This window comes from Gastrolobium bilobum, unplaced genomic scaffold, assembly GCF_033153095.1.
Source record: "Gastrolobium bilobum isolate Gb01-03AN ecotype WA unplaced genomic scaffold, APGP_CSIRO_Gbil_v1 utg19595, whole genome shotgun sequence".
In the NCBI taxonomy this organism is placed as follows: Eukaryota; Viridiplantae; Streptophyta; class Magnoliopsida; order Fabales; family Fabaceae; genus Gastrolobium; species Gastrolobium bilobum.
The window spans coordinates 31,045-153,332 of NW_026895355.1; the positions used below are offsets into that span (position 1 = coordinate 31,045).

A 122,288-nucleotide genomic window follows, 5' to 3' on the forward strand; every position below is an offset into this window, starting at 1 on the left:
ACAGCGTCTGGCTTCTTGAGGGCTGAATGAAGTGCCTAGCGGCTTCTCCATGTTGTTAGGATACGTGTCGTCTGTTGAACGAGGGCGACTTATCGATTCTCTGGAATCTATAATGATTGTTGCGCCGATTATTGCTATTCATGTGCAGACGTTCTATCTCGTGGAACGTGTCGTATTTAATACAACGTGAGGGGTGTCTTATCTTGGCAAAATAACAGTTGGGCCCCTCATCTGGCCCATTGCTTTTCAAACATTTGTTCCATCGAATAATCAGTGGATTTGGGGCGTCGCACCAAAATTCTATTTAAGGGGTGGTTTTCTTCTCATTGATCTTCCTTTGGACCCCTTCTTGTTCTCCCGCATTTTTCTCTTTCTTTGACTTGATCTGGTTTTGATCTTTTTTGCGCAAATACTAAAGAATATCTCCTTTTTTCTTCTTCTTCAGCTTCTCTGCTCTCGTTAATCTTTTTCGCGAGTACTGTAGGGTGAATCTGGTGTCGTTGAGTGGGTCACGACTTACCTTTGCCTTGTTTTTGCTTCAACTTTGTGTTCTTGCAGGTATAGTGTTTATAATTTCTTCTTTTACTTCTCGCATTTCTTTGGTTTATGGGTTTCTTTATTCATGATGGTTAAATTGAGTGAGTTAACGGAGGAGGCCTTGTGTGAGTTGGAGGTGGCCGTTAAGGAGGAAGAATTTGACCAGGTGTTTGACGTGTTTGATCGTCGTGGTGTTGGGGAGGCGATGCGAGCTTTCCTTGCTAGTCGTGGTGATGGTGACTGTGGTGGTGTTGGAAGCAGTCAACCTCTGATACCATAGGTTGAATCCTTACCCCATGGTAGAGTCCCAGAGCTTCTAGGTTTTAGTAAGGAGGAGATCCAAGCTCTTCTGCCGGAAAGGGATTTGGGTCCGGTGGTTCCTTATTCTGGAGATATTGTAATGGCCCCCGCGGAGGTCATAGAGGTGGTCATAAGACCACTTATGGTGGGAGGCATTCTGGTACTGCTAGGCGTTTGTATCATGGTTCTAAGATCGGTTCAGGTCGCCGATCTTCCTGGCGATCTATCTTTAGTACAGGGCCCCTCATTCGCCCCTTGTCTGCCATAAACCAAGACCCTCGTTACCGCCCTTTGGAGCTAACTTACCAGCCTCCGCTTTATAAGTAGTGCATCTATCTCCCAGCCCTTCAGTCACCTTAAGCATAGTTGTGGGGTATATCCCACCAATTCCTAATTATTTCCGCTGCCGTAAATATGACGAGTCTATAGACAACGACTGTGTAGGTATCATCCAGAGGATGCTCGGCTCATATGTCATGGTGTGTGGGATGTTATTGCTGAAGATTTAGGATTGCACAAGGTGCCTCCACCTTGGTGGTCACACCCGCACACATACTCAGACTATTATACTTCCACCTCTTCAGACGCTTATGATTCCTAAGGTATATATGTTAGTATTTAATTGCTTCTTGGTTGTCATATTTCGGTGGGGGTAGTGATGGCGTTTGATGCGTAAGCGACTGAGTTAGGCCCTACGAGGAGTAGGGGGTGCGGTTCATCTATGGGAATGGCGGTGCAAGTTTCTTGATGTTGGTTAGAATGTTAGGCATCTGATCTTATCTCTCTTCCTCATTCTATGTTATGGCGGTGCGACACTTTGACTACACATGGCGGGCGATTGTCTATTTGATCGTTTAGCGGCACAGAGTTGGGTGGACGAAGATGTGGCATCTACATCATCTTGCTACTTGAATCAGTCAATCATAGACACTGCTTATGACCTTGAGGGTAATTTTGACCTTCGTGTTGGTGGTACTAATGATGATAAGTGGCAGTAGTGAATTGTGGAAGAATCTGAAAAGGTTTGTGAACGGCCTCGCAGTAAGGGACTTGGTACTTGGCGATTCTTCATGTATAAGAACTACTTCACTGACCAGAAAGTTAGGTTTCGATTTTCTGAGTTTGAAATGGGTGTGCTTCGACACTTGCACGTTGCTCCTTCTCAGCTGCATCCTAATGCTTGGGGCTTCATCCGGGTATTTGAGATCAAGTGCCGGTACTTCAGATGGGTCTGCATCGTAAAGCTATTTTTCTACTGCTTTCAGGTGTCTCCGGCGGGCAAGAAATTGGGTTGGGTCTCTCTCGAGGAGGGGGGGGAGAATGAGGGCAATTTTTACCATTTGAGGGAGAATTTCTTCTAGGTCAGACCTATGCTTGGCTAGGGGGAGAGCCATTTCTTTGTTGACCCCGAGAGCGGGGACAACCAAATTGAGTTGTATTGGTCAAAAAGGAACTATAAGATTCCTCCCAGTCACCACTCCTTGGTTATGATACTTTGTCACAGGAAAAAAAAGATGTGGCAAAGTAGTTTGAGGCTCTTAAGAAACCTTTGGGGCGATGGCCGACCAAGAAGGTGGTCGGTTATGGAGGTGTGGCGGTTGATTGTGTGTGTAAACAGAGTTACTATTTTTCTTCATTTTTGACCTGTATTATGACTTATGTGTCTTTCTTGCTGTTCACAGCTTGCCATTGGATTCGCTAAAAGTCGCTCGTGAGGCTGTTGCTCAGATTAGGGCTGCCGCTGGCAAAGCTTCATACGTTGCTCGCAGGATGGAGAAGAAAGGAAGTAAGGGGAAAGATCCTTCTCCTGTACAACAAAAAAAACAATATTCGGTCTGCGGCGGATATCCCTCAGGAGGAAATGCCGAAGAGGGCCAAAGGATCTATCATCAAGGAGATGAAAGATTGGGCTCGTAGCTCGCTTGTAGGAAAAACTCCTAAGCAGCCTGTGAAACCGGATCAGGTTCACTTCGGGCAGAAAAAGCCTAGGACTGAGGATGTCCCACCGCCGAAGAAAGTGAAGCTAACGAGAGCTAAGCCAAATCTGTCTGAGCCAGTTAGGGAGGATGGTTCCCCTGCGCCGAGGAGATCTGATGTGGTTGTTTTTAACTAGGGCGGGGTTGTGGGCCTTGATGGTGGGAAGAGTGCTGATGGTGCAGTTCCATGCGCCAAGGTTTCTTCCTCATCGATGCCTGTCTATTTGGATAAGGCCTTAAAATTAACGGAAATAGATCTAGCTATGGTTTTACCAAACCAGCCTTGAATGTGGGAGAGCTTGGAAAAATAGACTATCTGGCGGTGGTTGACTGCGCACAGGTGCTCATTGAGCGGGCTCTAGCCATTTAAGAGGTGGCTCTTCTTGGTGGTCATCTTTGTACCGAGTGGGACGACCGTATTTCCTAGCTGGGAAGAAAATTTCAGGATCTCACTGCCGAGGTTGGTAGGCTTGGCAAAGAGGCTAGCGACTTAATAGTTATTAATAAATCATTATATGATAGTAATGTTTTGTTGAAGAAGAACAGAGAGGAGGTTGAACGCCTTTCTCAGGCTAACGATAGCTTGTCAAAGAGGTTGGACAAGCTGACTCTGGCCAAGGATGAGCTTTCGTAAGCTAAAGAAAGGTTAGCTACGGATCTTGCCAAGATTCAAGAAGCTATGAGGGTTGTGTTGGCCGATCGGGAAGACTTAGAACGGTCTATAAAGCGGGTCAAGGAACTAGAGGCCGCTATAGATAACTCCCAGGTAGCGTTGGCCAATGTTTTGTATGACTCATTTGATAATGCACCTCGCCAAGCTCGATTCCATTATTTGGAGGCAGATCTTGTTGGACTTGACCCAGAATACGTGGTCGAGGATGACCGTTTGATTCATTACCTTTTTGACAGGGAGGTGAGGGTGGTGGAGGAGTTTTCAGAGTCTAACGAGCAATCAGGTACCATCGAAGTGAATCAGGCTCCAACCAAGGTGCAAACCGGGTCGGCGACGTTTGATGCTACTGGTCAGGATCAAGCTGGGCAAGTCGTTTCAGCCGAAAAGGTGGACTTTATCTTCAGTTTTTCTTTTATTAATCGTGGTTGGTATGATATCCTTTTATTTGTAATCCAACTTCTTGTAATGGAAAGTTAATTTTCATAGTTGAGCCTTTATTTGTCTTGCTTACTTCGATTAATGTGTGGCTTCGCTTGTACTTTGCGTTTGGCAGGGGTGAGAACCTTCCCAGTATTTAGACGCTCACTAGAGGTGAAATCCTTCCCAAGTGTAACGTTTGGCGAGGGTGAATATCTTCCCGAGTGTAACGTTTGGCGGTGGTGAAAACCTTCCCGAGTGTAAAATTTGGCAGGGGTGAAAACCTTCCCGAGTGTAATGTTTGGCGTGGGTGAGAACCTTCCCCGTATTTGGACGCTCACTGGCGGTGAAAACCTTCCCGAGTGTAACATTTGGCGGGGGTGAGAACCTTTCTGGTACTTGGATGCTCACTGGGGCTGAAAACCTTCCCAAGTGTAACGTTTGGTGGGGGTGAGAACCTTCCCAGTACATGGACGTTCACTGGGGGTGAGAACCTTCCTAAGTGTAATGTTTGGCGGACTGATCGAACATAGCTAAATTAATCCTTATAGATGGGCGAAATAGTTGGGATGGAAATAGTGAAATAAACATTTATTGATCCTTTCATGGTTGAATAAGTACATATTGTCTGCCTCGTTAAAAATCTTTCCAAAAAAAATTCATTGGGATAAAAACTTGGTAAAGGAAAAAAGAGTGCAGTTATTGAGTACATTAGTCACCTGACATAAGCATGTGCCTTTAGCTATAATATCTTTTAAGCTTGTCCATGTTCCATGCCCTGAGATCGCCTTACCATCTAGAGTTTCTAGGGTATAGGCACCTCCTCCTAACTTGTTGGCTATTCGGTAGGGTCTTTCCCAAGTGGGGGCAAGCTTTCCTTTTCGGGTGTTCTTGTTTCCAACATCTGCTCACCCGAGTATGAGGTCTCTCTCTTCAAACCTGCGTGGCATGACTTTCTCGTTGTAACGGGCGGTAGACCTTTCCTTGGAGGAGTGTTCAGCTTGTGTGGATTCTTCTCGGAGCTCGTTTATGATGTCAAGTGTTTCTTTAAGAATTTTGCTGTTAGTTATTTCGGTTGCACACTGTCTTCTCTAGGGCGGCTCTCCAATTTCAACTGGGATCATGTATTCAGCTCCGTAAGTCAACCTGAAGGGTGTCTCACCAGTACTGGATTGGGCGGTGGTCCTGTAGCCCCACAGGACGTTGTCTAAGTTTTCAGCCCATGCCACTTTATGTGCCTCCAGTCTCTTCTTGATTCTTCGAGAAAGCATTTTGTTGGCTGACTCCACTAGCCCATTAGATTGGGGATGTTCTAATTCGGCAAAGTGATGTTTGATCTGAAAGTTTGCCATTAGCTTTCTAAATCCGGCATCCGTGAAATGGGTGCCATTATCAGTGATTATCTTTCCGGGGATGCCAAAATAGTAAACTATGTTTTTCCAAAAGAATCTTCTCACTCTCTGTGAACTTATGGTGGCGACTAGTTCAACCTCCACCGACTTGGTGAAGTAATCAATGGCGACAATCAACCATTGAATTTGGCCGAACGCCTTTGGGAATGGTCCCAGAAGGTCTATGCCCCATTTGTAGAAGGGCCAAGGGGATGTTATTAACTTTAACTCTTCAAGTGGTGCCCGGTGTATATCAGCGTGTCTTTGGCACTTTTCACACTTTTTTACGTGGTTGTGGGCATCCTTTTCTATGGTCGGCCAATAAATCCCTGCCCTGAGAGCTTTCCTTACGATAGAGCATCCTCATATGTGGTGATAATTCAAGCCTCCATGAATTTCTTCAAGAATGTACCCAATGTCGCTCAGGTTCAGGCACTTCAAGAGTGGGGCTGACAGACCCTTTTGTACAGGCGGCCTTGCACAATGCAAAAGTGTGAGCTTCTTCGCATAATTTTCTTTGCTTCCTTCTGGTCTGAGGGGAGGATTCTTTTAGAGAGGTAATTAATGATGGGTGTGCTCCAAATCTCTTGGGCGGTCTTAGCCATTACGTCTGAGATGCACATAACGATGCATGGACTAGGCAAATTTTGTTGGACGACTGTGCGATTGTTTCCTAGGCTCTTAGTGCTTGCTAGTTTGGCGAAGATGTCAGCTCAGGTGTTCTCTATAACACCTCATAGATTTGAAACACGTAATTATACTTAAAATGAGGAGTAAGGGGTAGGATTAGTGAAAATCTCGAGTTCTGGGTCAAAATACGTAAAAAAAGGTAAACGATAATTTAACAAACACACAACCCTAAATATTAAAATGATAGTATAAGGTCTCAAATGAGAAAAGTAACCCTTGAAATGGATTCAGAACGAAAAATTGAGTGGTTAGGCAAGTTTCTGGAAATTTGATGAATAATGTTTTACTAGATGAAATACAGTGATACAGTTGTACCGAAAAACATGCTGAGTGAAATTTGTGCTCTAGGTTTGAATATAAATTGGAAAAGGTACTTAGGACCAAGAAATATAATTGTTGATGAAATTTGATGAATTTTAGATCTTTTGGGGAAACGTGCCAACGATGCACATATCAGGCTAATAGTGATTTCACCGAATTACCAGAAAACTCCAGATTCATCTGTTCAAGGGTAATTAAAAGACTTTGGTGAATGTTAAATTTTGAATTTTTTGAATAGTTTGTGAATTAATTGGAGATTAGTGGTTTAAGTGGGAGATTTGAAATAATTTGAATTCAGTGAGGTGTCAAGTGGGACCCACCCAGTTAAGTGACATAAGCAACCAACTAATCAGAAACTATTCATCATCCTCCACCTTTATTCTCTCTCTCTGAAAAACTGACCCACCTTCCTTGGTTAGGGCTTGAAGATTTCTCATCCATTTCTCCACCAAAACCACTATTGTCTTACATGAAATTTAAGTAAATGACCCCATGAATCCAACCCACACCTCCGTTCCTCTTGAAAACCCCTAGATTTTTAGATATTTCTCACCCATCCTTGTGAAAATTTGAAGCTATTGACACCATTGGAGCTTGTTGGTTGTGTTGTTGCTTGAAGATCATCCTTAGGGGTCTCAGACCTTGATCATTGGTGAGTTTCACTACCTATGGCGGGATATTCTTATAGATCAAAATGTGAAAATGTAAGCCTATGTATGTTGATTGGAGGTAGTTGGGGACCTCAAATGGATTTTGTGAATTAGATAAATATTGTTTAGAATGATGAATTAGAGTGATTGAGCACGTCAAAATTATTGTGAAAAAGTTTGAAAACTTAGTGAATTTTTGGATGGATGAGCATGATTTTGCGAAATTGAATTGTTGAATGCTTGTGAAATTGAGTTGTGGATTAGTTGTAATAGTTAATAACATGATGATGGTGCATTGGATGTGTGAAAATCAATTGAAAATTATTTGGTATCCTTGGAGTATATATTCGGCCATTTAGGGAAATTAAGGGAAATACGATGCAAAAATTGTGTAGTTGAACTTGTGTGGATTTGAATCAAGTATAAATAGGTTGTACGAGTGCGTGATGCATGTGAATTGAAAGAAAGATCACTTGATGAATGGAGTTGTTGAGCAATTGGATGAACTAGTGTAGGCCTAAATGAATGCCTTGAACTTTGAATATGCAAGAAAAATCCCTAACCACTTGGGTGACAACCATTCGGTCATATTAGGCTTTCTTGGAGAAAATTTTCCTAAGTGATGGTTTGATACAATTGGGCTATTTATATGGTGTTGTGGTTGAACAAGTAAACCATTAGATTGGTTGTATAAAATTAACAACATGAATTTTGTAAAAATGGCCTTTTGGCCGAATTGGGTACATATGGGAGGGAGGTGCATTGTGTTGAATTATAACTTGTGTAACAAGTGGATTGATGATCATGTATTGTGATCTTTGTAAGTTATCTCCCGCGGAGGAAATCCTAGAAGGCTAAAGCTTGGAGCTTGTGGATTCTTATGTCCTTGACCAAAAAGATATTGGTAAGTGATTAAGCACTTGTATGCATGATTGTATGGATAACCAAATGGGTTGTCATTGTGGCACTAATGGATGTAGAAATGACCTTTTGTGTAGGCATTTCTTTGTTGAAGAAATTTACGAGGTAACTTGTGATTAAAGCAACCTAGCTTGAGAGCTTCACAAAGGTAATCTCTTGGTACTGAGGTTAATCCTGTGTGTGCTCTACCATGCCCATTGGGGTAGTGGTTGGAAGTTGTTTGATGCAATAGTGTAAGTATAACATGATCATGCATGTATTTATTGAATGGGTACAAGTGAGTTGTACTGTATCTCTGGCCAGTAGATAGATATCGTATACCGTATGAGACTTCCACTTGAGAGGCCTCCGTGGGGAGTTCTAGTTGACCTGGGGCCATAGAGTTGTGATCCGTTGAGGAGCACTCTAGGAATGTCTCGGGAGTTAGAGTTGGGGGCACCCTGAATGATATCCTGGGGATACATTCTTGGATGAGAGCCCGTATGATATGCCGTAAGTTGTAAGCCATTGGGCTGTGCGATTTTGTATGATGTGTGTATTGTTATATTATTGTCATTTTACATCTGAGTGACCCATTGGGCGGAGTGACCCTCCAGAAGATTTTGGTTACTGAGATATATTCGTATATCTCATCCCGTGTAATGGAGCTATATTTCAAGTGGATGTAGCGGTACTGGAGTCCTCGCACCGTTAATTTAGGAATTTAATTGATTAATTATAAGATTAATGAGATAATTTCATAATTGACCCTAATAATTATGAGAAGGCTTAAATAGTTATGGTAAGTGATTAATAATGTTAAAAGTCGCTTTCTGACGAAAAGTGCAGATACCGGTTCTGCTCCACGGTATAAATGCGTAACGATTAAGTATCCTGGAAAATTATGAAAAGTATGTATATGTTACTAGAATAATACATAGGACTAGCATAACAAGTTTCAAATGAAAATAATGAGAACTGGTGGCAGAACTGATATTGGCTATGTAAAAACGCGTACCGGAAAGGTTATGCGAAAAATAAAATAAAAATATGACAAATCTTAGAAAAATGAGTAGGTTCAGAATCCTAAGTTTGGTATTAAAATGCTAAGCATAACTATTAATGCTAATATTGTGCGATTACACTTAAATGGAGTATAAATACCCATTTGACCCAAAACCCTAGGCCATGTTTGATTTCCTACGTGGGTTTTCTGATTGTCTTCAGCAGCCTTGTGCCTCCTCTTGCCACCTTCACCTTCCTTTTCCTCTTGTGAGCCAAAGGTGCCACTTTTCTCCTTGATTCTTTCCACTAAAACACTTGTGTGAGTGAGGGCTTGCCTTGGGAGTGTGTAGAAGACCTCATTATGAGTTTAGCTTCAGAGTTTGTGAGGTTTAGGAGGCTGTATTTCTGAGTTGGTTGAGTGGAGCCTTGTTCTTGGCTTTTTGACCTTCAAGAAGTCACCTTTTGGCATAAAGGGCCAAGCTTGATGATCACATTCGTATCTTGGTAAAGTCAGTGTTGTGGTGTTGTGTAGAGGACCCCTAGTGTGTCTCATTTTCGGAGTTTTGAGCTTTGGAGGTGTATCATGACCACCTCTTTGTTATTTTCATGATTTAAGCTTGTTTAATCCATTAAAAGTAAAAATCATTTGAGTTAAAGACTGAGTTTCTGAGTCTATATTATGTTAATGAATATCTGTTTAGGGAGTTATTGGACTTCCAATCGTATATGGAATTATGCAGTGAACAACTCGAGTTTTTGCATTCTATCTGATAAGTATTCAAATACTTTTTGTGTAGTATTTGAATACTTATCCCTTGGTAGTCGAATACTCCTTGCAGGAGTATGGGGATACTTTTCTGGGAAGAAAAGTATCCGGATACCTTTGAGTAAGTATTCGAATACAGGGTAGTATTCGAATATTGTTGTGTTTGTATTCGGATACCTGATGATATAGGGATACTGGGGAAAAGAATTTTCCCAAGCCTCATAAAATGACTCTTCTTGCAATTGCTTGAAGGTTGATATATCATTCCTGTATTGGGCTGCCTTCATGGGAGGAAAGAACTTCAATAAAAACTTGTCCGCTAACTCCTCCCAACTTCGGATTGACTGTGGTTGTAAAGAATTCAACCATGCTTTAGCTTTGTTGGTGAGGGAATATGGGAAGAACTTCATCTTTAAAGCATCGGATGTAACTCCTCTGATTTTGAAAGTGTTTGCTACATCCATAAAATTCTTGAGGTGAAGGTGAGGGTCTTCACTAGGCTTTTCCCTCGAACCATTGCTCTGATACCATAAATGTAACACCCCGTATATATCCGGTAATGTTATCATACTATCGTATTAAGCAGCGCTTAATTAAAAATGCGGAATATCTTATTATTTTCAATTATGACGTCATTATCATTACCAACTTGCTTATTAATCAATTAATAAAACATCGCCTGTATGTAATTGCAATAAAACAGCTAACTGAAATACCTCATAATATAGATAATAAAAGTGTGTCTCTAGAAGTCACGGAACTACCACAAGTAGGCCGGACCGACTAGCAGGTTATACAACTCCAATCTAAAAGTACTAACATAAAGTGTCATGGACAATCCCCATGATCACTCAAATAAGGCAACAAGCCCAACATCAGTCTCAACAACAACATAATCATAAATAGTGGGAAACATAAACAACATCCAAATCCAGTCATGGCAGCAATACAGCATAATATCATAATCAGCTAAGCTCTGGCCTCCTGCCGCCAGAGGCATCAGTCACCATACTACCTGAACCTGAAATAAGCATTCCCCAAACGTAGGGTGAGATCTCTAAACAAGAAATCTCAGTAAGACAAGGCGTCCTCAAGGATTTTCCACCCCAAGCTCTCTTACATGTGCAATATAAGTTTAAAAGTAGTTCATCAATATCATTTCTAAAACAGTGCAATGCAACAGATAATCATGTCATGTGTGTCAATTCTATTCTACTGGCCAGAGAAATGCAGGAATAAATATACGTCTATTACCCACAATTAGTGTAAGACGCCACTTGCATTCACCCCGGATCACCATATCGTATTACGCCACATACTCAGGCTTACCGTCAAGATAAAACAACACATGCATATTAAAAGCCATTACACATAAATCTCAACAGCATTTCAAATATTCAAAGCATGTAACACAACATGCATATAACCACACCCCCATGGGACATGGTGGAACCACAACATGGCTAAACCGAGGACACGAAAGCTTACCTTGCAACCTAACACCCAAAGCCAAGAGTCCACAGCTCAAAGTCCAAACACAGCAGATTCACAATCTGTTATGAACCAATACTATATCAATAATAATGTACCACAAGCATATAACTCAAAGACTACGCCTTTCCTTTACGTTTTACATCTTAAGGTTCCATACCAAGCCATAAGCCCTTAATCACTTAATTCTGACTTAGTTCATTAATTACAGAAGTTCAACTTCATCAATCTAGAGTCCACAAACCCCCAATAGCCTACTGTACACACAACACAGCTACTGTTCTACGAAATCCCAGAATATTCGAATATTCCTCAGGACCATATCCGGATATGCAATATCCGAATATTTCACTGTACATATCTAGATATACAATATCCGGATATCCAGATTCCCATATCCGGATATCTAATATCCGGATATCCAAATCCCATATCCGGATATCACATATCCGGATATCCAGATTCCCATATCCGGATATCTAATATCCGGATATCCACATCCCATATCCGGATATTTTTCGGGCAGATATCCGGATATTTCACGACAGAATGCAGAAACTGCATTTCGTGAAGATATCCTTCCAAGGTTGGGTTTTTACTGATTCTAGACACTTAAACATGCATTTCTAGGTGTGTTTGACCAACCCCAACGTTAAGTTATCATCTTTTAACCTTTACATGCATCAAGGTTCCATTTTTAAGCATCAAAACACAAGTTCAAGGGTTCAACCACTCACCCAAGCTTCAAACAGAAAAGAGGGATACTCTTGGAGCTCACTACCAACACCAAAGGTTCAGACTTGGTTCCCAAAATGAAAATGGATACAAAGGTAGATTCTTTCACCCAAAGATCACTCCTTGGAGCACCAAGTGCCAAGGGAAAAGCTCCACCAACCCCAACAACCCAAAACAGTTGCTCCACATACCAAGGTCAGCACCTTCAACTCAGAAAAATGCCACCAACACACTCCCAAAGATCACTCTCACTCACCACAAGTGTTTAGGAGAAGTTTCCATGAAAGAATAAGCCTCAAAGATCAAGCAATGAAGAAAGGAAGGCAATGGAGGGAAGTGGGAATGCTGGTCAGCCACCCTCTCCCGTAGAGGATTCTGTTTTCTAGGGCATTGTTATAACACCTCACATTTCAAATCAAATATTAAAATATTAAGTGAATAATTAAGTGATGGATTAGTGAAAATCCTAAAGATTAGGCCAAAATACAAAGAAAGGGCAAAACGGTAAATTGCCAACACACAACCCTAGGAAGATAAAAATTGAGTAGAAGGTCTCAGATGGTAAAAATAACCCTGGAAATGGATTCAGAACGAAAAATTGAGTAGACAGGCAAGTTTCAGAAAAATCAAAGAATAGTGTTTTTCGCGAGTAAAAATACTGCGGTACGATTGCACCGTTAAACATGCCGACTGAGTTTTGAGCTCTAGGTTTCAAATATGATTTATGAATGGTCTATAGAACTAGGAAATATGATTTCTGATAATATTTGATGGAATTAAGTCAGTTTGGGGAAGCGTGCCAATCGCGCGCGCAACAGCTTAAAACAGTGTTTTCTCCGAACGACCGGAAAACTCCGGATTCATCTGATTAAGTATAATTAAGGGAGAATGGTTAATGTTAAAAATTAGAGTTTCTAAATAGTTTTTGAATTTATGGACGTTTAGTGGAATCGGAGGGGAATTCAAATGAGTTTGAAATCGCGTGAGGTGGCGGTGGGACCCACCCCACTTAAACCACTTAAGCCACATCACCCTACCACTATTCATCATCACTTTCTCTTCCCCTTTTCTTGCCAAAACCGTGACCCCCCCCCCCCTCCCCTTTTAGACATTTTAGGTTCAAATTTTCATTCCTTGATAAATCCTTCATTTCTCAACCGAATCGAGTGATTTTTGTGTTGAAATTTGTTGGGAACAACCTTCCAAACACTTTGGTATTATCCATTCACCTTGAAACCCTCTTTTTGGTGAGATATTGTCCATTTACAGCCATGAAATTTTGGAGAAAAATGATGTTCATGGAGTTGTTTGGAACTCCAATGGTTTAGGATAGCTTGGAGGAGTCTTGTGCCAAGCTTTTGAGTAAGTTTCTTCACCATTTTAACGGTTTAATCCTTGGATTGAATTCATGAACCCTAAGGGGGAATTTGATGATTTGTGTTGTTAGAGAGCTCAATTAGAAAATATGTATTAGATGATAATGTCTTAAAATGATACGTGAGAGCTAGAAATGCCATGAAAATTATTGATGAAAATTATGAAAATTTAACTTAGAAATTTTGAGGAATGTCATGACTTTGAGTTTTGGAATTTTGTTGGGAATTAATTAATGAGTTGTTGTATGATTGTATGATGATATAATAGGATGATAGGAGGTGGGAAATGGTTAAAATTGATTGAAAATCCCTTGGAGTGCCATAGGTTGCAATTCGGCCATTGAGTGGAAAATAGGGGAATTGATGTTGAAAAATCATTTGGATGATGTGTTGTGCAATTATATGGTGATTAGATGGGTTGTGTGGTGGTTGGAAAGTTTTAGAATCAATGGAAAACAATAACTTGTGTTTAGGGACATAAATGAACCTAGAGTGAATTATTTAGCAAAATGATGAGTAAAAGACGTAAAACAGAAAAATGGCACTTGAATTGGCCTCTTGGCAACCTAAGGAAGCATAATAAAATGAGAAAGAAAATTTAGAAAAATAAATCCTAAAATAACACTACAAGGGCCGAACCATCATGGTGATGGGAAGGATTTTTGTGTTTTTCGCATTTTGACGTAAATAGACGTATACTGACGGCTGTACATGATTGTATAGGTTGCCGTACGTCGACTTGAATCCTGAATAGTGAAACAGTGAATTGCCCTTGGTCCTGGACCAAGTGGATTGAGGTAAGTGATTGTATTATGCATGTGAAATTGAGAATTGGCATGCTTTTTGTGAACTTTGAGTAAGTGAGAACGTCCTATGTGTAGGCGTTCTGTTGAGTAGCAGACTTGGAACTTAAGCTGCTGCGGAGCTAAGTGAGAAAACTATTTAAGGTAACCTCTTGGTACTGGGGCTTGTTCTCCTTTTCTGTTTCACCTTGCCAGTTGATGGCAATGGTAGGAAGTGTATATGAGTAGTGTAGAACACATGAGCATGCATGCATTATTACAGTGGGTACTTATGTACCGAGTCTCTGGCCAGTAGACAGTTTTTAGCCTTCGGGCAATTTCGGACTTCCACTGGATAGGTCTCCGAGAGGGAGTTCCAGTTGACCAATGGTCATGGTGTGTGATCCGGGTAGGAGCACACTAGGAATGTCTCAGGTGTTTTGGATGGTTGGGGCATCATGGTTGTGGTTTTTGGAACGCACCTTGGATGATACCCATAGGCTTATATATGCCCAGGGCGTGCGTGGTATTGGTAGCTACCATTTCGTATCGTCGTAGTTTGTATCTCTATATTTCCCATCTCTCTAAAACCCTTGCTATATCCCGTTTTAAAAAGTGGTTGTTGTATTCTATTCATATGCATCGAAGTGAACCATTGGGCGGAGTTTTCTCCAGAACCTTTGGGTTACTGAGATATATTCGTATATCTCACCCCGTCTCGGGGCATTTATTTCAGGATGTACCAATGGCGTTGGAGCAGCGGGCAAGAGGCCCGCAGTGTGATAAAGGAGCATTTTCAGTATTTGGCATATTGTTCATGTTGGCATGCCTAAGTCTAGTAGTTTGTATCATTTGAACTTATGTTTGAATTTGTAATTGAAGTTGTAATATTGTAAAGGGTAATTTGAAGTTGAAGTTGTAAGTTGTAATATTTAAGTATATGTTGTAAATCTAAAAGAGATGCATGATGTACCGGGATGGAAGGACTTTAGGCCTATGTTAGAGTTATGATTATATGCTTATATTGTGAAATTACATGTAAAGGGGACCTTTGTGATTGAAACAAGCAAGGATTATAATGTGAGTTATATAGTATAAACTGTCTAATAACTATAAATTGGATTGGGTCGTAAGTGCCCCAAGGCGTTGTTGATCCTTGTGTGTGCCACCCATTGGATTATTACTGTATTATTGTTGGATTATTAGGTACTTTGAGGCATTAGTGAGCTTGTACAAATTTGGGGATTATTGGAAAAACAAAGGAAACTCTGGCGAATTTTCTGTAGAATTGGCAGATTTTAGGCGAACTTCGGGAGAGCGTATCTCCCTCCATAGAGGTCCAATAGGGACGTGCCATATGCCATTTTGAAGGTTGAGATGTCCTCTACCTTGTGTCAAAATTTGGGAAAAATATGGGTTGTTCTTCGACCTGAAAAAAATGGAGGAACGCAGACTGCTCATGTGCCTACTGCACATGTGGCAGTTCTGAACCAGTTTTAGGAAATTAATTCCCGCTTTGTTTCTCAGTCAAATTATTCGTATGATATATCAAATTGAAGATTGAGGTGTCTAATTTATGGTGTAAAAATTTGAGAGCAATTGAATTAGTGGATTCAGTGCAGTAATTCGTGGAGTGAAAGAGGTTTAGAGCTGTTTTGGGGTTGGTTGGCTGTCTTGCTTATCCGACTTCAAACGGCGATAACCGGAGCAAATGAGCTCCGAATTGAGCGTGTGATAGCTTGTTGAAAAGAGAATTAAGTAAGACAAAGATATAATCTGAAAAGAAGGTCTGGTTGTGAGCGGTGTGTTCGCAGAAAATTGATGAGTGAACTATGTTCGAAAAGGTAAAAACGTAAAATTTAGTAATCGGCTAAGTGGATTTATGGGAATACCTTAGTAACTTATAATAAGTAAAGTGTGATGTAAAAATAGATAAATTAAATATTCCACAAGAGTTAACAGTTATAGTCACAACTTTTAATTATTACGCGTTTTATTGTTTTAAATGCTCGCGTAATAATCGGAAAACGTTTATTCGTATTTTTTATAACTGAATTGTTGTGATTGTAACTACCCTTAATATCATAATTAATGTTAACAATACCGGTACGGGCTGTTACAATTGTGCCCTTAAAGATAGTATTTATAGTCACTAACTCAATAAACACACAGTATTAGCTTTAATTGCTACGCTTAGCATTTTAATCCCAAACTCTGGATTCTTAACCTACTCAATTTTACAAGAATTATCATATTTTTCTTATAATTTTCGGAGTACCTTTCCGGTACGCGCTTTTCAAAGCCAGTACCGGTTTCTAGCACCAGTTCTCATTATTTGGACTTGAAACTCGTTTTACAAGTCCTACATATTATTCTAGTAATTATCATGCAATTATTATAATTTTCCGGGATACTTTTTCGGTACGCATTTATACTGACTAGCAGAATCGGTATCTGCACCTTTCTTCCGAAAAGCGACTTTCAACATTATTAATCACTTACTATAATTATTAAAGCCTCGTAATAATTATTAGGGTCAATTATGGAATCATTTTTTATTTTCTCATAATTTATTAATTAAATTCCTTAATTAACGGTGCAGGTTCTTACACACAGCTCATGAGTCGGGTAGTTCTCCTCATGAGGCTTCAACTGCCTCGAAGCAAAAGCAACAGCTTTACCAGACTGCATCAACACACAGCTCAGCCCCTTTCCAGAAACATCACAGTAAAGCTCAAACGGCTCATCAGGATTAGGAAGGACCAACACAGGTGAAGTAGTCAATCTCTCCTTCAACTCCTGAAAGCACGCCTCACACTCGTGAGTCAACACAAATGGAGTCTCCTTTCGGGTAAGGCGAGTCAAAGGGAGAACCATCGTGGAGAAACCCTTGATGAACCTCCGATAGTAACCTGCCAAACCTAAGAAGCTCCTCACCTCTGTAATTGTCTTGGGCCTCTCCCAATCCAGTACGGCCTCAATCTTGTTGGGATCCACTACAACTCCATCTGCTGAAATCACATGCCCCAGAAACTTGTCTGATTTGAGCCAAAACTCACACTTAGAAGGCTTAGCATAAAGCTTTTTCTCCTTCAGCACTTGCAGAACAATCCTCAGATGCTCTGCATGCTCCTCCTCAGTCTTGGAGTAAATCAGAATGTCATCAATGAAGACGATCACAAACTGATCTAGATACGGCTGGAAAATCCTGTTCATGTAATCCATGAACACTGCCGGCGCATTGGTGAGTCCGAACGGGATCACCAAATACTCAAAGTGATCGTATCTCGAACGAAACGCGGTCTTAGGGACATCCTCCGGCTTCACCCGAATCTGACGGTATCCGGACCGGAGATCAATCTTGGAATACACACAAGCGCCCCTGAGCTGATCCAACATATCATCAATCCGAGGAAGGGGATACTTGTTCTTGATCGTCACCTTGTTCAACTGCCTGTAGTCGGTGCACAATCGCATTGTCCCATCCTTCTTCTTCACAAAGATGACCGGTGCTCCCCAAAGAGACACACTCGGCCGGATGAAATCTTTCGCTGAAAGATCCTCAATATGCTTCTTCAGCTCAGCCAACTCTGGTGGCGACATCTGATATGGAGCTAAAGAAATCGGCCCCACACCAGGCAACAAATCAATGGAGAACTCTATCTCCCGCTGTGGCGGAAACTCAGGAAACACCTCTAGGAACTCCCCCACCATAGGAATGCCAGTGATATCCTCCTGTGTCCCACTCACCAAACCATCCAACATGACATATCCAAATGCCCCTGCTCGCAAAGCTCTCCTTGCCTGCAGCAATGAAATGTATGGCGAGGAACTAGCTGTGGAATCACACGGAGACATCACCACGCGCTTTGCACAGCAATCAATCAGTGCACAGTTTCTAGACAACCAATCCATGCCCATAATAATCTCCAAGTTGGCCATCAGCAATCCTATTAGATCCACTGAGAACTCACGGCCATCCCACTGAAACGCTACATCGCGATGTACAGTGGTAGAATCACATATTTCTCTGGTGGCGGTAGTCACCCGCAACGGTGGAGAAAGCACAGATATGGGCAACTCAAGCCCCAAAGCAATCGGGGTAGCAACAAACGAATGCGTAGCCCCGTAGTCAAACAATGCATCAACAACAATACCACCAATAGACACAGTACCTCTAACAAGGTTCAGAGCACGGTCCGACTGTTGCCTATCCAAGGTGTACACACGCCCAACAGAAGGTGGCACTGTAGGTGCCGAAGTAGAAGCCATTGGAACCATCTACAAAGGAACTGCCTGAACAGCTGCAACTCTCGCCGTCGACGACGGACAGTCTCTAGAGAAGTGGCCCTCCTTGCCACACTGGAAACAGATCAACTGACCCGAAGCACAACGGCCAGCATGCTCTTTTCCGCACCCCCGCATATCTCAGAGTGGAAGTAGGCCTAGCAAAACTCCCCTGCTGTGAAGCAGTCCTCTTGAACTGACCAGGCGCCTGCCTAGTCGCCAACTGTTTACCCTTGCCCTTCCCAGCAAACTTCCTGTCCTTCCAAGAAGTAGAAACAGGAGTGGAACTAACAGTCCCCTTGGCCTCGTCGACCTTGGCCCTCTTGGCCTTACTAGCTATGCAGACATCCTCAATGTCCTTACACTGCTGAACTAGTGTACCAAAGTCCTTTGAAGCAGCTCCAGCAATATGCTCAGCAATCACCTCACTAAGTCCTTTACGAAACTTAGCAGCCAAAAACATCAGAGTAGGAGGAACCATCCGGAAGTGCGCAAACTTCACCAGCTCGTTGAACTTGGCCAGGTACTCGTCAACAGTCATCGAGCCCTGAACCAATCTATTAAACTCCCCCTGCTTCCTCTCTTGCGCATCGTAGGGAAAGTATCTACCCAAAAAGCACTCCTCAAAGAATGGCCACGTCATGACACGACCCTGCATCTCATAAGCACGAGAGGTGTTCGTCCACCACTCCTGGGCATCGCCCTCCAGCATGTAAGTCGAGAACATCAGCTTTTGTGGGTCTGTACACTGCATGACCCGAAATATCTTGTCCAGCGACTCCAGCCATCTCGCCGCAGCAATAGGATCCAAAGACCCTTCAAACACAGGTGGCTTATGCTTCCTGAAAGCATTCAGCCAGCGATCTATCACATCACGATCCTCAGCAGGCTCTACAAGAGTCTCCCTCGTCTCAGCGACATGAGCAGCACTGCCAATGTGACTCAGGCTCTCATCCTGAACACTAGGTGGAGGCGGCGGTGGTGGTGGCGATGGTGGCGGTGGTTCCTGGCCTACAGCAGGACCAGCCCTCATCTCCTCCAACATGACTCTCATCATCGTCATATTCGCCATCCTGTTCGCCTGGAGGACATCCTCAGTGGTCCTCCGGTTCGCTTCACGAACCTCTTCTGCGGCTATCCGGTTAGCCTCGCGAATAACATCCATCATTGCCGCGTTGGCCAATCTAGTGGCCTCCTGATCGGCTAACCTAGTCGCCTGCATCTCAGCCAATGCAGTCACGATAGGATCGGGTTGATCCTCAGAAGTCTCTCGTGTTCTCCCGGACCTTACCATGACTCTGCACAAGTTACACAAATTATGAGTTGATCAGGCCCACGCAATGTGATTACATATGCATTATCATAATAAAATTTGACGGAGTAAACACACAAGACAGACACAACCAAACATCCTAACTATTGCAATACATACAGGCTTTTCCCTCGAACCATTGCTCTAATACCATAAATGTAACATCCCGTATATATCCGGTAATGTTATCATACTATCGTATTAAGCTGCGCTTAATTAAAAATGTGGAATATCTTTTTCTTTTCAATTATGATGTCATTATCATTACCAACTTGCTTATTAATCAATTAATAAAACATCGCCTGTATGTAATTGCAATAAAACAGCTAACTGAAATACCTCATAACATAGATAATAAAAGTGTGTCTCTAGAAGTCACGGAACTACCACAAGTAGGCCGGACCAACTAGCAGGTTATACAACTCCAATATAAAAATACTAACATAAAGTGTCATGGACAATCCCCATGCTCACTTAAATAAGGCAACAAGCCTAACATCAGTCTCAACAACAACATAATCATAAATAGCGGGAAACAAAAACAGCATCCAAATCCAGTCATGGCAGCAATACAGCATAATATCATAATCAGCTAAGCTCTGGCCTCCTGCCGCCAGAGGCAGCAGTCACCATACTACCTGAACCTGAAATAAGCATTCCCCAAACGTGGGGTGAGATCTCTAAACAAGAAATCTCAGTAAGACAAGGGATCCTCAAGGATCTTCCACCCCAAGCTCACTTACATGTGCAATATAAGTTTAAAAGCAGTTCATCAATATCATTTCTAAAACAGTGCAATGCAGCAGATAATCATATCATGTGTGTCAATTCTATTCTACTGGCCAGAGAAATGCAGGAATAAGTATACGTCTATTACCCACAATTAGTGCAAAACGCCACTTGCATTTACCCCGGATCACCATATCGTATGACGCCACATACTCAGGCTTACCGTCAAGATGAAACAACACATGCATATTAAAAGCCATTACACATAAAGCTCAACAGCATTTCAAATATTCAAAGCATGTAACACAACATGCATATAACCACACCCCCATGGGACATGGTGGAACCACAACATGGCTAAACCGAGGACACGAAAGCTTACCTTGCAAGCTAACACCCAAAGCCAAGAGTCCACAGCTCAAAGTTCAAACACAGCAGATTCATAATCTGTTATGGACCAATACTATATCAATAATAATGCACCACAAGCATATAACTCAAAGACTACGCCTTTCCTTTACATTTTACGTCTTAAGGTTCCATACCAAGCCATAAGCCCTTAATCACTTGATTCTAACTTAGTTCATTAATTATAGAAGTTCAACTTCATCAATCTAGGGTCCACAAACCCCCAATAGCCTACTGTACACACAACACAACTACTGTTCTACGAAATCCCAAAATATCCGGATATTCCTCGGGACCATATCCGGATATGCAATATCCGGATATTTCACTGTACATATCCGGATATCTAATATTCGGATATCCAGATTCCCATATCCGGATATCTAATATCCGGATATCCAGATTCTCATATTTGGATATCACATATCCGGATATTTCTCGGGCAGATATCTCGATATTTCACGACAGAATGCATAAACTACATTTCGTGAAGATATCCTTCCAAGGTTGGGTTTTTACTGATTCTAGACACTTAAACATGCATTTCTAGGTGTGTTTGACCAACCCCAACGTTAAGTTATCTTCTTTTAACCTTTACATGCATCAAGGTTCCATTTTTAAGCATCAAACCACAAGTTCAAGGGTTCAACCACTCACCCAAGCTTCAAACAGAAAAGAGGGATGCTCTTGGAGCTCACTACCAACACCAAAGGTTCAGACTTGGTTCCCAAAACGAAAATGGAGACAAAGGTAGATTCTTGCACCCAAAGATCACTCCTTGGAGCACCAAGTGCCAAGGCAAAAGCTCCACCAACCCCAACAACCCAAAACAGCAGCTCCACACACCAAGGTCAGCACCCTCAACTCAGAAAAATGCCACCAACACACTCCCAAAGATCACTCTCACTCACCACAAGTGTTTAGGAGAAGTTTCCATGAAAGAATAAGCCTCAAAGATCAAGCAATGAAGGAAGGAAGGCAATGGAGGCAAGTGGGAATGCTGGTCAGCCACCCTCTCACGTAGGGAATTTTGTTTTCTAGGGCATTGTGCCCTTAAAGATAGTATTTATAGTCACTAACTTAATAAACACACAGTATTAGCTTTAATTGCTATGCTTAGCATTTTAACCCCGAACTCTGGATTCTTAACCTACTCAATTTTACAAGAATTATCATATTTTTCTTATAATTTTCGGAGTACCTTTCCGATACGCGCTTTTGAAAGCTAGTACCGGTTTCTAGCACCAGTTCTCATTATTTGGACTTGAAACTCGTTTTACAAGTCCTACATATTATTCTAGTAATTATCATGCACTTATTATAATTTTCCGGGATACTTTTTCGGTACGCATTTATACCGGCTAGCAGAACCGATATCTGCACCTTTCTTCCGAAAAGCGACTTTCAGCATTATTACTCACTTACTATAATTATTAAAGTCTCATAATAATTATTAGGGTCAATTATGGAATCATTTTCTATTTTCTCATAATTTATTAATTAAATTCCTTAATTAACGGTGTGAGTTCTTACATTAGGTATTGCTGTAAGATTGCTAGGTCTTTGCTGTCTCCTTCTTGCTCGAAACTTTCTTTCAATCTCAGGATCAAAATATGCTTCTTGCTCTGATGAAGAATTGCTCATACGCTGCAATTAACACCTTGAAAATAGTAAGTAAGAAAGGTAAAGGATATAAAAGAAAGAAAATTCCTTCACTAAAATAAAAACAACTTTATAATTATCCCCGGCAACGGAACCAAAAACTTGTTGTGCAATTTGCAATCAATTAAATCAATCACAAAAATACGCAAGTGCACGTGTCACAAGTAATAAAGGGATACGTGAGTCCAAGTATCCTTCCCACGGAGATAAGTGTCAAGTAATGATTATTTAGGTGAAAAAGGTAGGTAAAATGATTGATTGTGATGTTTGAATTTGTAAAATAAAAGATAATTAAATTTAAGAAAACAGTAAACTAATATTGAAGGTATTAAGATGATGGATGAGATATAGGTCAGGTTCAATTTCCCTGAAACAGCAATACTGAAACGATGCTTTAATAATGCTATATCAATATTTAACTAGTAACCGAACACTAAGGTATGCTAGGGCTTTTGGCCAACCTAACATATATACCCAATAAATAATTCCCACATCTCTATGGCCAAACTAATCACTGAATTGTTCAAGTTCCAGTTCAAGGCTATGTGGTGTGAATGATCTCTCTACCCACAACTTAATCAAGTTATAATTAACCTAATTAATCCACACAATTCAACAAGGGTCTAGATTCGAAAACCTCTCAGCCCCAACCTCTTCAATATCACATATGTATCTCTCGACATGCATACATGAATAAGATTAAGCAAACTCGTTGAATAACTAATCAAACATTAACATAAACAAAGTTTAGGCATACATCTTAGTGTTACAACATAGGTACTTTATCACCTAACCTATAGAGGAAATTAGCTCATAATGGAATTGAATAAAACAGAGAAAAGAAAGGAAGAACTCATTGGAAAACAGAAAAGAAGATAAAACGAATGTTGTAGGAAAACATCGTCACTGCCTTGCTCCAGCAGCTCTTCTCTCTCCAAGAACCTTACTTTTTCTCTTTAAAACGTCCCCACTTGCTTCTGACTTCTCGAACCTTGAACCTCTTTGAACTCTCTTCAAAACTGTGCTTCAATTTGTGGGGGAACTATTCTTTAAATAGGAAAAATGGTTGGGAAATTGGGCTTTAGGGTTAAGAGTGGAAATCTATGAATCTTGTTGCTGCAGCCTTATCGTATCCCTAGATTCTTGGGCTGTTAGCACTTCCTTGGATAAGATCTTGATCTTCTTGGATTCTTGTGCCAATGTTGTTGTTGACCGAATGTGAAGTTGTTGTATTTTATCCTTGCGATTTTGGGATAAGAATAAATCTTCAGAAACGTCCCTTGTTCTTGCTGGTGTCTTATCCATTTGTTGGGATTTGACTAACTTTTGAATTTCAAAAGTTCGGTTGTCCTTTTGTCCACGCTGTCATGCTGTAGCACTTGCTATATCATTACTTCGTCAGCTTCTCAGCTACAACATTCCTACGTCAACTTTTCCTGCAAAGACAAACACTTAACAAGTCATCTATTCTTACACAAACTCAAGGGATATTGTCTTATTTTCCCATACTTAGTCATCTCAAAGCATTCAATCATAAATATACAATAATTAGCTCAATTATCATGCAAACAGGACAACTTATATGGAATTTATGCAGCAAATTCATCATAAAAATAACAAATTAACTCTCATTTGGGAGAGTTATCAATGGTACACCACATACATATCGTATGACACTTGCACTCAATAAAACAGCTCAATAGCATATTAAGAATCATCATTATTTTCATAAAAACACAGCATGCATATAACCATCCCTCCATAAGGTATGGTGGAACCAACAATGGGCAAAATCGAGGACACGAAAGCTTACCTCACAAGCTGACAATTCCAAGTCAATAGTCCACAACAGCCCACGGTCACCCAACAACACAATCACAATCTGTTTAGATCAAGAATATTATCAATATACGTTATCTAGAAGTTCATTACATTACGACAATGTTTCCTTTTCCATTCAATGACCGTAGACTTCTCCCAAAGCCATAAGTCTTCAATATTTTAGGTTCTGACTTACTTACATCACTACAGAGGTTCCTTCTGTCCAATATAGGGTCCATAGACCAAACCCACGTTTCTGTTTGAATCGAACAGCTCACACTACGAATTCTCCCAGAATATCCGGATATTTCATGGGGGCATATCCGGATATCGCAAACCCAATATCCGGATATCCATATGCGGATATCTCAAACCACATATCCGGATATCAATATCCGGATATTTCGCGACAGAATGCAGTTTTTGCATTTTGCGAAGATATCATCCAAGGTTCCATTTTTAACACTTCTACACGTCCAATGTAACACCTGGCAACTTGCAAGGATCAACGACTGTCCCCACACACTAACACAAGACTTTTCAGAGTGCTTTGTCCTCACTCGCACACTTCCCGGGAAAACTTCCCAAGAGGTCACCCATCCCAGAATTTCCCCAAGTCAAGCACGCTTAACTATGGAGCTCTTCCGTTCCAGGCTACCGAAATGTAGATGCATCTTGTTAGTATAGGTAGTACCAATTAATTCTTATAAGCTATTCTCAACTGTGCCGTCCCATACCAGCACAGTCTCTGGAATCCCTCTCTTTCGGGTGTTGATTCGATTCATTCATGCACCCCCGTCGCTTGAAGCCTGCCAGGAGCCGCTCTTTGTCCATGCCCTTTTGCACCGACGATCACTCCCGCCCTCGTCAGTGCCCGAGATGTTACATCCAAGAAGGCATTTTTAGACACATTTAGGTTAGTGTTCATGTTGATTACTTAATCATATCATATTACAAGTCAAGACTTGATCTTTAACAAGGAACTCGTGAACAAAGTTAAGGAACATACCCCCAAAGGCTCAAAATAGATGAAGATTGTGATCTTGGAGCTTTCTACACAGCTTAAGGTTCTGCTCCTACAAGACCATGGAAATGCTCATCAAGTTTGGTCTTTTACTCCCCAAAATAGCTTCTTGCACCAACACACACCAAGGAAATGGCTCTCACATACTCAACAATGGAAGTCAGTCCCAAAACCCCAACCAGCAGCTCCTACTCAGCAAGAAGATGCCTTTCTCCCTCACAATGCCCACTTTCAAGTGTTCACAAGGTGGAAGAAGAAGAATCAAAGAGAAATGATGAGTTTTGGTTGAGTTTTCTTGAAGGGGAGAAGGTGGCAAGCTTGGAGACTTAAAGCTTCAGAAGAGAGGCACGTAGGGTGTATTCAAATACCCTAAAAATGTGTGCCACTTAGTATTTATAGGCGGATGAAGTTTAATTCGTCGGGATTAGCACTAATAGCTTCACTAATCATTTTAACCTCAAACTTCATATTCTGAACCTAGCCATTTTTTTAGGATTTTTCATATTTTTATTATAATTTTCGCAGTACTTTGCCGCTACGCATTTTTACGTAGCGGGTATTAGTTCTAACGTCAGTTCTCATTATTACGACTTGAAATTTGATATACCAGTCCTACATATTATTCTAGGAATATTTATACACTTATTATAATTTTCGGAATACTTCATCGGTACGCATTTATACCGTGAAGCAGAACCGGTATCTGCACTTTTTGTCAGAAAAGCGACTTTCAACGTTATTAAGTCCTTACTATAATTATTTAAGTCTTCCCATATTTATTTGACGTCAATTATGGAATTATTCCCTTAACAAATAATTAAATTATTAAAATTTCTAATTTAACGGTGCGGGCTCTTACACCGCTAACAGACGTAGATACCAAGTTAAACGGCGACGTCCAAAGAATGAGGTCAGGATCTGCAAGATGGGGGGTGTGTGATAGCAAGGGCTTGAAGGAATGGCAGAGTAATGGCATATAAGATGCTCTCTTGCTTGGTGATGGAAGGGTAATTATAGGGGAGAAGATGCCCTACTCGCATGGGGGGCGAGCTGGGTCAACTCTCCTTGGGGAGGGTGATGGGCACCTGTCACCGATGATGTGGCAGCAGCGTAGCCCTTACTATGTTGGTGGCAGCCGCTGCTGCTGTAGCTGTGGAAGGGAAACTCCTATTTAGGGGGTTTATGGAGGCTACCCGGGAAAGGTAGTATCCCAAGGCAAGATATTTTGGTGTCTCACATCGGGAACATTTTGGTAACCCTTGGTCAGCAGGGCTGACATGGATGAGTGGGATGGATTTGGACCTACCTTAATGGGCTGATCGGTTGGGGCCGTCCAGAATAGTATTAAACTTGCAATCCGATGGTTCACTCACTCACTCGCATGTCAACCTGCGAATTTTTTTTTTTTTGGAGTTAGCTAACCCTAATTATTTGTTTGACGCGAGTTGGCTCCTCCTGATATCCCCACAAGATTCAAATCTTTGACTAAGCTATAAGATTAATTTGGAGTGCGGGATAGATAAAAAATAAAAATATTTAAGCACCTTCCAAAGTAACACGTGAGTATTGAACCAAAACCTTTTTCTTTCTGTTACTCAGCATCTTTGCTACCTGAACTATCATTTTTTTTTTATTAAAAAAATGGAATTGGGTCAACTGCATATTTAATGTAGGTTTTCCTACTTTTTTTTCAAGAGTAAACACCCTTTTTAGTCTCTGGCAATATCTACGAAGTCCTTTTCAGTCCCTAGCAATAAAAAAAGGACCAAATTGGTCCCTGAAAGTACAAGAAAAGGGTCACTCTACATATTTGGGAGTTGACATAAGGACTAACATGGCCCCTTTTTTTGTAATTTCATGTACCAATTTGGTCCTTTTTTATTGCCAGGGACTAAAAAGGACTTCGTAGATATTGACAGGGACTAAAAAGGGTGTTTACTCTTTTTTCAATTAAAATTTTCCAAAATTTTTGGATGTGAACCCACACACGAATGCATGAGGTGTTAACCCAACCCGTCCAATACCTTTTTTCACCCATATAAGATTTGATTAAAGAATTACAATATCAACCTAAGATGCATGGTGCGCATAATTTTCCATGCTGGAAAAGTAGGTGATGTTCATTTCAATTAAAGGTCCTAATGTAGCATCCATGTATTGCTTATGTGGCAATATAATATTTGACTTTTTGGGTTGCTTCTTTTTTTTAAACTATGAGCTGTAAACACACTGGCTTTTGCTGAGTGATAGTACAGTGTAAATTTCTACAATAAGTGTTACAAATAAGATTCAATTAATCAATTACTTAAATTTTACGTAATAACCATGTCAACCAAACAAGCATTGTGTGCTTAATTTACCATGCCGGAAATTCATTTGAATATAAAGGTCAGTGATATACCAATATAATTTAATGCAAAATTTAGAAGTTATCCCCGCAATCTCAAACTTCCTCCTCTCCCCCACTTTTTTTTTTTTTTAAGATTTTGGCAAAGCTATATATGACAAAAATATGGCTAAACATAAATCAGAGTCACCGTTCATTATTTTTCCCTTTTTTTTTGGGGGGACACACAAACTCTCCTTTCTAAATTCAAAGCTGACACAAACTGGGTTCGGGGCAGGAAACCAAAATATGGCAACAAGGGTTGGATAGAACTTTTAGGCATGGACTTTTTACTTGTGGAGAAAGGATATACTTAAAACTAATATTTATTTACAATATCTCATAATTATATCTTAACCGTTGATTTTCGTCAATCAACGGTTATTGTTTTCGCAAATCAAATCTATTAATTAATTATTAATTCGCAATAAATGATAACCGTTGATTGACAAAAATCAACGGTTAAGATCTAATTATTAAAAATTATAAACGAAAATAGATTGTAAGTATAACATTCGTCTTAGTCTTAGTTGTATATCCATAATTAATCTATCAAGGTCTTTATAGATGGTTAGTTCCAGAGATAATTTCAAAATGATATCACCTCAAATAGTGCTTAGACAAGAAAGCAAGCGATTTTTTTTTTTTTTTTGCTTTTTCCCAATAAAATTACAACCAAGCCATGTCGTTATAAGTTTGCACACCGCCAAAATATATATACAGACATAGGGGGAAGGGAAGAGGAAGAAAAACGAACAGAATAAAAGAAAATGAAAATCACCTTTGAGAGAATAAGAGCATGCAACCAAGCCAGCCAGCAAAGGTGTGTGGATTAATAAAAATAAATTCTGTAATCAACTTTTGTTTGGATTAATATTGGATTAATCATATTTTCTAATCCACTAAATTTTTTTTATTGGATTAATAAAATTTGTTTATGAATTTTTATTTTTTGGTAAAAAAATTTGTTTATGAATTACTTTGGAAACAAGTAACAGAAATAAACATTTATTCCTAAATGATTAAAGCACGCGTATAAATATTACATTTTCTCAATGATGAAGTGTCCCGTGCCGCATGCGGCCTTTTAAAATACTTGTATTTTTCAGTAACCACTAAATTCTAATATGTGATTCTATAAATACCCAACATACCACCTAGCCAAGCAACATCCAACACAAATATTACTTAATCTAGTGCACAAGTTCAGTAACAGATTCTAGCTACCAAAGTTCCCCAATGGCTTCTAAGTACCAAATCAATAGTGAAAGCCATAACAAGAATGCCTTTCATCAAAACCAAGTGGTGGTTGTTGTGATACCTTTCCCAGCACAAGGCCATCTCAATCCGCTTCTGCATCTGTCACGCCTATTCTTATCACACAACATACCTGTTCATTATGTTGGCACACCCACACATAATCGACAGGCCACAGTTCGTGTCCAAGGTTGGGACCCAAAATCCATTTCAAACATTCGTTTCCATGATTTTGAAGTTCCTCCCTTTGTTTCCCCTCCTCCCAACCCCAATGAAGAAACCAAATTCCCAACTCATATGATTCCTTGCTTTGAGGCCTCTTCACATCTGCGTGAGCCTGTGGCAGAACTTCTGCAATCCCTTTCATCTATAGCTAGAAGGGTCATAGTTATCCATGACTCCCTAACAGCATCAGTGGCACAAGATGCAAAAAATATAACAAATGCAGAGAATTACACTTTTCACAGCGGCTCTGCCTTTTTTACCTTCTTGTTTTTTTGGGAGGCAATGGGAAAGCCTCCACTAGAAAACTCACATGTCCCTGAAGTTCCTTCTCTGGACGAATTCATCCCATCCCAAATGATAGATTTCATTTCTTCACAAGTAGATTTCCATAATTTCAGTGATGGGAACATCTACAACACAACGAGGGCATTTGAAAGCCCTTACATGGAATCGTTGGAAAGGATCATGGGTAACAAACAGCATTGGGCTTTGGGGCCCTTCAACCCTTTATCCATTGAGAAGAAAAACTCAAAGGGAAAGCATTTAAGCATTGAGTGGCTTGATAAACAAGAGCCAAAATCAGTTATATATGTATCTTTTGGGACAACAACAACATTGACAGAGGAACAAGTCGAACAGATTGCAATTGGATTGAAGCAAAGCAATCAAAAGTTCATCTGGGTGCTGAGAGATGCTGATAAAGGAGACATCTTCAATGGAGATGAAGTAAGAAGACATGAGCTTCCAAATGGGTTCGAAGAGGGAGTTGAGGAAATGGGGTTAGTTGTGAGAGACTGGGCACCCCAATTGGAAATTCTAAGCCATTCTTCAACAGGAGGATTTATGAGTAACTGTGGATGGAACTCATGCATAGAGAGCATAACCATGGGAGTTCCAATAGCGACATGGCCCATGCACGCTGATCAGCCAAGAAACAGTGTTTTGATAACACAAGTGCTGAAGATTGGTTTGGTTGTGAGTGATTGGGCTAAGAGATATGAGTTGGTGACTGCATCAGTTATTGAGAATGCTGTGAGAAGGTTGATGGAAACAAAGGAAGGTGATGATATGCGGGAGAGAGCAAGGGATCTTAAAAAAGCCATTCATAGGTCCATGGATGAAGGTGGAGTTTCTCGCATGGAAATGGATTCTTTCATTGCTCATATCACTCGATAGTATGATTCAACCACATGCTCTTCTGGCTTGCACAGAATGCTCTTTCTAAAGTGGTTAACTCATATTGCAAGTGGTGAACGCAGGATTTGGTACGAAATGCACATATTATTCTGTGTTTTAAGACATTATCTGGTAAAGTTTCCGGGATGATTACGTGTGCAAAGCCTTTTTGCTGAAATACTAAAATGAATGATTATAACTTTTCTTATTGTTCTGGAAATGAACATTAATATGTTGTAAAGGTGTTGAAGAATTCCCTTTGATCCTTTGCTACAGAGAGCTATATATAGATGAAATGCATTAGCAGTTAGAGAAGTTATGCACATAATGATTGGTTATATGTAGTGGAGGGAAGTTGAGAGAAAGTAGGGGAGTGAAGTGCTTCATGTAGTGGGGATAAAAATGAGGATCATTTAATTGGTTCATAACATAAGGCCCCCAGCCTCGTATTGCGCGAAGCCGGAATGCTGGGGTGAAAGTAAAGTCCCCATGTCTATCTGTTGAAAATAGGAATAAATCTTGAATTATTGTCATCAAGAGATAGGAACTAGTTGTTTAGAACAAAATTATTTTTTAATTTAGTTGTTATTCAATGTTAGGCTGATTGTTAGGTTGTTAGCTTCTATGTAGATCAATTCCTGATTTTATGCCTTGGTTGTTAAATATTCATTGTATATATACTCCTCAATTTAGAGGAAAGAGTAATGGAGAATAGAAATATTATTCAGGTATCATTTTTTAACATGGTATCAGCCTTTCTTCAATCCTGGGACACTAAAATTTTCCATTAAATTCCTCTCTTAATTTTTTCCTTCCCTGACCAAAAACCCACAAAAAAAATATAAAAAAATTTCTTCTTGTTAATTTTTTCCCTACCCGCAAAAATTCATCTTCCTTTTTATTTTACCTACCCGACCTGAAATCCACTCTCTCCTACCCATGGTAGTTAAAATCTGGATTTAAATCTTAAAATCCCGATTTTAACGATTTATTTTTGCTAAAACGATTTAGATTTCACTTAAAATCCTTTCCATTATAAAATCCCGATTTAGACATTTACTTAAGTTCCAATTTTAAGATTTAAATCCTGATTTTAACTATTGGAATGATGTTAAGCAAGTTAGAAACATTGCTGATGTTTCATCCGAAGATGAATGGATTGTGCAAAATGAAGGAACTTTATCTCATGATGAAAGATTAGATGAAGACAATTTTAAATGATGTAGTTGAAGATCACGTGGAACAGAAAGTCTTCGATGATAATAACTTGAATGATTTATTAACTTAGACCGTTAGAGTGTGACAATTGTATGCAAATGTATAAGGATGGTGGCATGTAGTCTATTTTTCTTAATTTTTTTTATACATAAGCATATGTATATAAAAATTTAATTTTAGAGTGCAGGTAAAATCTACGATTTGTATTACGATTTTACGATTTACGATTTTTTATTCCCTTTCCTATTTTAGGTAAAATCCCGATTTTGACTACCTTGCTCCTACCCGTATTCTTCTCCAACACAACACATACATATGTTAGAGTAGCAGGTTTCTTCGTCAGGTTGAGGCTCACCTTCATCGAAGTCGGAGTCGAAATCATCGGCGATCTCAGGCTCCTCTTGATAGTTATCGTCGTTCTTTTCGTCTTTGAGAGCATCTTGGCTCCAGAACAAATCGTCCTCTTGGAGTTCTTCGTCGAGGAGTTTCGTTAGCCTTTTGCCCCTCGTCGCTCGCGATGCACGATCCAGCTCCACTGCCCCTTTCTCCTCTGCCATCTCGCCGTCTCTGTTTACAGAGGGAACAATCTCAAGCCTCTTCGATGGAAACTCCTCCTATCTCCGATGATTCCACCACCCAGCCTCCTGCGTCTGTTCCTTCCCCAAATATCAACTCCAGAGCTCTCAAATCCTCGTCTGAAGGTGAATCCTCGGCATTTCCTCAAGCTCATGCAATTTATGAAGGGATATTAGGTACGCCCTTTGCTTTTTCTGCTACTTCTAGAAATAACTCATGGATAATTGATACTGGCGCATCAGATCATATGATCCAAGACGCCTCTGCGTTGACACATTGCTTCCCATGTAGTAAATCCACGGTCACCACTGCAAACGGTGCCACTTCCCCTATTACTGGTCAGGGTACCATTCCTCTGACTAAAACCATAACTCTTCATTCGGTTCTTGTGGTTCCCTCTCTGGATTTCAATTTGATCTCTGTTAGTAAACTGACATCACAACTTAATTGCACTGTCATTTTTTGGCCAAAATTTTGTGAGTTTCAGGACGTCCAGACGCAGGAGACTCTTGGCTATGGTGTTAGACATGGCGACCTATACTTCCTGACCCTCGAAGATGGAATTTCCCAGCCACCCATTGCTTCTGCTACAAAAGTTCTTGCCTCTAATCCTTCTGAAGTCCGCATTTCTACCTCTACTCATTCTGGAATTTGGCTATGGCATAAACGCCTTGGACACCTCTCTTTTTTTTCCCTTAAAAGGTTATTTCCCCACTTATTTTGTAGTTGCAATCCCTCTGAATTTCAGTGTTCTATTTGTGAAATGGCTAAAAGCCATCGAATTTCATTTTATCCCAGTCCAAATAAGAGTTGTATCCCCTTTCAAGTGATTCATTCGGATGTTTGGGGACCTGCTAAAGTTCCTTCCCTTTCCCATTCTTACTATTATGTATCCTTCATAGATGAATGTGCTTGAATGGTTTGGATTTCACTCCTTCGAAATAAATCTGAAGTTTTTCTGTGTTTAAAATTTTTTATCGTATGGTCCAAACACAATTTAATAGCTCCATCCAAATATGTCAGTCAGATAATGGCCTTGAGTATAAGAATGGACCCTTCTCTGAATTTCTGCTCTCTCACGGAATAAAACACCAAACATCCTGCCCCTACACACCTCAGCAAAATGGATTGGCTGAGAGGAAAAATAGACAGCTATTAGAAGTGGTAAGGGCCTCCTTATTTGGCATGAATGTTCCATCATTCTATTGGGGAGAGGCATTCCTCTCTGCTGCCTATATCATAAACAGAACCCCATCAAGTGCACTGAATTTCCTTACTCCTCAAAAGAAACTCGAATCATACTTCTCTATTCCCCATGTCACTAACTTAGAACCTAGAGTCTTTGGTTGTACTGTCTACATCCATGTCCCTAAACCACTCCACAACAAACTTGAGCCTTGTGCGAAGAAATGCATCTTTCTAGGATATTCTGATCTCCAAAAGGGATATCGTTGTTATGATCCCAAATCAAAAAAATTGCATGTCACTCTTGAAGCAACCTTTCGGGAATTAGAAGCTTTCTATTTAGGGGGAGTCACCCATTCTTCTTCTCAGGGGGAGATTCAACAGACCACCGAAGAAGAATTTTACTTCCAAGTGCCGATTCTCACAGGTGCCATTCCTCCTCAGAACACCTCAACAGAAAACTCAGTTGCTGATCTAAATATAAATTCCATTGATGCTGAAAACCCCACACCAGAAGGGTCACCATGTCTACCTCTCATAACTGAACCTCCTGCTATGGACAATCCTGAAGAGAAAACTGAAACCAATAATGAGGTAATACCTGATCCTAGCATACAAAATTCTGTCCCGAATATACAAGTCAGAAGGTCAGAGAGACAAAATAAAGGTATACCTCGAACCACTTATGAACCAGATCCGAATGTGAAAGTTAAATATCCTATTAGTAATTATGTATCATCTCATAGGCTATATGAACTGTATGCTTTAATGGTTGATCAATTATCTTCTGTAGTTATTCCTAACAGTGTGCAGGAAGCATTGGAAGATCCAAAATGGAAGGAAACAATGAACATTGAAATGGAGGCACTGCAAAGCAATAAAACTTGGAGTTTAATTTATTTACCAGAAGGAAAAAAGACAATTTGGTGTAAATGGGTGTATACAGTGAAGCTAAAGGAAGATGGAAGTCTTGACAGATATAAAGCAAGACTCGTGGCAAAAGGATACACTCAGAAGTATGGAATAAACTATCCAGATACATTTGCTCCAGTAGCTGAACTCAACACCATCCGAATCTTAATGTCAATAGCAGTCAACAGAGATTGGCCATTGAAGCAATTCAATGTGAAGAATGCTTTTTTGAATGGTTTTTTGGAGGAAGAAGTATACATGGAGGTTCCACCAGGAGTGAAGACAAAGGAAAATACAGTTTGCAAGCTTAATAAAGCCCTATATGGTCCTAAACAATCGCCAAGAGCGTGGTTTTGTAGACTTATACTTGCAATGAAGAAATTTGGCTATGGACAAAGCAATTCGGATCATACACTGTTTATCAAACGGAATGAAGGAAAAATTTCCATACTTATTGTCTATGTAGATGATATAGTGCTAACGGGAGATAATATGGAAGAAATGAGGCTGCTGGAAAAAAAATTGGCTGCTGAATTTGAATTGAAGAGTCTAGGACAATTGAAATATTTCCTTGGAATAGAAATTGCAAGGTCTAAACAAGGAATATTCATGTGTCAGAAAAAATATACACTAGACATCCTATCTGAAACTGGAATGATGGCATGTAAGCCTAGTGACACTCCAATTGAGATGAATCATGCCCTTGGGATATATTCAGAACAAGTTGAAACGGATAAGGGTAGATACCAAAGGTTAGTAGGAAAGCTTATATATTTATCGCACACTAGACCTAACATTGCCTACTCTGTGAGTGTAGTAGGCAGGTTCATGCACTCTCTTAGTGAAGAACACATGAAGGCAGTATACTGTATTCTCAAATATCTGAAGGGATCACCAGGAAAAGGTCTTCTATATTCGAAAAATAAAGAAGCCTGCATTGAAGGATATACAAACTCTGATTGGGCTGGAGACAAAACAACTAGACAGTCAACTTCTGGGTACTTTACATTTGTAGAAGGAAACTTAGTCACATGGAGGAGCAAAAAATAGAAAGTAGTAGCCAGATCAAGTGCAGAAGTAGAATTCAGATGTATGTCATATAGAATTTGCGAATTACTTTGGATCAGAAGTATACTTGCTGATTTAGGAATCCAATATAATCAGCCAATGAAGCTCTTTTGTGATAACAAGGCAGCTGTGGAAATTGCACACAATCCGATTCAACATGATAGAACTAAACATGTTGAAGTGGATAGATACTTTATCAAGGAGAAGTTGGATAATCAAGTAATCCAGATACCTTTTGTTAGATCAGAAGACCAGCTTGCAGGTGTATTGACTAAAGGTGTTTCAGTGAAAGTGTTTGATAGATTAATTGACAAGTTGGGCATGCTTGATATACATGAACCAACTTGAAGGGGACTGTTGAAAATAGGAATAAATTTTGAATTATTGTTATCAAGAGATAGGAACTAGTTTAGAACAGAATTATTTTGTAATTTAGTTGTTATTCAATGTTAGGCTGATTGTTAGGTTGCTAGCTTCTATGTAGATCAATTCCTGATTTTATGCCTTGGTTGTTAAATATTCATTGTATATATACTCCTCAATTTAGAGGAAAGAGTAATGGAGAATAGAAATATTATCCAGGTATCATTTTTTAACACTATCAAATAGTATTTAAAGGTTGTGAAAAAAGATATGAATGTCGGGAGCAATCGGCTTATGGCTCCTTCCGGGTTTCAGGTTGCTTTCGAGTCGCTCGTTGCTTGTAGTCGCTATTCAGATTTTATATTCAATTTATCTTCACCTGAAATATGTTAAACCTCCTAACTTAGAGTAATGTAAATAAGTATTCCAAGGATTAAATCATAACGATTTAATAAATAATTTTTATCTCTGAGTGCTAGTCTTTGTTTAATAAACCATTTTTATCCCGGAGGGCTGATCTTCATTTGGCGACAAAGGGACTTTATTTTTTCCGTTTCCGAGTAGGAATCGGACGGGTGCCCAAGAGGCAAATTCTGGCGGCAAGGGACTTTTATTTTTTCCGTTTTCGAGTAGAAATTGGACAGGTGCCCAAGAGGCCTTTTCTGGAGGCAAGGGACTTTAGTTTTCCCGTTTCCGAGTAGGAATTGGACGGGTGTCCAAGAGGCCAATTCTGGCGGCAAGAGACTTTAGTTTTCCCGTTTCTGAGTAGGAATTGGACGGGTGCCCAAGAGGCCAATTCTGACGGCAAAAGACTTTTATTTTTCTAGCCGGATTGTGATTGCTCTGTCTTGAAATTATTAGCCCGGTAGATGTCTGGCACCCTGAAAAATATAAAACAGTAGGCTTGCAAGAAACTATGTTAATTGTTATGGCATCTATTGAAAAATAATAAAAAGCAAGACGAGTTTTAGCAGGAACCCATATACACTATTCAGAAGTTATTCTTCCTTCTAGTTAAGATGCATGCCAATAGCATTGTCCTTTGTAAATAGCAGCATAATCCTTAGATTAATCGTAGTTTATCAATGGGACACTACCACAAACTATTTTGGTAACATGTCACGTAGTATCTCACATGCCCCTGTTTATCAAATGGGCATCTCCAAACTTTTAATCTCTACAATCTTCCATTGCCCCAACGTTGGCCAACGGTTTCTCGTTTTCCAAAAGGAAATAAAGAATTCAAAACACCAACTACCTCGTTTCTCCTTTTTACATACAACTGTGTTTATTTTTATTTCGTATTGTGTAGGAAATTCGCATACATTAACATCTCAGTTTGCCTTTCCAATTTTATTTAAATTATAATTTTATTAACTATATTGGTAGAATTAGGAAAACTAGTTTGGAGTACATAAATTTCATTATCAGGGATTTCATCGAATATGTACATAATATTAATAATAGGAAAATCATCGAATTAATAATAATTCAATAATTAAAATTGAAAATATAAAATAATTCAACCCCTTGATAAAAAGATAAACAGTAACCGCAGCGGCATTTTTTTTTCTTTCAATAAAAACGTCAAAACAAAACAAAGAGAGGACACATTATCTTATATCTTTTTTTATGAGTTTTATCTATCTTCCTCTCTAGGTTTGTTATGTCTTCCCTTACAATATTATGATACAATTATAATTATCATATGAAAATAAGAATAAGCTCATCACATATTAAAGAGACGGAACGAAAAGAGAGATTAAATACACTGCTGATAATAGTAAACCCGCCAAATTTATTTGGTTTTTTTTTCCTTTTTTAAGTTTCCAAAGTTACCGATTTTTTTTTTTGAATCTTGAAAATATCCAGAATATTTTATGTATTTCCTAAACATTACAGGTAATTGACAAAGTGATAACCGACTAATGCCACTGCCCAAACATTGTGATATTTATTTTCTTTTTTGCCTCGTGTTCCAAAATAAGAATCTGCAACCAACTGACACGTCTTAGATTCCCTATGTAAAACGGATAAAATACAATAGAATTTGTGCCAGTTACCACTCTCTCCTCAGATCAGTTATGCTGTGTTGTGTTCTGCAGGTTTTGTTTTTTTTTTAACTAAATATTTTTATCTTGGCTATTTTGTATTTTTTTATTAAATATGGAACCAATGGCTTTGCAAATTGACCATTTCTTCAGGTTCGACTCAATCTAAATTTTACCGCTACAATAAATAAATGAATATATATATATATATAGGGCTTTTCGTTTCTCAAGCTGTTTGAGATAATTTTATCTCCGGCTACTAAATCAAAACCGTACAAAGATGGATCAATTGTGCTAAAGGAAGAGAGAGAAAAAGGGAATCATAATCATTCAAAGGTGAATCAATTAATATAAAGAAATAAATAAATAAAATGACATAATTTTAGAGTGACTGGAGAAGCTGCTTGAGAAATATTTTTTTCATAGATATAAATAACTAATCCCTTAAAAGGACCTAAACGATGAAGGTCCTAAACTGAATTGAGTTATTTACCTTAGAGGCAAACTGCCTATTATATATTCTAGATGTACATAGACATTACGACTTTTTGACCCTTTTACCCTTCATTAATTAATTAATAATCATTTTGCCCCTTATTCGAAACTATCTATCAATCTACCCCTCTTTAATCGATTAACTTGAAGATTTAATTGATTAAATGGTCAAAACTTACAAAAATGGTTGACTTGAAGATTTAATCGATTAAATATACCAAATGAGCGTGAAAGCATTGATTGATTGCATTTTGTATTTAATAGTAGCTGATTGTGTTTAGTATTTAATAGGAATTAATGTGTTTTGTATTTAATAGGAGCTGATTGCGTTTTGTATTTAATAGGGGTTGAATGTGTTTTGTATTTAATAGGAGCTGATTGCGTTTAACAATCTGTAACTAACTCGTAAAATGGCAACTCCTAATAAAACGCAATCAGCTCCTATTAAATACAAAACACATTCAATTCTTATTAAATACAAAACGCAATCAGCACCTATTAAATACAAAACGCAATCAATCAATGCTTTCACGCTCATTTGGTATATTTAATCGATTAAATATAAGTTTTAATCGATTAAATAAATTAAGTGAGAGATTTAATCGATTAAATCTTCAAGTCAACCATTTTTGTCAATTTTGACCATTTAATCGATTAAGTCTTCAAGTTAATCGATTAAATAAGGGCAGATTGGTAGATAGTTTTGGATAAGGGACAAAATGATTATTAATTAATTAATGAAGGGCAAAAGGGTCAAAAAGCCGATACATTACCCATAATTGAAGGAGAACTTATTATTACGTTTACGAATCGCATGTTAATAATATTATTATGCTTTATTTTATTTTTATTTTTTAACGGTTGGAGTTGAGTTAAAGATATGATAAAAGATAGAATACTTAGCTTGTACTCCTTGTGCAGGCGTCCGGCTTATGATATATAAGGAGTGAAGTACTTGTGCGTAATGACTTGTGGCTTTGAACTCTAAGATGTCACGCAACTATGCAAGGTTATTATTTGAAGGTCTGAAACGCCTGCGGCCATTTTTTTCAGCATTGTCCAGGCACACTAACGCTAACATTAATCTAGAATATAGTAGCATTCAAAAGGAAAAATTAGATATGTTATGAACCCATATAAGGGACCCATTAAGTGATAGGCTCAATAAGGGGCAATTAAAGATCTGAATCAGTGACAATTATAGGTAGATATCCATCAAGGATACTAATCCTATTACGACAGCTTAGTAAGAAGTCCTGGGCCCTTACCAGAGGCACCAAAGGCCTATCCACGCTACCCACAGGTAACATCTATAAATACAAGGTAAACCATACAGGTACATTACGCTCTCTCTCTCTTATTGTTATGCTGTCACTGTGCGCACACACACCCTATTGGCTAACGCTGTTATAGTATTCTGTGCACAGTGATCTGCTTGACTCAAGGGTATCTCCTTCATAGATTAGATACCATGGAGAGGGCACTAGATCCAAGAGTAACATACCAGCCTATTGGGCTGGACATCTCTGTCCCAAGGACAGAACATTGGCGCCGTCTGTGGAAAATTCTTCTCTGAATTTGAAGTTTCCACCAATCTGACGAAGGATGGCAATCCAAACAAGGAGCAGTAGCCAGCAGCCACCCCAAAACCAGAACCAACCGCTGGATCCAGTTCTGGAAGAGGTAAATCAGCCTCAACACCAGCCAGAAAACGATGTGGATTATGATCATGTCCATGTCAGTTAAGATGTCTCGGACACCGCTTCCACCCCAACGCGTCATGTTAGGGGTGCGGCTTGTAAGAACCCACACTGTTAATATAGAAATTTAATTAATTAATTATAAGATTAATGAGATAATTCCATAATTGACCCTAATAATTATGAGAAGGCTTAAATAATTATGGTAAGTGGTTAAAAAATGTTGAAAGTACATACCAGGTCCGCCTCACGGTATAAATGCGTACCGATGAAGTATCCCGAAAAATTATAAAAAGTATGTATATGTCACTATAATAATATATAAGACTAGCATAACAAGTTTCAAGTTAAAATAATGAGATTTGGTGCCAGAACTAATACTGGCTATGTAAAAGCAAACCCCGAAAAAGTACTACAAAAAATAATATAAAAATATGACAAATCTTAGAAAATGGCTAGGTTCTAATTCCAAAATTTGGGATTAAAATGTTAAGCGTAGCTATTAGCGCTAATACAGTGCGACTAAGACTTAAGTGAGCTATATAAGGACCTTTGCACATGATCCTATGTCAGCCTCCCTCTCTTCTATGTTGGTTTTTCTGAGTATTGTTACAGCCACCTTGTCCCATCCTCCTCTCCATTTTGGTGAACCAAGTTGTCACCTTTCTTCTTGCTATCTTCACCAAAATACCTTGTCCTTGTGTGAGCTAGCGTTGTGAGTGGGAAAGTGCCACCATTTCTGAATTATAGCCTCTGTGTTGGTGGGGTTTGGGGACTGTTTTAGTGAGTTGGGTTGTGGGAGCCATTGTCATGGTATTTTGAGCTTCAAGAAGTCACCTTTGGGAAGAAAGGACCTTGCTTGATCATTATTTTCGTGTACACTTGAAGTAAGAATTGTGGAACTGACTTGTGAGCTCCAATAGCCCTTGTACTTGCTGTTTTGAGCCTTTGGGTGAGCACCATCACCTTGGTTATGAGTTTTAGTTGTTTAAAGGTTGAGTCTTGGCATGTTAATGAGTTAAATAGGTAACCAACCTGAACATGAACTTAAAAGTGAATAAAAATGCATGCTTGGACGTCCTAATGGGTTAAAAGTTGAACCTTGGGAGTGATATCTCGCGAAATCCAGAAACTGCATTCTGTCACGAAATATCCGGATATGGGGTTGTAAATATCCGGATATTGATATCCGAATATGGGACTTGTGATATCCGGATATGGATATCCGGATATGATATGCGAATATGGGTATCCGGATATGTCCCCGACAAATATCTGTATATTCTGGGAATTTTGAGACAGTGACGGTTCTGTTATGATAGAACTATATCATGGGTTTGTGGACCCATGATTGGTTAAGTTAAACCTCTGTAATAATTAATCTAAGTCAGAATCAATGGGATTAAGGGCTTATGGCTTTGTGAGAAGCCTAAAGACATGAAACGTAAAGGAAAGCATTGTCTTTGGGTCATATGATCGTGGATCATGATTGTTGACATTATTGCTGGTCTAAAACAGATTGTGATTCTGCTCTTGGACTTTGAGCTAGCGGGGGCTTTGGATTGGATTGATTGCTTAGAGGTAAGCTTTCGTGTCATCGGTTTAGCCATTGTTGGTTCCACCATACCCCGTGGGTGAATGAAAATGGCCTTGAAGGTCGATGGCATGTGAGGATGAAAACAAAAAAATATCAAAGAGGAATCACACATTCTAATTAAGATACATGCTTTAAGACAGTATGATGTACCTTGTTCATGATTCAAAACTCCAAGATGATCAGTGTTAGGTTTGAAGGTTCAAACCCTCTAACGTTGATTCACACCACCCTACGTCAAGATGCAAGAACCCTTCTTGAAAAGCCACCAAACAAACACCACAAGGAAGGCACTTTAGGCGTCCTAATAGGAGAAGAAGAAGGCAAGGTTAATGTATTTAGATGAGTGAATTTTTCAGCATGAAAAAGTCACAAAGTGGCGCATGGATTCTATGAGAAAAGGCTAGGTAATTTTCGAAAAACCCTAAAGAGAACCTCACAAAAGGAAGCACACTTGGAGATGAGAGAATGATTGAATTGAATCAGATTTTTCTTCCAAAAATCTGACCTATGTAGCGCCCAATGGTGGAGGAATAAGTGGAGTTGTTGCAATTCAAGTCTAGCCAACAATCTCCTATCGTATCCTCATGAGACTAAGTCTATACCTAGTCAAAAATCTAACTTAATAACCATCATATGGCAGCCATATGGTGCGTCCTTATTCAGCCCAAAAGAGTCCAAATACATTGAGTAGTTGCATTCAAATTTGAACCAACTCACTTACTAATTCTCTCAACCAACCAAATCTGATTGGAGCTTATTTGGATGATCATATGGCCATCATAAGACCCCAAAATCAGCGCCCCAAATCAGCCTTAGATGATGCCCAAAGATCTTCTCTTGATACTTGGAATTTGTTCCAACAAGATCTTATCTTATCCTTTTGTTATGAAACAACTTTTCATAGCCAATTCAAATTCGAATTCATACATTTAAATTCAAACGTTCAAACATTTAAATTCAAAATTTAAATATTTGTAAATTAATTTAACTAATTAAATTAATTAATAATGTCTTGGACAATCCAAGCCCATTACATGTACCATGCGCCCTTTCCCTCTTAGGTGGGCTTCCAAACTTCTTCTTGGGCTAACAACCTTTATTAGGCCCAATACCTTTAATGCTATATTCATCAAGACAAATAAGGTGTTAGTGTGTGACCCATTAGGCCCAACATAGCCACTGACATAAATGGGCTTGGGCCCAACAAGCCCACAACCCATTTAATGACAACACAGAGCACTAGCAATGCTTTGTTACCCCAGAGCTAGTTAGGTTAATAACATGATCATCCTATTACATATATTTGGTTACCGTATGTATTTCATTTCGTCTCGGTTACCTTCCCTTTAAACCTAGGGTGAGGATATGTATCAACCCTTGCGATTTAGGGTAAGCTTTAATTCGAAATAGGGAATCTTCAATTTACTGACTCTAAAGGCAGATCATCTTATGATCTCTTTTACTATGCATAGATTTCTGAGTCCTGTAAATGTCATCCCGATTTCTCCGGTTTACAGATAACCTAATCCCTCACAGAGATTTGACGAATTCCTTCAGCTTATCACCCCAGGCATGTGCTCTTTCAAGACATGCCCAAAAGTATACCTATGAGTCTCCATGTTTCAGGAAGACGAGGTATACAATTAAAGCATGCCTTCCAGAACACAGTCTAGGTGAAAACTTCTGGTCTAAGGAAAGACATACCCAAATATTAAGAGACTGCTTTAATGATACTATTTGTGAGATTTCCTCATAGAGTCTCTTTGTGGGTCTGTTCAGTGCGAGCTATATCCTTATAGGTCCACCCATGACTTTAGCTAAAACATCTCCATATCTGTAGCTCATGAGGTCTTTACCTTGTATCCGAATACAAGTAGATAAGCCGTGCTAGTCTTACCCGAGATTATTGATCCCCATTCTCAGTGTCTTTAGACTAGGAACATAAAATTAGGAATAAACATCTGGTATACTTGATTCCTCATGATCGTGATCTCATCACAGATACTCAAGAGATACCTATTCTATTCCAAGGGGTTTATCTAGTTACTCATATAATATTAATAATATCGAGACAAAATATGAAACAGGATAAAGAGTGCTTATATTTATTTGTGACAAAATAAAAGGTCCACATATGCCCTAATCTAATCAAAAGATTGTCTCTAGGACATCCATATACTAACAGTGGGGGGATGGTTTATATGCATGATGTGTTTTCATGTATTGATTTTGAAATGCTGTTGAGCTATTATGTGCAAGTGCTTATAATATGCAATGTGTTGTTCCACCTAGACGGTAAGCCTGTGTATGTAGGAGACATACCATAGGGTAATTCTGTGGGTCGGTGTAAGTAGCGACTTGCACTGAATGTAGGTAATAGATGTATGTAAATCCTGTATTTCTCTGGCCAGTAGAATGGTTGACACACATTACATGATTATTCTGCTGCATTGCACTGATTTTGGAACTTATATTATATTACTGCTTTTGGAACTTATATTGCACATGTAGGTAAGCTAGGGGTGGAGAGATCCTTGAGGACCCCTTGTCTTACTGAGATTTCTGTTTAGAGATCTCACCCCACATTTGGGGCACATATTTCAGGTTCAGGTAACTCAGGGGTTGAGACCTCGGGCGGCAGGAGGCCGGAGTTGAGTTAGATGTCTGCTATTATGATGATATGTTGGATGCTGACATGTTATTTATTTGCTATCATGTTGTCTGATTTGTGACTCTGTTGGGCGTTGTTGCCTTATTTGGTGAGCATGGGGGTTGTCCATGCCACATTGATTGACTATGTCTTATTTGGATTCAAGTTGTATTAATGTATCAGGATTATGTCCGGACTACGTGTTGTAGATCCGTGATTTAGATACTCATTTATTATATTATGAGGTTATTCACTGTAGATAGTTGTCCATTTGCAATTTACATACAGGCAATATTATGAAAGTGATTAAGTACTCAACTTGGCTAATATTAATGACGTCATAATTGAAAATAAAAAGTTTATTCTGCATTTTTAATTAAGCGCTGCTTAATACGATGATATGATAACAAAACGGGTATACACGGGGTGTTACATTTTACGGTATCAGAGCACTTTTTAGGGAAAAGGCCTGTATGTATTGCAATAACTTAGGATGTTCTGTTGTGAGTCTGTCTTGTGTGTTTCCTCTGTTGGGTTTTGCTATGATGATGCATGTGTGACCACATTGCGTGCGCCTGATCAACTCATTCTTTGTGTAACTTATGCAGAGCCATGGTAATGCCTAGGAGAAACTGAGAGACGAACGAGGATCAACCTGATCCTGTCCTGACTGCATTAGCTGAGATGCAGGCGGCTAGACTAGACGATCAGGAGGCCGCTAGATTGGCCAACCAGGCGATGATGGACGCCGTTCGAGAGGCGAACCGGAAAGCCACATAAGATGTTATTGAGGCAAACATGCTGGCGAACATGGCCCTAAGCTGATGGTATCCGGACCGGAGATCAATCTTCGAGTATACGCAAGCACCCCTAAGCTAATCCAACATATCATCAATGTGAGGGAGGGGATACTTGTTCTTGATTGTCACCTTGTTCAGCTATCTTTAATCGGTGCACAATCGCATGGTCCCATCATTCTTTTTAACAAAAATGACCAGTGCTCCCCATGGAGACACGCTCGGTCGGATAAAGTTTTTCGTGAAAAGCTCCTCAATATGCTTTTTCAACTCCGCTAACTCTGGTTGGGACATCTGATACAAAGCTAATGAAATAGGCCCCACACCAGGCATCAGGTCCATGGAGAACTCTATCTCCCGCTGTGGCAGAAACTCAGGAATCTCCTTAGGAAACACCTCGAGGAATTCCCTCACCACAGGAATGTCGGTAATGTCCTCCTGTGTCCCACTCACCAAACCTCCTAACATGACATAACCAAATGTCCCTGCTCTCAAGGCTCTCCTAGCCTGCAGCACTGAAATAAAAAGGAGAAGAACTAGCTATGGAATCACACTGAGACATCACCACTTTTTTAGCACAACAATCAATCATCACACAATTCTTGGACAACCAGTCCATGCCAAGGATGATCTCCAAATTAGCCATCGGCAATCCTATCAGATCTACCGAGTAGTCACGGCCATCCCATTGAAACACGACATCTCGATGTATAGTGGAGGTATCACACTTTTCTCCGGTGGCAGTAGTAACCCGTAATGGTGGAGAAAGCACAGAGATGGGCAACTCAAGCCCCACGGCAATCGAGGTCACGATGAAAGAATACGTGGCCCCGAAATCAAACAATACATCAACAGCAGAACCACCAATGGACATAGTACCTCTCACAAGGTTCGGAGCTCTGTCCGACTATTGGCGATCCAAGGTATACACCCGGCCAGTGGCTGGTGGCACGACAGGTGCCGCTGTAGGTGGAAGAAGAATCATCTGCAATGGAACCGCCTGAACTACTGCCGCTCTAGTAGCTGAAGAATGACAATCTCTGGCATAGTGGCCTTCCTTGCTACAATGAAAGAAAATAATTTGGATGGTAGCACACGCCCCACATGGAATCTCCCACACCTGGTACACCTGGGAGTAGGAGGTCTAATCGCACTCCCCTAAGCCGAAGTCCTCTTGAACTGGTTCGGCGCCTGCCTAGCAGCTAACTGCTTTCCTGTTTCTTTTCCTGCAAACTTCTTGTCTCTCCAAGAAGTGGAACTACCAGCTCCTTTTCCTTCAGATAGTTTGGCCTTCTTGGCCTTGCTTACCACGCAAATGTCCTCAATATCTCGGCACTGCTGAACCAATGTGCCAAAATCTCTGGATGCAGCTCCAGCAATCCTATCTGCTATATCCTCATTAAGTCCCCTGCGGAACTTAGAAGCCAAGAATGTCGGCGTAGGCATAGCAATCCTGAAGTGTGCAAATTTGGCCAGTTCATTGAACTTAGCCAAGTACTCGTCATCTGACATCAGGCCCTGCACCAACTGCTCGAACTCCCCCTGTTTTCTCTCTTACGTATCATAGGGAAAATACCTCCCCAGAAAACACTCCTCAAAGAATTGCCATGTGATAACATGACCCTGCATCTCGTAGACTTGAGAGGTGTTCATCCACCACTAATGAGCATCTCCCTCCAACATATACATAGAAAACATCAAATTCTGGGGGTCGGTACACTACATCACCCTGAATATCTTGTCCAGGTCCTGAATCCATCTAGCAGCAACAATGGGGTCATAGGATCCGTCGAAATATGGTGGCTTATGCTTATGGAAAGAACTCAACCGACGGTAAATGGTCTCTCTATCCTCAGTGGGCTCATAAAAGGGTTGCATCATCCCTGTGAAATAACTCATGCCTTCCATACGACTCTGCGTATCATCCTCATGAACGTGTGACCTAGCTTTTCCATCACCCTCCTGGTGACTAAGTGGAGGCAGTGGTGGCGGTGGCGGTGGTGGGGGAGGAAACTGGCCCTCATTACGGCCAACCCTCATCTCCTCCAACATGACCCTCATCATGGTCATGTTCGCCAGCCTGTTTGCCTCAAGAACATCCTCAGTGGCTTTCTTATTCGCCTCTCTCACGGCGTCTAGCATAGCCTGATTGGCCACTCTAGCGGCCTCCTGGTTGGCTTGTCTAGCTGCCTACATCTCAGCTAATGCAGTCAGGACAGGATCAGGCTGACCCTCATTCCTTTCTCGGTTCCTTCGAGGTAGTACCATGACTCTGCACATGTTACACAAAGAATGAGTTGATTATGCCTACATAATGTGGTCACGCATGCATTATCACATCAAAACCCAAAAGAAACACTACAGACAGTTCACAAAACAAGGCATCCTATGTTATTGTAATACATACAGGCTTTTCCCTAGAAAATGCTCTTATACCATAAAATGTAACACCACGTGTGCATCCGACGTATTAAACATACATATGGTAATGGCATAGCTAAATAAATGCTGAAGTTAAATTTTTCTTTTCACTTATTACATCACCATTATTAACCAAGTTGATTACTTATTCCTTTTCAAAATATAGCCTGTATGTAAATTGCAATAAATAACAACACTTAATAACCTCATTCAATATATGTGTATGTAGTTACGGATCTACAACAAGTAGACCGAAAAATATCCTGATACATTTTACAACTCAAGACTAAAAGCATAAACAACATCAATGTGGCATGGATAACCCCCATGCTCACCAAATAAGGCAACAAAGCCAACAATGTCTGAAGTCAAATAGCCATATCATAAATAACAAGGCATTTATAAGTCCAAAAGCGATAACAAGTAGACATGCATATATCAACTCAGCTCTGGCCTTGAAAATATTTCCAACGAGGGGTGAGATCTCTAAAAGGAAATCTCAGTAAGACAAAGGGTCCTCAAGGATCTCTCCACCCCAAGCTCACTTACATGTGCAATATAAGTTCCAAAACAGCATAATAATATCATTTCCAAAATTTGTGCAATGCAGCATATATCCATGTCATGTGTGTAAATAATCCTACTGGCCAAAGAAATAAACATGTAGGGATTACATACGTCTATGACCTATAGTACTAGGAACACAACTTGTACCTCACCCACAGAATCACCATCTTGTATATCTCCACATACTCAGGCTTACCGTCTAGGTGGTACACCACATACATATCATAAGGCACTTGCACTTAACAGCTCAATAACATTTCAAATATACATAAAACACATCATGCATATAAACCATCCCTCCATGAGGTATGGTGGAACCAACAATGGGCAAAACCGAGGACACGAAAGCTTACCTCGCAAGCTAACAATCCAAGCCAAAGTCCACACAAGCCCAAGGTCACCAAACAGCACATTCATGGTCTGTTTATAACAGAAACATTGTCAATATTCATATGCTAAAGGTTCATTTCATTACGACAACATTTCCTTTTTCGTTTAGTGCTCTTTAGGCTTTTGCCAAAGCCATAAGCCTTTAATCTGAGTGATTCTGACTTAGTTAATTTATTACAGAGGTTCATACTAGCGAATCATAGGTCCAGAAACCCAATCTACACTTCTGTTTGGACAGAACAGGTGCACAACTCGAAATTCCCATAATATCCGAATATTTCACGGGGCCATATTCGGATATTTCACGGGGCCATATCCGGATATCTCCAACCCAATATCTGGATACCAATATCCGGATATCATATCCAAATACCAATATCCCGAAATCATATCCGGATATTGCGCGACAGAATGTAGTTTCTGTATTTCATGAAGATATTCATCCAAGGTTCCTCTTTTAACACTGTTACACGTTAAAGCATGCATTTTTATACTCTTTTAGGTCAGTATTCATGTTGGTTACTTAACATAATCGTTTTACATGCCAAGACTCCTTCTTTATCAAAGAAACTCATGAACTAAGTTGAAGAATGTATACCAAGCTTCCAAAACAGAGGAAAGGCAATGGCTTGGAGCTTCCTATGCCACTCTACAGTGCAGCTACCAAAGGACCACGAAAATGAGCAACAAGGTAGGTCCTTTTTCTATCAAAATGGCTTCTTGAAGCTCCAAATGTCAAGAAGATGACTCCCTCAAGAAAACCCAAGAACTCAACACCTCAAACTCACCAACCAGAGGCTGACACTCAGCAATGAAGCACCCAACTCCCTCACAAGGCCAACTCACACCAAGCTATGGTGTTTTGGTGAAGGAACAATGAAGAAATGTGATCACTTTGGGGAAGTTTTGAAGAAAAATGGAGGTGGCAAGCATGGAGAGCACAAGGCTTCAGAAAGGAGGCACATAGGAAGAAGAAGAATCTGACCTAAAAATCTGTGCCAAGCCTATTTATATGCGTATTAAGTTTTAATCGTCGATATTAGCACAAATAGCTCCGCTAATCATTTTAATCTCAAACTTCATATTCTGAACCAAGCCATTTTTCTAGGATTTGTCATATTTTTATTATAATTTTCGCAGGACTTTGCCGATACGCGTTTTTACGTTGTCGGTATCAGTCCTGACACCAGTTCTCATTATTTTGACTCCAAACTTGACATACCAGTCCTAAATATTATTCTAGTAATATTCATACACTTATTATAATTTTTCGGGATACTTCGTCGGTACACACTTATACCGTGAAGCAGAATCAACATCTGCACTTTTCGTCAGAAAAGCGACTTTCAGCGTTATTAAGACCTTATTACACTTATTCAAGTCCTCTCATAATTATTCAAGTTCAATTATGGAATTATTTGCCAGACTCATAATTAATTATTTAAATTCCTAATTTAACAGTGTGGGTTCTTATAACCCACAACACAGAATTTCAGACATAACCGTAATCACATCAAATACAGAATTTTCATCGCCAACACAATCAAATAAGAAAATCAACAAAACATATTAAATCAATCAAATCATATCAAATCACATATCAATCAAATATAATAAACACTACAGTGTGTTATTTACAAATTCAGGTTCCACATCCTTCATTAAGTGGAAACAAAAAAACATGCATATTACATCTATTGACCTATTATTCATAACGAACATACACAATTTACATGTTATCAATGCATTAATCATTTAGCATGTTAATCATGGCAAATCATCCAATTTCGTACGCGTTCACACATCAATCATTAATATAATAATTTATGGCATGTTACATTAATTCACATAAAATCATATTATATAAATCACACCAATCATATATAATTATTGATCCTATATGAATGTAATATATGCAAAGATTAACATTTCTTACAAATATTCCAAACAGAAACCATAACCATCCATCTGGTTATGGCGGAACATTAAGACGGAGAAAGCTCCTAAACCGAGAACTTAACTGCTCAACTTCCTATTTATAACTTGTTGTCCACATAACCTGCACTCTTTACATCCACATACTATGTCCATTTACACTCTGATAAAATATAATCAATAATCAATGCAAAACACATAACACTATACACACAACCAAATACCAGTTACATAATAACTTAATTACCTACTTGGTAATTATTTTCACCGCTCTTTTCATTAACTTCCAATTGACAGTTCATGCCATACCACACAAGTCTTAACAAATTTCACACCTTAACATTAGATCCACATTTCTTTAAAATTATCATGTTTACAAAATTTACATAATTTGGATTCAACTTCCATTCACTTAATATTTTCTTTATATAGTTATATTGACACCTATGTAAATTCATTTACTTTCCTCACATCAAATCCAATTAAACTATGTTCAATCTTTATTCTTTTTACCAATTGAACATTACACAACATTTAATTGTCAAGTTATATAATTTTAAGTAATTTAACCTATGTTGGTCGAACTGATCATGTGATTATTATACATGATTAACCAACTTAATCACCTTATAAACCACATCCATTTACAGTATACAATTTCATTAAACATTCTAGTTCAATTACAAAGTTATTGCTTGACATAAACACTCTATGCTTTCCAATGACACTTATTTATTTTATATGTCATCAACTTGATTTCCTTTCAATGTAAAACCACTTCAAATCTTAATTAAACATACACTAGGCACACTTTACACAATTTTACATAATTAAATATCAATCTTAACCATTTTAAAACCATATGGCTGAATGTCTTTAATTCAACATCAATGGTTTAATCTCACATTTTTCAATTGATTTATCTTGAACGATACTTCATTAAATTATCCTACAACCTTAATTTTATTTTAACATTTCATCAAATACATAGTTTAACAATAACCCCATGATGGTCGAATTATGCCTTGTCAAAACATAAGGTTCTTTAACTTGTTTTAAATATTTTCAAGCATAATTTTACATAGAATTAACATACAACCTCAAAACAACTTCAAACCACATCAAACAACATCAAATATTCATGATCATCATAAACCCTAATCAAACTTTAACCTCATGAAAAATCATTTTCCAACCATCAAAATAAGAAATTAATACCTTGAATAGATTCCTTGAACACCAAGCTTTCTTTTCCACCAATCAATTTCCAAAAATCCCGACTTTCTCTCTCTAGATGAATAGTGCCAATACTCTTTTGATGAGGGTTTCTCTCTACAAAGCTCTCCAAAAGAAAAGAAAAGAGATTTAAGCTCACAAGATCAAATACTACAACTTTTGTGTAATGAGTTTTCTCCAAAAAATACTTAAAATTCCAAGAACATCAAGTCTCTGTCTCTAGGTGTATACTCGGCCATGTGAGGAGGAAAAAGAGAAGAAATGGGCGTGGTGGGACTTAGAAGCACAAAAATGACTGGTTATGCATAAAAAATTACACAAAGTTACTTAACTTTTTTACTTTACAACTTTAAACACTAGTTGAAATCCTGTTGGTCCTTTGTCTTCACACTAGCTTTGTCATCTTTCTTTACAACATTCTAGATCCTTTACACATGTAATAACCGTCCAACCAATTGCAAGAATGACTAGGATAACTTACTTGGCATTTTGAACACTTTAAGACTTTCAAACTTAACAACCATTGGTCCATTTGTTCAAGACTAGTCAACCTTGATTCTTATTGGTTAGTCAACAATTGACTTTGACCTTTAAGAATATAAAGCATACATGGTCTCAAAGAATCAATCATACATCAAAAATCATGCAAAGAATTCACAAAGTTAAGTTATGTTACTAATTTAACAACTTTGCATTCAACTTTGACATAAACCAACTTTCTTTGGTTATTAATTTTTCTTACTTTAACCTATTTTTAGAAATTAATCTAGACATGGTTTGATCATAATAAGATCACTTTAAACCCTTGGAATTTTTCATTTAGAATTTAATTACATCCTCACAATCAACCTTTGACTTAACCTTGGTTAATTACCGAAGTAATACTGACTTTTCACATAATGACATTTATGTCCCCACATATGCGTTATACTTATTTTAGGGTCCTAATAGACTTGTCTGGATGAATTATATTCTTAACTTGATTATCATATCAATTGCATGATTTACCGTTTACCGTTTCCTTGAATACGTGTTTAAATTTTCACTTAAACACTTGATTAATTTATTGTCAATTATTGACAGTGAGGGTTGTTATAATGATAAGAAAGTATAATCTGATAGAGCAATTCAAAGACTTGAATATGATAATCAGCAAAGGTGATGGTAGTTTTGAAACCAGAACCGTAGAAATTCAGAATGAGTTACTTGAAAGGATTAAAATTGGTTAGCAGCATGATCAGAGTCTAGAAAATTTGAAGAAGCAGAAAGAGATGATTATGAATGACAATGGTTGTCTAGTCTATCAAAATAGGATTGCTATTTCTAAGGGACAACTAGTGGAAGATGTATTGGCTGAAGCTTAGAAGGGCCAGTACACCGTCCACCTAGGTGCCACCAAAATATATCTTGATTTAAAGAATAACTTCTGGTGGGAAGGTATGAAGAAGGATATAGCAAGATATGTGTCTAAATGCTTAATATGTGAAAAGGTCAAGATAGAACATCAGAGACCTGCAGGGTTACTTCAGCACTTCAGATCCCTGTATGGAAATGGGAGAGCATCTCAATGGATTTTGTGGTAGGTCTGCCCAAGACACAAACAAGGTATGACTCTATATGCGTAATAGTTGACAAATTAACAAAGTTATCTCACTTTTTACATGTAAAGGTGAATTTCACTACATAATAGTGGGCAAAGCTTTATCTGAAAGAGATTGTGAAGCTTCATAGGGTACCAGAGAGTATAGTCAATGACAAAGACCTAAAGGTCACGTCTTATTTTTGGGGAGCCTTACAACAGGCTTTTGGCACTCAACTTAGATTGAGTACTGCTTACTATCCACAGACTTAGGGACATACAGACAGAACCATCCAGACTCTTGAAGATATATTGAGAGCGTGTGCTTTAGAGCAGGGTGTCAGATGGTATTCTTATCACTCTTTAGTGGAGTTTTCTTACAATAATAGTTACCATGCCAGTTTAGGCATGGTGCCCTACGAAGCTCTTTTTGGCAGGAGATGCAAGACTCTTACCTGTTGGACAAAGGCTGTAGATAGATCATTGATTGGTCCATATATAGTACAAAAGACTACAAAATAGATTAAGATGATTAGAGACAGGTTAAGAAAAGCATAGGTATAGACCCCTTTAGTTCAGTGTAGGGGAACATGTATTTGTGAGACTTTCACCTGTGACGGGTATAAGATGTGCTATAGGAGTAAGGAAGCTGAGTTTCAGGTTTATAAGCCCTTATCATATTACAGAAAGGGTGCGAGTAGTGGCTTATAGACTTGCCTTACCTCCCCAGTTAGCTGGATTACATTATGTATTTCATGTTTCTCAGTTAAGAAAGCATATTCTTGATCTTTCTCATATTGTTGAGCCAGATGAGATGCAGATAAAAGAGAATTTGCAAACGCCTTTGAGGCTATTCAGAATTTTAGAAAACTTTGAGAAGAAGCTCAGAAAGAAGACTATTCCTATGATCAGAGTTCAATGGGAAGGTCGGACACCAGTAGAATCCACTTGAGAACGAGAGGATGAGATCTTTTGGCAGTACCCAGAGTTTAGAGATAGGTAATCTTCCTAATTTTATGGACAAAAATCCTAAAAGGTGGGTGGGTATAATATTTCAACCTCATAATCAAAATTATTAAGAATTCTCCTGAATTATTAAGAATTCTCCTGAATTATTAAAGAATTCTGAAATTAGAAACGATAGATAAATTACAGAGCATAGAGTTTGGGTTAAATATAGATATTTACCCAAGACTTTTCATAAATTATGAAAATTTAATTTATTAGAATATGTGAGAAAACACACACTAAGATATGCTAAATGTTGGCTAGAAATAGAAAAAGAGAAATAATGTTAGAATCACTTGACAGCCTTTGCTCGCTGCCAGTGCTCGTTGAAGCGAGCGTTGTATGAGCTCGCTGCCCTTGCTCGCTTAAGCGAGATGGCTAGCAAGCATTCGAGAAAATTTTTAAAATGCAATAAGTTAGAATCTATTCCATTAAAGTATTTCACCACTCACTGAAGCTATAGCCATAGAAGGGGAAAGGAAGAGCTACAAAATCCCATTTCCATTAAAGACCATGAGAGAATATGAGGCCAACATGAAAACTACTTAGAATCTCTCCCTTATCAACCTCGCACTTTCCATTTTCGTTTATGTGGCCATTGGAGGGAGGTTTTGTTTACAGAAATTCCTAGGGTTTGTGCATTGGAGGGTGTTTGGGTCAATGGATTCATGGAAAACACTCCTCTAAGCTTTTTTATGGTAAGATTATTTTTCTCTTTTATGGTTTTCATGGACTTCGCGTATACCTAGGGTTCCTATCAAATAGTGCCACGAAATTCACATGGAGTGTGTAGATAGACTAGGTTTTAATCATGAAATCTTTGATAAAGAATGCTTAGAATGTTGTTATGTAGAAGAAAAATCTATAAAGTGATGGTTTGTGTCAATTTGACATTATGACCTAGAGTTGATGTTGGAACCTATGAGAATTATGATATGAATTAAGTATTGTTGGATGTTGTGGTGTGGATTATGTAGTTATGGACATAGAGACACCTTGATGGTGGAGAGACCGTTGGAGACTTAAATTTTTAAAGACTAAGAGTTTAAAGAATTTCCTTAAGATGGTAAGTATAGTTAAAGATGAATTATGTTGTCTAGCCAATTCTTTAGCATGCGTGTGTTGTAAAAATAATGAATGATATGTATGTTGATCATAATCTCGTTTTGTGCTATAGGCTGCAATTGTGAGATAAATTATGGTTGTGATACATGCAAAGAGAAAGCTTGGATCAAGTGCGCAATAGAGGTAAACTTTGGTCCTTGGGGTTAATTCCCTATGTGTTCCACCTGGTTCCTTTGAGGTAATGGTTTATATGTTTATGTATAGTAGAAATATGTGATACTAGAGAGCATGTAGATTTGCAGAATGCAATGTTTCAGAATATGAATGAATGATAGGCTATGAAATAGCATGAATGAGATTATGTTATGTTGTATGATGATATTATGTTATGGGGAGATCTCTAGCAGTTGACGCTTGTATGTGATTGATACCTTCTGTGGGCATGGTAAATGACCTCCACAAGTGGGTATAGTAGTATGAGCTCAACAATTGAGTATGGTAGATGATCTTAAGAGTTGGTATAGATGGCCTTTCCATGGGTACGATATTATGACCTCTATGGAGGTAGCAACCTATGAGACACACGATCTCTTGAAAGAACCTCACTAGATAGGAACCTAACATGGGTATGGTATATGACCTCAATGAGTTCCTAGGTTATGAGATATGTATGTATGCTACGAGACTTATGAGAATTCGATATATGTATGAGACTTATAAGAATGTTATGTTATGTTATGTTATGTTATACCTGTACAGTAAATGAACTATAGGACAGAGTGACCCTCTAATGCCCTTAGTTTACTGAGATTCGTATCTCACCCCTGTTGAGGATTTCATTTCAGGTACCATCACTGTTGGTGAGGGTTCAACAGTGGGCAAGCAACCACTGAAAGAATATCTTGCGGATATTTGACATATTTGATATATATGTATCATGATATATAGACTTAGTCATTTTGATATGTCCACATGACACAATATGTATTTTGGACATTCATGCTAGTTTGATGTATTTTGGAGACTTAGAGACTTGGCAATGTGTATTTGGCATGATCCATTATGTTGTATTTGAGTAGAGAGCTCATGCATATGGATTATGTGTTTTGGACATTGCTTTTTGTATTTATATATTTTGGGACATTTCATATTGGTATGTAATGGACATTATGATTAAAATTAATGATGTAAAGAGTGGAATTATAATGATGAAATTCATGCTCATGTGTTATGTTGGAATTTACATTGAGTACGTATGTTAAAACATTCTCATGGCATTCTTCATCAAACATCTTGTCCTCATACACCTCAACAAAATGGTGTAGCTGAGGGCAAAAATCGTCACATTGTTAAGACTACTCGCACATTGTTAATTGATGGCAATGTTCCCTACAAGTTTTGGGATGATGTTATTCTCACTATATGCTATCTCATTAATCACATGCTATATTATGTTCTTCATCACCAGGTACATCACTCTGTTTTGTTCCCTCATCAACCTTTATATCCTTTGACCCCATATGTCTTTGGTTCTTTACATAGTACAGAGCCTCGGAGTCACGAGTTCGATCCTCACTACCCTCCACTCTCTTGCAGAATTTTTTAGCATAGATAGGCTGAGTCAGATACATTATCCACTATTCAATTTCAATAGGCTCTCGTGTGAAGAGGCGTGTTAGAGATATATAAGATTATTAATATAACACCATTCGATAACTTAAATTTTTGGGTTGAATTAGTTATTTATAATATTAAACCTACAATTTGATGGTTCACTTATTCACTCGCATGTCAACCTGTGGATATTTGTTTATTAAAAAAAACGTATTTCGGTGATATCTACCTGACGTTCGACGGTCATGGGTCAACTGCTTATTTAATGTAGGTTTTCTTACTATTTTCAATTTTTCAATATTTGAATGTCAACCCACGTAACGTACGTGACGTGTGACTCCCCGTTTGAATTTTTTATCCACACATGCATTGGAGGACCCACACTATTGCAAGTGTGGGCACTTGCAGACACAAGATTTTGTGGAAAAAAAAATTGCGAAGGATTAAGGGATGATTTGAACAGCTCATAATGTAAAATATGTCAAGGTTAAAATTAGTGTTAAGGACACTGGAAAAGTTGGCTAGTGTGCTGTTGGAAATCTCTAGCCATGCACCTTTTAGGTATAAAGTTGGCTTTACAACAAAAAATATTGTAACTTATTGAAGTTTCTATGAAATGTTGTACAACTTATAAAGTAAAATTTTTTACCCTCACTTGTGATATATAATTATATTTAATATTAAAATAATAATAAAAAATAGGACAAAATTATTTTGCATCGCTATACAAAAAAAAATCTTAACAAATAATCATTGCTTTAAATTATGATAGCTTAGTTAACTCTTGATTATTATTTTTTTATGTTAAGTTGATGTTTTTTTTTCTTTTTGGGTTTTATAAGAATTATGTTGTAGGAAAAGTGATTGTGTTATAGAGATTCGTTTTGCGTGCCGTTTTTTTTTTTTTTTTTTGCTGTGGGCCCCACAAAATGTTGTGTGTGTAGGAAACTTTTTGTGGTCATGTTAAATGATAGATGATAAACCCTTTCTTTTTTCTTTAATTGTTTTATTTTTTTTTTTTTTTAATACATTTAAAAAAGTTTTAAAAAAAATTCAGCGCTACTAAATGTACATGTGCTGTAGTGTTTGAACCCACGGGTCATTGATATGACAACCCAACAAATATAACAAATGCAGAGAATTACACTTTTCACAGCGGCTCTGCCTTTTTTACATTCTTGATTTTTTGGGAGGCAATGGGAAAGCCTCCAGTAGAAAACTCACATATCCCTGTAGTTCCTTCTCTGAACGGATGCTTCGCAAACCAATCCGTAGATTTCATTTGTGCACAAGTAGATTTCCATAATTTCAGTGATGGGAACATCTACAACACAACGAGGGCATTTGAAAGCCCTTACGTGGAATCGTTGGAACGGATCCTGGGTAACAAGCAGCATTGGGCATTGGGGCCCTTCAACCCTTTATCCATTGAGAAGAAAAACTCAAAGGGAAAGCATTTAAGCATGGAGTGGCTCGATAAACAAGAGCCAAAATCAGTTATATATGTATCTTTTGGGACAGCAACAGCATTGTGATAAGAGGAGTTCTTATCAAGAACAAGAAAAATAGAATGGATACTGTTTTTTTTTATTGATGAATGAATGAATCAGAAGTTTTCAAGTTTTTCCTACTTATACCTTCTTACCCATGTAATGGCCAATTACACATTACAGATATTAACCGTATGAAAGTGACAACTAACTATACACATTCCAAATGACTAATCTATTAGACACTACATGTTGACAGCATAATCCTTGGCCCACATTGGGGCTCCTCTGCTTCTATTGGGCCTCCTTGACGTATCACTCGCCCCCCCTTGAAGAGGAACCTTGTCCTCAAGGTTCAATTGAGGGTAACATTGCTGCAATTGCTCTTCATTCTCCCAGGAAGCATCTTCGGGCAATGAATTGGACCATTGAATTAGCCATTGTTTAATAAGGATTCCATTTACAAGGACAGTTCTGGACATGAGAGCTGCAATAGGATTCTGTATAGGAAGATTATCATAAGACAAGGAAGGCATGGAAAGGACTGGCATCGCAGAATCTCCCTTAAAAGGTTTCAATACAGAAACATGAAAGGAAGGATGGATTTTACAACCCACTGGTAATTCTAATTGGTAAGCAACGAGACTTAACACCCGGATAATTGGAAATGGCCCAAAATAACGTTTTGCTAACTTCTGGTTGCTGCATTTCTCAACTGTGATTTGTCGATATGGCTTCAATTTGACAAGCACCAAATCACCAACTGCCAGACTGATGTCCTTTCTGTGACGATCAGCTTGGATTTTCATTCTGTTTTGGGCATCCTGCAAATTTTTCTTCAATTGCTGCAACAACTCATCTCTATGACACAGCAAGGTGTCTATAGCCTCTACCTTGACCAACCCGCGAGGATAAGGAGGAATCATGTGAGAAATCTTCCCATATAATGCTTGAAATGGAGACATCTGTATTGAAGAGTGGAAAGCTGTATTGTAATGCAATTCAGCCCACCCCAAATACAAAAACCACCTCTGATTTTCCTCATGGCAGAAAGCACGAAGATATTGCTCCAAATAACGGTTGGTGACCTCAGACTGGCCGTCGGTTTGAGGATGATATGCGGTGCTTGTCTTCAACTTGGTGCCGCTGAGTTGGAAGAGAGTTGTCCAAAATTTACTAAGGAAAATACTATCTCTATCTGAAACTAAGCTCCTGGGAAAACCATGCAGCTTGACTACTATATCAGTAAATAATTTGGCTACCATGGAAGCTGTGTAGTGAGATTGTAATGCACCAAAGTGAGCATACTTGGTGAGGCGGTCCACCACCACTAAGATAGTAGAGAATCCACGAGAAGCAGGTAAGCCGTTGATAAAATCAAGTGTTAAATCTTCAAAAACACCTTGAGGAATGGGCAAAGGTTGTAGAAGTCCCAAAGGAGGGGCTGTGGAAGTTTTAATCAGCTGACAAGTGGAACAACTTTGAACAAACTTAGTGATATCCTTGCGCATCCCAGGCCAATAAAAAGAAGCAGATATGCGTAATAAGGAACGTGCAATACCAGCATGGCCACCAATTTGGGAAGAGTGTGCCTCAGACATCAAAAGCTCACGAATACTAGAAGTGGGACCAAGAAGGTAGCGATGTTTATGGAATAAAATTCCATCTTTAAGGGTGATTAGAGGATCTACAGCAGTATGGTCTAACAGTTGTTGATGGATTTGAAGCAAATAAGGGTCTGTGGTATTTTCCTTCTTGATATCATCCAACAGTTGGAATGAAGGCTCAGAGAACAAAGCCATAACAGTGGCCGCAGTTGGTTCTTCATAGCTTCGAGACAAAGCATCAGCAACTATGTTAGAAGGACCCGGCTTGTACTCAATTGTGAAATCATATCCCATTAACTTGCATGCGTATCGCTGTTGCTCGATGGTTTGAACAGTTTGTGAAAGCAATTCCTTAAGACTATGATGATCTGTTCGAATAACAAAGGAAGAGCCCAGCAGATAAGGACGCCACCGCTTCACCGCTTCAGTGACTGCATACAGCTCACGTACATAGGTGGAAGCAGCTTGGAGACGTGGGCCCAGCTTTTTGCTAAAAAACGAGACTGGTCTGCCATTTTGCAACAGAACAGCTCCAGCACCTGTTAAGGAGGCATCTGTCTCTACTACAAAAGGAAGATTAAAGTCAGGCAATATGAGGACTGGGGTGGAAACCATAGCCTCTTTTAACCGTTGAAAGGCTTGTTGAGCTGCATCACTCCAAGAAAATTCATTTTTCTTGAGTAAATCCGTAAGAGGAGAAGCAATTGTGGCATATTGACGTACGAATCGCCTATAGTAACCTGTGAGGCCCAAAAATCCTCTCAATTGCTTTACAGTTGTGGGTAGAGGCCAGTGGAGCATAGCTTCGACCTTCCTAGGATCTGCCTTAACACCATGAGCTGAAATTAAATGCCCCAAGTAATCTATCTCTGGAAGAGCAAAAGCACATTTGCTTAATTTGACCAAGAAGCTGTTAGTAAGAAGACAGTCCAAGGCCACCTGTAAATGAAGGATATGCTCATCCAAAGTCTTGCTAAAGATTAGTATGTCATCAAAGAAAACAATGATGAATTTGCGCAAATAAGGCCTAAACATTCGATTCATGGCAGATTGAAACGTGGAGGGTGCATTTGTTAATCCAAATGGCATAACAAGGAATTCATAATGCCCATCGTGTGTACGAAATGCAGTTTTATGTGTGTCTTCAGGAACTAACCTGATTTGATGGTAGCCACTGCGTAAGTCCAATTTAGAGAACACCCCTGCCCCATTCAATTCGTCCAACAACTCATCAATTGTTGGAATTGGAAAACGGTCTTTCACAGTAATCTGATTTAAAGCTCGGTAATCAATGCACATTCTCCAACTCTGGTCTGCTTTCCTCACCAAGAGCACCGGAGATGAAAAAGAGCTATGACTTTCCTTAATAAAGCCTGCTGCTAGCAAATCAGAAATTTGATGCTCAATTTCAGACTTCTGATGATATGCATAGCGGTATGGTCTTACAGTGACTGCTTGGGAACCAGGAATCAAGTGGATGGCATGATCACAATCTCTCTTAGGAGGAAGTTGTTTGGGAAGTTGAAAAACAGATTGAAATTTGCTTAACAATACCCAAATTTTGGCTGGAACATGATCCTTAATAGCAACCAAGTCAGGCAGTATATCAGATTGAACAGATGAGGAATCGATTGCTGATAAAGAAAAACACTTAACAAGCTGATCAGTAGTTGGACAAAATTTCGGATCACCATGTAAAACAACTAACCTGCCATCCCACATGAATTTCATAGTCCTCTCACCATAATCATGGAGTACCTTTCCCAACTGTTCGAGCCACATGAATCCCAAAATTATACCTGTGGACATAGCTAAGTCAATCACCCAAAAATCAGCAGTGAAAAAATGTCCTTGTATCTAAATAGAAACATTAGAACACTTCTTGTCACATAGCATAATGGCACCATTGCCCAAGTAAACATTCATCTTCTGAGTCTTGGACACAGGCAAGCCCAAAGTGTCTACCAATTCCCTCTTGATAAAGTTGTGTGAACTGCCAGAATCAACCAGGGCCAACATCGAATTGACTCATATGCTAACAGTGAATTGGAACGATCGAGAGCTGGTATTCCCTGATAGGAATGTAAGGCTGCATCCAAAGGTGCCATGTCAGTAGCATCTGGTTGCCACACGATATCCTCCTCAGCATTCAAATTGTCCTCTTCCATATCACCAATCAAAAATAAAAGTTTAGCTTTACAGCGATGTCGAGAAGTCCATTTCTCATCGCATGTATAACACAAACCCATTTCACGACGCTTCTGTAAGTATTCATTGGACAACTTCTTAACAGGTAAATTGGAAGGTAAGGAAAGTTGATTTGAAACTGAAGTTGTGGTGGATGGTAAGGCTAATGTGTTTGGATTATGGCTGGTATTGGTACTGTCCGAAGATGGAATGGATTTCTGGAATGGCTTCTTAGGTGTATATGTATTGGAGGAAAATGATGAACGAAGATCAACAAAGTGGGCTTCATACACTAATTCCAATTGCATTGCTTGATGAAGTGTAGGAGGGTTATGAAGTTGAACAGCCCTTCGTAACTCAGAAGAAAGGCCCGATACAAAAAATGCCATCAAGACATCATCAGCAAATCCAGTCACTTGATTAATCAATGACTCAAACTGTAGTCTATAATCTGATAAAGTACCTGTTTGTGTGAGTTTAGACAGAACTCCCCTAAGATCCATGTATGCAGAACCACCAAAACGTTGGCATGCTGCAATCTTGAGGTCATGCCAGGTGCCAATCGATCCTCCATTAAACAACCATTGATACCAAGGGGAAGCTGGTCCCTCCATTTTTAACCCAGCAAGACGTACCTTAAACTCTTCTGGAATGTGTTGTAAATCGAAGTACAATTCGGTTTTGAAAATCCAACCCTGTGGATTTGTCCCATTGAAAGAAGGAATCTCCATGCGTACCGTCTTCAAGGGTACGGTAAAATCGGACATCGTGGGTTTATGGGTACCGAAAGATGCAGATGCACCCTCTGATAATGGCTGAGAATTTCGCACACGTTCCTCTCTGCCAAGAATCAACTCATGCAGTTGCTGTAATTGCGCAGCCAAATTGCCCAATTGGTTTTGGGTTTCGCGTTGGCTCTCCACAAAACGCTGGTCAATACGAACTTGGAAAGCATGATTCTCTTCCCTGTCTTTGTCGAATTTGAGTTGAAGAGATGAAAACTCATCCACGAGTTCCTGTATCCTCATGATGATGGCAATGAAAGCACCAATGATAAGAGGAGTTCTTATCAAGAACAAGAAAAATAGAATGGATACTGTTTTTTTTTATTGATGAATGAATGAATCAGAAGTCTTCAAGTTTTTCCTACTTATACCTTCTTACCCATGTAATGGCCAATTACACATTACAGATATTAACCGTATGAAAGTGACAACTAACTATACACATTCCAAATGACTAATCTATTAGACACTACATGTTGACAACATAATCCTTGGCCCACATTGGGGCTCCTCTGCTTCTATTGGGCCTCCTTGACGTATCACTTTGACAGAGGAACAAGTGGAACAGATTGCAATTGGATTGGAGCAAAGCAAGCAAAAGTTCATCTGGGTGCTGAGAGATGCTGATAAAGGAGATATCTTCAATGAAGATGAAGTAAGAAGACATAAGCTTCCAAATGGGTTTGAAGAGAGAGTTGAGGAAATGGGGTTAGTTGTGAGAGACTGGGCACCCCAATAGGAAATTCTAAGCCATTCTTCAACAGGAGGATTTGTGAGTCACTGTGGATGGAACTCATGCATAGAGAGCATAACCATGGGGGTTCCAATAGCGACATGGCCTATGCACTCTGATCAGCCAAGAAACAGTGTTTTGATAACACAAGTGTTGAAGATTGGTTTGGTTGTGAAGGATTGGGCTAAGAGAGACGAGTTGGTGACTGCATCAGTTATCGAGAATGCTGTGAGAAGGTTAATGGAAACAAAGGAAGGTGATGAGATGCGAGAGAGAGCAAAGGACCTTAAAAAAGCCATCCATAGGTCCATGGATGAAGGTGGAGTTTCTCGTATGGAAATGGATTCTTTCATTGCTCATATCACTCGATAGTATGGTTCAACTACATACTCTTCTGGCATGCACAGAATGGTAAAGTTTCCGGGATAGTTATGTGTGCAAAACATTCTTGCTGAAATACTAAAATGAATATTTATGCATATATTTCAAAACAATCTTTCTCTTGTATAAATAATTGTTTTCATAAATCAGTAAAGAATTATGAAATTATCTATATAATCTACGACTTAAAATAGAATTGGATAGTGTTCGATACAAGAGAATTGGGGATGTACAATACGAGATTGGTGAATGTATATAGGATCAATATGCTCTCAGATATATATGAAGGAGAAATCTTAAAGAGTAGCAAATTATTGTACACTACGATAAACTACATTTTGCCAACCCTATTAATCACTTTACCTATCTCCTCCCCTACCTTACTGAATAATTATTTGCAATCCATGGTGTCGTTGTCCTTCACCCGTTGCAACAAGAACTCGGCGTTTTCTTCTCCTTCATATACAATTGGGACTTTAGAGTCCAATACTTCCGCAGCTTTTAACAATATTGCTCCTTCGTCCAATACAATTCAAATTTGGGGGCGCACTCCCGATTGAGGAACCAAGGGCACGTCCCCTTTTCAGGTGCAGCAGGTTGGGGGCAACCCTCGGGAAGTGAAGAACGAAACATCTAGAAGTAGGTACGATGAAAGTGGGACCCCATGTTTGTGAAGAAAGCCTTGTAGATATATAAAAAATGGGGTCCTCAACTTCTCCAAATCGCTATAAAAGATGGGGTGAATATAAAATACCATCAATTGTTGCAAAATGTCATCAAAATTAATCATTAAATCAAGGCTTTGTTACATTCATTTTTCAGTTCCCTCAAAAAGAAAATCGATTTGATGAGATTTTACTCTGTTAAAGGGTTATATTAATAACAATTTTTTTTAAAAAAAAAATTAGGTCATGGTATCTTTGGGTAACAAAAATAAGAACTTAATATTTTATGAAACTTTAACAATGAAAAGGTTCTACAAGATGACCGTATAATTAAGTAATGTGGATATCATGCCATTTCTACATAATGTCCAGCGTGCTTTAAACTGCTTTAAAAATAAACTTTATTTGGCTTAAAATGCGATTGCCATTTCTACTCAATGCTCAATTTAGGACCTGTACTGTGCGGTGCTTTTCCCACCACAATTTTCTATAACATAAATTTAAACAAATTGCTTTTCTTATATAAAAAGAAATTTCTTCCACATATTAAGTTTACATCTGCTGAAAAATCTTTCAAAAAACCCCATTAACAAATAACAACAAATAACAATATGTTATACTAGTATTGTGGGGCCCTCAAAAGATGAAGAACCCTCCAAAAATAGAAGCTACTTGTTGAGCTTCTATTTTTGGAGCACCAAAGATGATTCACCATAGAAGTTAGAAATTTCACCAACTCCAAAAGAAGGTAACAAAAATAAATTTCTTACCTCCACACTGGATCAGCAATAGGTTGTGGTTCAACAACAGTCACATGCCCCTCAGTAGAATTAGCATTTTGTCGTTGCTTGTTTTTCCTCACTTTCTTCATGCAATTTGTTACCTCTATTCTGGCTTTACTTTGATCATGAGAAGATGTGTCTACTACCTTTGCTTCACAATCCTCACATAACCAAGTAACTTCACCAGTATAATCCACAGGCCCATCTAAACAATACCTGAAAAGGGATGTTGAGACTCATAAGGCCAATATGCATCAAGAATGTGAAACTACAAATCTTATAAAATGCATAATCTTCTGGTTTAGGAGATGATGTGAACCCAATTCAATACGTATCTGATGCCAAAAAGGAAGTTCATGGTATTAATACAATTGTATTGTACATCAACTCAGAAGAAAAGGTTCGAGGTATTAATAAGCACCATCAATACCGATAGAAATTTAAAAGAATGTCCACGTGCAAATAAAAAATAGGGGCATCTGCAGGTAATATGATGATGAAAACCTTCTAAATCATATTTTTTAAGCACTTTTAATTATATTTCTGCTTGAAAAAGAATAAAAATCATATAAAAATCTATGTCATATGACACAAAGCCTTGTTTGTGAGGACAAAATCGCTAAAAAGGTGGGGTGAATATAATATCCCTAACTTGAATAATTTAATTAATTACTTTTAATTTAGTAATTAAGCATGTATTAGTGAATAAAATTAAGAATAGGGCCTAATTAAGTGAGTTGGGGTCACTTTTGAGGTAAAAAGTGTACTCAGTGAAAATTAAGAGGTATAAATGGGTGTAGGCAAAAGTACCCAAAATATAAAAATAAAAGTGCAAATATCTCTAGAAAAATATTCCAAACCTTTTTGGTAAAGTTTGGTAGTGATTGGAGTTGAATAGATAGATGAGCCAATACCCGCTCAAAGCCACTTAACCAATGTTAAGTGACTTAAAGCAATGGAACCCACTGCATCCCCCCCCCCCCCCCCCCACACCCGTCGAGCAACAAGAAGAAAAGAAGAGAAGGAGAGGAGAATGAGAGAAAGGAAGAGAGAAGAGAAGCCAAACCCTAGCCACTCCTATTCTCAATCATTTTCTTTGATCCAAAAGCCTAAACCACTCCAAATCTTCCCCTCTTTCATAATCCAAGCTTGGTTTTGAATGGGAGTCTTTGTGGAGTGGGATATCATCCTCCAAAAATTCGACCCACAGGAGAAAGTGAGGGATTTGTTGGCTTCTACCTCCATGGAAGCTTGAGGAACAACCTTGCCTTGTTGTGTGATCCATGGAGGTGAGTTTTCCACTCTCTTTCACGCAAATTCCTTGAGTTTGCATGATTTAGGTTTTGATGAATAGTGTTTTTTGGGGTTTTATGAGTTTGAGTTTGATGGAGGCTTGGTGCCTTTTTAAATGTTGTTAGTGATGATAAATAAACAGTAGAAATGAGTTTAGATTGTCATTTGAGTATGGTTGGACATTTGAGTAAATTATGCTTAAGATTAAGGATGCTCTTGAATGTTAAGATATTGTTTATTATAGAATTGATTGTGTTCCTTGTATTAATAGGATTGAGGCAAGAGAACCAAGTGGAGTGACCATCCCTAGTGGTTGTGTGCAATTGAGGAAAGCTCAAGAGCAAGGTAAACATTTGGACCTTGGGGTTGATCCCATTGAGTGTTCCACCATACTCCGTTGAGGAGAAATGGTTTATGAGATGTGATATGTAATTATGATAGTAATTGTATGCTCATGCATTGATTCATGCATTGATACATGTTATGATTGATTGATGATTATTGGTTGATGTTTGATTGTTTAAGAGTAATTGAGGAATGGTTATAGAAGTAGCAATAATGAATGAGGTAATGGTTGAGGATTGTGATTGAGGTTATGAGTGATAATATTATGATGAGGATGATTAGTAGGAACTTCCCTTGGAAACAATCCTATGTGGATCTCCATGTGGTTAGAGCCTAAGAGGAACAGCCCTATGTGGATCCCTCTTGGAGGTTCCTAGATTGAGGAAAGGACTTCCCTTGGAAACAGCCTTAGGTGGATCTCCATGTGGTAAGAGCCTAAGAGAAACAGCACTTAGTGGATCTCTCTTGGAAGTCCATGTGATGCTTGTGGATAAGAATGTGTTAAGCTATTATGATTATGTGTACATCGAAAGTGAACCTTAGGGTGGAGTGATCTCCAAGGACCTCTGGTTTACTGTGATATATTCGTATATCTCACCCCGTGTTGTGGGGCATTATTTCAGGTACTCACAGAGGTGAGGTTGATCGAGGCAAGAAGCATGAGGAGATTGTACCTGATAGCAGGATATTTTGAGTTGCATGCCATTTAGAATTGCTATATGTATATTTTGATCTCACATTATGTATTTTGAGGGACTTAGTTCATGATCATTGTAGTGGTGAATGCCTTGTTGTAAATGGCTTATAGCTTTGATCATGTTCCTTTTGTAGCTAAGTCCTTGGGCATGTATATGAAATTTGTAAGGACAATGATGTAATTGAGACCTGATGATGTTGTAATTAATGAGGATCTATGTATGATGAAATGGTATGCTTGCTTCACTTAGTGTATGAGTACCTTGAAAGATTAGAATCCATGTATTGAGAGGATTATAGGATGTCAATTAGGTGAAAGACGACCTTTGGTTTGAAAATTTAAGTAAAAGTAAAAACGTCCTGTCTTCTTGTCCATTTTTCGTATTCTATATGATAAATTTGGACCCTTGTGTCTTGATGAAAGTTGTAGACATTTTTCTTAGCTTTCCAAGGAGACCAAGATTGTGGAAATAGGAGTAGTGTAACTAAAGTTATGGATGCAATACCAAAGGAGGCCAAATTGCCCTGTGTAGAGGGCTTAAGCCTGGAAATGGAGGCTTAAGCTCGTTCAGGGGGCTTAAGCGCCCAAGAGGGGGCTTAAGCGCTCTCTTGCCCTTGTGAGAGCCCATGCTCTCTGCCTCCGCGGGCTTCAGCGCCCAAATGGGGGCTTAAGCGCCCAGGGTAGCGCGCTTTAGCTCCCTGGTGCGCGCTTAAGCGCCCTTAGCTGCAAAAAGACAATTTCCTCTCTGCCAGTGGGCGCTTTAGCGCCCGATAGCGCGCTTAAGCGCGCGTGGCCTGTGTCCAATGTAAACATGTATTGTTATAATTTGTCATAACTTGAGCTACAGAGCTCCAAATGAGGCGCGGTTCGAAACCACGCGTAGCTAATGAAGAGAGGAGGACATTTAACAACCTTTGGTCTAATATAATAAGAGTATGATGTTAAGCTTAATTCATTTTATTCCGCAATGTAATATGATTATGATCACGCAATTGGGCATTTTAAATTCGACATGTTTTAAAACAAGAAAAAAGGAACCGGATTTTAATTTAACCCATGTGATTGTAACTGCGCTTAATATCATAATGCGATGTTAACAAATCAGTTCTAGAACGGGGTGTTACATTTTATGGTATCAGAGCAGTTTCGTAGGGAAACTTATGAATTGATGTTATGTTTGCTTGGAGCTTAATGCTTTGTAGTTGTTTTAGGCACTCTTTATGATTATTTCATTTGTGATCACGGAGTGTGGGCCTGATCAACTCATTTCTTTGTGTAACATGTGTAGTGTCATGACGAGGTCCCGAAACATCCCTGAGGCATCGAATGCCAATGCTCAGCCAGACCCTGTTTTGGCTGCTCTTGTTAGGCCCCGAAATGGTCGTGGGGCAACTGGCGGGCAGCCGGATCCCGTGGCTGAAACACTTGCAGCCGTGCAACGGGAGTTGACTGCTAGCCGGCAAGCCAATGAAAATTTGTGGAAGACGAATGAAGACTTGCGGAATGCTATGGCCGCGATGATGAACGAGTTGAGGACGTTGAGGGGTGCTAGACCTGCAAACCGGCAACCCACTCCTCCTCCTCACAGTGCCACGCCTACTCCACATACCCTCCATGAAGAGGGTGGAGTGGGTAACAATGAGGGAGATGCTAGTCACTAGTCTGGTAGTCATAGTCATCGCACTGAGGTTCGTCAACCACGTGTAGAGCATGTTGATGAACATGAAGCTGAAGAAAGACGATTGACGGCTTTCAGAAAACATAAACCTCCTCCTTTTGATGGAGGCTACGACTCGTTGGTGGCGGCGAAATGGCTCCAAGCTATGGAGAAGATTTTCAGGGTGATGAGATGCCCTGATGCACTGAAGTTAGTCTACTCAGTGTATATGCTTGAAGGTGAAGCCGAAGATTGGTGGACGAACACGGTGCAACCGATGGAAGCTGAAGGCCAGGAAATCACCTGGCGGTTGTTTGAGACTTTGTTCTTGGATAACTACTTTCCTAGGGAGGCTAGGGAAAAGATGCAAAATAAGTATAATGACTTAAAGCAAGGATCAATGACAATTGACCAATATTTTGCCAAGTTCAATGAATTGGTGAAGTATGCTAATTATGAGAGAGCCTTACCCACTCCGGCCGAGATGACCTCTAAGTTTCAATGGGGTCTGAATGAGAAGATGTCTAATTGCGATATCCGTGAGTTTAGCAAGTTTGTGAACCAATGCCGGAAGGTGGAAGAAGTTTATAGTATGCCAAAAAGCAAGAAGTCTTCCGAGGCACAAGCATCTGGTGCTAGTGGAGCAACTTGATCTACTTCAGAAAAGAGTAAGAAAATGGATTAAAAGAAAAAATTACAAGCGAGACAATCAGAGGAAAAGTTTAAAAGAAGCGGGAGTCAACAGAGTTGGGACAATGAAAGACCTCTTGTGCCCAAGTTTGACAATTGTGGCAGGCATCACAAGGGCGTTTGTTTGATGGGCCAAAATGTATGTTTCAAATGTGGCAGACCTGGTCACTATGCGAGGGATTGTCCCCAGATCGTGGGACGGGTTGCTCATGTGCAAGTGGTCTCTGATCCTTCAGGAGCGGCACATGTTAGCACGTCGACCCAACCCCAGTTAGAGGAGTTCCCATACTTGACGGAAGGTATGACGCATGTAGATTATTATGACATGCATAGTTTATTGAGGTTGGAGCCACACATGCCTAAACTGTGGACTCAATTATGATTGTGTGATTAGTTATGTCTAGTAATTAAAGACTAGGCTAAGCATAGATTGCTAAAAGATGATAAGTTGTATGCATTGACCTTTCCATGGAAGTGGTAGTATTACCTCCATGAGGATAGTATCCTATGAGATAGAGAATTCTCATTAAAGGTCTATTTTGAGGAGAACTTCCCTTGGAGTTAGCCTTCGGGACCGCCTTGTGGTCAGATACCTAAGAGAAACAACCCGTAGCGGATCTCTCTTGGAAGTTCCATTAGATGAGATTTTGTATGAGGTTATTAGTAGGACTGCAGAAGGTCAGGGTTAAATATCAAGTGAATAGGTATGACCTTTGAGGAAAATGAAAGATAAAAGTGCTTAAATATATTAGTATCACCTAATTATAAAATAGATTGAATCATGAATAAAGGATTTCATCTTATGATAAGATGATAAGGAAAAGAGGAAGTAATGAACGAGGTAACTTCGGGAACACAAGAAGGGTTCTCCGATACATCTCTAGTTGATTGGATGAGTAGCTTTGTCGATTTTGAGGACAAAATCGCTAAAAAGGTGGGGTGAATATAATACCCCTAAATTAAATAATTTAATTAATTACTTTTAATTTAGTAATTAAGCATGTATTGGTGAGTAAAATTAAGAATAGGGCCCAATTAAGTGAGTTGGGGTCACTTTTGAGGTAAAAAGTGTACTCAGTGAAAATTAAGAGATATAAATAGGTGTAGGCAAAAGTACCCAAAATATAAAAATAAAAGTGCAAATATCTCTAGAAAAATATTCCAAACCTTTTGGTAAAGTTTGGTAGTGATTGGAGTTGAATAGATAGATGAGCCACTACCTGCTTAAAGCCACTTAACCAATATTAAGTGACTTAAAGCAATAGAACCCACTGCATCCCCCCCCCACACCCGTCGAGTAACAAGAAGAAAAGAAGAGAAGAGAAGGAGAGAAAGGAAGAGAGAAGAGAAGCCAAACCCTAGCCACTCCTATTCTCAATCATTTTCTTTGATCCAAAAGCCTAAACCACTCCAAATCTTCCCCTCTTTCATAATCCAAGCTTGGTTTTGAGTGGGAGTCTTTGTGGAGTGGGATATCATCCTCCAAAAATCCGACCCATAGGAGAAAGTGAGGGATTTGTTGGCTTCTACCTTCATGGAAGCTTGAGGAACAACCTTGCCTTGTTGTGTGATCCATGGAGGTGAGTTTTCCATTCTCTTTCACACAAATTCCTTGAGTTTGCATGATTTAGGTTTTGATTAATAGTGTTTTTTGGGGTTTTATGAGTTTGAGTTTGATGGAGGCTTGGTGCCTTTGTAAATGTTGTTAGTGATGATAAATAAACAGTAGAAATGAGTTTAGATTGTCATTTGAGTATGGTTGGACATTTGAGTAAATTATGCTTGAGATTAACGATGCTCTTGAATGTTAAGATATTGTTTATTATAGAATTGATTGTGTTCCTTGTATTAATAGGATTGAGGCAAGAGAACAAAGTGGAGTGACCAACACTAGTGGTTGTGTGCAATTGTGGAATGCTCAAGAGCAAGTAAACCTTTGGACCTTGGGGTTGATCCCATTGAGTGTTCCACCATACTCCGTTGAGGAGAAATGGTTTATGAGATGTGATATGTAATTATGATAGTAATTGTATGCTCATGCATTGATACATGTTATGATTGATTGATGATTATTGGTTGATGTTTGATTGTTTAAGAGTAATTGAGGAATGGTTATAGAAGTAGCAATAATGAATGAGGTAATGGTTGAGGATTATGATTGAGGTTATGAGTGAAAGTATTATGATGAGGATGATTAGTAGGAACTTCCCTTGGAAACAGCCCTATGTGGATCTCCATGTGGTTAGAGCCTAAGAGGAACAACCCTATGTGGATCCCTCTTGGAGGTTCCTAGTTTGAGGAAAGGACTTCCCTTGGAAACAGCCTTAGGTGGATCTCCATGTGGTAAGAGCCTAAGAGAAACAGCCCTTTGAGGATCCCTCTTGGAATAGATTGAGGAAAGGACTTCCCTTGGAAATAGCCCTATGTGGATTTCCATGTGGTAAGAGCCTAAGAGAAACAGCCCTTAGTGGATTTCTCTTGGAAGTCCATGTGATGCTTGTGGATAAGAATGTGTTAAGCTATTATGATTATGTGTACATCGAAAGTGAACCTTAGGGTGGAGTGATCTCCAAGGACCTCTGGTTTACTGTGATATATTCGTATATCTCACCCCGTGTTGTGGGGCATTATTTCAAGTACTCACAGAGGTGAGGTTGATCGAGGCAAGAAGCATGAGGAGATTGTACCTGATAGCTGGATATTTTGAGTTGCATTCCATTTAGAATTGCTATATGTATATTTTGATGTCACATTATGTATTTTGAGGGACTTAGTGCATGATCATTGTAGTGGTGAATGCCTTGTTGTAAATGGCTTATAGCTTTGATCATGTTCCTTTTGTAGCTAAGTCCTTGGGCATGTATATGAAATTTGTAAGGACAATGATGTAATTGAGACCTGATGATGTTGTAATTAATGAGGATCTATGTATGATGAAATGGTATGATTGCTTCTCTTAGTGTATGAGTACCTTGAAAGATTATAATCCATGTATTGAGAGGATTATAGGATGTCAATTAGGTGAAAGAGGACCTTTGGTTTGAAAATCTAAGTAAAAGTAAAAATGTCCTGTCTTCTTGTCCATTTTTCGTATTCTATATGATAAATTTGGACCCTTGTGTCTTGATGGAAGTTGTAGACATTTTTCTTAGCTTTCCAAGGAGACTAAGATTGTGAAAATAGGAGTAGTGTAACTAAAGTTATGGATGAAATACCAAAGGAGGCCAAATTGCCCTGTGGAGGGGGCTTAAGCCTGGAAATGGAGGCTTAAGCTCGCTCAGGTGGCTTAAGCGCCCAAGAGGGGGCTTAAGCGCCTTGCTGCCCCTGTGAGAGCCCATGCTCTCTGCCTCCGCGGGCTTCAGCGCCCAAATGGGGGTCTAAGCGCCCAGGGAAGCTGCTTTAGCGCCCTGGTGCGCGCTTAAGCGCCGTTAGCTGCAAAAAGACGAGTTCCTTTCTGCCAGTGGGCGCTTTAGCGCCCGATAGCGCGCTTAAGCGCACGCGGCCTGTGTCCAATATAAACATGTATTGTTATAATTTGTCATAACTTGAGCTACAGAGCTCCAAATGAGGCGCGGTTTGAAACCACGCGTAGCTAATGAAGAGAGGAGGAAATTTAACAACCTTTGATCTAATATAATAAGAGTATCATGTTAAGCTTAATTCATTTTATTCCGCAATGTAATATGGTTATGATCACGCAATTGGGCATTTTAGATTCGGCATGTTTTAAAAAAAGAAAAAAGGAACCGGATTTTAATTTAACCCATGTGATTGTAACTGCGCTTAATATCATAATGCGATGTTAACAAACCGGTTCTAGAACTGGGTTTTACAGGCCAACGGCAGGTATGACTGGCCCATAGGAAGACACCACCTCAGTTGCTTTTTATACTGGAGTGAGAGGAAAAAAGCATTTTTTATACTTTACATTATGTTCTTTCGAGAGTGCATATTATAAATTACAAAAAATGCACCCAATTCAGTACCACCATAATACTAAAAATGCACTCTATAACTAGAAGATTTCTCTTGCATGGGCTACAACACCTTAGGAGGAGGTTTTGGCTTTTCAAAAACCCAATATTTCACCCAAGTGGTTAGCTTCTCCACCCACTCTTAATTTCTCTAACTATCCTCACCGCCACCGCCTGCATCATTTTGTCACACAAAACCACTTATAATTTATGGAACATTAAAGGATAAAAAGGGTAATTGGGGGTACCTAATGTGAGAAAGATGAATGTTTACAACACCAAATGACAAAGCAACAATGTCGACCAAGAAACAATGGTGAAAACCCTTACCTACTCATAGAAACACAAAGAAAATCTGTCATGCAAAGAATTTCAGAGAGAAAATAAAGAATGCGTGTAAAGGAAGATAAGGAAAGCAAAATGTGGGGTTGAGGTGTATTACTTTAGTAGATAGTTTCACAGTCGCTTTAATTTTGTATTTTTTTATTAGGAATACAATATTTAAATTTGTTTGCCACTTTTTTTTACTAAATTTTTGGTAAATTCTGTAGATATCTCCCCTCAAATATTTTCAGACAGTGTATTTGTACCGTTGAGAGCTGCAAGCCGAATATGTTCCCTTAGAGGGGATGAATATCACTATATAGGGGTTGTCGCTAACAAAGTAGACACCAAGTTAAACGACGATGTCCCACGTATGAGGTCAGGATCTGGAAGATAGGGTGTGCCTGTGATAGCAAGGGCATGGAGGAATGACAGAGTAACGACACATAAGATGCTCTTTTGCTGAGTGATAGAAGAGTATTTATAAGGGAGAAGATGCCCTACTCGAAATGGGGGACGAGCCGGGTCAATTCTCCATGGAGAGGGCGATGGGCGTCTGTCACCGATGCCGTTGCAGAAGTGAAGCCCCTGCTATGCTGGTGGCAATTGCTGCTGCTGCTGTTGCTATGGAAGGGAAACTCTTATTTAGGGGGTCTGAGAAGGCTACCTGGGGAACGTAGTATCCCAAGGCAAGACATTTTGGTTTCTCGCCTCGGGAACATTGTCCTATAGGGACATAAAGGGTGGAGGGTTGGTAACCCTTGGTCAGCAGGCTGACATGGATGAGTGGGAGGAATTTGGGCCTACCTTAATGGGCCGACCGGTTGGGGCCATCCAAAACAGGAGGGCCCCCAGCTTGGTAGCAAGCAAAGCTTTGGTGCCAAGGTGAATATGTTGGACTGGGCCTTGGCATTTCTGGAAGGAAGAGATGTTCTTTGGGCGACCGTTCAGAGGTATGGCGATGCGCTTAATGCTCGCCAAACTCCAAGCTTGGCGGTTGGATTTTGTAGAGTTCATGGTTATGTTTAATGCTGTAATAAATCACTCTTGGCATTCTATAGGCCCATCGATACGTTTGGCGTCTTCAAGTCTATATGCAGCGTCTGGCGTCTTGAGGGCTGAATGAAGTGCCTGGTGGCTTCTCCATGTTGGTAGGATACGTGTCGTCTGTTGAATGAGGGTGACTCCTCGATTCTCTGGAATCTATAATGATTGTTGCGTCGATTATTGCTATTTATGTGCAGACATTCTATCTCGTGGAATGTGCCGTATTTAATACGATATGAGGGGTGTCTTATCTTGGCAAAATTACAGTTGGGCCCCTCATCTGGCCCATTACTTTTCAAACATTTGTTTCCATCGAACAATCGGTGGATTTGGGGCGTCGTACCAAAATTATATTTAAGGGGTGGTTTTCTCCTTATTAATCTTCCTCTGGACTCCTTCTTGTTCTCCCGCATACGTTATGGTGTAGGTATCATCTAGAGGATGCTCGACTCATACGTTATGGTGCGTGGGATGCTATTGCTGAAGATTTAGGATTGCACAAGGTGCTGCCACCTTGGTGGTCACGCCCGCTCACATACTCGAACTATTATACTTCCACCTGTTCAGACGCTTATGATTTCTAAGGTATATATGTTAGTATTTAATTGCTTCTTGGTTGTCATATTTCAGAGGGGGTAGTGAAGGCGTTTGGTGCGTAAGCGACTGAGTTAGTCCCTACGAGGAGTAGGGGGTGCGGTTCATCTCTGGGAATGGCGGTGCAAGTTTCTTGATGTTGGTTAGAATGTTAGGCATTTGATCTTATCTCTCTTCCTCATACTATGTTACGGCGGTGTGACACTTTGACTACACATGAGGGGCGATTGTCTATTTGATCGTTTAGCGGTGCAGAGTTGGGTGGACGAAGATGTGCCATCTACATCATCTTACTACTTGAATCAGTCAATCATAGACACTGCTTATGAGCTTGAGGGTAATTTTGACCTTACTGTTGGTGGTACTAATGATGATAAGTGGCAGTAGTGAATTGTGGAAGAATCTGAAAAGGTTTGTGAACGGCCTCGCAGTAAGGGACTTGGTACTTGGCGATTCTTCAAGTATAAGAACTACTTCACTGACAAGAAAGTTAGGTTTCGCTTTTCGGAGTTTGAAATGGGTTTTCTTCGACACTTGCACGTTGCTCCTTCTCAGCTGCATCCTAATGCTTGGGGCTTCATCCTGGTATTTGAGATCAAATGTCGGTACTTCAGATGGGTCTGCATCGTAAAGCTATTTTTCTACTACTTTCAGGTGTCTTCGGCGGGCAAGAAATTGGGTTGGGTCTCTCTCAAGGAGGGGGAAGAATGAGGGCAATTTTTACCATTTATGTTGATTCTTCCAAGAATTGGAGGGAGAATTTCTTCTAGGTCATACATTTGCTTGGCCAGGGGGAAAACCATTTCTTTGTTGACCCCGAGAGCGGGGACAACCAAATTGAGTTGTATTGGTCGAAAAAGCACTATGAGATTCCTCTCAGTCACTACTCATTTGGTTATGATACTTTGTCACAGGAAAAAAAGGGCGTGGCAAAGTAGTTTGAGGCTCTTAAGAAACCTTTGGGGCGATGGCCGACCAAGAAGGTTGTCGGTTATGGAGGTGTGGCGGTTGATTGTGTGTGTAAACAGAGTTACTATTTTTTCTTTATTTTTGACCTGTATTATGACTTATGTGTTTTTCTTGCTATTCACAGCTTGCCATTGGATTCGCTAAAAGTTGCTCGTGAGGCTGTTGCTCGGATTAGGGCTGGCGCTGGCGAAGCTTCGTACGTTGCTCGCAGGATGGAGAAGAAGGAGAAGAAATGAAGTAAGGGGAAAGAGCCTGCTCCTATACAACAAAATAAAAATATTCAGTCTGCGATGGATATCCCTCAGGAGGAAATGCCGAAGAGGGCCAAAGGATCTATCATCAAGGAGATGAAAGATTGGGCTCGTAGCTCGCTTGTAAGAAAAACTCCTAAGCAACCTATGAAACCGGATCAGGTTCACTACAGGCAGAAAAATCCTAGGACTGAGGATGTCCCACTGCCGAAGAAAGTGAAGCTGGCGAGAGCTAAGCCAAATCTGTCTGAGCCAGTTAGGGAGGATGGTTCCCCTGCGCCGAGGAGGTCTGATGTGGTTGTTGTTAACTAGGGCGGGGTTGTGGGCCTTGATGGTGGGGAGAGTGCTGATGGTGCAGTTCCATGTGCCAAGGTTTCTTCCTTAATGACGCCTGTCTCTTTGGATAAGGCCTTAAAATTAACGGAAATAGATCTAGCTATGGTTTTACCAAACCAGCTTTGAATGTGGGATAGCTTGGAAAAATAGACTATCTGGCGATGGTTGACTGTGCGCAGGTGCTCATTGGGCGGGCTCTATCCATTTAAGAGGCGACTCTTCTTGGTGGTCATCTTTGTACCGAGTGGGACGACTGTATTTCCTAGCTGGGAAGAAAAGTTCAGGAGCTCACTGCTGAGGTTGGTAGGCTTGGCAAAGAGGCTAGCGACTTAATAGCTATTAATAAATCATTACATGATAGTAATGTTTTGTTGAAGAAGAAAAGCGAGGAGGTTAAACGCCTTTCTCAGGCTGATGATAGCTTGTCAAAGAGGTTGGACAAGCTGACTCTGGTCAAGGCTAAGCTTTCGTAAGCTAGAGAAAGGTTAGCTACGGATCTTGCCAAGATTCAAGAAGCTATGAGGGTTGTGTTGGCCGATCGGGAAGACTTAGAACGGTCTACGAAGCGGGTCAAGGAACTAGAGGCCGCTATAGATAACTCCCAGGCAGCGTTGGCCAAAGTTTTGTATGACTCATTTGATAATGCACCTCACCAAGCTCGATTCCATTATCTGGAGGCAGATCTTGTTGGACTTGACCCAGAATACGTGGTTGAGGATGACCATTTGATTCATTACCTTTTTGACAGGGAGGTGAGGGTGGTGGAGGAGTTTTCAGAGTCTAACGAGGAATCAGGTACCATCGAAGTGAATCAGGCTCCAACCAAGGTGTAAACTGGGTCGGCGGCGTTTGATGCTACTGGTTAGGATCAAGTTGGGCAAGCCGCTTAGCCAAAAAGGTGGACTTTATCTTTAGTTTTTCTTGTATTAATCGTGGTTGGTATGACAACCTTTTATTTGTAATCCAACTTCTTGTAATGGAAAGTTAATTTTCGTAGTTGAGCCTTTATTTGTCTTGCTTACTCCGATTAATGTGTGGCTTCGCTTGTAGTTTTTGTTTGGCAGGGGTGAGAACCTTCCCAGTACTTAGACGCTCACCGGGGGTGAAATCCTTCCCAAGTGTAATGTTTGGCGGAGGTGAATATCTTCCCGAGTGTAACGTTTGGCGGTGGTGAAAACCTTCCCGAGTGTAAAATTTGGCAGGGGTGAAAACCTTCCTGTGTGTAATATTTGGCGTGGGTGAGAACCTTCCCGGTATTTGGACGCTCACTGGCGGTGAAAACCTTCCCAAGTGTAACATTTGGCGGGGTTGAGAACCTTTCCGGTACTTGGAAGCTCACTGGGGGTGAAAACTTTCCCAAGTGTAACGTTTGGAGGGGGTGAGAACCTTCCGGGTACATGGATGTTCACTGGGGGTGAGAACCTTCCTAAGTGTAATGTTTGGCGGGCTGACCGAACATAGCTAAATTAATCCTTATAGATGGGCGAAATAGTTGGGATGGAAATAGTGAAATAAACATTTATTGATCCTTTCATGGTTGAATAAGTACTTATTGTCTGCCTCATTAAAAATCTTTCCAAGAAAAATTCATTGGGATAAAAACTTGGTAAAGGAAAAAAGAGTACAGTTATTGAGTACATTAGTCACCTGGCCTAAGCCTGTGCCTTTAGCTATAATATCTTTTAAGCTTGTCCATGTTCCATACCCTGGGATCGCCTTACCATCTAGAGTTTCTAGGGTATAGGCACCTCCTCCTAACTTATTGGCTATTCGGTAGGGTCTTTCCCAAGTGGGGGCAAGCTTTCCTTCGCGAGTGTTCTTGTTTCCAACATCTGCTCACCTGAGTATGAGGTCTCTCTCTTCAAACCTGCGTGGGATGAGTTTCTCGTTGTAACGGGTGGTAGACCTTTCCTTGGAGGAGTCTTCAGCTTGTGTGGATTCTTCTCGGAGCTCGTTTATGAGGTCAAGTGTTTCTTTAAGAATTTTGCTGTTAGTTATTTCGGTTGCACACTGTCTTCTCTAGGGCAGCTCGCCAATTTCAACTTGGATCATGTATTCTGCTCCGTAAGTCAACCTGAAGGGTGTCTCTCCAGTACTGGATTGGGCGGTGGTCCTGTAGCCCCACAGGACGTTGTCTAAGTTTTCAGCCCATGCCACTTTATGTGCCTCTAGTCTCTTCTTGATTCTTCAAGAAAGCATTATGTTGGCTGACTCCACTAGCCCATTAGATTGGGGATGTTCTAATTCGGCAAAGTGATGTTTGATATGAAGGTTTGCCATTAGCTCTCTAAATCCGGCATCCGTGAACTGGGTGTCATTATCAGTGATTATCTCTCCGGGGATGCCAAAATAGTAAACTATGTTTTTCCAAAAGAATCTTCTCACTCTCTGTGAAGTTATGGTGGCGACTAGTTCAACCTCCACCGACTTGGTGAAGTAATAAATGGCGACAATCAACCATTGAATTTGGCCGATCGCCTTCGGGAATGGTCCCAGAAGGTCTATGCCCCATTTGTATAAGGGCCAAGGGGATGTTATTAACTTTAACTCTTCAAGTGGTGCCCGGTGTATATCGGCGTGTCTTTGGCACTTTTCACACTTTTTTACGTGGTTGTGGGCATCCTTTTCTATGGTGGGCCAATAAAACCCTGCCCTAAGAGCTTTCCTTACGAGAGAGCATCCTCCTATGTGGTGATAATTAAAGCCTCCATGAATTTCTTCGAGAATGTACCCAATGTCGCTCGGGTTCATGCACTTTAAGTGTGGGGCTGACAGTCCCTTTTTGTACATGCGGCCTTACACAATGCAAAAGTGTGAGCTTCTTCGCTTAATTTTCTTTGCTTCCTTCTGGTCTGAGGGGAGGATTCCTTCAGAGAGGTAATTAATGATGGGTATGCTCCAAATCTCTTGGGCAGTCTTAGCCATTACGTCTAAGATGCACATAACAATGCCTGGACTAGGCAAATTTTGTTGGACGACTGTGCGATTGTTTCCTAGGCTTTTAGTGAAAGAAACTGACCTTGAAGGTCGAGGCATGTGAGAGGGAAAAACAAAATTTTTCAAGCAGAATAACACATACCATATCAAGAAACATGCTTTAGGGCATGGATGTTACCTTGTTTGCTTTCCAAAACTTGAGGATGATCAAGATGAGGCTTGAAGATGCAAGCCTTCTAATGTTGATCCACACCACCCTTTGTCAAGACGGAAAAACTCTTCTTCAAGGCCACCAACGAAAACACCAATGGAGGCAAGCTATGCGCCCAATGTGTGAAGGAGGAGGCTAGGTCAAGGTGTTTAGAAGAGTGAATATTCAGCAAGAATAGACACAAAAGTGGCGCATGGTTTTACTTTGAAAAAGGCTAGGTTATTTCAAAACTCTCTTAAGAAAAACCTGACAAAAGGAACCCACAAGGAGATGAGAGAATTAGTTAATTAAAATCAGATTTTCTTCACTTAAATAAAGCCCTATGTAGCGCACATTAGGGGGGATGAGTGGAGTTGTTGCAAAATTCAAATCTTGTTAACAACCTCCTCTCACATCCTCATGATATCAAGTGAATATCTCAACAAGAATCTGACACAACAACCATCATATAGCCAGCCATATGGTGCGCCCCACTTGGCCTCATAATAGTCCAGATACGTTGACCAGATGCATTCAAACTTGAACCAACTGTCTCACTTATTCTCTCAACAAACCAAATCTGACTGGAGCTCATTTGGTTGATCCTATGACCATCATCAGAAGCCAAAATCAGCGCCCCATATCCTCACTAGAAGATTGTCAAAGATCTCCTCCTGATATTTGGAATTTGTTCCAACAAGATCTTATCTTATCATTTTGTTATGAAACAACTTTTCATAGCCAATTCAAATTCGAATTCAAACATTTGAATTCAAACGTTCAAATATTTAAATTTTCAATTCAAATTCAAATTCCAAATTCAAATTCAAATTTCAAATTCAAAATTCAAATTCAAATTTCAAAATTCAAAATTCAAAATTTCAAATTTCAAATTTCAAATTTCAAATTTCAAATTTCAAATTTCAAATTTCAAATTTCAAATTCAAAATTCAAATTTCAAATTTCAAATTGAAAATTCAAATTTCAAATTTCAAATTCAAAATTCAAAATTTAAACATTTGATAATTAATTTAACTAATTAAATTAATTAGTAATGTCTTGGACCATCCAAGCCCATTAACTAACCATGTGCCCTTTTTCCCTTTTGGTGGGCTTCCAAACTTCTTCTTGGGCTAATAACCATTATTAGGCCCAAAACCCTTAATGTTATATTGTCATGACAATAAGGTGTTAGTGAGGGACTCATTAGGCCCAACATAGCCACTGACATAAATGGGCTTGGGCCCAATAAGCCCACAACCCATCTAATGACAACACAGAGCACTAGCAATGCTTTGTTGCCCCAGAGCTAGTTAGGTTAATGTCATAATCATCCTATTACACATATTTGGTTGCCGTATGTATTTCCTTTCGTCTCGGTTACCTTCCCATAAAACCTAGGGTAAGGAAGTGTATCAACCCTTGCGGTTTAGGGTAAGCTTTATTCGAAATAGGGAATCTTCAATTTACTGACTCTAAAGGCAGATCATCTCATGATCTCTTTTACTATGCATAGATTCCTAAGTCCCAGTAAATGTCATCCTGATTTCTCCGGTTTACAGATAACCTAATCTCTCACAGAGATTTGACGAATTCCTTCAGCTTATCACCCTAGCCCTGTGCTCTTTCAGGACAAGCCCAACAGTGTACCTATGAGTCTCCATGTTTCAGGCAGACGAGGTATACAATCAAAGCATGCCTTCTAGAACACAGTCTAGGTAATAACTTCTGGTCTAAGGAAAGACATATCCAAATATAAAGAGACTACTCTAATGATATTGTTTGTGAGATTTCCTCATAGAGTCTCTTTGTGGGTCTGTTCAGTGCAAGCTATATCCTTATAGGTCCACCTATGACTTTAGCTAAAACATCTCCATATCTGTAGCTCATGAGGTCTTTACCTTTTATCCGAATACAAGTAGATAAGCCGTGCTAGTCTTACCCGAGATTATTGATCCCCATTCTCAGTGTCTCTAGACTAGGAACATAAAATTAGGAATAAACATCTGGTATACTTGAATCCTCATGATCGTGATCTCATCACAGATACTCAAGAGATACATGTTCTATTCCAAGGGGGTTATCCAGTTACTCATATAAAATATTAACAATAATTTTGAGACAAAATATGAAACAGGATAAAGAGTGCTTTTATTTATTTGCGACAATATAAAAGGTCAACATATGTCCTAATCTAATCAAAAGATTGTCTCTAAGACATCCATATACTAACATTTAGTGCTTGCTATTTTGGCGAAGATGTCAGCTCGGGTGTTCTCTATAACACCTCATAGATTTGAAACACGTAATTATACTTAAAATGAGGAGTAAGGGGTAAGATGAGTGAAAATCTCGAGTTCTGGGTCAAAATACGTAAAAAGGTAAACGATAATTTAACAAACACATAACCCTAAATAGTAAAATGATAGGATAAGGTCTCAAATGAGAAAAGTAACCCTGGAAATGGATTCAGAACGAAAAATTGAGTGGTTAGGCAAGTTTCTGGAAATTTGATGAATAATGTTTTACTAGATGAAATACAGTGGTACAGTTGCACCAAAAAACGAGCTGAGTGAAATTTGTGCTCTAGGTTTGAATATAAATTGGAAAAGGAACTTAAGACCAAGAAATATAATTGTTGATAAAATTTGATGAATTTTAGAGCTTTTGGGGAAACGTGCCAACGATGCACATATCAGGCTAAAATAGTGATTTCACCGAATTACTGGAAAACTCCAGATTCATCTGTTCGAGGGTAATTAAAAGACTTTGGTGAATGTTAAATTTTGGAGTTTGTAAATTAATTGGAGATTAGTGGTTTATGTGGAAGATTTGAAATAATTTGAATTCAGTGAGGTGTCAAGTGAGACCCACCCAGTTAAGTGACATAAGCAACCAACTAATCATCCACTATTCATCATCCTCCACCTTTATTCTCTCTCTCTGAAAAACTGACCCACCTTCCTTGGTTAGGGCTTGAAGATTTCTCATCCATATCTCAACCAAAACCACTCTTGTCTTACATGAAATTTCAAGTAAATGGCCCTATGAATCCAACCCACACCTCCGTTCCTCTCGAAAACCCCTAGATTTTGAGATATTTCTCACACATCCTTGAGAAAATTTGAAGCCATTGACACCATTGGAGCTTGTTGGTTGTGTTGTTGCTTGAAGATCATCCTTAGGGGTCTCAGACCTTGATCATTGGTGAGTTTCACTACCTATGGCGGGATATTCTTGAAGATCAAAATGTGAAACGTAAGCCTATGTATGTTGATTGGAGGTAGTTGGGGACCTCAAATGTAGAATGATGAATTAGAGTGATTGAGCTCGTCAAAATTATTGTGAAAAAGTTTGAAAACTTACTGAATTTTTGGATGGATGAGCATAATTTTGTGAAATTGAATTGTTGAATGCTTGTGAAATTGAGTTGTGGATTAGTTGTAATAGTTAATAACATGATGAATGGTGCATTGGATGTGTGAAAATCAATTGAAAATTATTTGGTATCCTTGGAGTATATATTCGGCCATTTAGGGAAATTAAGGGAAATATGATGCAAAAATTGTGTAGTTGAACTTGTATGGATTTGAATCAAGTATAAATAGGTTGTACGAGTGAGTGATGCATGTGAATTGAAAGAAAGATCACTTGATGAATGGATTTGTTGAGCAATTGGATGAACTAGTGTAGGCCTAAATGAATGCCTTGAACTTTGAATATGCAAGAAAAATCCCTAACCACTTGGGTGACAACCATTCGGTCATATTAGGCTTTCTTGGAGAAAATTGTCCTAAGTGATGGTTTGATACATTTGGGCTATTTATATGGTGTTGTGGTTGAACAAGTAAACCATTAGATTGGTTATATAAAATTAACAAAATGAATTTTGTAAAAATGGCCTTTTGGCCGAATTGGGTACATATGGAAGGGAGATGCATTGTGTTGAATCATAACTTGTGTAGCAAGTGGATTGATGATCATGTATTGTGATCATTGTAAGTTATCTCCCATGGAGGAAATCCTAGAAGGCTAAAGCTTGGAGCTTGTGGATTCTTAGGTCCTTGACCAAAAAGATATTGGTAAGTGATTAAGCACTTGTATGCATGATTGTATGGATAACCAAATGGGTTGTCATTGTGGCACTAATGGATGTACAAATGACCTTTTGTGTAGGCATTTCTTTGTTGAAGAAAGTTACGAGGTAACTTGTGATTAAAGCAACCTAGCTTGAGAGCTTCACAAAGGTAATCTCTTGGTACTGAGGTTAATCCCGTGTGTGCTCTACCATGCCCATTGGGGTAGTGGTTGGAAGTTGTTTGATGCAATAGTGTAAGTATAACATGATCATGCATGTATTTGTTGAATGGGTACAAGTGAGTTGTACTGTATCTCTGGCCAGTAGATAGTTACCGTATGTCGTATGAGACTTCCACTTGAGAGACCTTCGTGGGGAGTTCTACTTGACCTGGGGACATAGAGTTGTGATCCGTTGAGGAGCACTCTAGGAATGTCTCGGGAGTCAGAGTTGGGGGCACCTTGAATGATATCCTGGGGATACATTCTTGGAAGAGAGCCCGTATGATATGCCGTATGTTGTAAGCCATTGGGCTGTGCGATTTTGTATGATGTGTGTATGGTTATATTATTGTCATTTTACATCTGAGTGACCCATTGGGCGGAGTGACCCTCCAGAACCTTTTGGTTACTAAGATATATTTTTATATATCATCTCGTGCAATGGAGCTGTGTTTCAGATGGATGTAGCGGTACTGGAGTCCTGGGCAAGAGGCCCACTGATTGAGGATGATGAGTAGCATATGTGGAGTGCATGATGATAGCATGAGTAAGAACCTGCACCGTTAATTTGAGAATTTAATTATTAATTATGAGATTAATGAGATAATTCTATAATTGACCCTAATAATTATGAGAAGGCTTAAATAGTTAGGGTAACTGATTAATAATGTTAAAAGTTGCTTTCTAACGAAAAGTGCAGATACCGATTCTGCTCCACAGTATAAATGCGTACCGATTAAATATCCCGAAAAATTATGAAAAGTATGTATATGTCACTAGAATAATATATAGGACTAGCATAACAAGTTTCAAGTGAAAATAATGAGAACTGGTGTCAGAACTGATACTGACTATGTAAAAGCGCGTACCGGAAAGGTGCTGCAAAAAATAAAATAAAAATATGTCAAATCTTAGAAAAATGAGTAGGTTCAGAATCCTAAGTTTGGGATTAAAATGCTAAGCATAGCTATTAATGCTAATGCTATGCGATTACACTTAAGTGGGCTATAAATACCCATTTGGCCCAAAACCCTAGGCCATGTTTGATTTCCTACGTGGGTTTTTTGATTTTCTTCAGCATCCTTGTGCCTCCTCTTGCCACCTTCACCTTCCTTTTCCTCTTGTGAGTGCCACTTTTCTCCTTGATTCTTTCCACTAAAACACTTGTGTGAGTGTGGGCTTGCCTTGGGAGTGAGTAGGAGACCTCATTCTGAGTTTAGCTTCAGAGTTTGTGAGGTTTAGGAGGCTGTATTTCTGAGTTGGTTGAGTGGATCCTTGTTCTTGGTTTTTTGAGCTTCCAGAAGCCACCTTTTGGCATAAAGGGCCAAGCTTGATGATCAAATTCGTATCTTGGTAAAGTCAGTGTTGTGGTGCTGTGTAGAGGACCCCTAGTGTGTCTTATTTTTGGAGTTTTGAGCTTTGGAGGTATATCATGACTACCTCTTTGTTATTTTCATGATTTAAGCTTGTTTAATCCATTAAAAAGTAAAACTTGGATCATTTGAGTTAAGGACTGAGTTTCTGAGTCTATAATATATGTTAATGAATATCTGTTTAGTGAGTTATTGGACTCCCAATCGCATTTGAACACTTAAAAATGGAATTATACAGTGAACAACTCGAGTTTCTGCATTCTGTCTGATATGTATTCGAATACTTTTCGTGTAGTATTCGAATACTTATCCCTTGGTAGTCGAATACTCCTTGCAGGAGTATTGGGATACTTTTCTGGGAAGAAAAGTATCTGGATACCTTTGAGTAAGTATTCGAATACAGGGTAGTATTCGAATACTGTTGTGTTTGTATTCGGATACCTGATGGTATTGGGATACTGAGGGAAAAATATTCGGATACCTTGTGGTATTCGAATACTTAAGTGAAAGTATTCGGATACTTTCTGGAGACATGGAGTATTCGAATACTCATCGAGGAGTATTCGAATACTTCATTCAGAAATTGCATGGAATGACTTAAAATGAGTTGGAAAGCCTTAATCACTTAATGGAATCTTGAGCAATGATTATTGATGATTAATTATTGTATAAACAGATTGTGATTGTGCTGTTTGTGGGCATTGAGCTAGTGTGAGCTTGGCTTGGATAGTTAGCTTGCGAGGTAAGCTTTCGTGTCCTCGGTTTAGCCATTGTTGGTTCCACCATGCCCCATGGGGGAATGGTTTTATGCATGATGTGTTTTCATGTTTTGATGATTGAAATGCTTTTGAGCTATTAAGTGTAAGGGCCTTATAATATGCATGTGTTGTTCCATCTAGACGGTAAGCCTGAGTATGTGGCGTCATACAATACGATGATTCTATGGGTGGGTACAAGTGGCGTCTTGTACTAAATGTAGGTAATAGACGTATATAAATCTTGCATTTCTTTGGCCAGTAGAATATCTTGACACACATGACATGATTATCTGTTGCATTGCACTGATTTTGGAACTGATATTGTATATTGCTTTTAGAACTTATATTGATATGTAAGTGAGCTTGGGGTGGACAAATCCTTGAGGACCCCTTGCCTTAGTGAGATTTCTGTTTAGAGATCTCACCCCACATTTGGGGCACATATTTCAAGTTCAGGTAACTCGGGGGTTGAGACCTCGGGCGGCAGAAGGCCAGAGCTGATGTGATATGCTTGTTGTTTAGATTATTATGCTTGGATGCTTACTGCTTTACATTTATTATTATATTGTTGTTGTTGAGACTCTGTTGGGCTTTGTTGCCTTATTTGGTGAGCATGGGGGTTGTCCATGCCACATTGATTGACTATGTCTTATTTGGATTCGAGTTGTATTAATGTAGCAGGATTATGTCCGGACTACGTGTTGTAGATCTGTGACTTAGATACTCACATATTTATATTATGAGGTTATTCAGTGTAGATAGCTGTCTATTTGCAATTACATACAGGCAATATTTTGAAAGTGATTTAAGTAATCAACTTGGTAATTGATAATGACATCATAATTGAAAAGAAAAAGTTATTCCGCATTTTTAATTAAGTGTGGCTTAATACGATGACATGTTAACAAACTGGGTATACACGGGGTGTTACAGCATGCCAATTTTACATTTTGGATTTATTTGGATAGGCTATACTTAGAGCATGGACATATTATATTGCATGAGTGACATGTACCATGCTTTTGTTGTTCATGTTGTATTTTAGCTAAGTTTAGTGATTATGTCATTTGTATTTGGAGCATTTGATTAGTAGTTATAATTGGTATTGGATAAATGTAATTCAAGTATTATGGACCTTGTGTAAATTTATGAAGCATGTATGTGATGGAAGGGCAATAGGCCTATTATAGGTTATGATGGTATTCAAATATGTCAAATGCATGTAATTAAATTATGTGATTGAAATAAGTAATAAGTAATTGAATTATGTGGATTGTAAGGGCACCAAAGTTTGTTGATCCTTGTCTGCCACCCTTATCAATTAGGTACCAATTAATGATTTAGAACACACTTTCATAAAGTGGGATTAGTTAATAAAAAAAAGAACATGCCATCAAAATTTCTTAGAGTTGATCAGTTTTTATGCCAACTCTAGGAGACAATATCTCCCTCCATAGATGTCCAATTAGGACATGACATACCTCATTCGAAAGGTCGAGATATCAGCCATATTTTCCCAAAATTTGGTTCTATTTAGAGTTGTATTGCATTCTGTAGCTCGCGGGGAGTGAAGACCCTGATTAGTCATGTGCAGGGGGCTATTCGGGTCCCTTCTTAAAAAAAATGATATCTCCCTCAATTTTTACTCGAATTAGGCTTATGATATATCAAATTGAAGATAAAGGTGTCTAATATTCTTTATAAAAATGTGAGAGAAATTGGTTGATTAAAACATTGGAAATCGCAAAAATGGTGAGGGATGTTTGGTACTCTGTTTGTAGTTGGTTGACAGCTTTGCTTGTCCAACTTCAAACGATGATAACCAGAGCTAGAGAACTCCTATTGAGACGTATGATACCTTTTTGGAAAGGTAAAGAAGTCTAGCTTAATATACTAAAAGATGAGAAATTAATGATAAGTGTGTCACACCCAGTATTGAGAGAACAAAAGCATGTTCAGTGTTAGGAAAATCGTAAAAGTGTGTTTTAGGCTAAGTTGATTTATGGGAATCTCTTAGCAATTGAAAATAAGTATTGTATGATAGTTAACCAAGTATAATATTAATTTCGCATTTAGAAATCAGTTACGATCACAGTTTGTTTCATTACGTTTTATACTGTTTTAAATTGTACACGTAATGAAAGGGAAAAAGTTTACTCGTATTTTTAAATAAACTGCTATGATTGTAACTACGCTTAATATCATAATCAATGTTAACAATATCGGTGTACAATAGGTTGTTACATTCTCTGATCGCCTTATGTGCTCCATGTCAACCGCCTTAAAGGTTCGCATGATTTCCTTAACCTTTTCTAGGTAATTTCTCATTAAAGGTCCTTTAGCTTGGTACTCACTAGAGATTTGAAAAGTCAAAAGTTGAGAGTCACTGAAGACCTTGAGGCGTTGGGCTCCCAACTCTCTGGCTTGGAGCAGGCCAACTATAATGGCTTTGTATTCATCTTGGTTGTTGGTAGTGTTGAAATTGAATGTCAGATAGTGGTCAACTACTACCCCGTATGGATTTTAAATTATGATGCCAGCGCCAGAGCCTTTGGTGTTGGAGGAGCCATCTACGAAAAGTCTCCATACAGCTGGCGGCTGCTCATTGGTGGCGGGGTCTGCAAATTGGGTGGCATGCGTCATTTCTGCAATGAAACATGTAAGAGCATGTGCTTTGATGGTTGTCCTTGGTTTATAGCTAAGCTAATATTCTGACAATTCAATTTCCCAGGACATCATTCATCTGATGAGGTCCAGTTTGTGCAATATCCGGTGGATGGGTTGGTTGGTTCGGACCACAATGGGATGGCACTGGAAATATGGTCTCACCCTTCGGTTTGCAAAAAAAAGTGTGAGGGCTACCTTCTCAACCTGCTGATACCGTAGTTCGGCGCCATTTAAGGCCATGTTAGATTGGGAGAGACCCGAGACGGTTACAGAAGTTAGGAGTTTCTTGGGTTTGGCTAGTTACTACAGGAGGTTCATCAAGGGATTCTCCATGTTGGTTCTACCATTGACTCACCTTACCCGGAAGGAGACTCCATTTGTGTGGACTCACGAGTGTGAGGATTGCTTTCAGGAGTTAAAGGAGAGACTGACTATTGCACCTGTGTTGGTTCTTCGTGATCCTGCTAAGGAGATTGAGCTTTACACTGACGCCTCTGGAAAAGGGCTGGGCTGTGTGTTGATGCAGTTGGGCAAAGTGATTGCTTATGCTTCGAGGCAATTGAAGCCTCATGAGGAGAACTACCCGACTCATGATTTGGAGTTGGCTGCTATTGTTTTTGTTTTCAAGATTTGGAGGCATTACCTGTTTGGTATGAAGTTTTCCGTGTTCAGTGACCACAAGAGTTTGAAGTATCTGTTTGATCAAAAGGAGCTGAACATGGGACAGAGGCGATGGACGAAGTATCTGAAGGACTGCGACTTTGAATTGAAGTACCATCCTGACAAGGCCAATGTGGTAGCTGATGCTTTGAGTTGGAAATTCGTGACTCTATCCAGTTTGACAATGGGTGACTATGATATTATCGAGCAGTTTCGAGATCTGACAGTGACCTCTTTGTTTGGGGGTGCACTTCTCGAAATGGAAACTGGACAAGTTGAAAACGAGCTCATGGAAAAGATTAAAGAGGCGCAGGTGCAAAGAGAATGCTTTGACTATGTGAAGAACCAGGACAGTGTGTCTTGGAACGAGGATGGTTTGTTGACTTTCCAAAAGAGGATTGTGATTCCTCGAGGTCCTTTGACTGAGGAGGTGATGACAGAGGCTCATAAGGGTCAGTTTACTGTCCTCCCTGGTGCTACAAAGATGTACCAGGACCTGAAAAGAAATTACTGGTGGCTGGGCATGAAGAAGGATATTGTTGTTTATGTTTCCAAGTGTTTGATTTTCCAGAAGGTGAAGATAGAAACCAGAAGCCGTCTGGTAAGCTTCAACCTCTTGAGATTGCGCAATGGAAATGGGAGAGCATTTCCATGGACTTCGTGGTGGGATTGCCGAAGACTCAGGCTAGTTGTGACTCTATCTGGGTCATTGTGGATAGATTCACTAAGTCTGCCCACTTTCTTCTAGTAAAGGTGAGCTTCACTATTGAGAAGTTGGCCAGACTTTATGTTTGCGAGATCGTGAGGCTTCACGGGGTGCCCGAGAGTATCATCAGTGATAGGGACCCGAATTTCACATCTCGGTTCTGGGAGGCACTGCAGGGAGCTTTTGGTACTCAGTTGAGATTGAGTACAACCTATCACACTCAGACTGACGGATAGACTGCGCGGACCTTCCAGACATTGGAGGACATGTTGAGGGCTTGCACTTTGGAGCAGGGTTCAGCATGGGATAGGTACCTGCCATTGGTTGAGTTTTCATACAACAACAGTTTCCATGCTAGCCTGGGCATGGCACCCTACGAGGCGTTGTATGGTAAAAGGTGTCGGACTCCTACCTGTTGGTCCGAGGTTGGAGATAAAGAGTTGTTTGGCTTGGACTTTGTCCAAGATACCAGCCAACAGATCCATTTGATCAGAGAGAAGTGAAGCAGGCGCAAAATTCCCAGAAAAGCTATTATGATATTAAGCATCGTCCACTGGAGTTCAGTGAGGGTAAACACGTGTTTGTGAGACTTTCACCTATCACCGGTGTTGGTCGAGCCCTCGGAGTGAGGAAGCTGAGCCCGCGATTCATTGGGACATACGAGATACTTGGTAGAGTAGGACCTGTTGCCTACCGGCTTGCCTTGCCTCCGAACTTGGCCAACATCCACGATGTGTTTCACGTGTCTCAGCTTCGAAAGTACATAGCAGATCCTTCGCACATGGTGCAACCGGATGATGTGAAGGTTCGGGAGAACCTAAAGACTCCCGTCGCACCATTCAAGATTCTCGATCGTGGCGAGAAAAGGCTTAGGAGCAAGATCATTCGATGGTCAAAGTGCAATAGACATGAAGAACTCCGGAGGAGTGTACTTAGGAGCGAGCGGACGAGCTTCTCTGGCAGTACCCCGAGTTTCGGGACAGGTATGCTTCTGATTTTGAGGACAAAATCCTAAAAAGGTAAGGTGAATGTAAGAACCTGCACCGGTAATTTAGGAAATTAATTGATTAAATGTGAATTTAGGAAATAATTTCATAATTGACCCCAATAATTATGAGAAAACTTAAATAATTATAGTAAGTGTTAAATAATATTGAAAGTCGTTTTTTTGACGAAAAGTGCAAATGCCGGTTCTGCTCCACGGTATAAATACGTACCGACGAAGTATCCCGGAAAATTATGAATAGTATTTATATGTCACTAGAATAATATATAGGACTAGTGTGACAAGTTTTAAGTTAAAATAATGAGAACAAGTGTCAAAACTGATATTGGCTAAGTAAAAGCGCGTACTAGAAATTACTGCAAAAAATAATATAAAAATATGACAAATCTTAGAAAATGGCTAGGTTCAGAATCTAAAGTTTGGGATTAAAATTCTAAGCGTAGCTATTAGCGCTAATACAGTACGATTAAAACTTAAGTGGCCTATATAAGGACTTGGCACATGTCCTAGGTCATTAGCCACCCTTGCCACCCCTTCCTCTCCACTTTGTGAGCCAAGAGGCCACCTTTCCTCTTGGTTTCTTCATCAAATCTCCTTGTGTGAGTGTTCTTTGTACTTGAGAGAGTATAAGGTGTTTCCTTTTCTGAGTTTGGCCTCTGTTTTGGAGGTGTGAGGGTTGAGTTCATTGGTAGGAGTTGTGGGAACCATTTCCTTGAGTGTTGAAGCTTCAAGAAGTTCTTTTTGAAGAGAAAGGACCGTTCTTGGTGTGCCATTTTCGTGCATATTGAAGTCAGAATCTTGGGAGCTACATTGAGAGCTCCAAGAGCATTCCTTTTCTGTTTTGAACTTGGGAAAGCTTCACCACACTTGATCATGAGTTTCTTTGGTTAAAAGTGGAGTCTTGACATGTTTAATGAGTTGTTTAGGTAACCAACATGTAAATGAACCTAAATGTATATAAAAATGCATGCTTGGATGTTGAAATGGATTAAAAATGGAACCTTGGGTGTGATATCTCGCAAAATGCAGAAATTGTATTCTGTCGCGAAATATCCAGATATGATATCCGGATATTCATATCCGGATATGGGGTTGGAAATATCCAGATATTGATATCTGGATATGGGGTTGTAGATATCCGGATATGATATCCGGATATGGATATCCGGATATGCCCCCGACAAATATCCGGATATTATGGGAATTTTGAGACAGTGATAGTTCTGTTATGACATAAGTGTATTATGGGTTTATGGACCCATTATTGGTTAAGTTGAACCTCTTTAATAATTAACTAAGTCAGAATCAAAGTGATTGAGGGCTTATGGCTTTGTGAGAAGCCTAAAGACATGAAACGTAAAAGGAAAGTGTTGTCTTTATGTCATATGCTTGTAGATTATGATTGTTCATATGATTGTTGGTATAAACAAACTGTGACAGTGCTGTTTGTGGACCTTGGACTTGGTTGGACTCTTGGTTGGATAATTAACTTGCGAGGTAAGCTTTCATGTCCTCGGTTTGGCCATTGTTGGTTCCACCATACCCCATGGAGGAATGGTTTATATGCATGATGTGTTTTCATGTATTGATTTTGAAATGCTGTCGAGCTCTATGTGCAAGTGCCTTATGATATGCATGTATTGTTCCACCTAGACGGTAAGCCTGTGTGTAACATCCTGGGTGTTGACGAGGGCGGGGAGTGATCGCCGGTTAGTAAGGGCATGGTGCGCCAGAGCATAGACAAGGAGCGGCTCCTGGCAGGCTTCCAGTGGAGGGGGTACATGAATGAATTGAATAACACCGGAAAGAGAAGGATTCCAGAGACTGTGCTGGTATAGGACAGCAGAGCTGGCGATAGCTTATAAGAATTAATTGGTATTACCTATACTAACAAGATGCATCTACTTTTCGGTAGCCCAGATCGGAAGAACTCCACAGTTAAGCGTGCTTGACTTGGAGCAATTCAGGGATGGGTGACCTCCTGGGAAGTTTTCCCGGAAAGTGCGCGAGTGAGGACAAAGGACGCTGAAAAGTCTCGTGTTAGTGTGTGGGGATAGTCGTTGATACTTGCAAGTGGCCGGGCGTTACAAGTGGTATCAGAGCAGGGTCTCTCATCCAGTACGATGTGGTTCGAGGACGAACCAGGCGGAAGTTGGAGGGCATGTAACATCCCGGGTGCTGACAAGGGCGGGGAGTGATCGCCGGTGCGCAAGGGCACAGACAAGGAGCGGCTCCTGGTAGGCTTCCAGCGGCGGGGGTACAGGAATGAATCGAATAACACCGGAAAGAGAGGGATTCCAGAGATTGTGCTGGTATAGGACAACACAGCTGGGGATAGCTTATAAGAATTAATTGGTACTACCTATGCTAACAAGAAGTATCTACTTTTCGGTAACCCGGATCAGAAGAACTCCAAAGTTAAGCGTGCTTGACTTGGAGCAATTCAGGGATGGGTGACCTCTTGGAAGTTTTCCCGAAAAGTGCGCGAGTGAGGACAAAGCACGCTGAAAAGTCTCGTGTTATTGTGTGAGGATAGTCGTTGATACTTGCAAGTGGCCGCGCGTTACAAGTGGTATCAGAGCAGGGCCTCTCATCCAGTACGGTGTGGTTCGAGGACGAACCAGGCGGAAGCTGGTGGGCATGTAACATCCCGAGTGATGACGAGGGCGGGGAGTGATCGCCGGTGCGCAAGGGCACAGACAAGAAGCGGCTCCTGGCAGGCTTCCAGCGGCGGGGTACATGAATGAATCGAATAACACCGGAAAGAGAGAGATTTCAGAGATTGTGCTGGTATAGGACAGCACAACTGGGGATAGCTTATAAGAATTAATTGGTACTACCTATATTAACAAGAAGCATCTACTTTTCGGTAGCCCGGATTGGAAGAACTCCACAGTTAAGCGTGCTTGACTTGGAGCAATTCAGGGATGGATGACCTCCTGGAAAGTTTTCCCGGAAAGTACACGATTGAGGATAAAGCACGCTGAAAAGTCTCGTGTTAGTGTGTGGGGATAGTCGTTGATACTTGCAAGTGGCCGGGCGTTACACTGTGTATGTAGGAGACATACCATAGGGTGATTCTGTGGGTGGGTGCAAGTAGTGACTTGCACTGATTGTAGGTAATAGATGTATGTAAATCCTGCATTTCTCTGGCCAGTAGAATAGTTGACACACATGACATGATTATTCTGCTGCATTGCACTGATTTTGGAACTTATATTGTTTTACTGCTTTTGAACTTATATTGCACATGTAAGTGAGCTCTGGGTGGAGAAATCCTTGTGGACCCCTTGTCTTACTGAGATTTCTGTTTAGAGCTCTCACCCCACATTTGGGGCACATATTTCAGGTTCAGGTAACTCGGGGGGTGGATACCTCAGGCGGCAGGAGGCCGGAGCTGAGTTGAGATTTATGACTTATGATGATATGCTTGGATGCTGACATTCTTTATATTTATTATCCTGCTGTTGTTGTTGAGACTCTGTTGGGCTTTGTTGCCTTATTTGGTGAGCATGGGGGTTGTCCATGCCACATTGATTGACTATATTTTACTTTAGTATTGAGTTGTATAATTGTATCAGGATTATGGTCTGGACAACGTATGGTAGTTCCGTGACTTAGATACTCACTTATTTATGTAATGAGGTTATTCAGTGTATTTAGCTTTATTGCAATTTACATACAGGCATTATTTGGAAAGAAGATTAAGTAATCAACTTGGTAAATGATAACGATGTCATAATTGAAAGGAAAAAGTTAATTCCACATTTTAATTAAGCATAGCTTAATACAATGACATGATAACAAACCGGGTATACACGGGGTGTTACACCTAGGAGCATGTAGGATCCTTGTGGTTGGGCGGGTACATTATTTAGTGGCACTGTGTAGCCATGTAATGGTATTATAGCGGCCAATGGTATCATGGGATGGGGGCCACCGGATTGGTGAGTGTAAGGTCTATGAGGGTATCTGGTGGCAATCGGTACTCCAAGGTTATTGTAGATGAAGACCGGTTGGCTTTGTTGGGGTTGAGGTGGCTGTTGATGGATGACAGGGGCAGGAGCAGCATGTTAGGCAGCTGTTACTAGTAGGGGCACAACGTACTGGAAGGTGGGTGGAGGTGGTGGGGCTGGGGTGGAGCTTTCACTGTAGGCTTCTTGCACACCTAACTTATTGCCTGCATAAGCAGCTTGTCGAAGGTTGGTCATCTCTCTTTGCATTTCCTACATGGCGTGGCTGGTATGTTGATCCGCAGCAGGTGGTAGGATGTTTGGTCTGGGTTGAACTAGTGGGAGGGCTGTTGCAACGACACGAGGAGCTAGGGCTAACTCTATTGATGGTGGGGAGCTAGAGTGTACTGTTTGGACGTGTCTCTCTGGAGTGGTTGCTCTAGGCTGATGAGTCCTCTGGGTGGTGACTGCCATGTGACGTCTGATCAGAATGATCTGAAGCTTTAGCTTTCTTAGGATCTTCGGTAAAAGAGTGGAAATTGGATTCTACAATTTTCGACAGACGGCGCCAATGTACCGTTTAGAGCTGCAAGGCCAATATGTTCCCTTATAGGGGATGAATATCACTATATCGGTGTTGCCGCTTGTAACACCTCGTGTGCACCCGGTGTATTAACATACAGATGGTAATAGCGCAGCTAATTAAATGCATAAGCTAGATATTTTGTTTCCAATTATGATCCTATTATATTAACCAAGTTGACTTACTTATTCTTTTCAAAATAACGCATGTATGTAAATTGCAATAAATAACTAACTGAATAACCTCCTGGCATAACTAGCTGTATATCTAGTCACGGAACTACAACATGTAGACCGGGCAATGTCCTAATACATTATACAACTCAAATAAACTCAAACATGACTGATATCAATTAAAATAACACCGAAATTGTAAACGCAAAACTCGCGGAAGCATAAAAGTCATTAATTATAACCCATCCAAGCAATATCATTAACTCTAGGTGATAAAACGACATATTTTCAATTTTTGTCCAGTGGGAATCGATTCCCAACCTCAAGGAATCGATTCCCAACAGCTACAGTAACACACAGAAGCTTAATTTTTAATCCCCTGTTTTTAGGAATCGATTCCCATCCTTAGGAATCGATTTCCAGCCTTCATAGTGGCTGAAATTTGCGTGTTCTGTTTCAGGGAATCAATTCCCAACAGCAGGGAATCGACTCCTTACTGTGAAAAACCAGTTTTGATAACTTTTTCACTTCACAAGGGATCCATGATTCCATTCCTATCACTTTAATACTTACTATAACCCATGTACCATTACTAATGTAGGCTCTAAGCCCTTCCATCATGCATAATCATTATGTAATGCATTAATTACAATATTTCCCAGTTCCAAAGCCATATAAACATCAAATGGTCACTTTACATCATAAGACTCCAAATGCCTCAAAACACAAAATATATGGCCATGGACAAGTCCTATGCTCACCAAAATACAAATATAAACAAGAGGCATAAATGTACATTAACTACATAGACTTAGAATCTAGTCATGAACACCACAAAAGCATGGAAATCTCAACATGCAGTATGTTCATGATCTAAGTCCCAAAATGCTAAATGTCATTCTATGTGCATCAAATAAACTCCTCCAAAATGCCATACTATCCATATGCACATCATGATCTAACTCCTCCACTAAGCGGGCCTCTTGCCCGATTGTACTCCATGCTTACAATAACCTGAAATGATGCCCCCAAACGCGGGGTGAAAAATATTTAAGCACCTTCCAAAGTAGCACGTGAGTATTGAACCAAAACCTTTTTCTTTCTGTTACTCAGCATCTTTACTACCTGAACTATCATTTTCTTTTTATTAAAAAAATGGAATTGGGTCAACTGCATATTTAATGTAGGTTTTCCTACTTTTGTTCAATTAAAATTTTCCAATTTTTGGATGTCAACCCATACACGAATGCATGTGGTGTTAACCCAACCTGTCCAATACCTTTTTTCACCCATATAAGATTTGATTAAAGAATTACAATATCAACCTAAGATGCATGGTGCGCATAATTTTCCATGCCGGAAAAATAGGTGATGTTCATTTCAATGTAAAGGTCCCAATGTAGCATCTATGTATTCCTTGTGTAGCAATATAATATTTGATTTTTTGGCCTGCTTCTTTTTTTAAACTATGACCTGTAAGCACACTGGCTTTGCTGAGTGATACTACACTGTGAATTTCTAAAATAATAGTTTTACATATAAGATGCAATTAATCAATTACTGAAATTTTATGTAATTACCATGTTAAACAAGCAAGCATGGTCAGCTTAATTTACCATGCCGTAAATTCATTTGAATATAAAGGTCAATGATCTCAACATAATTTAATGTAAAATTTAGAAGTTATCACTGTAATCTCAAACTTCCTATCTTTTTTTTTTTTTTTTAAGATTCTGGCAAAGCTATATGACAAGAATATGGCTAAACCTAAAACAAAGTCACCGTTCATTTTTTCCTTTTTTTTACTTTTTATTTTTTTAACACAAACTCACCTTTCTAAATTCTAAGCTGACACAAACTGGGTTCAGGGCAGGAAACCAAATTATGGCAACAAGGGTTGGATAGAACCTTTAGGCATGGACTCCTTTAGTTGTATATCCATAATTAATCTATCAAGGTCTTTATAGGTAGTTAGTTCCAGAGAGAATTTCAAATTTGATATCACCTCAAATAGTGCTTTGACAAGAAAGTAAGGGAAAAATAAAATTTGCTTTTTGACAACAAAATTACGCTAAATGTCAAAAGAAACTATCTTATAAATGCTTTCGGTAAATAGTCTTTTGACAAAAATTTCTTAAAAGCCATGTCGTTATAAGTTCGCCCAAAATATATATATAGAGATAGGAGGAAGGGAAGAGGAAGAAAAACGAACAGAATAAAAAAATATAAGTCATCGTTTGAGAGATTAATTAAGAGCATGCAACCAAGCCAGCCAGCGAATGTCTGTGGATTAATATAAATAAACAAATTCTATACCCCCTGTTTTTCAATTACTCTCAGTTCTTCTGTTTTTGTGCTATAATCATCTTCTTGTTCGGATTAATATTGGACATCTATTGTTCGAAAACAAAGGCAAATAACGATCAGAAATAAAATGTGTTTATGAATTACTTTGGAAACAAGTTACAGAAATAAGCATTTATTCCGAAATGATCGAAGCACGCGTATAAATATTACATGCGGCCTTTTAAAATACTTGTATTTTTCAGTAACCACTAAATTGTAATATCTGATTCTATAAATACCCAACATCCCACCTAGCAAAGCAACATCCAACACACAAATAGTACATAAACCAATCCATAAGTTCAGTAACAGATTCTAGCTACCAACGTTCCCCAATGGCTTCTAAGTACCAAATCAATAGTGAAAGCCATAATAGGAATGCCTTTCATCAAAACCAAGTGGTGGTTGTTGTGATACCTTTCCCAGCACAAGGCCATCTCAATCCGCTTCTGCATCTGTCACGCCTAATCTTATCACGCAACATTCCTGTTCATTATGTTGGCTCAGCCATACATAACCGACAGGCCACAATTCGTGTCCAAGGTTGGGACCCAAAATCGATTTCAAACATTCATTTCCATGATTTTGAAGTTCCTCCCTTTGTTTCCCCTCCTCCCAACCCCAACGAAGAAATCAAATCCCCAACTCATTTGCTTCCTTCCTTTGAGGCCTCTTTACATCTGCGTGAGCCTGTGGCAGAACTTCTGCAATCCCTTTCATCTATAGCTAGAAGGGTCATAGTTATCCATGACTCCCTAACAGCATCAGTGGCACAAGATGCAAAAAATATAACAAATGCAGAGAATTACACTTTTCACAGCGGCTCTGCCTTTTTTACATTCTTGATTTTTTGGGAGGCAATGGGAAAGCCTCCGGTAGAAAACTCACATGTCCCTGTAGTTCCTTCTCTGAACGGATGCTTCTCAAACCAATCCGTAGATTTCATTTGTGCACAAGTAGATTTCCATAATTTCAGTGATGGGAACATCTACAACACAACGAGGGCATTTGAAAGCCCTTACATGGAATCGTTGGAATGCATCGAGGGTAGCAAGAAGCATTGGGCATTGGGGCCCTTCAACCCTTTATCCATTGAGAAGAAAAACTCAAAGGGAAAGCATTTAAGCATGGAGTGGCTTGATAAACAAGAGCCAAAATCAGTTATATATGTATCTTTTGGGACAACAACAGCATTGACAGAGGAACAAGTCGAACAGATTGCAATTGGATTGGAGCAAAGCAAGCAAAAGTTCATCTGGGTGCTGAGAGATGCTGACAAAGGAGATATCTTCAATGGAGATGAAGTAAGAAGACATAAGCTTCCAAATGGGTTTGAAGAGAGAGTTGAGGAAATGGGGTTAGTTGTGAGAGACTGGGCACCCCAATTGGAAATTCTAAGCCATTCTTCAACAGGAGGATTTGTGAGTCACTGTGGATGGAACTCATGCATAGAGAGCATAACCATGGGGGTTCCAATAGCGACATGGCCCATGCACTCTGATCAGCCAAGAAACAGTGTTTTGATAACAGAAGTGTTGAAGATTGGTTTGGTTGTGCAGGATTGGGCTAAGAGAGATGAGTTGGTGACTGCATCAGTTATCGAGAATGCTGTGAGAAGGTTGATGGAAACAAAGGAAGGTGATGAGATGCGAGAGAGAGCAAAGGACCTTAAAAAAGCCATCCATAGGTCCATGGATGAAGGTGGAGTTTCTCGTATGGAAATGGATTCTTTCATTGCTCATATCACTCGATAGTATGGTTCAACTACATACTCTTCTGGCATGCACAGAATGGTCTTATTAAGCAGCATATGGCAGAATTTCGTAGTACAAGAAGTGAACGCAAAATAAGATTTGGTACGAAATACACAGATTATTCTATGTTTTAAGATATCATCTGGTAAAGTTTCCGGGATAGTTATGTGTGCAAAACATTCTTGCTGAAATACTAAAATGAATATTTATGCATATATTTCAAAACAATCTTTCTCTTGTATAAATAATTGTTTTCATAAATCATTAAAGAATTATGAAATTATCTATACAATCTACGACTTAAAATAGAATTGGATAGTGTTCGATACAAGAGAATTGGGGATGTACAATACGAGATTGGTGAATCTATATAGGATCAATATGCTCTCAGATATATATGAAGGAGAAATCTTAAAGAGTAGCAAATTATTGTACACAACGATAAACTACATTTTGCCAACCCTATTAATCACTTTACCTATCTCCTCCCCTACCTTACTGAATAATTATTTGCAATCCATGGTGTCGTTGTCCTTCACCCGTTGCAACAAGAACTCGGCGTTTTCTTCTCCTTAATATACAATTGGGACTTTAAAGTCCAATACTTCCCCAGCTTTTAACAATATTGCTCCTTCGTCCAATACAATTCAAATTTTGGGGCGCACTCCCGATTGAGGAACCAAGGGCACGTGCCCTTTTCAGGTGCAGCAGGATGGGGGCAATGTTAGAAAATTATATTTTCTAATACTTATTGTGGGTCACATATTATATTAATAATTATATTGTGCTATTTATATATATTGGGTAAATTAAAGTGATCAGGTAAATATTCCCAAATAGATTCCTAAGTGAGTTTGGACTGAACGAGTGGATACCGGTGTTGGGCCAACTAGGTATAATGGAAGTTTATTGGCCCAACAATAAAGATAAAAACACTACAAAGGGTTATGGTCCCCAATACGTCAAAGAACAACCCTAGTTTCTCTTCCCCATCAAGAGAGAGACGGCACACTATGGAATTCGGTTTTAGGGTAATTTGACTGAGGAAGACTACAAACCCCAAGAGACAAGATCAAAGTTATTCCGCTGCAATGGAGACAGGTATGCCTCCACCTTTATGTTCTTATTTCTTTATGATTTGGTATGAGGGATCTTGGCTTGTAGGTGATAGTTATCACCATGAGGTTTATAGGAATTAAAAATTCCAACAATTGGTATCAGAGCCATAATCATATTGAATCATGAGGGAATTAAGTTTTGTGATTTTTATATATGATGAATCGTGAAAAATTTTGTTTTATTGTCTTTTGGCATAAAGTTTATTATTTTTTGAACATGAGTTCCATCTTATGTATTTTGTATTAGCTATGTAGTGTTATTTTTGTTCCCTGACGGTGATTTTTTGGTTTTGGAACAAAAGCTACATTTTTTAGAAAAAACTAGGATTCACAGTTTAATAAGGGTTTATTATTTAAATTTTGAATATGTGAATAGATGGAATGTTTGGAAAAAATTTGGCTTTATAATCGATGAGATTTTGTTGTTTGAATTTTTTTTGAATAAACAATGAATTCTCTTAGAAAATTTTGGACTTACGGTTTGAAAGAAATCAAATGTTTAAGGTCTTTGGTTTTGGAGTTTTCCTTATATTTGATATTCTTTGTTAAAAGCTAAATATAATTTATTTATTTTTTGGTATTATGCATCATTTTCAAGCTTTCATTTGAAAAGGCTTACATGTGCGTCGATTGTGCATTAATTTTTAAGCCTTATAATGAAAAGGTATTTATTGTATGCATCATTTTCAAGCTTTCATTTGAAAAGGCTTACATGTGCGTTGTTTGTGCATTAATTTTTAAGCCTTATAATGAAAAGGTATTTATTGTTAATGGTATAATGATATAGTATGTATGTATATACATTGGGGATTGATAAAGAATAATTTTCTTTATTGTTGTTATTTTGTTTTTAAATGGGTTTATTATCCCTAAAGGTTTCTATTTGAAATTAAATATGATAGATTTGTTAGCCGCCACAGTGGCCAAATTTATAAAGGTTAATTTGATTTCAAATAGGTTGGTCATATAAATATATTTTATTTATGCAAATAATAATCGGCCCACAGGAAGGTTATTGTTTGGCCAAATAACATATGTTGTGTGATCATGTGTGTGTTTATTGCTTATGCGGATAGTGATCGGCCCACAGGAAGATTATTATTTGACCAAGTAACAAACATACCTGTGGTAATAAATATGTGACAATTATCAAGAATTCTCCATGTAATTCATAGTCGGCCCATAGGAAGGCTATGATTTGACAGGACTTATTGTCAATGTTTGATTACTACATTAAGAGTACCACTTACAAGTTGATATTTTTGTCCACAGACTAAATATTAATGTTGTGCTAGGTATCTTATAATAAACTCATTTTACTTCGGATTATTTGTCTATATCGTGTATGAATATATATGATATGACATGTTATTAGTATGTTATCTTTATTAGTTCTCTGTATAGTTTCTGCTACCGCTGCCAATTATGTTGCTCAAATGAATATGCTTCCAATGCTTAATGGGGCAAATTTCAAGCTGTGGAAAGAGAATGTGGAAATTGTTCTCGGCTGCATGGATCTCGATAATGCGCTAAGGACTGAGAAACCCACTTCCACTCAGGAAAATCCAAACACGGATAAAATTGAGAAGTGGGAACGCTCAAATTCGCATGTGTCCGATGATCATGAAACGTTGCGTTCCGGAGGCGTTTAGGGGCTCGATTGTTGAGACTACTGATGCCAAGTTGTTTCTGAAGGAACTCGAGCAATACTTTGCTCGAAATGAAAAGGTTGAAATTGGTCAAACCTTGTCCAAACTCATAAACATGCGGTATAAAGGAAAGGGAAACATAAGGGAGTACAATATGGAAATGTCTAATCTTGCTGGAAAACTAAAGGCATTAAAGTTAGAGTTGCCCTCTGAGTTGCTCATGTACTTAGTTATTATCTCTCTTCCTGCACAATACAGTCAATTTGTGGTGAGTTATAACACTCAAAAGGAGAAATGGACTCTTAATGAGCTCATTTCTCACTGCGTGCAAGAGGAAGAGAGGTTACAGCAAGAGAAGAATGATAGTGCTCACTTGGCATCAACCTCTCAAGACATGAAAAGAAAGAGAGCTTAGGATAATGCAGATGCATTGCCAAAGAAACAAAAGAAGCAGGACTAGGAATTCACCTGCTTCTTTTGTAAGAAATCTGGACACATGAAGAAAGAGTGTTCCAAATACAAGGCATGGCGCGAAAAGAAGGGTATGACTCTCACTTTAGTTTGTTGGTACTGGTTCTGTGGCACAAGCGTTTAGGTCATATCTCTAAATAGAGAATTCAGAGGCTTGTGACTGATGGAATTCTTGAACCCCTTGATCTGGATGATTTTGAGGTGTGCATTGAATGCATAAAGGAGAAAAAGGAAAACATAAGGAAAATAGGTTCCAACAGAGCTTCAGACGTCTTAGAATTGATTCATACAGATATTTGTGGACCATTTCCTATAGCCTCTTGGAATGGTCAACAATACTTTATCACATTCATAGACGACTATTCAAGATTTAGATACCTATATTTGATTAGAGAGAAGTCATAATCATTAGATGTGTTCAAAGAATTTAAAGCTGAAGTTGAACTTCAGTTAGGCAAGAAAATTAAGGCCATTAGATCTGATCGTGGTGGTGAATACTATGGTAGATCTGATGGATCAGGTGAACAACGTCCAGGGCCCTTTGCGATCTTCTTAAAGGAGTGTGGAATCGTCCCGCAATATACAATGCCAGGTAAACCTAGCATGAATGGTGTTGCAGAAAGGTGAAACCAGACTCTTAAAGACATGGTGAGGAGTATTCTTAGTCATTCTTCATTGCCAGAATCACTTTGGGGAGAAGCACTAAAGACTGCAGTTTATATCCTTAATAAGGTTCCCAGCAAAGCAGTGACAAAAACCCCTTATGAGCTATGGAATGGAAAGAAACCTAGCATAAGGCATTTACACATTTGGGGTTGTCCAGTAGAAGTAAGGCCTTATAGGCCAAATGAAAGAAAGTTGGACTCAAGAACAATCAGTTGCTATTTTGTTGGATATGTTGGACGCCCTCGGGGCTTTAAGTTTTATAATCCCACTACAAGATCCTTTTTGGAGACGAGAAATGCCAGATTCCTTAAGGATGTTGAGTTTGGGGGGGAAAATAAAATAAGGAATGTTGTCTTTGATGAGGAAGAAAATAATATTTCTCTTCCTAATATTGTCATCATTCAAGATACAATTACGGAACAAGCAATTAATGATCAGGTCCCTGTTCATGACATTGTTATGGAACAGGCTTTGGTCCCTGACATTGCTTTGGGTCAAGACAATAATGAATCACCCCCTATGCCACCTATAGAACAAACTCAACAAACTCAAGAAGTGCCATTAAGGAGATCCACTAGAGAAATGAGAAATGCAATTCTGGATGATTATATTGTGTTTCTTCAAGAGCATGAAAATATTTTAAGCTTGAAGGAAGATGATCCAATCAACTTCCAACAAGTCTTAGAAAGCTCTAATGCTCATAAATGGATTGATGCCATGAAAGATGAGATGCAATCTATGAAAGACAACGACGTTTGGGATCTTATTGAGTTGCCTAAAGGTGCGAAACCCATTGGTTGTAAATGGATATTTAAAACCAAAAGGGATTCAAATGGCAACATCGAAAGATATAAGGCATGTCTAGTTGCTAGAGGTTTCACTCAGAAAGAAGGCATAGACTATAAAGAGACTTTCTCTCCGGTTTCTACGATGGACTCTTTTAGGACAATAATGGCACTTGTGGCTCATTTGGATTTGGAGCTACATCAGATGGACGTAAAGACAATGTTTCTCAATGGTAACATTGATGAGACAATTTATATGGTGCAACCAGAAAACTTTGTATTGGGAGATTCAAAGTCTATGGTTTGCAAATTGAAAAAGTCCATCTATGGCCTTAAGCAAGCTTCTCGTCAATGGTACCACAAATTCCATCAGATTATTATCTCCTATGGCTTTGAGGTGAACTTAGTGGAAGATTGTGTGTATCACAAGTTTAGTGGGAGTAAATTCATATTCCTGATACTATATGTTAATGATATCTTACTTGCCAGTAGCGATATAGGCTTATTGCATGAAACCAAGAAACTTCTCACTAAAGATTTTGAGATGAAGGACCATGGTGATGCATCTTTTGTCTTAGGAATATAGATACTTCGAAATCGCGCTCAAGGTATCCTACGGTTATCACAAAAGGCCTACATTGAAAAGATTTTGGATAGATTTGGCATGAAGGATTGTACGTCAGGAGATACGCCCATATCTAGGGGAGACAAGTTTAGTCTCGCCCAATGCCCTAAAGGTAAACTTGAGATGATAGAAATGACAAAGGTACCTTATGCTTCGGTAGTAGGAAGCCTTATTGTCCAGGTTTGTACTCGCCCTGATATAGCATTTATAGTGGGAGTGTTAGGAAGATACTTGAGCAATCCAGGAATGGATCATTGGAAAGCAGCCAAGAGGGTTATGCGGTATTTAAAGAGAACTAATGATTATATGCTTACATATCGGAGGTCAGATGAATTAGAGATCGTCGGATATACTGACTCTGATTTTGCTGGATGCCAAGATAGTAAAAGATCCACGTCAGGTTATGTTTACATGTTGGCTGGAGGAGCTATTTCTTGGAAGAGTGTTAAACAGACACTCGTAGCTTCCTCTACTATGGCCGTTGAATTTGTAGCTTGTTTTGAGGTATCCAACCATGGGGTATGGCTGTGAAACTTTGTCACAGGGCTGCATATAGTGAGTGGTGTTGAAAGGCCACTGAAGATTTATTGTGACAATAGGTCAGCAGTGTTGTACTCCAACAACAGAAGCTCTTCAAAATCGAAGCACATCGATATAAAGTTTCTGGTTGTTAAAGAAAGAGTTCAGAGTGGTCAGATTTCCATAGAACACATAGGGACGAACTCCATGCTTGCGGATCCGCTTACTAAAGGCTTAGTGCCTAAGGTCTTTCACGAGCATACTGCTCATATGGGTGTTGTTTTGTTCGATGACACTACGGTTTAGTGGGAGTTCTTTGTGTTGGTGTTCTATGTAAATAAAAAAAATGGTTACCGGTGTTGGTTTTCTGCAGAATAAAGAATTCAATTTTATTTTCCCTCTGAATGTATTAAATTTTGTGCTTGTGTTTCTGCTTTGTGTATGCAGAAAATTTAGGATTGATCTCATAAAGATTAAAGTAGGACCAGTTGCAAATAGGCATGGTAAAATCACATTGCATGTAATTTCCATGCCACTCATCCATACTTGATCTATGTCATTGAATATATTGGTGCGATGACCATGGAAGGTTTAGTTACGCTTGAAAGTGACAAAAGCCGCCATGATCTCATATTGATATAGGAGGTGGACCAGATTGTATCTAAGGAGGAATCTAAAGAAAAATAGCATACAGTTGCGCACTAAAGATATATGATATAATTATCTCAAGTTAATATGTGGCCCAAGTGGGAGATTGTTAGAAAATTATATTTTCGAATAATTATTGTGGGCACATATTATATTAATAATTATATTGTGCTATTTATATATATTGGGTAAATTAAAGTGATCAGGTAAATATTCCCAAATAGATTCCTAAGTGAGTATGGGCTGAATGAGTGGATACCGGTGTTGGGCCAACTAGGTATAATGGGAGCTTATTGGCCCAACAATAAAGATAAAAACACTATAAAGGGTTATGGTCCCCAATACGTCAAAGAACAACCCTAGTTTCTCTTCCCCATCAAGATAGAGACGACACACTAAGGAATTCAGTTTTAGGGTAATTTGACTGAGGAAGACTACAAACCCCAAGAGACAAGATCAAAGTTATTCCGCTGCAATAGAGACAGGTATGCCTCCACCTTTATGTTCTTATTTCTTTATGATTTGGCATGATGGATCTTGGCTTGTAGGTGATAGTTATCACCATAAGGTTTATAGGAATTAAAAATTCCAACAGGAAACCCTCGGGAAGTGAAGAACGAAACATCTAGAAGTAGGTACGAGGAAAGTGGGACCCCATGTTTTTGAAGAAAGCCTTGTAGATATATAAAAAATGGGGTCCTCAATTTCTCTTTAAGAGAAGAAATTCTGTGCAGCTTTTCGAAAAAAGAGAAAAAAATAAATTTTAAAATTACAAATGTCTTATTAGTAAAACATAGAGTGAGGATATTCTTACTACTAGCCTGAAAGAAACTGACCTTGAAGGTCGAGGCATGTGAGAGGGAAAAACAAAATTTTTCGAGCGGAATAACACATACCATATCAAGAAACATGCTTTAGGGCATGGATGTTACCTTGTTTGCTTTCCAAAACTTGAGGATTATCAAGATGAGGCTTGAAGATGCAAGCCCTCTAATGTTGATCCACACCACCCTTTGTCAAGACGGAAGAACTCTTCTTCAAGGCCACCAATGAAAACACCAATGGAGGCAAGCTATGTGCCCAATGTGTGAAGGAGGAGGCTAGGTCAAGGTGTTTAGAAGAGTGAATATTCAGCAAGAATAGACACAAAAATGGCGCATGGTTTTACTTTGAAAAAGGCTAGGTTATTTCAAAACTCTCTTAAGAAAAACCTGACAAAAGGAACCCACAAGGTTAATTAAAATCAGATTTTCTTCACTTAAATAAAGCCCTATGTAGCGCACACTAGGGGGATGAGTAGAGTTATTGCAAAATTCAAATCTTGTCAACAACCTTCTCTCACATCCACATGATATCAAGTAAATATCTCAACAAGAATTTGACTCAACAACCATCATATGGCCAGCCATATGGTGCGCCCTACTTGGCCTCATAACAGTCCAGATACGTTGAGTAGATGCATTCAAACTTGAACCAACTGTCTCACTTATTCTCTCAACAAACCAAATCTGACTGGAGCTCATTTGGTTGATCTTATGACCATCATCAGATGCCAAAATCAGCGCCCCATATCCTCAATAGAAGATTCTCAAAGATCTCCTCTTGATACATGGAATTTGTTCCAACAAGATCTTATCTTATCCTTTTGTTATGAAACAACTTTTCAAAGCCAATTCAAATTCGAATTCAAACATTTGAATTCAAACGTTCAAATATTTCAATTTTAAATTCAAATTCCAAATTCAAATTCAAATTTAAAATTCAAAATTCAAATTCAAAATTCAAAATTTAAAATTTAAAATTTAAAATTTAAAATTCAAAATTCGAATTTCAAAATTCAAATTCAAAATTCAAATTTCAAAATTCAAAATTCAAATTTCAAATTCAAAATTCAAATTTCAAATTCAAAATTCAAAATTTAAACATTTGATAATTAATTTAACTAATTAAATTAATTAGTAATGTCTTGGACCATCCAAGCCCATTAACTAACCATGCGCCCTATTTCCCTTTTGGTGGGCTTCCAAACTTCTTCTTGGGCTAACAACCATTATTAGGCCCAATACCTTTAATGTTATATTGTCATGACAATAAGGTGTTAGTGTGTGACCCATTAGGCCCAACATAGCCACTGACATAAATGGGCTTGGGCCCAATAAGCCCACAACCCATCTAATGACAACACAGAGCACTAGCAATGCTTTGTTGCCCCAGAGCTAGTTAGGTTGATGACATAATCATCCTATTACACATATTTGGTTGCCGTATGTATTTCCTTTCGTCTCGGTTACCTTCCCATAAAACCTAGGGTAAGGAAACGTATCAACGCTTGCGGTTTAGGGTAAGCTTTATTCGAAATAGAGAATCTTCAATTTACTGACTCTAAAGGCAGATTATCTCATGATCTCTTTTACTATGCATAGATTCCCGAGTCCCTGTAAATGTCATCCCAATTTCTCCGGTTTATAGATAACCTAATCTCTCACAGAAATTTGACGAATTCCTTCAGCTTATCACCCTAACCCTGTGCTCTTTCAGGACAAGCCCAACAGTATACCTATGAGTCTCCATGTTTCAGGCAGACGAGGTATCCAGTCAAAGCATGCCTTCTAGAACACAGTCTATGCAATAACTTCTGGTCTAAGAAAAAACATACCCAAATATAAAGAGACTACTCTAATGATACTCCCTGTGAGATTTCCTCATAGAGTCTCTTTGTGGGTCTGTTCAATGCGAGCTATACCCTTATAGGTCCACCCACGACTTTAGCTAAGACATCTCCATATCTGTAGCTCATGAGGTCTTTACCTTGCATTCGAATACAAGTAGATAAGTCGTGCTAGTCTTACCCGAGATCACTGATCCCCATTCTCAGTGTCTCTGACTAGGAATATAAAATTAGGAATAAACATCCAGTATCCTTGAATCCTCATGATCGTGATCTCATCACAGATACTCTAGAGATACCTATTTTATTCTAAGGGGTTTATCCAGTTACTCATATATAATATTAACAGTAATATCGAGACAAAATATGAAACAGGATAAAGAATGCTTTTATTTATTTGCGACAATACAAAGGTCGACTTAAGTCCTAATATAATCAAAAGATTGTCTCTAGGACATTCATATACTAACAAGCTCCCACTTGGCCTAGAGCCAATCAGACCTAAGTCGTATACCCAAAGCCTCATAATGACTATCATGTTTTCTCTGAGAAATAACCTTTGTCAGAGAATCGGCTAGGTTATCATCTGTGGGAACATAATCCATCTTTACATCCATCCTATCAATGATTTCTCTAATCAGGTGATATCTGCGGAGCATGTGCTTAGATCTTTGATGAGACCTAGGTTCCTTTGACTGCGCAATGGCTCCAGTGTTGTCGCACAGCAACTGTATGGGCTCATCCACGCTTGGAACTACCCTAAGTTCAGATATGAACTTCTTGATCCAAACGGCCTCCTTAGCCGCTTCTGAAGCAGCTATATATTCAGCTTCTATCGTTGAATCTGTTGTTGTCTCCTGCTTGGAACTCTTCCAAGATACTGCCCCACCATTAAGGTGAATACGAACCCTGACTGTGACTTGCAGTCATCTTTGTAACTCTGAAAGCTGGCATCAGTGAACCCTTTCACTGTTAGCTCATCAACCCCTGCATAGACCAGAAACTCATCCTTAGTTCTTCTTTAGTACTTAAGGATGGTCTTGACTGCCGTCCAGTGACCCTCTCCAGGGTCCGACTGGTATCTGCTCATAATGCTTAAAGCATATGAGACATCTGGTCTCGTACACATCATGGCATACATGATGGATCCAATAGCTGAAGCGTATGGAATTCCACTCATGCGATCCTTCTCAGCCTATGACTCAGGACACATGGCCTTTGAAAGATGTACCCCATGACTGACGGGAAGAAAACCCCTTTTCGACCCTTCCATGCTAAACTTCTTTAGCATCTTGTCAATATACGTGGATTGAGATAAACCCAGCAGTCTGTTTGATCTATCTCTATAGATTTTTATACCAAGTATAAAGGCCGCCTCTCCCAAATCCTTCATGGTGAAGCTTTTTGAAAGCCACTCTTTCGTTTTTTGTAATGTGGGGATGTCATTTCCTATTAACAATATGTCATATACATAAAGTACTAGGAAGACGACATTACTCCCACTAACCTTCTTGTAAACACAAGGTTCATCCTCGTTCTTGATAAAACCGTTACTCTTAACGACTTCATCAAAACGAATATTCCAACTCCTTGACGCTTGCTTTAGCCCATATATTGACCTTTGAAGTTTGCATACCATATGCTCCTGATATTTGATTTCAAAGCCTTCAGGTTGTGTCATGTACACATCCTCCTTCAAGAACCCATTCAAGAAAGCGGTCTTGACATCCATTTGCCAAATTTCATAGTCGTGATATGCCGCTATTGCAAGCATGATCCTAATAGATTTGATCATGGCAACAGGTGAGAAAGTCTCATCATAGTCAACTCCTTGTCTTTGACGATACCCTTTCGCAACCAACCTAACTTTGTAGGTCTGAACGTTGCTATCTGCATCAGTCTTTCTTTTAAAGACCCATTTGTTACCAATAGGAACTATTCCTTGCGGTTTAGGAACCAAGGTCCATACCTTGTTTTGATACATCGAATCCATTTCAGATTCCATGGCTTCAAGCCATCTAGAAGAGTCAACATCCTTGACTGCCTCTTCGTAGTTACTTGGTTCATCATCCTCGACGGTTTGCTGATTCTCAATCACAAACCCATACCTCTCAGGTGGATGGATGCCCTTCGTTGACCTACGGAGTTGTGTGTTTACTTCTCCATTGGAGAACATCGCCTGCGGAGCAGACTTGGGTTCCTCAATCTGTTCATGTGGTTCTTGAACTTCTTCAAGATCAATCTTACTCCCACTGGCTCATTGAGAGATAAAATCCTTCTCAAGGAACTCAGCATTCTTTGACACAAACACTTTGTGTTCATCCATGGAGTAAAAGTAATATCCCTTAGTACCTTTGGGATACCCCACAAATAGACATTTAGTACTCTTAGCACTAAGCTTGTCTGATGCTAACGCTTTGACATAAGCTGGCGATCCTCATACCCTGAGGTAACTCAGGTTGGGTCTCTTACCATTCCATATCTCATATGGTGTGGTCTGAACAGATTTAGACGGTACCCTATTTAGAAGGTATGTCGCTGTTTCTAAGGCATATCCCCAAAATGATTTTGGAAGTTGAGTCTCACTCATCATAGACCTAACCATGTCTAACAAGGTCTTGTTTCTCCTTTCGGAGACACCATTTTGGTGTGGTGTGTAAGGTGCAGTAAACTGCGAGAGAATTCCATTTTCTCTCAGATAATCCTGAAACTCATGGCTCGGATATTCACCACCACGATCTGATCGTAATGTCTTAATCATCTTGCCACGCTAATTCTCTACTTCATTCCTAAACTCTTTGAACTTTTCAAAGGCTTCAGATTTATATCTCATTAGGTACACGTACCCAAATCTTGATTTGTCATCAGTAAAGGTAATGAAATAGGAGTATCCTCCTCTAGCCTCTATAGACATTGGCCCACAAACATCAGTGTGAATGAGTTCTAATAACTCACTAGCCCTATGACTCTCAAGCCCCTTGGGCTTGTGACAAGTCATTTTCCCAGCTAGACAAGATTCACATTGTCCATAGGATTCCAAATCCATGGAATCTAGGTATCCATCTGCATGCATCCTAGACAATCTTGTTTCTTTTATGTGCCCTAGTCTACAATGCCAAAGATAAGATTGATTATCTATCCTAGGTCGTTTCACAGCTACATTGAGCACTTCAGTTCCCATTTCCAGAACATACAATCCATTTATTAATGAAGCAGTACCATAAACAATATCATTCAAAATGATAGAAAATGTACCATTCTTAATACTAAAAGTAAAAGCATCTTGTTCTAAACAAGAAATAGAAATAATGTTTGTAGAAATGTTCAGAACATAAAGACAATTATTCAAATGCAATAAAAGGCCCGTAGGCAAAATAAGGTCGGCATCTCCAATAGAATGAGCAGCAACCCTTGCTCCATTGCCAACGCGAAGATCCACCTCGTTTCTCTCCAATCTCCTTAGGCTCCTAAGCACCTGCAACATATTGCAGATATGAGAACCACAACCGGTATCCAATACCCATGAAGTCGGATTAGCACAAGAATAATTTATCTCAATCATGAAAGTACCTGAGGCAGAAGCATCACCATGCTTCTTGTCCTTTACACTCTTCAGGTAGTCTGGACAATTCCTCTTCCAATGGCCTTTCTTGCCACAATGGAAGCACTCAGCATCACCTTTGTCCTTGGATGCTTTCTTACCCTTCTTGTTGCCCTTCTTCTTCTTGGATTTTCCTTTGGGCTTAAGGGAGTCACCTTTAGCATGCTCCTTACCCTTACCCTTACCTTTGCTAGGCCCACCAATCAGAAGAGCATGTGTCCTATCCTTTTTTATAGACATTTCAGCAGTTGTTAACATGCTTAACAGTTCAGGCAAGCTCACAAGCATCACATGCATGTTGTAATTCATAATGAACTGACTGAAGGAAGGTGGAAGCGAGGTCAGGACTAAGTCATCACTTAGCTCGGCATCCATCACGAAGCCTAGATTTCCTAGCTTCTCAATGAGCCCGATCATCTTAAGAACATGACTGCTCACAGACATGTTCTCAGACATCCTGCATGAGAACAATTCTCTAGAGGCCTCATACCTCTCATGCCTGCCTTTAATGTCATACAACTCCTTGAGATGTAAGACAATAGAGGGAGCATCCATATGCTCATGCTACCTTTGCAGTTCAGGTGACATGGATGCCAACATGATGCAGACAACCAACACATTGTCATCCATGTGCTGTTTGTGGGCCTCGAAATCAAATTCCGCGAACCCATCTTCCCCTTCCTTAGGAGCTACGGGTAATGCAGCATCTAGGACATAAGCAATCTTTTCGGCCCTAAGAACAATTCTCAGGTTCTGATACCAGTCCATAAAGTTTGAACCGGTCAGTTTGTTCGTATCGAGTATTGAGCGCAGTGACAGTGGATTAGTCATACTAAAACTGAAAAAGATGTAAAGATGATTTAATTAATATATTTAGACATGTTGTATAAACAAATCATTAAAGACTTTAAATAATTTGCCCCTCTCACTATTTTCTCTAAGTCAATGACCCTTACCATTTGACTTAGGGTTAATCTACTTTTAGTTTTTACCTTAGTGAGATTAAGAGTGCGATTATCTATTTTAACCCCCATCTGAGACCGCAAGATTAATTTAAATAATGGGTTGATCCTCATCAACAGTATCTCATACCCTCTCTTAACATTAGGTTGACAACTATTTGTCACTTAGTGGTGCATCTCATGCATCCAACCTAGCATTATTACCCTAAGCACATAAGTCTGGCTGAGCCTGCAACTTATGCCTTAGTTAAGCATTAACCAGCACCCTAAGTGTCTAACACTTCTAATACTACTCTTACTCTACGAAACAGTGGGTCCCAACTGAGTTGTGGAGCACCACTATGTAGAGGAGGTTCGGGTAATATTGGTGGTGGGAGGTAATCATATGCTTAATAATTTATTCCTTTTAAGGGTTCCTTTTATTTAGGGGTTTATTAGGTCTCATCAAACGCATTTATATTATTATCATTCTAGTCGTATCCTATGTCAAACATCTATCGGATTACACTAGTCGTGATTGGACGTGCATAATAATACATACAAGCGCACTTTGTCCAATTCATGCATATTAGTCATTTAAAACATAAAAGCGTACATGCTAATAAAACAGTTTTATTTGAGACGGTCATGGTGCTCGTGCATTCGTCCTTCCGCTTCTCAAGCCATGGCTCCTTGTCGTTTAAACGCCACTAGCCTATTTCTCTAATTACATATAATTGAAGAAACTCCAAAACATCTTTGGAGGGACAAATACAAAATTTAAAATTCAAAATTACATTTTAATTCAAATCGAACAAAATTACACCTTTAATTTAAAATATAAAATTTGAAATTTAAACTCGGGCACCATGACCATCCCCTTCAATTTGTACCTGAAAATACAAATAACTTGCAAGCACATAATATCACATATTATATAACATGTTCAACCATACGTCAGATTATTTTAACATTTAAAATATTAACACAAGAATCATGATTCAAATTTTCTTAATGGCCGAATTATATAACAATTAATATAATTTAAATTTTGATGACTCTTTCTCAAAGAACACAAAATTAAACCACACATGCAGACACCACACATGGTATGGTCAAATCACATATCACATATATGATTAAATTTTTTTTACAAAATTTCATGTCTTTCTCATGGAACAATTCACAGCGAAAATTAAGAAAACAATCAAGGTACTCATAGTACCCCTCATGGCTGATTTTATCCCTTTCAAAAAGGTGTTTCTTTTAAAACTTTCACAAAGAAAAGAAACAAAACCATGATCACATACAGACATATGAACATAGCAAATGTTCATAAAATACAAACTTTAACGATTTAAAGCATAGTATTTCGAAATCCATATGCTATGATTCAAGTATTAATTCTTTAAAAAAATTTGACCGTAAAGAACAAGTTTTTACAAACAAGGTACCATCACCCGCTGATGGTAAAGCAACCGGGCTCTGATACCACTTGAAAGAAACTGACCTTGAAGGTCTAGGCATGTGAGAGGGAAAAACAAAATTTTTCGAGCGGAATAACACATACCATATCAAGAAACATGCTTTAGGGCATGGATGTTACCTTGTTTGCTTTCCAAAACTTGAGGATGATCAAGATGAGGCTTGAAGATGCAAGCCCTCTAATGTTGATCCGCACCACCCTTTGTCAAGACGGAAGAACTCTTCTTCAAGGCCACCAATGAAAACACCAACGGAGGCAAGCTATGTGCCCAATGTGTGAAGGAGGAGGCTAGGTCAAGGTGTTTAGAAGAGTGAATATTCAGCAAGAATAGACACAAAAATAGCGCATGATTTTACTTTGAAAAAGGCTAGGTTTTTCAAAACTCTCTTAAGAAAAACCTGACAAAAGGAACCCACAAGGAGATGAGAGAATAAGTTAATTAAAATCAGATTTTCTTCACTTAAATAAAGCCCTATGTAGCGCACACTAGGGGGATGAGTAGAGTTGTTGCAAAATTCAAATCTTGTCAACAATCTTCTCTCACATCCACATGATATCAAGTGAATATCTCAACAAGAATCTGACTCAACAACCATCATATGGCCAGCCATATGGTGCGCCCCACTTGGCCTCATAACAGTCCAGATGCGTTGAGTAGATGCATTCAAACTTGAACCAACTGTCTCATTTATTCTCTCAACAAACCAAATCTGACTAAAGCTCATTTGGTTGATCCTATGACCATCATCAGATGCCAAAATCAGCGCCCCATATCCTCACTAGAAGATTCTCAAAGATCTCCTCTTGATATTTGGGATTTGTTCCAACAAGATCTTATCTTATCCTTTTGTTATGAAACAACTTTTCATAGCCAATTCAAATTCGAATTCAAACATTTGAATTCAAACGTTCAAATATTTCAATTTTAAATTCAAATTCAAATTCCAAATTCAAATTCAAATTTCAAATTCAAAATTCAAAATTCAAATTCAAAATTCAAAATTCAAAATTCAAAATTTCAAATTTCAAATTTCAAAATTCAAATTCAAAATTCAAAATTCGAATTTCAAAATTCAAAGTTCAAATTTCAAATTCAAAATTCAAAATTTAAACATTTGATAATTAATTTAACTAATTAAATTAATTAGTAATGCCTTGGACCATCCAAGCCCATTAACTAACCATGCACCCTTTTTCCCTTTTGGTGGGCTTCCAAACTTCTTCTTGGGCTAACAACCATTATTAGGCCCAATACCTTTAATGCTATATTGTTATGACAATAAGGTGTTAGTGTATGACCCATTAGGCCCAACATAGCCACTGACATAAATGGGCTTGGGCCCAATAAGCCCACAACTCATCTAATGACAACACATAGCACTAGCAATGTTTTGTTGCCCCAGAGCTAGTTAGGTTAATGACATAATCATCCTATTACACATATTTGGTTGCCGTATGTATTTCCTTTCGTCTTGGTTACCTTCCCATAAAACCTAGGGTAAGGAAACGTATCAATGCTTGCGGTTTAGGGTAAGCTTTATTCGAAATAGGGAATCTTCAATTTACTGACTCTAAAGGCAGATCATCTCATTATCTCTTTTACTATGCATAGATTCCCGAGTCCCTGTAAATATCATCCTAATTTCTCCGGTTTATAGATAACCTAATCTCTCACAGAGATTTGACGAATTCCTTCAGCTTATCACCCTAGCCCTGTGCTCTTTCAGGACAAGCCCAACAGTATACTTATGAGTCTCCATGTTTCAGGCAGACGAGGTATCCAGTCAAAGCATGCCTTCTAGAACACAGTCTATGTAATAACTTCTGGTCTAAGAAAAAACATACCCAAATATAAAGAGACTACTCTAATGATACTCTCTGTGAGATTTCCTCATAGAGTCTCTTTGTGGGTCTGTTCAGTGTGAGCTATACCCTTATAGGTCCACCCACGACTTTAGCTAAGACATCTCCATATCTGTAGCTCATGAGGTCTTTACCTTGCATCCGAATACAAGTAGATAAGTCGTGCTAGTCTTACCCGAGATCACTGATCCCCATTCTCAGTGTCTCTAGACTAGGAATATAAAATTAGGAATAAACATCCAGTATCCTTGAATCCTCATGATCGTGGTCTCATCACAGATACTCAAGAGATACCTATTTTATTCTAAGGGGTTTATCCAGTTACTCATATATAATATTAACAGTAATATCGAGACAAAATATGAAACAGGATAAAGAATGCTTTTATTTATTTGCGACAATACAAAGGTTCACTTAAGTCGTAATATAATCAAAAGATTGTCTTTAGGACATCCATATACCAACATAGCCTACTACCCATCACATCACCATTGGATCAAAGAGAGAGAATGTTAAAAAGTTTTTGAAGAGAGAGAAAATGTTAATCTAATGGTGATTAGATAGGTAGTAAGTTGGTAGGAGAAAAGTTTGGTAGTGAGAATATCCATCCTGTAAAACATATTTGTAATTGGTTACGTCAAAAAATCTCTTCTCCCTTAAGAGGAGAATTACATTTCTACGGTTTGTCAATAGACTGGCCCGAGCACAGAAATAAGTTTGTGTTCGAGCTATTGCTGATTGTGTTGAGATATATAGTCCCACATTGGTTGTATGAGCAACTAATGTGGTTTTTATAAGGCTTTGGTTACTCTCACCCTTTGAGCTAGCTTTTGGAGTGGTGTATCCCAAGGTTCTTTACAGATTGGCAAAGCTGCAATGTGTTCTAGCTTATCTTATAATGAAGGGAGAAAACCTCCTAAGAAACCCATAGGTATAGTCCAACATGAAGAGAGAGCCGAACAACACAGTTTGCAGCAACGGTCTTAGCCATGAATGACAACATGGTACAAGTAGACACAGAGTTAGTAGAGGAAAGAGAAAGTTTTGAGCCAACAATTTGACCCCCATAACTAGGGAAAAATTTACAATACGCCAGTGGTAGATATGGCTGGCCAATAAGAGAACGCCACCTCAATTGCTTTTTGTACTGGAGTAAGAGGAAAAAAGCATTTTTTATACTTTACACTATGTACTTTCGGGAGTGCGTATTATAAATTACAAAAAATGCACCCAGTTCAGTACCACCGTAATACTAAAAATGCACTCTATAATTAGAAGATTTCTCTTGCATGGGCTACAACACCTTTGGAGGAGGTTTTGGCTTTTCAAAAAACCAATATTTCACCCATGTGGTTAGCTCTCCACCCACTCTTAATTGCTCTAACTATCCTCATCGCTACCGCCTGCATCTTTTTGTCACGCAAAACCACTTATAATTTATGAAACATTAAAGTATAAAAATGGTAATTGGGGGTACTGTTGGTAGTAATTTTCGAATGAAAGAGTTGTCGTTATCAGGGAACGGTTTGTTTAGTTTTCCTTTTTTAATTCCTATTTCTAATTTCTTGAAATTAAGTGATCAATCTTTTAAAACTAAGAAAGGACTAAATCAAACAAGATTAACAGATTTGTATTAAACAAAATTTAACAGAGAGATATCTAATCACAACTGTAACAATTATACGATACTGGAATTCTTGAATCATGGATGAAGGAAAAATTTTGCATTCCTACGTTTTATAACTGCTATGGCACCTTAAGATCAGAATTCGAACTACTATGGCTATTTTAGCTGAAACTTCCCAGTTCCAGATTTTAATCTTTAGAAGGATCTTTTCCCAAAGTGTTCTAAATCTTTAAAAATTGTATCAAAGACCTCCTTGGGTTATCCCTAACCTCAAGGGTTCAATTAACAGTATAACAAATCTAAAAGTAAAGAAACAAGCATTACAAACATTCATTAAAGAAAACTCAAGTCAAGTTACAAACCGGTTCTTCAAGAGTCAAAGTTCCTAAACTAGAGCTAGGAAGAAAACGTGCAGAAGTGTGAAAACAGTAGCTCGTATGCAGATCCGTGGTTCCTTTCCTTGAAGATGTGTTGTTAATGCACTTCGAGTACAAGAATTGAAGAATTAGTATCCAGCTTTCAAGGACTTTCTCAACACTCAGATTCAAGAACGAAATTACAAAGATTCAAAACTAAAAACTGAAACTAAAAGAACGGTATCTGATCCTAATGACTCAGACTCCTATTTAACTAAAAACTAAAAAGCTGCCTCAAAATGCATTGTTGTCCATCCATCTCTTTGTACATCCAATGGTTCAGATTTGATCTTGCTTTCAAAGAGTTGATCTTGCTTTCAAACTGCAGTAAAAATAATAAAAGAGAGTAGTAAATCATTAGTTTATCTCGTTCTTTTTTTTTTTTTTACCTTTAGGCTGATTGGCACTCATTTGGCCCATTACCATGCACTAATATCCAGCCTTCACCTCAAATATTATAAAGACTAAGCCATTAAAAATAGTCATAATTTATAGCTAACAAAATACCCCAAACTTAATTAATTGCTTGCCCTCAAGTAATCAGACAAACTTCACTCATAAGTTATATATCAACACAGATATAATTTCAATAACTTAGTTAAATTAAATCAGCCATCCGTGCAAAACATTACTCTTCTTAAAGCATTGACCAGGTTTAATGTCAACCAATTCCTACAACCAATTAATCACCCAACTCCAGTCAATCAGCAATTACATAAACATTCAATCAAAAATTTATGCTCATTCATTTAGTTGCAACCCTTAACTTAAAATGATTCAATTGAAATTCCACTGAATTCCTTTCCAGATACATTCAATCAATCACACTCTCTCCTGTTTATAAGGGAGGTCACTCATTGTCATTATGCATGAATGCTTTCAACCTACACTACCATTTAGAAACTTGAAGTCCAATATGCTATCTCCATCAAAGGGTCTTTAAGGCTTGTAATGAGGCAGGGCTAGGATCTTTGTTTTTCTAGTCACTTGGCTAATTAAGCTAACCCTTAGTGTCTAACTAGTCCTCATTAGCTCTTTCTGATTTTTTTTTTAAAACAAGACAAAGGGAAATTAGTAACTCTCTTCCCCCTTTTGTTCAACTTCTTTTTACTTTCTGCCTCTTCCCTTTTTTTACAAAGATTCAAGCTCAGAGATCTCCTTTCTTTTTTTCTTCTTTCTTTTTTACAAAAAAAAAAGAACAAATAACTCCTTCTACAACCAATTCCCCTTTGCCTCATTTAGCTTATTGTATTTCTGAGCTAATGAGAAGTAGCTAAATACTAAAACAGCTATATAGGGTGGACAAGGAAATTAGCTCATAATATCAGGATACATGATCAGAAAAGAAAGGCCTCAGGCTCAAATATAGGGACCAAGGGATATAATCAAAGGGTAAGGCTTTTGGCTCTAGGCTAAACATTCAGAAACAATGCCCCAATCACAAAGAAATAGCATATTAGTCATCCAAACAGAGTGCAACATTCAAAACACCAATACACAATGACCACTCTCAAAGGAATAGAGTTTTTAGGTTCAAATATCTCACATGGGTTGTTAATCCAGTGGTTTTTCAGTGAATCATCAAATTAAGGATCACAAAAAATTATGGCATGTAAATTGGATTTGCAGCTTATATAACTACTTATCAACTAAGCATAGATCCTTAATTGACTCGGAATTAATTTAATTAAAATGGGCTATACTTAATCAGTGATAATGTTAAACACATCATGCTATAAATTATTTCCATGTTACCGCTCAAATAATTCAGCATACGAAACATATATATTTATATAATTTTATGGACCAATCAGCAAAGTAATGGTATGTAATTACAGCAAATATAATCACCCCAAACTTAAAATTAAGTTGGGTCCTCACAGCAGAACAGAAATACAGAAAAAACAATAAATGGAAAAAAAATGAATAAATAAATACTTAACAAAATAAAATAAATAAAGAACCTGGGTACCAACAAGAGATGTCAGCTTGCAGAAAAGGTGTCATCCAGATCAACCAACTCATCTGAATCTTGTGCAGCAGCTTGAGAAGTTCCTTCATGGAGGTGACCTGGAAACAAATGTTCTGGAAGCTCAGGGAAGTCTTCTTCAGGAAAAGTCTCTTGGTACGAAGCTGCACAACATTGTCTCGTATTTTTTATGTACGTGAGGAGACCTTTGATGAAATTTTCCAGCTTATCAATGCGCTCCTCCATGGCTGAAACCTTTCCCTTAGCTTTCCCTTGAGTAGGCGGAGCTGAAGATGTTCC

At 39.1% G+C, this 122,288-nt stretch overlaps 3 protein-coding genes and 1 pseudogene across 3 annotated transcripts; all 4 read left to right on the plus strand.

Annotated features, from left to right (window-relative positions):
* The first annotated feature begins 28,878 nt into the window (after positions 1-28,878).
* On the plus strand, positions 28,879-30,297 carry LOC133306836 (zeatin O-glucosyltransferase-like). Its single transcript, XM_061507223.1, has one exon. It carries the CDS (start codon positions 28,879-28,881, stop codon positions 30,295-30,297), a length of 1,419 nt encoding a protein of 472 aa, XP_061363207.1.
* A 27,533-nt stretch (positions 30,298-57,830) lies between these two features.
* On the plus strand, positions 57,831-63,898 carry LOC133306855 (zeatin O-glucosyltransferase-like; annotated as a pseudogene).
* A 5,635-nt stretch (positions 63,899-69,533) lies between these two features.
* LOC133306864 (uncharacterized) lies at positions 69,534-69,998 on the plus strand. The gene has a single exon (XM_061507243.1). It carries the CDS (start codon positions 69,534-69,536, stop codon positions 69,996-69,998), a length of 465 nt encoding a protein of 154 aa, XP_061363227.1.
* A 29,519-nt stretch (positions 69,999-99,517) lies between these two features.
* On the plus strand, positions 99,518-100,936 carry LOC133306871 (zeatin O-glucosyltransferase-like). The gene has a single exon (XM_061507249.1). It carries the CDS (start codon positions 99,518-99,520, stop codon positions 100,934-100,936), a length of 1,419 nt encoding a protein of 472 aa, XP_061363233.1.
* Positions 100,937-122,288: the final 21,352 nt, after the last annotated feature.

What these genes read in the sequence shown, in the direction of transcription:
- LOC133306864 (XM_061507243.1), top strand. Translation starts at nt 69,534, where the DNA reads ATGAGATGCCCTGATGCACTGAAGTTAGTCTACTCAGTGTATATGCTT.
- LOC133306871 (XM_061507249.1), top strand. Translation starts at nt 99,518, where the DNA reads ATGGCTTCTAAGTACCAAATCAATAGTGAAAGCCATAATAGGAATGCC.
- LOC133306836 (XM_061507223.1), top strand. Translation starts at nt 28,879, where the DNA reads ATGGCTTCTAAGTACCAAATCAATAGTGAAAGCCATAACAAGAATGCC.